The 110,583-nt window shown below is 52.7% G+C and overlaps 3 protein-coding genes and 1 long non-coding RNA gene across 9 annotated transcripts; 2 read left to right on the forward strand and 2 right to left on the reverse strand.

Moving 5' to 3' along the window:
* Positions 1 to 9,265: 9,265 nt before the first annotated feature.
* Positions 9,266 to 41,260, reverse strand: STRN4 (striatin 4). Its single transcript, XM_077318468.1, has 18 exons — positions 40,982 to 41,260; positions 30,604 to 30,707; positions 30,256 to 30,329; positions 28,287 to 28,365; positions 27,938 to 28,138; positions 26,739 to 26,895; positions 23,354 to 23,504; positions 22,346 to 22,459; positions 22,097 to 22,212; positions 21,665 to 21,840; positions 20,776 to 20,823; positions 19,469 to 19,590; positions 17,501 to 17,668; positions 15,716 to 15,856; positions 14,839 to 14,937; positions 13,702 to 13,788; positions 11,933 to 12,125; positions 9,266 to 11,838 (listed from the first exon to the last, which is right to left on the reverse strand). Exons 1-17 carry the CDS (start codon positions 41,258 to 41,260, stop codon positions 11,956 to 11,958), a joined length of 2,286 nt encoding a protein of 761 aa, XP_077174583.1. The 3' UTR covers positions 9,266 to 11,838; positions 11,933 to 11,955.
* A 119-nt stretch (positions 41,261 to 41,379) lies between these two features.
* FKRP (fukutin related protein) lies at positions 41,380 to 60,943 on the forward strand. Of its 6 annotated transcripts, XR_013227558.1 has the most exons (7): positions 41,380 to 41,519; positions 43,346 to 43,451; positions 47,517 to 47,576; positions 48,880 to 50,527; positions 53,162 to 53,242; positions 53,893 to 53,939; positions 59,053 to 60,943. XR_013227558.1 is itself a non-coding variant. In XM_077318470.1 (5 exons), the coding sequence occupies exon 4, from the start codon at positions 48,972 to 48,974 to the stop codon at positions 50,481 to 50,483; it is 1,512 nt and encodes a 503-aa protein (XP_077174585.1). In that variant the 5' UTR covers positions 41,380 to 41,519; positions 43,346 to 43,451; positions 47,517 to 47,576; positions 48,880 to 48,971; the 3' UTR covers positions 50,484 to 50,527; positions 52,033 to 53,858. The 6 variants fall into 6 exon arrangements, 4 of the variants coding, with proteins under 4 accessions (XP_077174585.1, XP_077174586.1, XP_077174588.1 ...); XR_013227557.1 differs by lacking the exon at positions 59,053 to 60,943 and having other exon boundaries at positions 48,880 to 53,242; positions 53,893 to 54,824; XM_077318470.1 differs by lacking the exons at positions 53,893 to 53,939; positions 59,053 to 60,943 and having other exon boundaries at positions 52,033 to 53,858.
* Positions 60,944 to 66,883: 5,940 nt separating this feature from the next.
* Positions 66,884 to 99,053, reverse strand: SLC1A5 (solute carrier family 1 member 5). The gene is made up of 8 exons (XM_077318469.1): positions 97,767 to 99,053; positions 81,608 to 81,650; positions 79,492 to 79,578; positions 76,558 to 76,724; positions 75,455 to 75,688; positions 75,150 to 75,344; positions 69,191 to 69,325; positions 66,884 to 67,729 (listed from the first exon to the last, which is right to left on the reverse strand). Exons 1-8 carry the CDS (start codon positions 98,270 to 98,272, stop codon positions 67,492 to 67,494), a joined length of 1,605 nt encoding a protein of 534 aa, XP_077174584.1. The 5' UTR covers positions 98,273 to 99,053; the 3' UTR covers positions 66,884 to 67,491.
* Positions 99,054 to 99,144: 91 nt separating this feature from the next.
* On the forward strand, positions 99,145 to 109,032 carry LOC143828205 (uncharacterized). Its single transcript, XR_013227559.1, has 3 exons — positions 99,145 to 99,465; positions 100,107 to 100,371; positions 108,665 to 109,032. It is a non-coding gene; the product is annotated as an uncharacterized LOC143828205 (long non-coding RNA).
* The last annotated feature ends 1,551 nt before the right edge of the window (positions 109,033 to 110,583 follow it).

Consider the following 110,583-nt stretch of genomic DNA (forward strand, 5'->3'; position numbering starts at 1 on the left):
CTTGCCATCTCCTGGCGATCCAGCGCAGGCCAGCTGCCTTTTCCTCCCGAGGGCCATTTCGGGAGATCTCCCGCCCTGGGGACTGGCAACCCCCAGTGCCATCCGGGCAAGAGCTGCCTCCGGCCAGGGCTTCGGCGTCGCCGATGGCGAGGGTCCTTCCCAGGGAGGCATCCTGCAAAGGTGCAGGGCCAGGCAGCCTGTTCGGGACTCTCTCGGGCGCCCACCCGCAGCTCCTGCCTGCAGGGGCTCATGGTCAAGTGAACTTTTTCTCCCTTTCCCAAAATACCACTGAAGCAGACGGGCTGTAGATTCAGGACCAACTAAAGGACACACAGAGGGGATTAAGGTATGGAATTTGCTGCCAGAAGAAAAGGGGAAGAGATGCATTAATGGAAGACAAGTATCAGTGGCTGCTAGCCAGAGAGACTGAGGGGAAGCTTCACATTCAGAGCTACAAAGCCTCCGAATCCCAACATGAGAGAAAGACCTCAGCCTCCACGCTGGCCCTCCAGAGGAACTGGCTGACCCCTGGGTGAGACGAGAGGCTGGACCGGATGGGCCCTCCCTGGCCTGACCCAGCAGGGCTCCCCTGATGTCCTTAGGAAGGCCTCGGCCTCCCTGCCCTGTGGCTGGCCCTCCAGAGGAACTGGCTGGCCCCTGGGTGAGACGGGAGGCTGGACCAGATGGGCCCTCCCTGGTCTGACCCAGCAGGGCTCCCCTGATGTCCTTAGGAAGGCCTCGGCCTCCCTGCCCTGTGGCTGGCCCTGCAGAGGAACTGGCTGGCCCCTGGGTGGGACGGGAGGCTGGACCGGATGGGCCCTCCCTGGTCTGACCCAGCAGGGCTCCCCTGATGTCCTTAGGAAGGCCTCGGCCTCCCTGCCCTGTGGCTGGCCCTGCAGAGGAACTGGCTGGCCCCTGGGTGGGACGGGAGGCTGGACCGGATGGGCCCTCCCTGGTCTGACCCAGCAGGGCTCCCCTGATGTCCTTAGGAAGGCCTCGGCCTCCCTGCCCTGTGGCTGGCCCTGCAGAGGAACTGGCTGGCCCCTGAGTGAGACTGGAGGCTGGACTGGATGGGCACTCCCTGGTCTGACCCAGCAGGGCTCCCCTGAGGTCCTTAGGAAGGCCTTGGCCTCCCTGCCCTGTGGCTGGCCCTCCAGAGGAACTGGCTAGCCTCTGGGTGAGACGGGAGGCTGGACTGGATGGGCACTCCCTGGTCTGACCCAGCAGGGCTCCCCTGAGGTCCTTAGGAAGGCCTTGGCCTCCCTGCCCTGTGGCTGGCCCTCCAGAGGAACTGGCTAGCCTCTGGGTGAGACAGGAGGCTGGACTGGATGGGCCCTCCCTGGTCTGACCCAGCAGGGCTCCCCTGATGTCCTTAGGAAGGCCTCGGCCTCCCTGTCCTGTGGCTGGCCCTGCAGAGGAACTGGCTGGCCCCTGGGTGAGACGGTAAGCTGGACTGGATGGGCCCTCCCTGGTCTGACCCAGCAGGGCTCTCTGATGCAGAGGAACTTAAATTGGGGACAGGGGAGAGAAGTAGTTATTCAGGCCCTGTAGGAAGCATAGTACACCTTCACCCCTTATTTCCAGTAAGGTGTAGCAGGTAAAGGTATCAGGCTAGGATCTGGGAACCACCAGGTTCCAATACTGGCTCAGTGGCAGATGCTTGTGGGGTGACCTTGGGCCAGTCACCTGTTCTCAGCCTAACACCCCTCACAGGTCATTGTGAATGTAAAAGGGAAGAAAGCGGAAGGATGCAAGCTAGTTTGGATCCCCTCATGGGTGGGAGCAGGATAGAAGAGGAGGAGGAAGAGTTGGTTCTTAGATGCCGCTTTTCTCTACCCAAGGTGAAGGAGGTGGGGACCCTAGGGGGAAGTGACCATGTCCTCATAGAATTCCTTTTGAGATGGGGAGCCAAGGAAGCTTGTAGCCAGACGCGGATTTTCGTAGGGCAAACTTCAATAAACTCAGAGACATGATGAGTGTCATACCATGGACGAGAATGCTGGAAGGGAAGGGAGCATGTGAAGGGTGGGCGCTACTCAAACAAGAGCTATTGCATGCTCAATCAATGACTATCTCAGAAAGACGAAAACACTGCAGGAGCTCTAAGAAGCCTATTTGGATGAACAGAGAACTTCAAGAGGAACTAAGAAAGAAAAGGAAAATGTTCAGGAAATGGAGGGAAGGACAGAGCTCTACTGGATTGGGGATACGCTTCTAGGTAACAATGTGTGTGAACGAGACCTTGGGGTACTTGTGGATTGTAAACTGAACATGAGCAGGCAGCGTGATGCAGCGGTAAAAAAGGGAAATGCCATTTTGTGCTGTATCAACAGGGGCATCACATCAAAATCACAAGATGTCATAGTCCCATTGTATACAGCACTGGTCCCCAACCTTTCTGAGGCTGGGGACCGGCAGGGTAGCGGGCCGTGCCCGCGCGAATGCATCATGCGCGGCCGGAATCACGCATGTGCGGCAATTTCTCACATGCATGCATGCGCAAAAGTGCCGCACATGAGTGATTTCGGCCGCGCATGCGGGATGCGCGGGCACGGCCCTGATTTCCTCTCCCCGCCCTTCCACAGTAAGAAGCTTCCTGGGCCGCAAGCTTGCGGCCTGGGAAGTTTTTTACTGCGGGGGGGCGGGGAGAGGGAGCCGCGGCCCGCAGGTTGGGGACCACTGGTATACGGCACTGGTCAGACCACACCTGGAGTACTGTGTGCACTTCTGGAGGCCTCACTTCAAGAAGGACGTAGATAAAATTGAAAGGGTACAGAGGAGAGCGACGAAGATGATCTGGGGCCAAGGGACCAAGCCCTATGAAGATAGGTTGAGGGACTTGGGAATGTTCAGCCTGGAGAAAAGGAGGTTGAGAGGGGACATGATAGCCCTCTTTAAGTATTTGAAAGGTTGTCACTTGGAGGAGGGCAGGATGCTGTTTCTGTTGGCTGCAGAGGAAAGACGCAGTAATGGATTTAAACTACAATGATATAAGTTAGATATCAGGAAAAAAATTTCACAGAGTAGTTCAGCAGTGGAATAAGCTGCCTAAGGAGGTGGTGAGCTCCCCCTCACTGGCAGTCTTCAAGCAAAGGTTGGATACACACTTTTCTTGGCTGCTTTAGGATGCTTTGGGCTGATCCTGCGTTGAACAGGGGGTTGGACTAGATGGCCTGTACGGCCCCTTCCCACTCTATGATTCTATGATTCTGTGATTCAAAGCAGCTTAGTCGCCTTCCTTTTCCTCTCCCCACAACAGAGAGGGGGGAGAAGAGCAAAAAGAAGCAAGAAGAAGAGAGCAAGAAAAAGAAGAGTTGGTTCTTATATGCCGCTTTTCCCTACCCGAAGGAGGCTCAAAGCGGCTTACAGTCGCCTTCCCATTCCCCTCCCCACAACAGATACCCTGTTGGGTGGGTGAGGCTGAGACAGCGCTGATATCACTGCCCGGTCAGAACAATTTTATCAGTGCCGTGGGGAGCCCAAGGTCACCCAGCTGGTTGCATGTGGGGGAGGAGCGGGGAATCAAACCCAGGCTTGTCAGATTAGAAGTCCGCGCTCCTAACCACACCACCAAACTGAAGGAGTCTCAAAGCGTCTTACATTCGCCTTCCCTTTCCTCACAACAACCACCCTGAGGAGCTCTCAGGGAACGGACTGGCCCAAGGTCACCTGGCTGGCTGAATGTGGAGAAGAAGGAAGTTGAACTCAGCTCTCCAGATTAACGGCGCTGCTCTGACCATGCTGGCTTTTCAATATAGTGAATGTATTTCCACAGGTTGGGGTTGAGAAAATTGTGCTCAGTTGTGCTCAAAGATAGGATAACCTTTAGTTCTTGAAGACAGCTTTGAGTGGCCAACCATGCTGGGCTGGAGCAACAGAAGAAAGACAGAGTCTGGTGACACCTCTGAGACCAACAAAGCTTAGTTCTGCATATGATCTTGAAGAAGCAGAGGGAAACTTCTGCCCGGAATTAAACTTTGCTGGCCTTAAAGGTGCCACTGGACTCAGGCTTTGACCTTCAACTTGCGATTCAGTGTTTCAGGACTGATGCTGCGCAGACATTCAGGCGCTTTGTAGGTGGTTCTCAGATGAAGGCTGGGTACTTGTTGAGGCTTAGATCTTTTGTGAAGGAATTTCAAAGGGAGATTAGTGTGACATATGAATCGCGACCAATAATGACGCTCAAATCTATGCCTCTCCCTGGACTTAATCTAGACCTAGGTTTCTTGTCTCCTGACCAATGTCAGTATCTCTTTATAATACTGCTGGACTCTTCTTCTTTTCTACGTGCCAGGGAAAGTCCGCATTAAGCCATATTCTGGGCACAACGGGAGACCTGGTGGGGCACCAGCTCACTATAGTATCGTATGGCATGTGCAGTGTAACCAGAAGATTGAGGAGCATCAGGCAGCCAAGCAAGGGCCATTCATAGGCAATTTGCCACTGCATCATGACCCCTGGTGTTCTTCAGAGGAACTCCTACCCACATTCAACCAGTGCTGAAGCAGCTGCATTGCCCATCTACAGTCTGGGCCTGACCTACCTGAAGGACTGTCTCCACTATGCCCCACGCAGGGCCTTACATTCTGCAGGTAGGAAGATGCTGGGGGTTCCTGGCCCACAGGAGGTTCAGTCCTCCATCTCTAGCACTTTTTGGTCCTGGCCCCCACAAGAGCTGAGGGCTCTGCCACAGTTACGCAGGGCCTGCAAGATCGCTCTACCAGGAGGCTTTGACCAAGGTTGGAGATCCTGCCCCCTCCCCCCCCATGGCTGGAGCCATGCATTTTTACACCATAATTTTACCAACAGCAATCCAGAGGCTGTGTGTTGCCGGGACTTCAGGGAAGGTGGGAGCTTGGGGAAGGTTTTAAACATTATTGTTACTGTGGGGTTTCAATATGTAACCTGCTGTGAGCCAGCGAGCTAAGAGCGACAGGAAACCAGTCCATAAATTAATGTAGGAATCCTGAGAGGACTCCCATCCAAACACTAGCCCTGCTTACCATCTAAGGCAGGGGTAGTCAAACTGCGGCCCTCCAGATGTCCATGGACTACAATTCCCAGGAGCCCCCTGCCAGCGAATGCTGCAGTTTGACTACCCGATCTAAGATATGACATGACCAGGGGGCTGCCTATTTGCTCACTTCAGGGCTACTTTTAAGCCCAAGTTTCCTCCAGCTTTCCTGCAGACTCACATTTCTGTCCCCTGGGTGGTTTAAACTAGCGATCCCCAACCTGTGGGCTACGGACCACATGTGGTCTGTCGACTAATTGTAGGTGGGCCGCAAAGGACGCCTTCTCCCCCCCCCTGGCCCTTTACTTCATCCCCCCCGGCCCTTTACAACACACTTCGGGTGTCATTGTCTCCCATCACTCCCAGATGGGACTATCTCGTTGCAGAGAAACAAGCTCAGGGTTCCCATTGATTTGTCATTGTCATGAGTTAAAATTTCCACGAAAATAAAAGGTTCCTTATGTTCATTGTTGTGGCGTGTCTGTCTCTTATTTTGAAGGGATGTTTAAACATTACCATAGCGATCAGAGAGCGTTAGGGCAGTGGTTGAGAGTAGAGGAGTTAACTACCCCCCCCCCCACCGGGCCTCAGTAAAAGGCGTTGAGTGGTCCCCAGTGATGAAAAGGTTGGGGACTACTAGTTTAAACTAACCTGCTTTCCCCAGAATGTTTATTTGTATTTTGATTTGGATGCCACCCCAATCCAGCCTACTCAGAGTGGCTGACAGCAATACAATTAAAAGCCTGTACAAATTTAACATTTTAAAGAAAAAGAGTTGGTTCTTAGATGCCGCTTTTCTCTACCTGGAGGAGGCTCAAAGTCGCTTCCAATTGTCTTCCCTTCCTCTCCCCACAACAGACACCCTGTGGGGTGGGTGAGGCTGAGAGAGGCCTGATATTCCTGCTCAGTCAGAACAGCCTGATCAGTGCCGTGGTGAGCCCAAGGTCACCCAGCTGGCTGCATGTGGGGGAGTGCAGAATCAAACCTGGCTTGCCAGATTAGAAGTCTGCACTCCTAACCACTACACCAAACTGGCTTAGATGGTATGGTGGGCCCTGGCCTCAACCCAGCGCTGCATGGAAGAGTGCCATCCTACACACATGCACACCCTGGACCATGGGAAGCTCCCTGAGCGCTCACCCCAGCGCCAGCCTCTCGTTCCACCCGCCTGGGGCCGGGGATTGCCAGCCACGTGGAACCAGCTGCACAGAGAGCTCCTCGGGGGACATATTTGGCGAGGCCTTCTCTAAGGTATGCACGTCCCACACTGCATCAGGCCTTATCAGTTAAAACCAGCACCTTAAACCAGATCTGGAACTGATCAGCCACCTGTGCAGCCACTGGAGAACCAATTGGATCCAGCTTTTACATTCCTTAGCAAAGACAGCAGAAGGATCCGAGGACTGGAAAGGAGGCCAGAGACTCCCTCCACTAGCACAGCCGTTGAAATCTTCACCCCATCCGGTTTGGGAGGATCAGAACGCCAGCTGGCAGGCGCTGAAACAGCCTCTGGATTTCCAACCCCCAACCCCCGAATAAATAATTTTAGAATTCCAGACTCATTTCTAATGCTGTGAGCCCCATCTGAAAGGGGGATACGATCATCATGTCAAATAAATCAGGGGTAGTCAACCTGTGGTCCTCCAGATGTTCATGGACTACAATTCACATGAGCCCCTGCCAGCAAACCCTGACAGGGGCACATGGGAATTGTAGTCCATGAACATCTGGAGGACCACAGGTTGACTACCCCTGGAATAAATCAATGTTGTGAAAAAACCAAGGGCAGAGGTCGTTCTGAAACAGACAAAATTAATGTGGGGGGGAGAGAAATATTACAGGGAAAGAAAGTTCTTTATATCCCACTTTTCACTACCTGAAGGAGTCTCCAAGCAGCTTAACAATTGCCTTCCCTTCCTCCCCCCATAACAGGCACCCTGTGAGGTAGGTGGGGCTGAGAGAGCTCTGAGAGAACTGGCACTGGCCCAAGGGGGTTCAAGCTCTCTTGAAGCAACAGGCAAACCCTATGCCCTTTGACCCTTTGGGTCAAAACGGCCTGCTTGGAACAGAGGGGCTAACTAACCTGAGAACAGGAAAGGGGCCCCAAGGCTTTTGGTTTTCCCCACTGGGAGGAGGGTCACCTCCAGCTCCCTTTGCTCCCCCCAAGAACATGCGCAAAGGTGCCAGGTACTGAACTAGACTGCTAACAGAGCAAGGTGTAGATCAGGGATAGTCAAAACTGCGGCCCTCCAGATGTCCATGGACTACAATTCCCAGGAGCCCCTGCCAGCATTCTGGCAGGGGCTCCTGGGAATTGTAGTCCATGGACATCTGGAGGGCCGCAGTTTGACTACCCCTGGTGTAGATTGTCCATTCAGACTGGCAGCTGCACTCTGTCAGAGGCCTTCTCCAGCACCTGGGTCCTTTTCAACCACAGAGGCTGGGGATTGAACCTGGGACCTTCTGCAGGCTGAGCAGGCTCTGCCCACCAAGCCCATAAAGTGGGCTTGAAGGTGTCCACGGCTGAAATCACACCCCCGGGGCCATCAAGGTCAATACGGCCTGCCCAGTCAGAGCACAGCCCTCCAGGTTCTCAAGAGGAGGTCCTCCACATGGGCAGCTACCCTGGTTCCTTTTAGCAGAGATGCCTCCAGGGTCTGACCTGCAAGCCCTCCCCCCTGAGCCGCAGCCCCCTCCGAGTGACACCTGCAGGAACCTGTGCATGAGAATGAGGATGAGCAGAAACTCCAAAGGAGCACATAGCGGCTTTTAAAGGATGCATCTTTGAGTCAATGGCCAGATGAAATGGGCCGAGCCAGGAGAAGGAAGACAGGCAAGTTCTTGCACCCAGAACAGGCCTTAGCTGGGCCAGGCGCACCCTTCCTGTGTGCCAGCTCAGAGCCGACAGTGCCCTTAGCCGAGCCTCAGCACACCAAAGGACAGACGAGCCTGGGCTATGCTCTGCCCCGGGTCGCTTGTTCTTGCAACGGATGAGAAAATGAATGGGCTCTCCCTTAGAGATCAGAAACTTAAAACCAAGGGGCTGAACTCTGTTTTCCATGGGAAGACTGAAATATCCTAGGCTCAAATAGCAACATGATGCAAAGTTCACCCCTGCTTGTGCAGGCTGCCCAAAACCATACCGTGGCATCAGGGAGCTCATGGTGGAGGCAAAACTTCCATGTTGGAGAAGCCAGCCCTTCTCCGTGGGCTTCAGTGGCCAAGAGTTGCCCTTGAACCCTAGAGAGGCGGGCTGCGCTGTGTGACCTTACAGCCGGGCTCTGGGAGTCAATCTGAGGCCTGCATCCTCCGCCTCACGTGGAGCCTGGCCTGAAAGCCCTCCTGTTTCTCCAGCACAAGAACAGCCTTGTTCAAGGCCCGCTCTGCAGGGTGTGTGAGCGACTGTGTGTGTTCAACCCTGGCAGCATTTCCACCCCTCCAAACGGAGGATTTTACTCATGGGTGGGGTGGCTTTTGGAAGAAAGAAAGGCAAGCCACGAACAGCCAGGAGGGAAGTGGAAGCAGAAAGCAGCGCCACGGATCTGTGCAAAAATGGATGCTCATGAGTGGCCACAAAGAGAAGCCAAGCGCCCTGTTGCTGCTCAACCCAAAGGTACAAATTCAGCTGGTTTGGCCTCTCTTGCACCCACCTGCAGACAGCTGTGCCCATCTTTTAAAAAAGCAAGGATGGATGGCAGAAAAATCACACCCAGACCAAGCACAACTAGCCCCCTCACCCTCACCCTCACCCTCCCCACAAGTTAAGGCTTTCTGGGCAGGTGACCTACAACCCCTATCTGCCAAACTGATATGTCAACGTCGTCCTTAATGGTAGTGCGGAAACACCATTAGAAATCAAGGAGGCTACATTCCCTGCTGTTAAAACCAAGAAACTGGCCACCCAACCTGATGCCCCAAACACATGGTTTTTACCACTGACCCTGTCGTTTTCTCTGCCAACTTGGGGCAAGGAGTTCCAAAGACCACCTTGCCAGGGGGTTGGGCGGTTCGGTGCCAGGGTTGGGCGGTTCGGTGGCTGCCAAGGTTGGGCGGTTCGGTGGCCGAAGCAGCCGTTCCAGCCTGAAGCAGCCAGCAGTGCTGGCTGCTTCAGGCTGGAACGGCTGCTTCGGCCACCGAACCGCCCAACCCTACTAACTGCTACCACCCCCTAAGAAGGCCACCCCTACCAGAGAACCACTTTCGGCCTCCCTTGTTCCGATCCAGGACAATTCGACAGTGCCGAAGCCCGACTCTTACTCCAAAGGGTTTTCTTTTAATTATTATTATGAGACAGTTCCCCCCCCATGCCCCCTTCAACATACAATTCAGTCTTGTGATTAAACAGGACAAAAAAAAAGAAAGAAAAAGAGAAAGGTGTGAAGAAAAGGAAGGAAGCTCAAATAATAATAATAAATATACAATAAAAAGCGGACTGGCTTTTCGTTGGGGGGGGGGTTGTTGCTTCTTTCTTTTAAAGGCAAAAAATGTTCTTCAGTCGGGATAAATACAGCACACAGATACGGAAGGGGAACACCGAGAAGAAGGGGGGGCATTGAGGGGTTAGGCTGAAGTTTTAAGCTTAGTGGTTGGCGGGGTTGGAGCCGTGAGATTCGGGAGGGCCAGAAAGAGGGAGGGGGAAGGAGAGAGAAGCCAAGAGAATACTAACCCCAGGCCACTCCCAAGATCCCAAAAGAGAAGAAATTAGAGGGGGACGGGGATTTCTCTCTCTCTCTCTCTCTCTCCCCCCCCCTGCCTCGCCCCCACCCCCAGCTTTAGCTCTGCTCAGCCCTATTTTAAAGAGGAGGGAAAGAAATCATGGCTCTTGGGAACTATCACACAGTGATAACGTGATTGGGAGTACTTCAGTAAAAGCCCTTTGGGTGTCGCAAAGGGGGGGGGGTTGTTTTGCAAATCCGATTTCACCTACTATACAAAATGTACAAAAAAAGAGGGGGGGGAATAAAAGAGAGGGAACGAAGGTGCAGCCGAGGGAGGCCAGGGCCAAACTTTTTATCAACGGGACCCCACCTGCTGCCTTCTCTGCACGCTGTCTTGCCTTGATTTGTCATGCACTGCTCTGCTTCTTTTGGGGGGGGCACACCAGGGGGCTTCCCCCCACAAACATGCAACCTGGGCCTGGTCCACTCCTCTTCCAGGTTCCGCGGGGATGGCCTCCAAGAGTCCCCTCAGCCACCAGGGCAGGGGCCGGAGACGTGCTGCTTGGAGCAGGGAAATCCCCAAGAAGGCTCTCGGGGCACTGCCTGCCCCCCCCCCCCCCACTCCGGTGGACAGGCAGAAGGCTGAAGGAGGGCAGGGCTCTGCTTTGCTGCTGAGTGGGAGGAAAAGGAGGGGGGCTCTGAGCTTCGATCTGCACCCTAAGAGGGCATGCCCATCAAACCCACGCACGTGCGCTCCACTTCCCTGTCCAGTGAGCATTTCTTTTTACAGCTGCCAGGCGCACCCCAGGCAGGAGGAAGAATTCAAGGCTGCAGCTGTTCAGGGATGAGGGGGGGAGGGAGGGGGGGAGATTTATTGCTGAGACAGGGAAACCCAGAAGGAGGCCAAGAGCCAGAAGGGGCTTGGGGGAATCAATGGCTTGAGGGGGGAGGAAGCCGGCCACTCCCCCACCCCGATTTCCCTAACTGTGTCAAGCGGCAGATCTGCCTTTCTGGAGAAAAGCCCTTGGAAGGAGGAGGGAACTCGTGCTGTTGTTCCCCCCACCAGTAGAACCGCTCTGCCCCAGCAGAAGTGGGCCAAGACCATCTGTCTGCACGAACATGCACCCCCCACCCCCACCCCCAGGAAGCATTTCTGGCTCAAGACCCTGGGGCTTCCTGACCGCTTCCCTGCTCGCCTTCAGTGGCTGGCAGCAATGAGGAAGACTATGGGCTCAGACCTGCTGGGCAGCTGGCTGCTGGATCCCTGCTGCCTCCTGCCCCGCTTGCTTGCCCTTCTCTGCTTCTCCCCCTTCCCTTGGAGCTCCGGAGGAAGGAGTTGGGGGGGAGCTGTGGCACCTGGCAGAAGGTAGACGGGGGAGGGATTCTGACCCACTCCTCCCGTCTCTGTGAAGATCAGCTGGGGGAAGGAGTGGCAGAACAGGGAAGGGAAGGGAAGGGAGGGGGTATCCGCAGTATCACTGGACCCTCCACTATCCCTTGAAATCCAGGGCGGCTGCAGCTGGTTGGCACAGGAGAAGAGGGGAGGGCAGGTGGCTTAGCCTTTCCTCCCTCCCTCCCGCGGCTCAGGCGAGGGCATTTTGTCAGGAGACAGAGATCCAGACGGAAGCATGCGAAGAGCCATGCGCCAGCCAAGGTGCGCTTCTGCCCCAGAGCTGGACGTTGTTCTTTCTGCACCGGACTACGCAGCCCCCCCACCACCCCCACTTCCCAAACAGCTGAAATTGGGTTAGTTAAAAAATACAAAACAGTCAAAGGCCCAAGGGGCAGTAGAGGGGAGCCGTGAGAACCCCCAGCGTCTTTCCGGAGGCAGGACCCACGAGTGAGGGTGCGGGCGCTTCCCGAATACCCCAGGCCACGTTCCTCCCACCCGGATAGAGCAGTCCGGGAGGCTCCGTCCACTCCGGGAAATAAAGACCAGGCAACCTTGAAACGAGCGGAAAATATTTTCAGTGCTGGTTGAAAGGAAGGTCGAACCCAAGGTCAGAGAAGGGGGTGGCCTTCCGCCCCGCCCTAGCCGCCGCTGTCCAGCAGGGGTCAGGCCTGAGCTCAGATGGCAATGGAGCGAAGCGTCCAAGTCGGAGAAGGGAAGCATTAGCACCACTGGCTGGGCCAGAGCAAAAGAGAGGAGTCCTGGTGACGGCACACCTGGGGGGGGGGGGGAGAGAGAAAGAGAAGCCGTGAGGAGGGAGGTCCAGGGCTCCTCGGAAGCCACGCACCACCCGTGACGACCACTGCTCACCTGCCGGGCCCCCAGCCGCCTTTTCAGATGAAGACCTTGGCCAGGGCGTCGGCCCCAGCACTGGCGATCAGGGCCTTGCTGGGGTGGAAGGCCACATCATGGATGGCTTCCTCATGCTTCTTGCGGTGCGCCGTGATCTCCTGCATGCAGGTCTTGTTGTCCAGGTTCCAGAGCCGGAGGGAACAGTCATGGCCTGGGGAGGGAGGGAGGGAAGGGGGTAGTGAGGGGTGGGGGGCCCAGCACTCCCCCCCGACAGCTTGTCAGGGCAAATTTATTTAGTTTAGATTTTATACAGTTTTTCCTGCCCCCCCCCAAAGTACACAGCCTGCTAAGGGGCTCGGAGAGGAGTGTTCTTAGGGCCACTGGCAGTGAAGAGGCAGCGAGCAAAGAGCCACCAAGCTGCTTCCAACTTTTATGTTTTCGATTTCTGTACTGCCCCTCTTGGACTCCCTGCCTGGTTACGGTAAACAGCCATGTGTGTCAACAACAGCAATAAACTATATTAAAGAATTATATTTATACATTGTCAGTAATGCTAAAGCCATCTTCAAAAACATTAAAAGGTAAAGGTAAAGGTATCCCCTGTGCAAGCACCGAGTCATGTTGGGGTGACGCCCTCTAGCGTTTTCATGGCAGACTCAATACGGGGAGGTTTGCCAGTGCCTTCCCCAGTCATTAACAATAATTTAAGCAGCTGTCAGCAACCAGTAGTTGATACTGTAGTTAAAAAGATGGGAACTGCACCAGCACAGGGGAGGGGGGGTGAGGGGAGCCATGTTTAATTGTTGCAGATGACTTCCGACTATTCAGCTGGCCTCAACCATAAGCGTGGCGGAAGAGCTTCGCCTCGCAGACCTTAGCAAGTTCCGTCTGAGCCCTGATTTCACTGGGGAGCTCGTTCCAACAGGTGGGAACAGGGCCTCCGCTGATTAGTATTGCTGATTGGTATTGCTAAAATAAGAGCCTCTTGTGGCGCAGAGTGGTAAGGCAGCCGTCTGAAAGCTTTGCCCATGAGGCTGGGAGTTCAATCCCAGCAGCCGGCTCAAGGGTGACTCAGCCTTCCATCCTTCCGAGGTCGGTAAAATGAGGACCCAGCTTGCTTGCTGGGGGGTAAACGGTAATGACTGGGGAAGGCACTGGCAAACCACCCCGTATTGAGTCTGCCATGAAAACGCTGGAGGGCGTCACCCCAAGGGTCAGACATGACCTGGTGCTTGCACAGGGGATACCTTTACCTTTACCTTATTGCTAAAACAAAGTGCTCTCTGGGGAACGTATCCAGAGATACGTGTCCCTCAGATATGCTGGGCCCAAACAGCAACCCTATGAATTAATAATGTCCCCATGTCTGACGGCTGATAGCTATAGCCTTGCTCTGGCTTAGCAAACTGAGGGCTCGTTCGTTCGTTCACAACCCTTTGTTTAGATCTGGGTGGCTAAATCATGGCTTTCCAAATGTCCATGGAGTACAATTCCCATGAGCCCATGGAGAGCCACAGTATGGCCAACCCTAGTTTTCATCAAGATACATGGCTGTGTTTGTCAGCCCATGTCCAGAAGCACCTGAAAGACTAACCAAAATGAGCAAGAGATTTTGGGAGACCCTGGATACTGCCACAAATTCTGTTCCTTTTTTTAAGGTGCTCCTGGCCTCTGGGGCTTTTTCCTACCCCTTGATTTGCCTCATGACCCTACGGTTTTTGGGACCACGCAGTGCCACGAGGAGGCTGCAGAGGAATTCTGAGCACGAGAGAAAGGAAGGAACTTACTCCCTGACAAAAGGAAGACTCCGTTGGGATCCACAGCAAGACAGGTGACGGCATCCAGGTGAGCTACCATGGAGTGGACTACTTTCCCTGAACAAGGAGGAAGAGAGAATTTTAAACACGTATCTTCGCATCAGTCACATTGAGAGCCAGTGCGGGGCAGTTGAGACCCAGGTCTGAATACCCGCTCTGAAATATAAGTTCTCTGGGTGACCTTGGACTGGTTAAACCAGGGGTAGTCAAACTGCGGCCCTCCAGATGTCCATGGACTACAATTCCCAGGAGCCCCTGCCAGCGAACGCTGGGAATTGTAGTCCATGGACATCTGGAGGGCCGCCGTTTGACTACCCCTGGGCTAAACTCTCAGCCTCGCCTGCCTCAGGAGTGTTTGGGAGGATCAAATGGAGGAGAGGAGAATGTGGGAGGGTGCTTTAGGTCCCCGCGGGGGAGGCAGGCAGGGCACAAACTAACTAAATAGAGACAGACATTTCAACTCCCCCACAAGAGTCATTTGGGAAGCAGCCCATTTGGGGAGGGGCCCCACTGAAGAAGAAGAAGAAGAGTTGGTTCTTATATGCTGCTTTTTCCTACCCGAAGGAGGCTCAAAGCGGCTTCCAATTGCCTTCCCTTTCCTCTCCCCACAACAGACACCCTGTGAGGGAGGGGAGGCTGAGAGAGCCCTGAGATTACTGAAGAAGAAGAAGAGTTGGTTCTTAGATGCCGCTTTTCTCTACCCAAAGGAGGCTCAAAGCGGCTTACAGTCGCCTTCCCTTTCCTCTCCCCACAACAGACACCCTGTGTGGTGGGTGAGGCTGAGAGAGCCCTGATATCGCTGCCCGGTCAGAACAGTTTTATCAATGCCATGGTGAGCCCAAGGTCACCCAGCTGGTTGCATGTGGGGGAGCACAGAATCGAACCCGGCATGGCCGATTCGAAGTCCGCACTCCTAACCACTACACCAAACCACTACACCAAACTGCCATCGCCCAGAAGGACAGGGGGTGAACGTCACAAATAAGGCTACCCAGGGCAACTGTGGTGAGGGGTGGTCGTTCTGCTCCAGGGAATGAAGCCGAGGGGGAGCTGCTCCTCAGAGAGTGGGGACCGGGCCGCAGGGCTGCATCCCGGTCCTGGACTCACCTGTCCGATTGTCGAGGAAGCGGATGCCTCGGTCATCGTGGGCCGTAATGGTGACCGGCTGGGTTGGGTGGCTCACGACTTGGTTGATCTGACTGGCTCCTGTGGGCGGGGGAAGGAGAAGGAGAGGTGCTTGCTGGACTCTGCTCTGCCTTCCCATAAAAGGCACGGGGGACGCCAGGTGACTTCTCCCAGGGGAGCCGCACTGTAGCTTGCAAAAGTTCTTTGTGTGTGTGTGCGTGCGTGTGTGGGTGGGGGGGAGTTTCCAAATTCTCTTGAATCTCCCTCTTGCATTTCACTTCCTTCTTCCAACTACAGCCAACCTCCCGAGCCCAGCCCTGCCTCCAGGAACGCTTCCAGATTGACCTTTCCCCTTCCAGTTTTGCGTGAGGCCCTCCCACCAACGTGGCCCTGCCTTTTCCCAAGTTAGCATTAGAGTTGGGCACTTCGGCATCCAAAGAGGCCGGTCCAGGTCGAAGCAGCCAGCACCATGATGTGGGGGGGGAGGCGCCAGCGCTGTCAACAGCTGCTTAAAGTTATTATGTTTTGCTGTTGGAAATGTTATACGTTCATACAAGTTATTCCACTGTTAAAAACGTTATAAGTTCATAATCACGATGTTCACTGTATTGTACTATGAATCTCTATTGTAAACCGCCTTGAGCTGCAAGGGAGGGCAGTATATAAATGTAATAAAATAAATTAAATAAATGAAACTGAGTCTTCTCTCTGAATCCAGAATGACTCGCTGCAACGTTACCGGGGGGCTTCGTGGTCTCTCTTGCACCTGCTTTGAGGTCAGGAGAAGCGAGCCTAGCCCTGACTTCTCAGCTGCCCCCTCTTCCCTCTTGCATCCAGTTGCCCCCCAGGCCCGACTCACCACTGGCTGGCCGAGACTCCAAGGTCAGGACGGGGCAGGTGGCTTCCACGTCGTAGAGGACAGCATCGCCCGTCTGGAAGGCAGCCACGGCGTGCGCAGGGTCGGTGCTGGAGAACGTGACGGAGGTCGGGATCCCGTGCTCTGCGGGCGGAGACGACACAAACAAGCGTTTGGACCAGGGGTAGTCAAACTGCGGCCCTCCAGATGTCCATGGACTACAATTTCCATGAGCCCCTGCCAGCATTCGCTGGCAGGGGCTCATGGGAATTGTAGTCCATGGACATCTGGAGGGCCGCAGTTTGACTACCCATGGTTTGGACGCTGGCTCCACCTGCGGCCCGGCATCCAAACAGTGCTGCTCTTGCAAATCCCAGCTTTGCTGCGGAAGCTTGCTGGGTGACAGCATCTCAGTCTAGCCTGCCTCACAGGATTGTTGGGAGGATAAAAGAGAGGAGAGAACTCTACATCTAAGCTGCTTTGGGTCGTCGTCGTCCCCCCCACCAAGGATGCCCGATGTTGCCTCGTGTGCAGCACCGGGATTCCGTGGATTAATGCCTCTGCATGGGGAGATTCCCCACAGCTGCTCGGGCTAGTAGCTAGCCACAGACAGAGCTCTCCTTCCCATGAGCTTCTCTAATCCCCTTTTAAAGCTGACTACATCATGACACCCTCTGGCAGCAAACTCCACGTCTTAATCACTCTCTGTGTAAAGAAGCATTTCCTTTCCCCCTCCTGATCCTACTGCCCCGTTGGCTTCATTGGATGCCCTTCGCGTTCTAGTCTTTGGGGAAAGAAACGTTTCTCTTTCTCTACTCTCTCCACTACAGGCATCACTGTGTAAACTTTTATCATAAAGGTAAAGGTATCCCCTGTGCAAGCACCAGGTCCTGTCTGACCCTTGGGATGACGCCCTCCAGCGATTTTATGGCAGACTCAATACGGGGTGGTTTCCCAGTGCCTTCCCCAGTCATTACCGTTTACCCTCCAGCAAGCTGGGATTGAACTTCCAGCCTCAAGGGCAGAGCTTTCAGACAGCTGCCTTACCACTGTGCACCACAAGAGGCTCGGACTTTTATCATATCCCCGCTTTTCTCAGCTGACTAGCCCCAGACCCTTCGGCCTTCCTCCTAGGGAAGGGGCTCCAACCCCCTTGTCATCTGGGCTGCCCCCTTCTGTCCCTTGCACAGCTTTTCACCAAAATCCCTACACTGAACACCGGGTTTGGTTGCCTGCTCTGTGCCTTCTCAACACCGTTTGAGAAACCAGGCGTGGGGGGAGATTATTCTCCATGCATAGCTTTAGGGAGAAGTTAGGACCAGAAAAAACATGCATGACCTCTACTGTTCATACCAAGAATGACAGACAGATGATGCCTTTTGATAAATTAAAACCAGCCAAAGTATCACAGAACAGTAAGCAAGCTTGGGAGTAACACAGAATTCTTCATCAGGCTGAATGTCAAAGGGGGGGGGGTGGTCTGTTCTCTTGTACTGAATATTGACAAAGTGGGTCAGCAGCACAGCCCAGGGCAGGGTTATACCAGTCCAGGTTGATCTGCTTATAGGGGTTTTATTGGAATATGAGATTTTTTCATTATAAGCCACCACGTGTCTTTCGAGAGTGTCAGGATATAAGCCCAGAATTAATTAAATAATACCAGGAAGAACCCTGGGTGCAGAAGCCTGCTGGGCACAAAACCAGAGCCCCTGGGAGGACTGGGAAGGGCCCCCCCCCTCCAATTGACCCACCAGCCTGTTGACCAAATGCTTCTGCGGCGTAACTCACCACTCCCCGTGCTGTAGGTGCTGAGGCAGGAGGAGCTACTGGCCGGGTACCAGACCTTCACGGTGCCGTCTGCCGAGCAGGAAGCCAGGCAGTTCTTGGAGGGGCTGAACGCCAAGCCCCAGACAGCGTCTGTGTGGCCGTCCAGGACCTTGCTGAGCACGCTCGGATCTATGCCAGAAACAAACCCACACAGAATCAGCACCAGGGGCTTGTGGTGGTGTGAGTCGATACAGTGATCATGGGATCCGGCCAGTTCCCACACCAGGGTGGGATGCCAGGTTTCAGGTGGGAATACAACAAAAAAGAACTGGGGCACACATTATGGGGGAAATACCAGGAGAAAAGGGTGCTGCGTGGGACTCTGAACTACAGCAAGCAAGGCTTCCAAAAGGGCAAAATAGCTACTTATGAAGTATCAAGACAATCATAATAATCAAACAATATTGCAAATCTGTGTACAAAACAATACAACAAGTGTAATACAAAAAACAGTTCAGGCAACAGTTCATCAACTGGAGTCCAAGCGGGGAGTCCCCCGTTTCAGAGAGGGGCTTCTCCAAGGCACCCAACAGAAGTAAAGATATTATCAAGTTCCTCAAGGGAATAAACACCAACAAATTCCTTCCATCAATGGTGCTTTTTCAAGTTGCACAGGGCCCGCTCCATGACCAAGGAAAGAATAGAAATTACAACCCTATGTTGTAAGTGTTGCCGGAACTATCTTTTGTATTGTATTGTTGTACACAAATTTACAGTATTATTATTAGTGATGATGTGGACAGAAATAGGTACAGACGTAAAGTCTGCATGAGTCTGGGAAGGAGGGAACAAACAGCCCTGGAACTAGTAGGTGTTCCACATACCTGTGAGAGTCAGGCTGTCACAACTGTTTTATTTAGTAAATTTCTAGTCTGCCTTCCTCCTTGGACTCAAGGACACATGGTAGGACCCTTAAAGCCCTCCACAAAGGGTTCGTTTGATGACAGAGCACAGCCTGAGGGAGGGCCGGTGCTCTTAAAAGACCCAGCCTCCAAATAACAACAACCAAAGACTTGGTGGAAGAGCTTCACTTTACAAGACCTGAGGAACTTTGGTAGCTCCATCAGGGCCCTCAGCTCTCCCAGGAGCTCATTCCACCAGGTCGGGGCCGGGACTGAAAAGGCCAAGCATACCTCTCTGGTACGCGGATTAGTATCTGCGGAGCGAAGGGCCCTGCGGGGGGCATAAGTAGACAAGCGGTCCCTCAGTTAGGCAGGGCCCAAGCTGCGGAAGGCCTTAAAGGTCAGAACCAAAACCTTGAACTTGATTCAGGCCAAGACTGGTAACCATTGCAGCTGCCTCAGCACAGGCTGGATGTGGGACCTCGGTGATTCAGGCCAGCAGCCTACACCATGTACCTCTCTAGGCTTGATATGGACAGCCCAGGCAAGCCCAACACAGCCAGATCTCAGAAGCTGGTTAGTCCTCGGCTGAGAGTCCAGGGCTGTTTGGCAGAGGGAGGCAATGGCAAACCACCTCTGAGTAGCTCTGGCCTCCAGCTCCTCTGTCCCAGAGAGCCCACGCAAGCCCACTCCTGGCAGATTTCAGAAGCTAAGCAGGGCGACTATTTGGACGGAAGCTCTCTAAGGATCTGGCTGGTAGTTCCTCCGAGGAGCACTAGGGGGGGGTCCATGATGCAGAGGGAGGTAATGGCAATCCACCTCTGAACACCCCTTGGATCTCCTGCCTGCCCTCCACACCCTCTACAGCAGGGGTAGTCAAACTGCGGCCCTCCAGATGTCCATGGACTACAATTCCCATTCGCTGGCAGGGGCTCCTGGGAATTGTAGTCCATGGACAACTGGCGGGCCACAGTTTGACTACCCCTGCCCTACAGGTTGATGTTGGTCAGCTGTGACCAGACAGCCCTTCACCCCAGCTGGAAAGGTGAGTCAAAGTGCTTGTAGGACACCTGGCCACCTTGCCTACCATAACCATCGTAGGGGTCCATGCCCAGATCTGGGATCCTCCAGCAACGGATCCTGGCGTCCGATCCTCCGCTGTAGCAGTATTCACTGTTGCAGCCCATAGCAACGGAAAGCACCGGGCCCCTAATGAGGAACGAAAGAGAAGCCATGTTGGACCAGGCCCATGACCCCCCCCCGTCCAGCATTCTGTGTTTCACAGGCGGTCCCACCAGGAGGGCCAGAACTCCAGGAGCCCTCCCACTGTGGCCCCCTAAGCACCAAGAAGACAGAGCATCCCCGCCCCAGGCAGAATGACATAAGAGAAGCCATGTTGGATCAGGCCAATGGCCCACCCCGTCCGTCACACCATGGCCAAAACCCAGGGGCCAACAAGGGCATGAGGATTTATTTCTCCGCTCAACAGAGAGCCATCTTCCAGCTCCAGCTGCTGTTTGGAAGCCACGTCTCAGGGAAGCTCAGAACTCTTCAGAGGCGGATGAGAAGTTCCTTGACGGGGCTGGTAATGGCTGGCAAACCTGCCCCCCCAACCCCCCCCCCCAAGCAGAGGCAGGCCACACTCACAATGCAAGCCAACCTGTATGCCCCGCTGTCAACAGCACACTTCGGAATGTGACCCAGAATCTGCTGCAAATAGGCTGGGCTTCTCTTAGCAGAGAAGTCCTCCAGGAAAGGGCTCATTCGACGTATGAACTCGGGAGTGGGACACAACTGGAAGCCAATGGGGGTCACAGGCAAATGCGTTTCTAAAGGCGTCACAGCCCAGGGGACCCGTCTGCTACGCTCTTCTTGGTGGCTTAGCTGCAGGGGGTCCTTTGGGCACCTTTGGAATTCTGACAAAGGATGGGGGGGGGGCACAATCAGGAAAATGGCCAACCATAAAGTATCAGGGACTGAGGTTATGTACCAGCCGAAGAGTCTCTCTTCAACATTTCTGTCTACCAGGAGGCCTTTCAAATCTGCAAAGCCAATCTGAAGCTTTGCCAGGGGAAAGGCCTACCTGGCTCCACCAACTCTCTCAAAGAGCTTGGTGGGAGCCAGGAAAGGTGCTGATGGGCAAGAAGGTGCCCATCAGCACCATGTTGGGGACCCCCAGCTTAATGTTTGCCTCAAGGGCAGGGTAGTCAAACCGCAGCCCTCCAGATGTCCATGGACTACAATTCCCAGAAGCCCCTGCCAGCATTTGCTGGCAGGGGCTTCTGGGAATTGTAGTCCATGGACATCTGGAGGGCCGCGGTTTGACTACCCCTGCTCTAGGGCCACTGAGGAATCAAGGCCCTCTGCTCTCATCCCCCTGCCCTTCACACACACCTGTGTCCCCTGAATGCATAGACCGGTTCCACATCCAACGCTGCATTCCTGAAACAACAGAGAAGAAAAAGAGATAAGGAAAACCGAGATGAGCCACTGGAAGAAGGAAACTGTGCACCAGGACTTCCACTACACACCCACACATCTCCACACTCCCCTGGGGCTTCAGGAAGCCCACGACACAAAGCCGATAGCCCTCCCTAGCTGTAGCACTCCCTAACAGGACCGCCCTGGATCACATCCGTGGCTTGACTTCTCTTCCAAGGATTCCCCTAGAAGGCTAGAGCTAGCAGTCCTAGCTACATCTGGTGGCAGTGAATCCCACAACTCAAGTAGGAGTCAGGCACAAGCTAGCATGGCCGGGCCAGATCTCAGAAGCCAGACAGGGCGCGCCCCAGTTATTGCATTCGGATGGGAATCTGCCGATGAAACCCCGAGGATGGCTGGAACCGCTGCTTCGGCCGCCGAAGCACCAAACCCTACTCTAAATATCTCTTGCCTTGGAAATCCTACGTGTGCCTGGCAGCTGGGACATCCGAGGCCTTTACACAAACTCACAAACGTGAAGAGAGGCTCTGCCTTGAAGTCGCTGCCTCCTCGCTGTGTGCTGGCACTGTGTTCTGATGCCTACACAGGAGGCTCACCAGCTACCTTCCTCCATCCTGTGCACATGAGTCTCTCAGTGGGCATGCCACATCGGGACTTTCAGCATGCCAAGGCTCATGTTCCGCCGCCAGGCAGCCTTCCTCCTACCTCGGATGGGCAGACCACCCAGCTGAAAGGCCAACCAATTTGTCACCCTCCCCCCCCCCCCACAAACAAGAGTGGTTTCGGCCATTTTCAGGCTGGCTGACAGCCGCCTGTCGGGCCAGAGGGGCCCGATGCTCACTTTTTGGCGGCAACCGTCTTCTGGAGGTTCCACAGCTTCAGTGTGCCGTCCTCCGAGGCGGTGATGAGGGCGGACTCTGCGTGGTGGAACACCAGGGCCCGGATGCCGTCGTAGTGGCTCCTGAGGGTGAATTTGGGATTCCAGGTCTTTTTGAAGGAGTCTTTGCTGTCCGAGAGCTGGAGCAGGAGTGAAATTAGGATAAGGGAAAGGGATAAGAGGAAAGGGAAGGCAACTGTAAGCCGCTCCGAGCCTCCTTCGGGTAGAGAAAAGCAGCATCTAAGAACCAACTCTTCTTCTTCTTCTTCTAAGCCACCCAGGTTTGCCAGGTGAACCCTCTCCTCTGCCGGCCCCCCATTGCTCACAAGGTCTCCCCGCTGCCCCTGGACAAGCAGGTGGAAGGAAGCGACTGACCGTTGTCAGAAAGTGACTCACATCACAGCTTAACTCGTTGTCATTAGTGACGGTCAAGTCGGCGAGGTCACCCAAGCTGACCTCTCCTCCGCCAATGGTGTCCATGATGAAAACGTCCGAGGAGAAGCCCAGCGACCCTGCAGAAGGGAGGGGAAAGAGCTGTGTGGAAGGGCAGAGGCTGAAGGGTCTTGGTCTGCAGGGTGTCCCAGCAACAGACAGAACGCAGAAGGCAAAGGAGCATGAAGCAAAGAAGGTCCAGCAATCTCTCACCTTCATGAGCCCTGGGCTGGCTGGAGATGGCAGACGGCATGGACGGCTTTGGAGGGAGTCCATCGACATCTCTGAGATCAGCAAGCATCCCTTGCAGCTTCACCCGGCGGGTTTCTGCAGGGACGAGGCAACAGGTTTGGGGGAAGTCAGAACAAATCTTGCCAGGTACAAACTGGCAAAATGCCTCAGGGTCAAGAGGCAGAGCTCTAACATGCAGCTGAAGTTGCCGGCATCTGCATCCAATGAGACGGTGTGGTGGGCTAGCACCTGGGAGACCCCCAACTTCCAATCCCCACCAGTACCATGGAAGGTCACCGGCTGACCTTGGGCCAGGCTCATGGGATAGAGAACTCGTGGGCACTGTATGGAATTAAGGAGCAGCAGGCTTAGAACAGATCTAAGGAAGTCTTCCCCCATATATTAATGAACCTGTGGAACTCACTGCTGCAGGCAGCTACAAGCATAGACAAGCTTCAGGAGGGGACTGGAGAAATATATGGAGGCAGAGGTTCATCAGCGGCTCTTACCCACAAGCAGCAGATGGAACCCGCTGCCTGGGGCAGGGATGCTCTGCCTTCTTGGTGCTTGGGGGGCAAGAGTGGGAGGGCTCCCGGAGTCCTGGCCCTGCTGGTGGACCTCCTGATGGCCTCTGGGTTTTGGCCACTGTGGGATATAGTCTTGGACGGGATGGGGCACTGGCCTGATTCAACATGGCTTCTCTTCTTATGTTCCCCCATTCTAATCTACCTCACAGGGTTGTAGTGGAGAGGAAAGGAGAACGGTGTGAAGCCACACTGGGTCCCCAGTTGGGAGAAAGGAGGGGTACAAATTAATCTGGTGCAAGGAACCCTGGGAATTTACGTGTTTTGGCATTTCCCTCCACCCCACTCCTTCTCTGCCTCCTGGGACACGAACAAGAATTCTTGCACAGGGCAAGGGAAAACGTTTCTGAGAGGGGGGGGAGAGCCAAACGCCGGCCTCCCCCCACCCCCGATGCCCTCTCCTTACCGAGCTCTTTCCCATCCCCAGCATGCCGGGCATCCCCAGAGCCATCGCTGTTCTCCCCGGAGCCCAGGAAGTCAAACTCGCTCAGGGCGTCCTCCGAGTCCTCGTCGTCATCCTCGTCCTCCACTTCTGGCACGAGGGGCTTGCTGGTGAGCTAGAAGGAGGGAGGATAACAGAGCCCAGTCGGATGCCTGAAGGGCAGCCAGAAGGGGCCCACTGGCCCGGGAGGAAACAGGCGCTTGTGGCTTAGCAGGACAACTGATCTGCCAGGGGTGGGAGGCTGTGCATAACCCAGGGGTTCACAACACAACAGTGAAAGGAATGGAGTCGGGAGTAAGGTTGCGCACCGAAGCCCGAGGCGGCGCGTAGGAGGCCAGCACTGCAGTGAGGTCGCTGCCACCTCCTCTCCACGCAATGGCCACCTCGGTCTTTGGTGATCACCTAGGTGGCTGAACCTAGTCGGGAGTTCTAACCATCAGACCAACCCCACTGAACTCCCCCCTCTTGCTGGCATTCAGATTAGAAGCTACTGTCCCTACTGTTTGTCCCGGACTAATTAAGAGGTTGTGCCTCACACACACAAGCTAGGCCTTCTGCAGTTTTCAATTGACAGAGTTTTACAGGTTTAAAAAAGATAAAGTGTGCAAGCACCGAGTCATGTCTGACCCTTGGGGGGTGACGCCCTCTAGCGCTTTCATGGCAGACTCAATACGGGGTGGTTTGCCAGTGCCTTCCCCAGTCATTACCATTTACCCCCCAGCAAGCTGGGTACTCATTTTACCGACCTCGGAAGGATGAGCCGGCTGCTGGGATTGAACTCCCAGCCTCACGGGCAGAGCTTTCAGACTGCATTTCTGCTGCCTTACCCCTCTGCGCTACAAGAGGCTCATTTTACAGGTTTAGTTGTGCAATAGTCTGCTTCTGGTCTGAAGTCATTTTAAGGATATTTTAAGGCAGTTTTTAAACGGTCTGCTTTTGTAGCAATAATTTATGACAAATTCTAGGGCACAGTTTTTACTCATCTGAAACAAGACTCTAGAGGGGACATTAAAATTTCCAAAGTAAGACAGAAGTCTCGTATCTGTTATAGTGATGATGACCAAATGCAGATAAGCCTTAACAAATTAAAAGCTCTCTCACTTTAAAAGCCCTGGTTATTGGAGAAGCAAGCACACTTAAAGCTACTTGCATTAGGCCGTTAAAGGACTGTGCTTTAGACCAGGGGTAGTCAACCTGTGGTCCTCCAGATGTCCATGGACTACAATTCCAGCCCCCTGCTGGCAGGGGCTCATGGGAATTGTAGTCCATGGACATCTGGAGGACCACAGGTTGACTACCCCTGCTTTAGACTTCCTCCCCTTGGGTAACACTATGAGCTTGAACAAACACACAAAAACAGAAGGGAGAAAATGCCAACAGACTAGGTAACCAAATAAGTTGAAGGAAAAAAAAAACAATTTAAAGTTAACATTGTGAATTCCCAGAAAAGCTAGAACTATAATCCAAAAGCTTTAATCAAGTTAAAGGTATTAAAAACGGTAAGTCACAAAACAACCACCTTTGGTTACATAGATGTACCTTTCCCTAGGGATGGCCAACCTGTGGCTCTCCAGATGACCATGGACTACAATTCCCATGAGCCCCTGCCAGTGGTGGGCTGGCAAGGGTCTGCGTGAATTGTAGTGCATGGGCTACTGAAGAACCACAATTTGGTCACCCCTGAACTTTTCATAGAATCATCTAGACCAACCCGCTGCACAAGGTCACAACTACTCACAACTACCTGCCCACCCACTGTGACCCCAATTTCATGCCCAAGTGATCCCACACCCAAAATTCCAGAATCCAGCCTGGCCTGGAAGAAATTCACCTGCCATCCCACAGTGGCGATCAACAATTCCCTGGGTAGGGAAGGAAGGGCCCCAAGAGACAAACCCTGGCACATCCCTTCCTGCCCAGCCACTCACAACCTCCCTAAGTTCACAAAATCAGCATTTCTGTCAGATGACTCTACTTAAAAACTTCCAAAGAAGGAGAGCCCACCACCTCCCGAGGAAGCCTGTTCCACTGAGGAACCACTCTGTCAGGAACTTCTTCAGGATGTTTAGCCGAAAATTTGTTGGATTAATTTCAACACATTGGTTCTGGTCTGACCTTCTGGGGCAACAGAAAACAACTCTGCCCCATCTTCTGTATGAAAGCCCCTTGAGTATTTGAAGATGGTCATCATGTCACCTCTCAGCCCTCTCCTCTCCAGGCTAAACAGACCAAACTCCCTTAAGCTTTCCTCATAGGACTTGGGTCTCCAAACCCCTCACCATCTTTGTAGCCTCCTCTGGACATGCTCCATCTTCCCTTCAGTTGTAGTGCCCCAAACTGAACACAGTACTCCAAGTGAGGCTTAACCAGAACAGAGTAAAGCCATAACATCACCTTGCGTGATCTGGACACTATACTTTTTATACAAGGGGATGCCATACAGTTATACGCATCACTTAGTCCCCCCCAGTACCTTTACAAATTGCATAACACATAAACCAAACGTGTTTCAATCTTCCTCAGTGATTTAAATCTTTGCCAAACGCACCACAGGCTGAAGAAATGAGCAGTGACTCATGGAAGTGCCTCCCCTGCCACAAATTTTGTTAGTCTTTAAGGTGCTCCTGGACTCAGCTTTTTCCTACTACACCATATACTGCTTGTTAAACCTACAAGTGTAATCGAAGCAGCAGACATCCAAACACAGAAATTTTATGATGACCCCCTTTGTTATTAAACAGGACCATCAAAGGTAACTACCTGAATTGGATGCTATTAGGGGTCCAAACTTCTCCATAAGCCAGGTCAGGATCAAGCATTATCCAAGGGCCTCTTGTGTATGTTTTATTTATTAATTGGATTTATATCCCACCGCTCTCAGAGAACAGTTTGTGGCGGGTTACGAGAACAATGTATGCGTAGCCAGATTCTGTAGGATGCTTTGGGCTGATCCTGCATTGAGCAGGGGGTTGACTAGATGGCCTGTATGGCCCCTTCCAACTCTATGATTCTATGATTCAGGAAATCAAATCCGGATAGTTACTTTTGATTGTACATGACTAAAGATTGTTGTTTTGTTATGCAGAGCTAGGAACCTGAAGCCAGGGATGTACAAGCTGGACAATTAACCTAGGTTTGTGCTGGTCATGAGCCAACTCTGGTTTGCTGGTGATAGTAACTTAAGAATGATACTCCGGACCTACTGCTTTAAGCGCTAGATTGCAGATTCTTTCCAGGAAACTGAACTTCCTTTGATGGCCTGGATCTCATCTCTGGACTCTCTGGGTCATATAAAGCTCTCCCACCCTGAAACTCCCTGAAAGGGGGGGCATGGAAAGGAGGAGGGCACCTTGACTCTCTGCTTCTTGTGCTGCCGCTGCGTCTCGAGGGGCACGCTTTCCAAATCCTCCTCTTCGTCGCTGTCGTCTTCCTCGCAGCCATGCAGGAAGGGGATCTTCTCCATTACTGTATTGCCGAGCCGGTCTTTGGCCTCCTTCCCCGCATTCCTGGTGGAAGAGAATTAAGATCCGCTGACCTTCTGGAGCCCCACAGCAGGGCCCGAGGTGCTCTCATGAAGAAAGGGGGAAGGAGGAAGCACCCTCATGGTTAACAGACTGAGCAGAAATGACAGGACGCGCACTTAACCTACATGAGTTGAAAACAGATTACTCAATCAGCAGGAGGCAGGTCTGATCCAGCACGGTTACTCCTGTGCCTGGATATCCCCAACAAAGATGCCAGAGCTTTATGGAGCTGCCTTTGTCCACTGCCAACTCAGATGGGCAGACTTGCGTCAGAGACTGCCGACCTCAGGGTCCCAATAAGCGTGGGGTGGGCTGTTGGCTTCCTCTGCCTACCAGATTTTCATCTTGCCTCCCTTCTGCAGGTCAAGCAGATACTCATGCTCTACCACTGAGCCACGGCACCTCCGCAAAACACACACAGGAAACTGCCTTACACTGAACCAGACCCTTGGCCCTTCAAGGTCAGTATCACCTGCTCAGCCTGGCAGTGGCTCTCCAAGGTCTCAGGCAGAGAAAGGTCCTTCCCATCACCTACAACTATTTTTCACTGGAGACAATGGGGGCTGAACCTGGGATCTGTTGCATGCCAAGCATAGGCTCTACCACCGAGCCATGGCCCCTCCATGAAGCATCCAGCAAAAAACACCCAAAAAGCTTTCTCTCATCCTCCCTAGTATTGCTCATTCTACAGCAAACCAGAAACCACAGAGTTGCTAACATGAGACACGGCTTAAACACATGGTACGGCACGAAGAACGGCTACCAGCCATGATGTGCTTTGAATGTGGATGGGCCTTGCTCTCTCCCGCTGTGACACTCTGCCGAAAACACTGTGAATGCAGGCATGGGCAAGTAAAACCAAAACTTACTCAGTGCAAGGCATGCACCACCAATAAGGATGGCCTTGGGACCACCCCGCCCTTTTTTCCGGAGACAGGGCCAGGAAGCGTGAGAGCTCAGCCAACCAGAAGGAAGAGCTCCTTCCCTCTACACCAATAGCAAGAGGAAGCCCAACGCCACTCACCTTTTGATCTGCTCCTCAATCTGCTTGACAAGGAGGGACTCGCCCCCGTTAAGGCCAGCGGGGCCAGAGGCAGGGCCCGGCCCCAAGCTGCTGGGTTCGGCAGCACCGTTCAGCTCCATGGAGCAGCGGCCCAGCAGGGAGCGCACCCGCTTGGAGCGCATGTCCAGGATAGTGTCTGTGTAGCCCACTTCTTCCAGGTACCTGGGGAGACAAGACCCAGACTTCCAGTTTAACCCAAGGATCAGCAACTAGCAGGCTGGGGGACAAGCCCATCCCCGAGTGAAACAGCTCATTAGCTGTAGCCAGAACGCTCTCCCGTGTTGCTTGCCCACCGGGTCGCTGTACTCACTGGCGGAGGAGTTGGCGCCCCTCTTTCCACATGAACTGGTTGCTTTCCAAGGAAAGTGGCTCTGCTGGCCCGTTGGAGACTAGGGGCAAAAAGAAAGAAAGAACCTTGTCAAGGCCCTGTCAGTTGCGGAGGGAAGCTTGCGAGGGTTAGGCAGGCCCTCCGCTGTTCTGGGAAAAATGGAGAGCCTAAGCAGAGTTCCAGAAGGAGCTTCCAGGGGCTACTTAACCATCTTAGACCAGGGGTAGTCAACCTGTGGTCCTCCAGATGTCCATGGACTACAATTCCCATGAGCCCCTACCAGAGTTTGCTGCTTTGTCAGACAAAGCCCACTCCCTCCCCATTCACGGGAGAAGCCAGAGACTGAACTTGGGATCTTCTCTACACAAAGCAAAACCGGTGCTCTGACCTCAAACTCTGACCTCTTCCCCCTGTCTCGACCCAAAACATTCCCATCACTTCCTACCCTCCCCCCTCAGTGGATCACTGCTCTTCACTACCAAACAGAGGCCAATGCTCAGGCATGCAGCCCTGACATTGGAACATCCCTTGCAGCACAAAGCTACTAGCCATGGTGACCAAAAGAGAACTTCTATGCTCAAAGGCAGTCAAGCCTCTGAACCCCAGTGCCAGGAGGCAACATCACGGAAGGCCTTGGTCTCTGCCTCAGAGGAACTAGTTGGCTATTGTGAGAGACAGGAGGCTAGATTAGATGGACCTTCCCTAGTCTGACCCAGCAGGGCTCTACTGGTGTCCTTATGAAGGCCTCGGCCTCTCTGCCCTGTGGCTGGCCCTGCAGAGGAACTGGCTGGCCCCTGGGTGAGACGGGAGGCTGGACTGGATGGGCCTCCCTAGTCTGACCCAGCAGGGCTCTACTGGTGTCCTTATGAAGGCCTCGGCCTCTCTGCCCTGTGGCTGGCCCTGCAGAGGAACTGGCTGGCCCCTGGGTGAGACGGGAGGCTGGACTGGATGGGCCCTCCCTGGTCTGACCCAGCAGGGCTCCCCTGATGTCCTTAGGAAGGCCTCCCTGCCCTGTGGCTGGCCCTGCAGAGGAACTGGCTGGCCCCTGGGTGAGACGGGAGGCTGGACTGGATGGGCCTCCCTAGTCTGACCCAGCAGGGCTCCCCTGATGTCCTTATGAAGGCCTTAGCATCCCTGCCCTGTGGCTGGCCCTCCAGAGGAACTGGCTGGCCCCTGGGTGAGACGGGAGGCTGGACTGGATGGGCCCTCCCTGGTCTGACCCAGCAGGGCTCCCCTGATGTCCTTAGGAAGGCCTCGGTCTCTCTGCCCTGTGGCTGTCCCTCCAGAGGAACTGGCTGGCCCCTGGGTGAGATGGGAGGCTGGACTGGATGGGCCCTCCCTGGTCTGACCCAGCAGGGCTCCCCTGATGTCCTTAGGAAGGCCTCGGCCTCCCTGCCCTGTGGCTGGCCCTCCAGAGGAACTGGCTGGCCCCTGGGTGAGACGGGAGGCTGGACTGGATGGGCCCTCCCTGGTCTGACCCAGCAGGGCTCCCCTGATGTCCTTAGGAAGGCCTCGGCCTCTCTGCCCTGTGGCTGGCCCTGCAGAGGAACTGGCTGGCCCCTGGGTGAGACGGGAGGCTGGACTGGATGGGCCCTCCCTGGTCTGACCCAGCAGGGCTCCCCTGATGTCCTTAGGAAGGCCTCGGCCTCCCTGCCCTGTGGCTGGCCCTCCAGAGGAACTGGCTGGCCCCTGGGTGAGACGGGAGGCTGGACTGGATGGGCCCTCCCTGGTCTGACCCAGCAGGGCTCCCCTGATGTCCTTAGGAAGGCCTCGGCCTCTCTGCCCTGTGGCTGGACCTCCAAAGGAACCAGTCGGCCACTCTGTGAGACAAGAGGTTGGACTGGATGGGCCCTTCTTGGTCTGACCGAGTAGAGCTCTTGCATTCTAACTCATCATTTCCTTGGGGGGGGGGGGGGCTTTCCTGGGGGTTGCCATATCAAGAATCCAATACCTGGTTCCAAGACATCTGGCTTCTTCTCCCCTTGGTTCGGTTCGGTCCCAAATTTCAGCTTGTGGTACTTGGACCTGCAACGAGAAAACCTTTAACAAACGTTGCAGGAAACAAATGTGGAAGTCGACCATTTGGCATTTTTACAGGGTGGGGGAGGGGGACCTCCAGGGACACAACTGTGTTCAGATGGCCCTCAGGAAGAGAGGGCAGTAGAGAAGCACCGTTCTAATGATCCAGGGACAGGCACGAAGATCTCTAATCTCCATGGACTTTAGCTTCTGAAGATGTGGCCCAAGATGACCCCAAGAACCTGACACCCCATGCCCAGAAGTGGGGAACACGACTCACCTTTCCTGCTTCAACGCATATTCCAGCATCTTTATCCTCCGGACAAGATCTGTCTTGAGGTTCTCTTGGCCCTTCCTCTCCCCCTGGAGAAATGCCACCTGAGCCTGAAGGAGACAAGACCCAAAGGTTAGAGACACGGGGTTATGAGGATACGCATGTGCATGGCTCCCGGCCACATGGCAAGCCAGAATGTAGCAGAGACAAGAACCAGCCTTGGGGAGCCATGTCAAATCCTTTCAGTTACGTACCACAGAATGAGAAACTGGCACTCCCCTACCTGAGAGTGCCCACTCAAAGCTATGGCATCACCCACAGGACTCAGAGGGGAGCCATGTAGGGCTGAAGCAAGAGAACAATGTCTCGCCCCAGTGGCATCTGCAAGACTAGCAAAGTTTTATAAGCCTTTGTGTGCATGCATACTTCTTCAGGACTGTTGACCGTTGCAGAGCAAATGGAAGAAGAGCTGGCTCTTATATGCCTCGTTTCTCTACCCAAAGGAGCCTCAAAGCAGCTTACAATCCCCTTTCCTTTCCTCTCCCCACAACAGACACCCTGTGAGGTGGGTGAGGCTGAGAGAGCCCTGAGATTACTGAAGGAGGAGGAAGAGGAAGAGCTGGTTCTTATACGCTGCTTTTCTCTACCCGAAGGAGTCTTAAAGCGGCTTCTAATCACCTCCCCTTTCCTCTCCCCACGACCTCACCCCTGTGAGGTGGGTGAGGCTGAGAGAGCCCTGATATTCCTGCTTGGTCAGAGCAGTTTTCTCAGTGCTGTGGCGAGCCCAAGACCACCCAGCTGGCTGCATGTGGGGGAGCGCAGATTCAAACTCGGCTCGCCAGATGTGGGGGAGGAGCGGGGAATCAAACCTGGCTTGCCTTTCATAGCACGCCTACAAACAGGATTTCATCCTGCAAAAAGGTTCAAAAAATGGACAGCCATAGAGACATAGCAAGCATTGTGGAGGCAGGATATGAGTGAGAAAAACCCTTCATAAGATGGGTGGGGAGCAGTGTATCGATGGCAGCACTTAATTGTACGCAGTGATCCAAAACAAAAACATTGGGGAAGAAACAAGCAGGTGCTTGGTAGCCGCTTTCTTACTAAACCAGTTAAGCCTCCTCCATGCCATCACTGGAGTTCACTGAGCAGGTGAGCAGATGATCGAAAGGCCAGGATGCAGACACCAAGGTACCATTCTAAAGCACCAGAGCAGAAAATGTGTCTTAGCTGCATAAGCAGATCTGTTCTCTTCCTAAAGAGGAGAAAGTGGCATTACTGCCGGAGAGCCTGGCCCTAGGCAGAGGAGGAGAAGAAGAGTTGGTTCTTATATGCCACTTTTCTCTACCTAAAGGAGGCTCAAAGCGGCTTACGTTCGCCTTCCCTTTCCTCTCCCCACAACAGACACCCTGTGAGGGAGGGGAGGCTGAGAGACCCCTGAGATTACTGAAGAAGAAGAATTGGTTCTTTTATGCCACTTTTCTCTACCTGAAGGAGTCTCAGAGTGGCTTACAGTCGCCTTCCCTTTCCTCTCCCCACAACAGACACCCTGTGAGGGAGGTGAGGCTGAGAGAGCCCTGATATTCCTGCTCGGTCAGAGCAGTTTTCTCAGTGCTGTGATGAGCCCAAGGTCACCCAGCTGGCTCTGCATGGGGGGAGCGCAGATTCAAACCCGGCTCGCCAGATTAGAAGTCCACGCTCCCAACCACTACACCAAGTTGGCTTGCAAGAGCAGGGTGTTACACAGAAGCAATAGCTCAGGGGGAGAGCTTCTGCTTCATACACACAAGGTCCGGGATTGAATCCCGGTTAAATGGATGAGGCAGCAGGTCATGCAGAAGAGGCCCCAGAGAGCGGCTGCTAGTCCAAGTAGGGGAAACTGGCCTTGATGGACAAGGCCCTGATGCAGGAGAAGGGAGCTATGTGTGCGTGGGGCTGCTTGCTGCTCACCTCCAGGGATAGCTGGGCTCTAGAATCACTAATGCACAAGTCACACTGCAGGCAAGGCCGCTCCATACGGCCCAAGACAAGAGGCTTTACCAAAGCACTTCAGAAAACTATCAGATGGTACCCTAAGAATTGTGTGGAAGATCTTCCCTGGGGACTAGGACCAGTAACGCAGATGCAGAGATCCACAGAACATAAGCACAGCACTGCTGAATCAGGTCAGAGATCCATCTAGTCCAGCCTCCCATCTCACATGGGGCCAGGCACAGGTCAGAGAGGCCAAGGCCTTCCTGAGGACATCAGAGGTGCCCTGCTGGGTCAGATCAGGGAGGGCCCATCCAGTCCAGCCTCCCCTCTCACCCAGGGGCCAGCCAGTTCCCTGAAGGGCCAGCCACAGGGCAGGGAGGCCGAGGCCTTCCTAAGGACATCAGGGGAGCCCTGCTGGGTCAGAACAGGGAGGGCCCATCCAGTCCAGCCTCCCGTCTCACCCAGGGGCCAGCCAGTTCCTCTGCAGGGCCAGTCACAGGGCAGGGAGGCCGAGGCCTTCCTAAGGACATCAGGGGAGCCCTGCTGGGTCAGACCAGGGAGGGTCCATCCAGTCCAGCCTCCCGTCTCACCCAGGGGCCAGCCAGTTCCTCTGCAGGGCCAGCCACAGGGCAGGGAGGCCGAGGCCTTCCTAAGGACATTAGGGGAGCCCTGCTGGGTCAGACCAGAGAGGGCCCATCCAGTCCAGCCTCCCCTCTCACCCAGGGGCCAGCCAGTTCCTCTGCAGGGCCAGCCACAAGGTAGGGAGGCCAAGGCCTTCCTAAGGACATCAGGGGAGCCCTGCTGGGTCAGAACAGGGAGGGCCCATCCAGTCCAGCCTCCCGTCTCACCCAGGGGCCAGCCAGTTCCTCTGCAGGGCCAGTCACAGGGCAGGGAGGCCGAGGCCTTCCTAAGGACATCAGGGGAGCCCTGCTGGGTCAGACCAGGGAGGGTCCATCCAGTCCAGCCTCCCGTCTCACCCAGGGGCCAGCCAGTTCCTCTGCAGGGCCAGCCACAGGGCAGGGAAGCCGAGGCCTTCCTAAGGACATTAGGGGAGCCCTGCTGGGTCAGACCAGAGAGGGCCCATCCAGTCCAGCCTCCTGTCTCACACTAGCCACTCAGTTCCTCTGGAGGGCCAACTGCAAAGCACAGTGGATGAGGCCTTCTCCTGATGTTGCCTCCTGGCTTTGGGATTCAAAAGTTTAGTGCCTCTGGACATGGAGGTTCCCTTCAGTCAGCTTAGCTACTAGCCCCCTCCACGGCTCGGTCTAATCGCCTTTTAAAGCTGTCTATCTCTGTGGACACCTGTACATTCTTTGGCAACAAGTCCACATTTGAATAATGTGGCATGTAAAGAAATATTTATTTATTTATTTGATTTCTATGACCGTTATTCTCAGAAACCGGCTCACGGCGGTTCACAATGTTTCAATACAAATACAGTACATTAAAACCATTAAAATTCCCCATTAAAACCCCATAAACAATGATTCAGTCACAATGATAGTGATTAAGAAAAACTATTCCTATACAGGAACGCTGGATGAGCAGAAGGGAACGGATGGCTAATTGGGCATAGGATGGAACAATCTGGGGAATCAGGCCAGTCTAATACTGGCTAATACCCCCAGGGAGAGGGGCCCGATCTTAGCCCCCGGGCCACCACCCAACCTCAGACAAATGCCTGGCAGAAATCCCAAGGTAGAGAGCTCCGACAGGGCCCGCAGCTCTCCCGGGACCTCATTCCACCAGGTAGGGGCCAGGACTGAAAAGGCTCAGGCCCTTGTTGAGGCCAGGCGTTCTTCCCGGGGTCCTGGGATCATCAGCAGATTCTTACCCACAGAGCAAAGTGCCCTGCAGGGGGCATAAGGAGGCAGGCGTTCCCTCAAGTATGCAGGACCCAAGCAGCGTAGAGCCTTGAAGGTTAATATCAGAACCTTGAACCTAATCCGGAAACAAACTGGCAACCAGTGCAGCTGCTTCAGCAGAGGCAGAACATGGGACCTCCAAGATGATTTAGTGAGGACCCGTGCAGCTGCGTTCTATACCAGCTGTAACTTCCGGGTTAGGGACAAGGGTAGGCCCGTGTACAGCGAGTTACAGAAGTCTAACCTAGAAGTGACCGTTGCATGGATCACGGTGGCCAGGTGTTCTGGGGGCAGGTAGGGTGCTAGTAGCTGAGCTTGGCATAGATGGAGAAACACCATCCAGGCTACCTTGGTCTCCCTCCAGAATCTGTTCTCATCAGCCTCACTGGATGCCCCCAGATAGAAGTCTTTGGGGGAAAGGGATGCAAGCTCCCTTTGTAGACTTTCTCCGCCCCATGCATAATTTTATATATACACTATTCTCAAACATCCCCCTACCCTTAGTCCATGCCCAGAGACAAGCATCTTCTAGCTGCAGAATCCCCAGGGGTAGCCATGCCTGACCAGTCTCCTCCTCTGCCTGAAGCCCCCTCTTCCAATATCCTTCTTCTTATTCGGTGCCCTGTTCCCCCGCCCCCACTGATGTCTTCCCTAATCTCTATACCGACAAATGACAAAAATAGGCACATCTATTTTTTTTCCAGGGAACTGGAGGCAGTTTGAAAATGAGATTATTTAGAGAATTTTCCATGCCAAAGCTGCTTTTTGTCTTTGGCTGCTGCTTGCGGTGTGCTTCACACATCCCACTTTCTCCTTGGATAGGCAGGTTTTTGCATAGTTTCAGAAAACTGCTTGACTACGGACAAACGAAACATGGCCTAAAACATGGGGAGTTAAAAATAAGCCCGCTTCCTACTCCCTTCAAAGCGACTTCCGACTTTCAGCCTTCCTGACCTGGACACAGTTAGCAGGGCCATGGGTCAGAGTTAGCAGGGCCATTCCACTGGCAGGAATGATACGAAGCATTTATAGCAGGATAAAGGAATTCTTTACCATCTAAAGAAGTTGTCTGTATCAGGACCTGTGACCCAAACTCCCCAAGGAAACACAGGAGGGCAAACAGCCATATGGACTGATAGTAAAATCAAAGGTATACCACCTCTGTACATGGAAGTTCTAGTTTCAGCTAAGCATTGCTAGCAACCCAGATCTCTCTCCCCTCAGACTATGAAGCCATTTGCCTGTATCTGTCCGTGGCCATCAAGACATCCCATAGGCAAGTTTTCCCAACAGTTACCCCCTGCTTGGAAGTACAACAGCCATCGGTTCTACCGTGTGACCCCCTAAGTCAGAGGGAGAAGCTTCACTCCCTGCCCACCCTTCCACAGAGCTCTGGCTGCAGACGCAGGGCAGTTAAGACAGCCGAAAGTGGGTTGAGGGAGACCCTGTTCCCTGTGGCGTGTTTGCGCATCACTTCGGCCCTTCTGTTGCCCTGGTCAAGTGAGATTTCGAAACCACACAGGAACCAGCTGGCCAGAAGTGAAAGCGGGATAAACACACAAATGCCCCTCAGCAGAAATTCCTCTTTTCCCCCAGCTCTTGCAAGAGTCCATCGGTTCCCTACCTCTATTCTTCAGCTCTCATAATCTTTTTTGCCTAAACACTGAAACCCGTGACCCCCCCCGGCCACCTCCGTCCCCGGAGGGAAGAGTTGGTTCTCCAACACCTGACAGCTCCCCTCCATTTGCTACTGGACACGTGGTAGCGAAATCCAACCACTCACGCCCCTCCCCATCTCCACGGAAAGTGGAAATGCCATTTTCCTTCACACCAAATGCAGCCTATGGACTGCTAGAAATGGGGAGGGGGTGATGAAGGGTGCACATCTGTACATTCATATACCCCCCCCCCACAGGTCCCTGCTCAAGTGTGACAGTCACCCCTCCTAGCTTCCTCCCAGAGTAACCAATCTACCACCACCAACTGGAGATGCTAAAGAATACCCCTGTCTTTCCTAAAGACAGTGGTTCTCAACCTTCCTAATGCCGCAACCCTTTAATACACTTCCTCATGTTGTGGTGACCCCCAGCCATAAAATTAGGCAAGGGTTCTTTCACAGAAATTAAACTGAAACTGACCAATGGCGTGAAGATCTATTGTTCATGATTGTATATAAATTGTTTTTTTCCAGGTTTCCCAGTTCAGTTCTGCCTCTTGTCCCACCATGCTGATCTCGCTCTTTTCCGCTGCTCCAGACAGACAAATGCTTGATCTACCCCACAAGGCTGTTGTGTGGATTGTGTCCCCCCGGCCAAGCTGGTCACCCTGCCCTGTGAAAGGGTCGTTCAACCTCCAAAGAGGTCCCGAACCCCAGGTTGAGAACAAGAGATTTCAGGGCACCCCTTGAGGCATGGAGGCTTCAAACGTATGAAGTCCCCAACAGACTCCAGTGGGATGGAGGCATTTTATCCAGTCCCCCCTTCCCCATTTCACAGCTAAATATCTGGCAGATAGACAGAAGAAGAGTTGGTTCTTATATGCCACTTTTCTCTACCCGAAGGAGGCTCAAAGTGGCTTACAGTCGCCTTCCCTTTCCTCTCCCCACAACAGACACCCTGTGAGGGAGGGGAGGCTGAGAGAGCCCTGATATTCCTGCTCGGTCAGAGCAGTTTTCTCAGTCCTGTGGTGAGCCCAAGGTCACCCAGCTGGTTGCATGTGGTGGAGGAGCGGGCTTGTCAGATTAGAAGTCCACACTCCTAACCACTACACCAAGCTGGTTACTGACCTGAAGCAATTTAAACCTTTGATATTAGCTGGAAGCAAGTTTCCATTAACATCCCTAGAGCCAACTTGGGTAACCCCAGCTAGCTTGATCTCGTGAGACCTCAGAAGCTAAGAGGGGCCAGCCCCAGTCAGTATTTGGCTGGGAGACTACCCAGGAAGTTCAGGGCCGTGACATACAGGCAGGCAATGGCAAGCCACCTCTGAATATCTCTTGTTTCACAATCCCCCCGGGGATGTGGGCTCTGATTTGATGCTGGCTCAGGTGGCACTGGATGGCGCCATCACCAAAATTCAACATCAGCATCCCAAATGGCTTTGGATGAGGGGCATGTCTGCCCACCAACAAGACCCACTCTCTACGCATAAATACACCCTGCAGACAAATGTGCACATGTGCATGCTCAGAAAAGCAGCTGATCTCTAACCCCTGTTGGCTGGAGGTCAGGACGTTATCAATACTGTAAGATACTATAGATAACGTATTAACAGTGGTCCAGGAAGGGTGTCTTGTTATCTGGAGATACAGCCACCAGCTCTAAGCTAAGATATTGTGGTGAGTGACCACAACATCTCACTTGCATAGGGTTGTTCCTGTTGACCTGGGTAGAAGAGGGGTACGGCCTCAAGGGTAAATGGTAATAGAAATCTAAACAAACAAATAAATAAATAAATAGATAAATGATCTCCTTTGTTTAAGGTGGGAGGTCCATTAACTATGATGTATTTTACATACACCACCCCCTCCCCAAATGCTTGTCAAATCTAAGGATTATTGCAGTAAACAGACTTGGGGCAACATAAGGAGATCCCTGCTGGCATAGACCAGGGGTCCATTTAGTCCTGTATCCTGCCTCACACTGTGGACCACCAGTTCATCTGGACAGCCGACAATGGAGCAGAGAGTCCAAGGCTTCAGAACAGCCCTGCTGGGTCAGACCAATGGTCCATCTAGTCCAGCATCCTGCCTCACACAGTGGACAACCAGTTCACTGAAGGGTCAACAACAGGGCAGAGAGGTTGCCTTTTGGCATCGGGATTCAGAGGGTGACTACCTTGGAGAGTGGGACTCTCAAATCATGGGACTCCTGGGTCCTGGGAGGGAAGGAATGTTCTTCCTGCTGGCTGAGAGGAGCCCGCTACGGCTAAGACTGGGCCTATCCTGGGACATCTGGAGGGCAACAGAGCACAGCGCAAAGCTTCCACAGCTTTCAGAGCATGAGAGAGGGAGGGTTGATGCACCCATTTCCCCAGCACTCACAGGGAAGAGAGCCAATTCTGTCTCTTAGGAGACATATTCCGGGGCCTTCCCAGCCAGATGCTCCCTTTTGGGATAGGGTGAAGGAGAACACAGGAGTCATCCATCCCTCCACTTCATGCAATTCACAACACAGGACTCCAGCTGCACACTCTTCCAAACAAGAGCTATTCTCTGTGGCAGGTCTGACGCTTGGGAGGGGCCTATGCAGTGGCCGATGGAGGACACCGGGACGGCCTAACCTCTGTGGGGACTATGCTTTCGGGAAGACTTCTCAATAGCCAAATTAAAGGCTGGTTCTTTAAAGCAGCGGTCCGCAACCTTTTTGAGGTTGCGGCCCATTGCCAAGGGGTGGGGGGAGAGGGTGACCCAGGGCCCTATGCATGCGCGGCAGCCCCGCACAAACATGCATGCGCGGACCTGCCGGCCTTCCCTCTCCACCCCACCTCCCGCAGAAAGAAGCTTGCCAGGGCTGATATGCTTGCAGCCTGGTGAGCTTCTTGCTGTGGGGGGTGGGGTGGAAAGAGGGAGCCACAACGGGCTGTAAACTGGGGGTTGATGATCCCTGCTTTAAAGGACCACGGAGGAATGTGACTGCTTGGAATTGAAGAGACCTCTTATTCAACAGTTACACAACTCTCCGCTAGGACTCCTCAGAGAAAGGCAGGGCACAAAGATTTAAAACAAGCAAGCACTCCTCTCCAATTCTATGGAGCGACAGGGATCCTGCATACAGGACGAATGACTTCTGCCCTGCGTTTCTGGTTGCTTCTCTCACTCATTAAATGATTGCTGGGACTGAGCACTATCTAGAAGAAGAAGAATTAGAGTTGTTTTCTATACCCTGCTTTGCTCTACTCAAAGGAGTCTCAAAGAGGCTTACAAGTGCCTTCCCTTCCTCTCCCCACAGCAGACACCCTGTGAGGTAGGTTAGGCTGAGAGTGCTCAGAGAGAATTGTGACTGGCCCAAGGTCCCCCAGCAGGCTGCATATGGAAGAAGAATGGGGAACCAGGGTGTCCAAATAAGAGGCCACCATTCTTAACCACGACATGAAGCTGGCTCTCAAACATGACTTTTTTTCTAAACACTTTTAGTCTAACCTTCTTCCAAGGATAGGCTGGTCATCCTTCTTCATTTCTGCCTCAAAGCAGCTCCTCCCCCCAATAAGATGAAAGAACATGCCTGGGCCAAAAAGGTATGGTAACCTGGACAGGTATCACCTTGGGCCATCAGCCTTTCTTGGTGCCACCTACCTTATAAGGTCACTGTGAGGATAAAACAATAACACAGGACTAATATCTACACTGCCCGGAGCTCCTAGCAGCAGGGCATGTTTAAGAAAGACACAAAAAAACTCCTACCTAGAAACCCCAGCCCAAAGCAATGGTTGATTTAGCAGCAGTGGAGGAGACTGGGCAGAAATCCTTGCAATGAGAAAAGGGAGGGATTATGACAGTGTTCCCATTTTGGACTGTGAAACGGATATGAGAAAGATGACGGTTTATCCCTCCCCAAGAAGCCACCCTGCAGGATATCAGACTGAGACTAAACACATGGAATGTATATGGGAAAGACCATGGCTTACCTCTCCCTAGTCCCATGCTACAGAAAGTAAGGGTCAGGCTAAGCATCAGGCCCAGGTTCAGGTCTCCCCTATGCCGCCAAGCATGCCGGGTCATCTTGGGGATTCCCCTTCTCCCAGCCTGACCTACCTGAGAGGGCTGCTGTAAGGACAGAACAATAAGAGGAGAGAACCATCCTGCCTGAGCTCCTTGGAAGAATAATTCAGGTTTTTAAAAATACAGATTAAACAGCCAGGAATCACAGCACCTATGCCAATACACACATATTAGGAAGAAAAAGGAAACAGCCACACTGGGGGAACAGAAGAGGCCCACCTAGCCTGTGGGGGAGACAGGGTGGAAGTGCACCCCTCCCCACCCCCAAACATAGCAGCCTTCTTGCTCTGGCCTACCTTACAGGGTGGCTGGAAAGAGGAATAACTGACAATGCCCCGAGCCACAGCTAAGGTCACCAGTGGAGATTGGAGGAATTCCTGGAGATTTGGGGTTAGAGCCTTGAAAGAGCAGAGCTCAGGGGGGGAGCTCAGGGGGGGGCTTCAACAAAGTATAACATCACCACCCAGCCCCATCCTTTCCTTCCTTGGCCTGGAGGTCGACTAGGATTCCGGGAGATCTCCAGGCCCCCCCGGGAGGGCCCGCAAGCACAGTCATTTCATACTCCCCCCCCCAAACAAACGAGGCTGAGGAGTAAATGAGGGAGATGGGGAGAGGAACTGAGGGGAGAAATTGAGAGAGGGTCTCTCTTCCCCCCCCCAATAACTGAGGTGGCGAGTAAAGGACTAAAGGGGGCGCCCCCTCCAGAGAAGAGGGTGCTTGGGAGGGGGGGTCTCTCCTCCTCCCCCCAAAATGGCGACGGCAGGCCCAGCAGGGGGGGGAGGAGAGCGCCCGCCCCTCCCCCTCCCCCTCCCGCCCGGGGGGGCACCTGGAGCTCGGCCTTCTCCGCCTCCCAGCGGCTCTTCTCGGCCTCGAAGCGCGCCCACTCGTGCTGGATGAAGTGGAGGATGCCGGGCAGGCTGAGCTCCCCGCGGCCCGGGGGCGGCGGCGGCTGCTGCTGCTGGGGGGGCTGCTGCGGGGGCAGCGGCGGGGGCTGGGGCGGCTGCTCCCCCGGGGCCGAGGCCCGCTCCGCCTCCATGGCCGACCCGGACAGCAGCGGCGGCGGCGGCGGCGGGGGCTGCTGCGCCTGAGGCTGCGGCTGCCACATACTGAGCGAGCGAGCGAGCGAGCGGGCCCGCCGCGGTGGGGCAGGGGACGGACGGGCGGGCGGCCTGCCTGCCTGCCTGGCAGCCAGCGACGGCGGAGGGCGGCGAGGGACGGCGGGGGAACTTCCTGCCAAATAAAGAGCCGGCCCGGAAGTGCGGCCTACTCCGCCGCCTCCACCACTACGACGACGGCGGCGGCGGCGGCGGCGAACGCGGCCTAGCCGTGGAGGGGAGGAGGCGGGGTTGCCGTGGCGACGCGAGGTGAGGGCTCGGCCGCTCTGGACAGGCCCGCCGATTGGGCGGGAGGGAGGGAGGGAGGGAGGGGTTGCCGTGGCGACGGGGCGGCGCCGTTCCTCCCGCCCTCCCTTCCCTCCCTCTGGGGGTTCGTAGGCAGGGCCAGGGCGGTCTCCATGGTGACGGGGCCTAGCAAGGCATGGGGTGGCCCCCTTCAGCGAAACCCCCTCCCGCCTATCCTGGCTTCCCAAGGGTGGATCCCCTCCTAAAGAAGACCCCCTATGTTCCCCCCCCCTTTCCCAAACAGCATGGAGTGTTTTAGGGGGCTGAGGGAAGGAGCAGGTGTTGCCATAGCAACTAGCCTGCTCCTTGGACAGAAATTTATTTTTTTCCCCATAGGTGTTATTTTAGCCTTCCTGAGACTCATGGCGAAATGGGACTATTTGAATTCCTCTCAAGCTGCCTTATATCTTCCCCATCTAATATCCTCACGACAACCCTGTGAGGTAGGGGAGGCTGAGACGGACCAAGGTCACCCTTGCAAGCTTTAGAGCTGAGGGAAGAACTAAACCAGGGGTAGTCAAACTGCGGCCCTCCGGATGTCCATGGACTACAATTCCCATGAGCCCCTGCCAGCGAATGTTGGCAGGGGCTCATGGGAATTGTAGTCCCTGGGCATCTGGAGGGCCGCAATTTGACTACCCCTGCCTTAAACAGTACCACAGGACTTGCAGGACAGAACTGTTCTGCCAGATCTATGGTTGAAGCCCTAAAATAACATCGGGTACAGATACAGATTACCTTTAATGGCATAAAAAAACTCAAAGAAATAACATCAAAATCCACTGGCCCTATCAAAATCCTCCTAATTAAACTCCGTTGGTGAATTATAGTGTATGCCCCCCCCCCTCTCCCTTGAGAGGAAGACAGCTTCAGGCTGTCTTTCAGTTTTTAGAATTTTAAAACCTAGGTTAATTTAAATTTCTCTTTTTGACTTGACTCTACTGGTCAAGTTCCAGGAGGTAACACCGGTCTTCCTAACACTCTCCAGCCAATCCTCTGTTTTGAGCTGCCACTGACTGCCAGTAGTCCATTTCCAGATGTTTTCTTGCCTCATGGCAATGAGGACAGATGCAGGCAGTGGGCCCTGATCTTTTGAACCAGTGGTCCCTAGAAATCCAGGACAGGGTGATGGGCACAACCACAAAAATGTTTGTCACAGGAGGTGTAGCCAATGTCAGAAGGCCAAGGAGTGAGGTTATGTGTAACTCTTGACCAGGGGTAGTCAAACAGCAAGCAAATGCTGGCAGGGGCTCATGGGAATTGTAGTCCATGGACATCTGGAGGGCCGCAGTTTGACTAACCCTGCTCTTCAGCATTTCAGGCAGAAACTCTTCTTTAGGAGGATGGTTTCAAAAATGAACATGTATTGTAAACATCTATCTATTCTTGTATACACACAGCCTGTTGAGCTTGCTAAGAAACACTCATCTGGCAGAGCTCCAATGGCCAATCAGAAGCTCTGCTGGCACCACCTGGCCACACCCACATTCTAAAAAAAGCTTGGTGGGCACAAGGAAGGGGGCATTGGCATCCATGGGAGCCACGTTGGGGACCCTGGAATAGGTTCATGTTTGGCCATACTGATGGTGAAAAGCAGGGGTGGCCAAATGGTGGCTCTCCAGAGGTCCATGGACTACGATTCTCATGAGGCCCTGCCAGTACTGGCAGGGGCTCATGGGAATTGTAGTCCATGGGCCTCTGGAGAGCTACTGTTTGGCCATGTCTGCCCAAGAGAATCTTTTTGTGGTCGAACCAAAGAGTCAGGGCTGGTGTGTTTATTGTGTGTTCAGTTTGCTTTTCAGCTGGCTGAACACTGCCTTTGCTGACAACCACAGAGAATCTGGACCTGCCTCTTCACAACAGGTGTGGCTGTGAGCAAAACCGAAGGCCAGTGAGGTGAGTGGGCTGGAGTTAGTTCTGTTATTATTGGTGAGTTCCTTCTTTTTCCGTCCCTTCCCATCCCGAACTGGCAAGAACATCTGAAGAGACCAGCTGGAGCAGGCTGTTGGTACACGCAGCCCAGCATCCCGTCTCACACAGTTCCCAAACAGGGCACGAAGTCTGCGGTCCCCGAGGGCCCCTGATGCTGCCTCCTAACTCTGGGATTCAAAGGATTAGTGCCTCTGAGTGTGGAGGTTCCCCTCAGCCAACATGGCTAGTAGCTGCCGATGGAGATCCTCCATGTATCTACCTAATCCCATTTTAAAAGTCTCTATTCCTGCGGCCATCACTCCACCCTCTGGCAGCGAATTCCACACGTGAATCACTTTCTGTGTCAACTATAGCATTTCCTTTGGTCCATCCTGAACCTACTGCCCACCAGCTTCATTAGATGCCCTCAAGTTCTAGCATCTTGGGAGAGGGAGAAAAGTTATCCTTGTCAACTTACTCTACCCTGTGCATACTTTGATAACCCTCTCTTTTCTCAACTGACAATCCCCCCAGATTCTTCAGCCTTTCCTCCCAGGGAAGGTGCTTCAACCCCCTCATCGTTTTGGTTGCCCTCCTCTACACAGTGAGGACTGAACCTCTCAGATTCATGGGGATTGGAGAATTTCACAAATGGGAAGAGGCCTAAAGGGCATGCAGTCCAACCCACACAGACACTCACACCACACCCTGACAAATAACCATCCAGCTGCTTTTTCAACACCTCCACAAAGGGAGGACTCACAACATCCCTGCACAAATCGATTCCACCACTGAACTGCCCTTTTGGTCACTGCTTGCCCCTGGCACAAAAAGTCTTCCTTTGTCTTTGAGCTAAGCCTGGCTCAGCGGTAGTGCATCTGCCCGGTGTGTAGACAGTGCCAGGTTCAATCCCCAGCGTTTGCAATTGAAATCAGGTAGTCAGCGATGTGAAAGACTTCCACCACTTGGGGGCCTGCTGCCAGTTAATAGTATGTACCCTGGCTCAGTATAAAGCCACTTCATGAGACCTACCTGAGATCTTTGGACCTGGAATCCCACTTGGGAACTGGGGAGCTGCCTTCTAAGGTAACCCGTGCCTCACACAATCTTCATGGGCAGCCCCCTGCATAACATACAGTAGTAATCCAGTGTTATTTGTGCATTTTTAATTGCTTAAATTATTTGGTCTTTTTAGGTTCAGGACAAACAAAAGGAAATACAACCTTACAATAAGTCATTCAAATATAGAATTCACTGCCAGAAGATGGTCACAGGAATAAACAGCTTTAGATAGATTCATGGAGGAGAGGATCTGTCAGGGGCTACTAGCCATGAGATCTGAGGCTACTAGCCTCTCTGCCCTGTTATTGACTCTCCAGAGCAACTGGTTGGTATTTGGCCTCTGTGTGATACAGGATGCTAGGGCACATGGGCCCGCACTGGTCTGACCCAGCAGGGCTCTCCCAATGTCCTCATGAAGGCCTCAGCATCCCTGCCCTGTGGCTGGCCCTCCAGGGGAACTGGCTGGCCCCTGGATGAGACGGGAGGCTGGGCTGGATGGGCCCTCCCTGGTCTGACCCAGCAGGGCTCCCCTGATGTCCTTAGGAAGGCCTTGGCCTCCCTGCCCTGTGGCTGGCCCTCCAGAGGAACTGGCTGGCCCCCTGTCTTGGACAGGAGGCTGAAATAGATGGACCCTCAGTGGTCTGATCCAGCAGGGATCTTCTGGTGTTCATGTATACACCGCCTTGTGGACCCTGACTGGGTGGAAAGGTGGAGTGAAACATTTAAAATAAATATATAAATAATCCAGCTCAAATGTTATCAGGACATGGATGCAAAGATTACTCATGCCAGGCATACCCCAGGCAGCGAACTGTTACCACGTCCTATGCTAAGAGGAAATTTATTTCATTTATTCGATTGATTCCTCCCCCATCTTTCTCCCCCCCCCCGGGAATGCAGAGCAGTCGATGTTGTTCTCCTCTGCTCCATCTTACCCTCACAACAACCCTGCGAGGCAGGTTAAGCCAGAAGAGTGTGACTGGCCCCATGGCACCTAGTAAATTTCCAAGACACAGCTGCGGATTCGAACCCTGGTCTCCCAGATCCTAGTCCATCACTCTTAGCCACTACCCCCCAATGGCTTCCTTCTTGGTGAGTGGACAACTTCCTCTCACGACATTGACCTCCCCCCCATATATTACTGTTTTATGCTTGGGAACAAATGGTACGAATCTGCACATCTTGCAGAAAGCAGCACCAGAGCAGGCCCAGAACCCTTTTCACTGTGCCTGACTTCCTCAAGCATTCAGAGCAGGGTTGCCAGCCTCCAGGTGGGGCCTGGAGAGCTCCTGTATTTAAAACTGATCTTCAGCTTACAGAGATCAGCTCCCCCGGAGAACATGGCTGCTTTGGAAGATGGACTCTCTGGCCTTGCTCCCTGCTGAGCTCCCTCCCCAATCTCCACCCTCTCTAGGACCCAAAATCCCCAACTATTTTCCAACCTAGAGCTAGTTCAGAGTCAAGCCAGCATCTCCCTGCAGAGCCCCTCCTTCTGGGCTTGGCACAACCAAATGTTGGGAACTGGCTTTTACGGAGACAGAGAGATCCCTGTGAGAAGGGGGAAACAAAGGCAGCTGTGTCTTCTCCCCATGCAAGAGAGGATGCACAGTGGCGGGAAGCGGGGCAGCTGAGGATTGTTCCTTTTTTAAAAAACCGTGGCCTTGGTCCCCCTGGAGAAACTAAAAGCCAGATCCAAAGAAGGCGAAAGGACAGCAGCTCTCCCCTGCCAGTTTGCCACACTGCCTGGGAAGATGCCTGGTCGTTTAGAACAATTTTTTCAGAAACATGTTGAGGATTTGCCTTCGCTGGCTCTGCCCTTTCTCGGCCTGCCAGCTGCGGGTTGAAGCCCCGAGGCATTGTGGGCAGCAGGGAGGGGACGAAGCTGGCAGCTGGTTTCTCTCCTCGGCTCCCACCCTCCTCGGAGAGACACTCAAGAAACCGATAACCTGCTGTTGTGCTGTCCGCTCTCACTTGCATGGGAGGGGGGAAATCCCAGTCCAGGTTCTACATCGAGAAGGACAAACACTATGAACAAAAAGGTTCGTCTTCTTGAGGAAGGGCACTTCTCGCAGCTTTGACTTGGGGCAGGAATTCAGCTTCTCTGGAAGCTTTTGTTCAAGGTACCCACCACAGGTTCCTTTCCATAAGAGCCCTTCTCCCTGGGTTTAGATCAGTAACCCCCAACCTTCACAGGGCCTGCTAGGGCAGTGGTCCCCAACCTTTTTATCACCGGGGACTGGTCAACGTTTGACAATTTTACTGAGGCCTGGGGGCAGGGTAGTCTTTTGCTGAGGGATGTCGCCGCCGCCGGCTGAGCCCCTGCTCCATTTGCCTTCCCACCACCACCCCTGACTTCCTGCTGCCCACTGGGGGGCGCTGCCAGCAGCAGCTGCGCAGTGTCACACCAAGGGGGAACCCCAGCCATGGCGGCCACCGGAGAGCCCCAAAGGTGAGCCAGTGTGGCAGGGCAGCACCCGAGGCAGCAGCCGGGGAGGAGGACGAGGAGCCGCGGCCCGGTACTGACTGATCAACAGACCGGTACCGGTCCCCGGACTGGAGGTTGGGGACCACTGTGCTAGGGAACTGCAGTGACACGAGTCCTGAGATCAGTGAGTTCCCAGAGGAGGCTGCCTGCTGGGTCTCTGCATGATCCGTTGTGAGACCTTGCATTCTTCCACTCAGCCTCCATTTGGGTAGTTAACCGGATCACATGAGGTCGAATCAATGATGTCTCCTGATGCAGAGAAACAGTCACCCCCCTGACCAGTTGCTTTTGTTGAAATAATTTCAGACTTTGAGGGAGACTTAGCCATCGTGTCCCTCTCCAAACAATGCGGTCTCTTCCTCCCAATTAGAAGGCAAGTCAACTTAACAATGCAACATGACCAATAACTTTATAGATCACTTAGAGCCATTTTGTTACATGTTTTCATTTGCTTTTTCATTGCTTAATTGCTATTCAAAAACTATTTGTTATCTTTGTTGCAGATGCTAAAGACACCTAAATCGAACGCGTGATCGCTTGTTGAGGGTCTGTTGAGCCACAAGGTGAGTTTTTGATTGGGCACAATCTTTAAATAGGTTTATTCTACCTTAAATTCTTTTCCCTCTGTAATTTAAAATTTCTTTTTAGTACTAATAATGTCTAAATGACACCTGATTTTTATTTTTGTAGAAACTTCTCACCGTATTTGAGGGAGGGAGTATCTCTGAGGTTCTATTGAACAATAGCTGTCTTTGCTTTGACTCAATACATTTGTTTTACATATTTTGCATTTTGGTGGTTATTAATCTTATTATTATTAACAATATTGTGAATTGAAAAAGACCCATTTCGGGTCGAAATATCATGTATGTATATATATATTTTCTTACCTATCTACTTATATCTTGGCTTGGGGCAGTTCACAACTTAATAAATACATTAAAACAGGGGTAGTCAACCTGTGGTCCTCCAGATGCCCATGGACTACAATTCTGATTTACAGTGTCATGCCCAAGTGATCCCCACCACCACCAAAAGTCTCCAGAATTCAGCCTGGCCTGGAGGAAGTTCACCTACCATCCCACGGTGGCCATCGGCAATTCCCTGGGTATGCAAGGAAGGGCCCCAAGAGACAAACCCTGGCACATCCCCTCCTGCCCACCCACTCACAATCTGCCTAAGTCCATAAAATGTTCATTTCTGTCAGGTGACTATCTAGTCTCTGCTTAAAAACTCGCAAAGAAGGAGAACCCACCACCTCCCGAGGAAGCCTGTTCCACTGAGGAACCGCTCTGACTGTCAGGAACTACTTCTGGATGTTTTGCTGCCTTCTGTTTTGCTCCCTTCTAGTACTGCGATTTAGACCAAGGTTCCTCAATGTGGTGCTTTCCCATGCAGCCAGCTGGGTGACCTTGGGATAGTTACAGTTCTCTTAGAGCCATTTTAGCAGTATAGTTCCCTTGGAGCTCTCTCAGCCCCACCCACCTCACGGGATCTCTGATGTGGGGAAAGAAAGGTGTTTGCATGCAGCTTTGAGACTCCTTTGGGTGGTGAAAAGTGGTGGAGTATAAAAAATAACTCTTCTTCTTTGATGAATTGAATGGTACCATTCTTTTGTTATTTTACTTATTTCTTTTATACCGTGCCTTTCTTTCCAACAGGTAGTGAAAACCAGCAGGGTGTAAAAAGCTAGCTCTTCTTCTTGATCCAGGTCTTCTGCTCTGTGTGTGTGTGTGTGTGTGTGTATGTGTGCCCATGGGCTCAGAAAGGCGGGGGGACCTCTGGTTTAGATTATCCTTCGGGTATCTTGCAGCTCATAGCACCAGAGCCGTTTTCTGTTTCAATGCTTTCTTCGTGGCTTCCCAGGTGGTCTAAGCTTGGATGGATGAGGCCGGCCCCGCAGGAGCCCTCATGGTCCAGAGGCCAGCCCCCCATGACGCCCTCCTGGCCCTCGCATCATGCGCGTCACCTTCTGCCAGGCCGTGCTGGGAGTCGCCATTGCGTTTAACCTGCTGGTCCTCTACTACATCTCACGGCTGCAGCAGCATGTTCTCCACCGCCACCGAGACCACGCACAGCCCAACGCCCGCCAGCAGACCAACCCCCTGAGGCCTGGCATCACTGTCCTCATCAGAGAGTTCGAAGATTTTGAAAACTACGTCCCGGATGTGGCTCGCTCTTTCCTGAGGCAGGAACCGGAGCTGCCCGTCGTGGTGGCCGCGGACCGCCTGCCGTACCCACCCCTGGTCCTCCCCAACTCTCCCAACATCCAAGTGGTCTTGCTCAAGCCGTCCCCGGACCAGCCTGCCCACGTCTTCAGGCCCGAGGCCTACGTGAAGACGGAGCACATTGCCCTGGTGCCCGATGGGGTGAAGGCGGATTTGACATCCCAGCTGGAGCGGATGCTGGAAGAGTTCAAGGCCAGCCAGAACATGGCGGAAATGGTTGCGGCTCCCGTCCATTCCACGACCCCCCTCCGGTGCCTGAACCTCCGGGTCAGCCTTAAGGAATGGACGGCTGAGTACAGCGCGGCTCCCCCTTCTTCCAAGCTGTGCACGGCCTTGAAGGGAGAGGCCGTTCTCCTCTTCCGCACCAAGGACTTCTTCAGCCTCTCCGCCCCCCTGGCCAAGCCCTTGCTGACCTCCCTCTTCATCCAGACCACCCTGCGGGGTTGGGCAGTTCGCATCCTCGATGTCTCTTTCTCGGCGCTCCACCACCCTCTGCTCACCTCCTCACACAACCAGTGGAAGGCTGACAACCTCGCCCGGGCCAACCGCTTGCAGCTCTTCCGGGACTTCGGAATCAAGCGGGTCGTGCTGGAGGATGGGAAGGAACAGTGGTTTGGGTGTGGCAAGGAGACCCCCCGGTGCTTTGGAACGATCCACGATGACACCCCAGAATACCTCTACCAAAACCGCTGGACTCCACCCTGCTGTCTCAAGGCATTGAGGGAAACCGCCAAATACGTCATCAACATCTTGGAGACGTCCGGCGTCCGGTACTGGCTGGAAGGGGGAACGCTCCTTGGGGCAGCCCGTTATCACGACCTCATCCCGTGGGACTACGACGTCGATCTCGGCATCTACCTGGAGGACATCCCCAACTGCGAGCTGCTCCGGAGTGCTGAGTCGGGCTCCATCGTCGATGAGAAGGGCTTTGTCTGGGAGAAAGCCATCGAGGGGGACTTCTACCGGGTGCAGTACAGCGAACACAATCACTTGCACGTCGACCTCTGGCCCTTCTATCCCAAGAATGGCGTGATGACCAAGGACACCTGGATGGACCATCGGCAAGACATTGAGTTCCCGGAACACTTCCTCAAGCCCTTGGTCCCCATCCAGTTTGCCGGCTTCTTGGCTCTCGCACCCAACAATTACCGGGCCTTCCTGGAGCTGAAGTTTGGAGAAGGGGTGATTGAAAACCCAGAATATCCCAACCCAGCACTGAAGAGGATGGAGAAGGAGAACTGAACGAGCCCTTTTGGCAGTTCTGGGCCTTGTAGGGAGAGGGCCTTGTGAGTATCTCGCGGAGACTTTTCCCTTTTGTGTGTGGGTTACAGCTGTAATCTGGAAACATTCAAAGATCCCTGCCTCTGACATCCGTTGGCCATCCAGGTCAGGGCAAGAGACAAACAGAAGGGGTTGGCCCTTGCCTGCCTCTGCGTAGCAACCCTAGACTTGCTTGGTGAGCTCCAGCTACTAACCAGAGTCGACTCTGCTTAGCTTCTGAATGGGATGAGACAAAAAGGTGGTTGGCCCTTACCTCCATCCTGCTGGGGGGTCCTCTTTCAAGAAGATGCCTCGGGGGGGGGGCTGGAGAGTGACAGCTCTCCCTCTTCTCTGTTGCCACGGGTAAACCGCCTCTGTGTCCAGCAGACACATTTGGAAGGTTAAAATTTAGAGGAATTGCTGGGTTGTTGAAGGCTTTCACAGCCAGAGTCAACTAGCTATTGTGGGTATTCCAGGGTGGGAGGTCAATATGGTGTGGCAGTTTTAGTCCCTGGCATTTCACCACTAACTGTTCACATGCTCCACACTTTGGCATAGAGAGATCCCCATCTGGCTAATGAACTCCACCCAGACACAGGAAAAAACACTTCCTAATGAACTCCACCCTGACCCCAGAAACACATTTCCTAATGGATTTGCTAATGAATTCTACCAAAACACAGGAAAAGCACTTCCCCATGGACTTTCTAATGAACCCCACACCGATTCAAGTAGCACATTTACTAATGGACTTGCTAATGAACATCCAGACACAGGAAAAACACTTCCTGATTGACTTTCTAAGGCACTCCACCCAGGAACACATTTCCTAATGGACTTGCTAATGAATATCACCCAGACACAGGAAAAGCACTTCCTGGTTCCAGTCCATCCCCTGGAAGAATCTCAGATAAAAATATACAAAAAAGGATACACAGAATCAAGCAATAGAAAAAAGACACAATCTGTGTTCTGCTGACTGTACACAACAATATAATGGCAACTTGAAGAAAAGTTCTTCATACAGTTGTCAACTTAGATATTCTTTATTCCATTAGCTTCACTTGTAATATTCTTAACTTCAGTTCCAGTCCCCCGTTGTATATAGTGACAAGCATTTAGTTCAACTTGTTTTGATAATTCTTCAGACACTACAACAAACCATAAATGTGCTTAAAATACATGGAACGGCATGACTTACATATTTTTGTAGACGATAAAATGTAGAGCAGTGCCTTTATTTAAGGATATCAAGAGAGGGGAGTCTTAGGAATGTACTGTTGATAATTATTCCAGGGTATTGTAAGAATGTATTTCAAGCAGATTTATGGTTGGTTGTCTTGTCCGAAAGTGAGCCCCTGCCAGCGTTTGCTGGCAGGGGCTCCTGGGAATTGTAGTCCATGGACATCTGGAGGGCCGCAGTTTGACTACCCCTGGCCTATTGAAACAAGCTGAACTGAATAAAGAATATCTAAGCTGACAACAGTATGAAGGACTTTTCTACAAGATGCCTTTATATGGTTGCATACAGCCAGCAAGACACGGAATCCCAGATGAGACGTTCCACCCCACCCCAGCACGAAAAGGACACAGCAACTGTTCCCACACGGAGAGAGTCCCATCTTGCCACATCTTACCTCTGAAGATGCCAGCAAAACACTTAGGGACTAAAACCACCAGGCCACACTGGCCACGCAGCCTGGAAAACCCACATAACCCGGTTCCTCTGCTATTTCGTGCCCTGTGCTGGATGGCCCAGACTAGCTCAGAAGCTAAGCAGGGTTAGCTCTGCTCAGGATTTGGACGGGAGGCCAACCAAAGGAGCCCAGCGTTGCTCTGCAGAAGCAGGCAGTGGCAAACCGCCTCTGGTGGTGTCTGCCCTGACCAAGGTGGCTCAAGCTAGCCTGATCTTGTCACATCTAAACAAGGTTCAGCGGATGGCTATTTCGATGGGAGACCACCAAGGCTTGCTCTGCAGAGGCAGACAAGGGCCAATCACTACTCTTCATCCGATCTCTGAAGCTAAGCAAAACTCAGCATGGTTAGTCTTTGGAGGGGAGACCACCAAGGAAGTCCGGGGTCTCTCCGCAGAGGCTGGCAGTGCTCAACCCCCTCTGAACCCGTGTCGCCCTTAAAAGCCCACCAGGGGGCGCCATAGGTGAGCTGTGACTTGCCTGCACTTCCCACCACCGCTTTAGGATTGACTGTTCACGCCTGCCCTCCTCTCTGGAAAGGAGGGTTCCTCATCAGGAGGCTGAGCACAAGCGGGACGGTGGTTCTGCAGGAGGCAGTCAGCAGACAGGACAGGCCTGGCTTGGAGGCCGGCTCAAAGTGGGGGATGGTGCAGCTGGGGAGCTTGAGGGCTTAGCTCAGGAAGCAGGAAGGGGAAAGAATTCTCTTTTGAGGTGAGTGACAGACAACTCTGAGGGTGATCCTTTGCGGCAGGGCAGCTGGGGTCCTTTCCCATTCAGAGGCAGAATCCCAGAGTCAGGAAGCAACATTGAGGGAAAGCCTTGGCCAGTGTTCCCTTAGGTGGGCCGTCCAGAGGAACTGGCTGGCCCTTGTGTGAGACGGGAGGCTGGACTGGATGGGCCCTCCCTGGTCTGACCCAGCAGGGCTCTCCTGAAGTCCTTAACATACACTCTCCTTCTGACTGACAGGAAGCAAAGACTTGAGAGGCCCCATCCCTGGACAATTTCTCCCTCTCACGGAGCCCACTGACAGAAGGGCAGTGTTTGCAGGTGAGCAGGCATCATTTCAGGCTACATGAGACGCTCCCCACACGTAGAAAACTTGCACCTAAAGATTTGGGTCCCTCTCCACCCACTGCTCTACCGTCCTATGCACAAGGAGCTCCTTTCCCCACAAAGATCTGCATTCAAGAACGTGATGTGCATTTAGTGTGCATGGCCCACCTGGGTGAGGCAACCCACAACTGTCTTATTCTATTGCATGCTTCGATCAGCTCTTTGTAGGGTTGTGTGCGGCGGCCGTTCCAGGCCCATTTGGAGGCCGTTCCAGGCACAACCCGAGCTCTTTGCCTTTTGATGTGGGGAAAGGGGAAGAGCATTTCAGGTCCTTGCGCAGGAATCTTTGTTTCTTCACTTTGCCGCATAGTCACGGGGCTGTCACATGAGGACAACTGAATGGGAGGTCTTTATGAGCCTCCTCTCCCAAACAATTATGTTTTAAAACAATTAAAATAATAAAAGACAACCTATGGGCCACTAACATTTAACCTGGCAAGCTTTTAGGTTCCTTTTTTTCATATCTGACCCCAAGGGAAAAGAACAAATGTCAACAAATGTCACTGTAAAGTCAAAAGTAAAAAATTAACCTGATCGAATGTTAGAATTCTTTGTTTCCAAATGTCCGGTGTTTTCTTTGGCAGTGTTTGACGTGAAAACCAGAAGTGCACCGGCCTGTTCCCTGATTCTGGTGTGCACCACACCACTTCCTGAAATGCTAAGGGCTACCTTCACAATGGCTGGGAGGGGGAGAGGGGGTTGTCATATAGGCAGTCCCTGCCCCTCGGTGCCCTACGGCTAAAGGACAGCCTTTCCTGGGCCCCTGTGTGCCTTGACACTTTTAGGGCTACGGTGGGACCACACAGCACGTATCGCTAGATTCACACCCGGCACAGGGACACATTTCTTCAGGAAACAGCTTTTTCCTCTTTCCACTTTTCTACCAGATTGCAAGAAGTTCAGTACCCATCTCGCCGCAGTTCACCTCATCCCCCAATGTCTTTACAGCCGCTAATCACTGGATCCTTTCTGTGGTGTTATGTTCACAGGGTTACATCAACAGGGCACCTTTAAAGCAAAAGAGGAGCCTGGATGAGGCTCAGGTGTGTAGGTCTCTGCCCAGTTTCTCCTGGGTCACTTTGGGAACTGGCCTAGCAAATTCTGGGCCATACGGGCACCTTGAAAAACAGCTGGTTTTGCTAAACAGCAGAAGTGCTGGATTTTGTATCCCACTGTTTACTACCCAAAGGCGTCCCAAAGCAGCTTTCAATCCCCTACCCTTCCTCTTGGTGAGGCTGAGAGAGCTGAGACAAAACTGCTCTGAGGGAACTGGGACTAGCTCCAGGTCATCCAGCCGGCTGCGTGTGGAGGAGCGGGGAATCAAATCCGTTTCTCCAGATTAGAGTCGGCTGCTCTTTAACCACTCCCTTGCACTGTCTGTCGAAGCCCTCAGATAGAAGCGTCCTGGAACATTTTCTCACCCAGCTCTAGAAATGTTCCATCAGGAAAGCCCAATGTTGTTTTAACGATTTGTGTGAGCCGCTGGGTCACAAAAATAAAAAAATTTGGTCTGCTACACAGTTGAATCATTTCGAGGGTCCCCCAGGCGAGAAAGCCGAGGGCGGCATCTGCATGAGAACTGAACTGGATTCTGAACCAGGTGCGAGATCAGAGGTCGCCCATCAGAGAGCCCAACTGCAGGTGGTGAGTGGAGTTCCGTGTACTCCTCACTGCTGGCTCCAGAGGGGGCAACACCAAGAAGTCTATTTCCCAGCAACACGTTACGTTCGAGCTTGGCCAGAGAGAGGGGCACACTTGCCACCCTCTTATCTGACAGTGAGATCCAGGTCAGAACCCTGACCACCTTGCCTTCAGCTCAGACCCAAAGGACAGCACTTCTGCTGCAGTAGCTTCCTCCTCCTCCCTATGAGGTCGTGACCTCCCAAACATCCTACGGTGAAAAGCCTTGCTTGGGCCTTGCTGACTGAGGGCTGGGGTCCCTCCGTCTCCCGTTGGCCCTTTCTCTTTTCCCTTAGACTCTCCCTAGCATGAGTCTCTCTTCTAGTGGCTGAATTCCACCAATAGGTACATCCGGAGGTTACAAAGCTACCAGTTTATGACTTGACCAAGGAGAATATTTACGAGATTTCTTCAAGGTGAGAGGTTCCAGTGATTGATTTCTACAGGGGTGGGAGGAATCTGCAAGCTTTAGGATTCGTGTAAGCCAGCCTTTCTCAACTTCTTTACCCCTGAAACATTCTTCAGGTTCGAGGAACCCCAGAAGTGGCTGATCACGCAGAATACGGTTGGGAAGCAGAGGCGCTTCCCTTCCCGCCCCTCTCCAAAACCATCATTGGAGGGGGCAGGTCAGCATGACTATATATGGTCATGTCACCCGATAAATGTTTAGCAAATTTTAAAATATACATAAAAATTAATTAACTCCTACCCATTCTGGAAACCCTTCCAGGGCCGTCCAAAAACCTCCGGGTTTCACAAAATCCTGGCTGAAAACCCCTGAGGTCTTTCCTTCATTGGCTGAAATCCTTACGGACACTCCCAGGATCCAGGCAGTCTCTCCTCTCTGTTTTGACGCACGGATGACAATCTTCCCCGCGCTTTATCTGGGTTGTTTGACTTGCTATGGCTGATGCCAGAAGCACCCTACATCTCCTGGAATGATTTTTGAATTCTCTTCTGGTAGGACTTTATGTCTGCTTTGGAGTGAAATAATTTAGCCGGGAGTAACTCATCACTGCCCTGGAAGGATATGACTTTTGTTCTTTCCTCCTTCCTTTGATGGTTTGCGGACTGGCTTTGAACTGGCTGAGCCATTCAGGGTACTGTCGGCTTTCGAGTCTTCTGTGTAATGCCCTTACTCCTGGGGCTGCGTTTTCACAGCTGCTGCATTTTAAACAGCTATTCCCCCTTTTCCTTGCTTGTGACTTGTGCTGTCCATGAAATCTGCAGAGAACTCCTCCCACACCAGAGTTCAAATGAACTCATGAAATTCCGGCTCCCTGACCTTGGCCATGTCCTCCAATCCAAATTCCTTGGAGAAAGCAATTATGTCAGGACTAGCTTTAAAGCCCATTGTATGTTTAAGTACAACGGGCGCTAGCATCCCCGTTCCCCACCACCACCCAGCAGCCCTCCCAGCAGCCCTCCCCCCTCCCCAGGCCCACCGACCTCTCCCTGCCCCAGTGAGGGGCAGAATGGCACTAATTGCCCTCAGGGGGCATTGGAGGAGAACCACTATGTAGTTAGCATAGTTGAATTGGGAACTCCCTGGTATTTTCCAAGAACCTTTTCCTGCGTCCTGATTGGCTCAGCTGGCGACTTCCTGCTCCTTTGAGCACACATCCTGCTTGCCTTTCTCTTTATTTGATGTAGAGCCAGTTTGGTGTAGTGGTTTGGAGTGTGGACTTCTAATCTGGCATGCCGGGTTCGATTCTGTGCTCCCCCACATGCAACCAGCTGGGTGACCTTGGGCTCCCCACAGCACTGATAAAACTGTTCTGACCGAGGAGGAATATCAGGGCTTTCTCAGCCTCACCCACCCCACAGGATGTCTGTTGTGGGGAGAGGAATGGGAAGGCGACTGTAAGCCGCTCTGAGCCTCCTTCGGGTAGGGAAAAGCGGCATCTAAGAACCAACTCTTCTTCTTCTTCTTCTTTTGAACGTTAGGCAATTAGGACTGTCTCTTCTCTTACTCACAAAATTTGGTTCTCTTAGCAATAAAACTAGTTTCCTCCTTTGAGCATTTCACGCTGTGCCCCTTTGCCTATCTAAACCCTGCAGACAGATATTTCCTGCATTCTGCAGGGGGTTGGACTAATGACCCTGGAGGTCCCTTCCAACTCTGTGGTTCTGTATCTCTGCTGCAACCACCCGGACAAAAAGGGGTTGGGAGGCGCCTGGCCCTGCCTAGAGGGAAAGGCTCCTTCTCCCAGTGGCCGGTCTTCCCAGGGAGAGGTGCAGTGCAAATCCCCTTTCCTGTGTTGTGCCACACCCCTGGTTTGGCACAGAGGGAGAATGAAAGGAAGTTAAGGTCTCTCCTCCGAGGCAGAGCCCCCTGCCAGCGTTCGCTGGCAGGGGGCTCCTGGGAATTGTAGTCCATGGACATCTGGAGGGCTGCGGTTTGACTACCCCTGCCTTAGAGAGGTTCTAGGGAGCAGGAGAAGGCAGGACCAAACCTCTCTGTTCCTTGGGCATGGCCAGTTCAGAAACTCCTTGAAGCGGAAGAAGAGGAGGAGGAGGAAGAGGAGGAAAAAAGGGAGGAGGGCTGGGCTTTTGTACCCCCTCTTCATGGCCTGAAGGAGTCCCAGAGCGGCCTCCGATCGCCTTCCTTTCCCCACCACAGACACCCAGTGAGGGAGGTGGGGCTGAGAGAGCCCTGACAGGACTGGGACTGGCCCAGGGTCACCCAACTGGCTGCATGTGGAGGAGGAGTGGGGAATTGAACCTGGTTCTCCAGGGCCTAGTCTGCATCTCTTGATTTTCCCCGCTTTCGTTATTTTCTATCTCCGTTTGATTCGGGCCCGGATCTGCAACAAACGCTTTTCCCGAAACCAGTCAGCTTTGACTCACTTTCGTCATCCGCATCATTAAGTAAAAATAGGATTGCTGCCGTTTTGAATCTCAGTGAGGTGCCGCCGTGTTCGGCCTCGTGACCCTTTCTGGGACTTGAGATTGTGACCCATGTCAAGACCCACAAGGTGGAGCCCAAGATTAGGCAATGGACTGGCCTGCAGTGTCCTCTACTGCCCGCCAGAGGGCGCTTGGAGATGTCATGGTTAGGATCAGGGGTAGTCAAACTGCGGCCCTCCGGATGTCCGTGGACTACAATTCCCAGGAGCCCCTGCCAGCGAATGCTGGCAGGAGGCTCCTGGGAATTGTAGTCCACGGACATCTGGAGGGCCACAGTTTGACTACCCCTGGTTAGGATTGTCTAAAACAATGTTCTCTCTCTAAACAGAGCAATACAGAGTTTTCCCTTGCAAAATAATTTTTTTCCTTTAAAAAAAAAAAGCCCTGGTGTTTACAGGGCGCTATAAGGGGATCAAGAATGCTATGTGTTGAGTTGTCCTCAGGTGGCTCACTGCGGACGGTGCTCTGCCAGTAGTTCTGCATCAACTAGGGCAGGGGTAGTCAAACTGCGGCCCTCCAGATCAGTGGTCCGCAACCTTTTTCAGGCTGCAGACGGCCAGCGGCGGGGAAGGGCGATCGCCTGGCCGCGCATGCAGGGAGGCAGGGAGCCGCGGCCTGGTGCCAGGGCCTTCGCAGCCCGGTGGTTGGGGACCACCGCTCCAGATGACCATGGACTACAATTCCCTTGAGCCCCTGCCAGCAAACGCTCATGGGAATTGTAGTCCATGGACATCTGGAGGGCCACAGTTTGACTGGTTCGATTCCCCCCCCCCCCCCGTAATGTTTTCCCTCCTTTAAACTCTGTTGTTTATTACAGTCAGATTGGCCAGGCTTCCCCCCCCCCCCCGCCCCACACCACGTGATTCCTAGCACCAAACACTTTAAAATCAACAAGTGGAATCACATTTCTGCCCTGTCATGCTTTCGCGGAGAAAGATACAGCCTCTGGCGCCAGGTTTTTAATGCGTGCCCCCCCCCCTTCCAAGATTTACAATCTGTCCTGCTCAGGGCAGCTAAGAGCAGCGTCAGAAGCACAGAATGTTGTCCGCAGAGGGGGCTGCTGCGTTCCGGGAAACGGGGATGGAGAGACTGAAAAAAACAAAGAGCTTTCTGTGGAATTTGCCTCACCCGATCTTATCGACATTTCCGGACAGTGACTCTCCCAGGATGCGCTGGAGGGCTTTTCCTACCAAGGGGGCCACGACGTTTTCCACTGAAGCGGTCGAGGACTGAATTGGAACACACAGATGAAGCTGCCATCTACTGAATTGGACCCTCCAGTCGGATATCCTTAATCCCTGCTCAGGCTGGGGTCTCAGGTGGAGGTCTTTCCCATCCCCTCCTGCCTGGTCTTTAAGGGGAGATGCCGGGAATTGAACCTGGGACCTTATGCATGCCAAGCAGGGGTTCTGCCATTGAGCCACAGCCCCTCTCCAGGGTCTCACACAGACATCTTTCCCATCCTCTCCTGCCTGGTCCTTTATAACGGGAGATGCTGGGGATTGAACCAGGGACCTTCTGCCAATACCAATAACTTTATTACGGTGCTAGACCAGTAATAGGACCTTCTGTCTGCCAAGCAGAGGCTCTTCCACTGAGTGACGGCCTCTCCCTTCCAGATGTTCGTGGACTACAATTCCCATGAGCCAGCAAATGCTGGCAGGGGCTCATGGGAATTGTAGTCCATGAACATCTGGAGGACCACAGGTTGACTACCCCTGGGCTATAGCCTATTCCAACTCCCCCACCGGGCAGCGCAGTGGTCCTTTCCACTCAGCACAGGCTCTGGGCACGGTGCCTGCTCTCTGCCACTTCCGGCTGCCCCCGTCTTCCCAACCCTCCCCTCCCTCCATGCCAGCTGCTTCTGTTCTCCCAGGGCTCCCCGGGGCCAAACCGCAGAAGGAAGCAAGCAGGGACAAGATGCAGAGTACAGAAGACGCCGTTCCCCGAGGCCCTTCTTGTTCCTTGCCCTTTCTTTGTTCGCAGAACAGACTGGCGACCGTCCAGAGGGGCTCCACCCACACCACGGTTCGGCCAGGGCTTCCGTGAGCTGCAAACAGAGTCGGGACAGGCTGAGGAGTAGAGTAGGGTCGCCAGCCTCCAGGTGGGGCCTGAAGATCTACAGTGTGTCACGGGAGTGCAGAGCCAGCGTTGTGTCGTGGCGGCTTCTAATCTGGCAATCCAGGTTTGATTCCCCGCTCCCCCTCCACTAGCCGCCAGCTGGGTGACCTACAGTCCTGTCACAGCTGTTCTCACAAAAGGGGTTCTCTCAGAGCTCTTTCAGCCCCACCTCCCTCACAGGGTGTCTGTTGCAGGGAGAGGAAGGGACGGCGATTGGAAGCCACTTGGAGACTCCTTTGGGCAGCGAAAAGCAGGGAATAAAAATGAACTCTTCTTCTGTTATCTGGGAGTCCCCTCACTGTGGGAATTGTAGTCCATGGACATCTGGAGGGCCACAGGTTGACTATACATGCCCTGAATGGATGGTGGTCCAGGCCTTACTCGGTTGTTCAGAGCTTTCAAACTCTCCTCCCTATTCTTGGTTGACTTCATGAATCAGGCATCCATTTCGGCCTCCCCCAAGAGGATTGGGCTATCTGACTGGCAGAAGGACCGTGACGGGGACCTGCCTTGGCAGAAAGAGATGCACCCGGAGCCGCTGGGACTTGAGACTCCGTTCAGCCTTGGAAGCAGGCATGGCCCGGGGTGGGGATTCCGTCCTTCCCCGCCACTCCTGTCTGCACCGTGGGTTCATTCAGAGGTTGGAAGTGAGGCAAGGACACAGGATATGTCCCTCCCGATCCCTACAGCGCTCTCAAGGCGACTGTGTAGTTTTAGAAGAGCTGGGGGGGGGGTTACACCCCACTTTTCACTACTCAAAGGAGTCCCAAAGTGGCACGTAAACACATTTCCCCTTCCTGTCCCCTGGGTGGTAGAGTTCTAAGAGAACTGCTCTGCAATAACAGCTCTATCAGGACTGGGGGTAGTCCAAGGTCATGCAGCTGGTTTCATGCAGAGAAGTAGGGAATCAAACCCGGTTCTCTTTAACCACTAAGCTGCTCATTTTTAGCTGAAACAACCTTGCAGGGCTGGTGACAAGAGATGTGTGTGTGGGGGGGGGGGGGAAGAGAAGCTAGATCAATTGATTTATAATTACATTTTTAGACTGCCATTACCAGCCTGCGTAGAGCCTCTTGTGGCGCAGAGTGGTAAGGCAGCCGTCTGAAAGCTTTGCCCATGAGGCTGGGAGTTCGATCCCAGCAGCCGGCTCAAGGTTGACTCAGCCTTCCATCCTTCCGAGGTCGGTAAAATGAGTACCCAGCTTGCTGGGGGGGTAAACGGTCATGACTGGGGAAGGCACTGGCAAACCACCCCGTATTGAGCCTGCCATGAAATCGCTGGAGGGCGTCACCCCAAGGGTCAGACATGTCTCAGTGCTTGCACAGGGGATACCTTTACCTTTACCAGCCTGCGTACTCACGACAGCTAACATTTGGAACTCTGCAAAGGAAGGTTACAAAACCTGACGAAGGGAGATTTGATTCTCAAAAAAGTCACGCCTCCAAAATATTGTTAGTCACTAAGGTGTGGCTGGATTCGAATCTGGGTCTTGGGATCACTGTGGGGGATGGATGATCATAGAATCATAGAGTTGGGGGGGGTTCTCCAGGGTCATCTAGTCCAACCCCCTGCACAATGCAGGAACTCACAACTACCTGCCCACCCACAGTGACCCCAATTTCCTGCCCAAGTGATCCTGCTTCCAAAAAAAATCTCCAGAATCCAGCCTGGCCTGGAGGATGTTTACCTACCATCCCACAGTGGCAATCAGCAATTCCCTGGGTATGCAAGGAAGGGCCACAAGAGACAAACACTGGCACATCCCTTCCTGCCCACCCACTCCCCATCTGCCTAAGTTCACAGCATCAGCATTTCTGTCAGATAACTATCCAGCCCCTGCTTAAAAACTTCCAAAGAAGGAGAACCCACCACCTCCTGAGGAAGCCTGTTCCTCTGAGGAACTGCTCTGACTGTCAGGAACTTCTTCCAGATGTTTAGCCAAAAATTCTTTTGAATTAATTTCCACCCATTGGTTCTAGTCCAACCCTCCGGGGCAACAGAAAACAACTCTGCCCCCATCTTCATTATTCAAATGAGTAGATGTGTTGGCCTGAAGTAGCACAATAAAATCAGATTCCAGGAGCACCTTCAAGACCAACAAAGATTTATTCAAGGCGGGAGCTTTCGAGTGCAAGCACCCTTCGTCAAACTGTGATCTTCTTACATAGGGAATCGTGCAAGCAAAAATCAATCCTGTTACATCAGTAGACTGTGTGGCTGTATTGGGTTGTGACAGTCTACTGATGTAACAGGATTAACTTTTGCTTATATATTCCCACTGTCATGATGTCCTCCATGGACTACAATTCCCATGAGCCCCTGCCAGCAAACGCTGGCAGGGGCTCATGGGAATTGCAGTCCATGGACATCTGGAGGACCACAGGTTGACTATCCATGCCCTGAAAGGATGGTGGTCCAGGCCTTACTCGGTTGTTCGGAGCCTTCATAGTCTGAGTGCCTGCACTCCATCTTCTCTATGACAGCCCTTCAGGTATTGGGAGATGGTTATTGTTTCACCTCTTAGTCTCCTTCTCTCCAGGCTAAACAGACCAAGCTCCCCCAACCTTTCCTCATACGATTTGGTCTCCAAACCCCTCACCATCTTTGTTGCCCTCCTCTGGACACGCTCCAGTTTCTCTACATCTTGCTTCAGTTGTGGGAAGGGGTGGGGCCCCGGGTGGGTGTGTCCACAGCTGTGCTTCCCAACCCTATCCTGCCCCATCAGCCCACTACAACGATATAGGCTAGATATCAGGAAAAAGTTTTTCACAGTCAGAGTAGTTCAGCAGGGGAATAGGCTGCCTGAGGAGGTGGTGAGCTCCCCCTCACTGGAAGTCTTCAAGCAAAGGTTGGATGCACACTTTTCTTGGATGCTTTAGGATGCTCTGGGCTGATCCTGCGTTGAGCAGGGAGTTGGACTAGGTGGCCTGTGTGGCCCCTTCCAACTCTAGGATTCTATGATTCTAGTTCAGCAGTGGATTAGGCTGCCTAAGGAGGTGGTGAGCTCTCCCTCACTGGCAGTCTTCAAGCAAAGGTTGGATGCACACTTTTCTTGGATGCTTTAGGATGCTTAGGGCTAATCCTGCGTTGAGCAGGGGGTTGGACTAGATGGCCTCTATGGCCCCTTCCAACTCTATGATTCTATGTTTCTGCAGCTTCTCGAGGCTTGAGGTATGTTCCAGGGGTTTCTCAAAGGTGAGCATGTCGAGAAAGGCTGCCGAGGGGTTTCCGAGGCAAGAGAGGTTCATAGGTTTGCCTCTGCGTAACAACCTGGACTTCCTTGGGGGTCTCCCCTCCAAGCACCACTAGAGCCGACCCTGCTTAGCTTCTGAGATGTGGCACGACGGGGCTGGCCTGGGCCACCCAGGACAGGGCATTGCATCATCATTTCCTTGTCTCAAAGTGGGCCAGTAAGAAATAAACTTGGCTTTTTGAAATGTTATAAGCCTTTGCGATTGGGCATAAATTCCCCCGGGGTTTGTCATCCGCTGGGGAGGCAGACCCCACAGCCCTCCTCTCCAGCTTGTGGGATCGCGGCAGGAGTCCTCGACCCCTCCAAGTGCATTCGATCCCCCAAGAGAGCTCAATTTCTTCTGTGAAAGGATCTCGGGAAGTCTAGCTCCGCCTTTCCCGCAGAGTTCTGTACCGCGTGCACGACTCTGCTGACACCTGGCAGGTCCTTTAATTCCCCCCCCGGCTGCCCCCCCCCCCGGCTGCAAGGCCTGCTGCAGCCAAAATCCTGCCGCTTCCAAATATCGGTCACCGTCTCCAGCAGCGTCCGCCTCTCCGCCCGCACCTGAAGATCCGATCTGACAGACGTCATGGCACGGTTGCCTTGGTGATTGTTACCGGGGAACTTACGACCCAAACCCTTTCCCAGGGTGCTAAAATATATATTTACTCTCAGATCCTGTTTCATGCCAACAGCGCTGGCGCTCTGAGAGAACAGGTGAGCTGTTGTCAGGCAGAAGGGCGGGGTGCTCCGATTATCGGCACCCGGCAGGGAAACCTGATACGGATTCCTTTGTGTGCCCACGACTACCAAAGCACTACGTGTCCTGTGCTTCAAAGAGAGAGGCAACAAATCATGCCCCTTGCCGACGATGCCACGTTTAGGGAAGTACAGATTTCAATTTTTTAAGAAAACGAAGGCAAGCTTCTAGTCCTCATGGCACGGAACTAGCATTGTGCCCCTTCTCAGTCCTCCTTTGTAGTTTGTGAGGACGTCATTATTGCCCATTTGATTTCCAAAAGAGTAGAGAGCCCTCCCCTGCTGCCCTCGGGAGTATTTCTTAAAAGGCGAGCAGGGCCAGAGGAGGCTGTTGTCCAGCTGGACTTCCAAATGGCTGTGCGGATTTTTAAAAGTGGCTGCCAGAAGGGCACGTGTCCCTTCGCTGTGCAGCTGCAGCAGCCGTTCCGTGGCTGGGCCCACAATGCTCTGTCAGAACGCCAAAGGCACTCGCCAAGTGCTGGGGATCTTTGGCCTGCCTCCCATCTCAGATTCCGACATCGCCTGCGGGAGAAGCCCCGGGAAGCCCTTCCATGGAGAGAGAGGAGGAGCACAGATCCCTGAGCACTAGGGATGCTAGCCTCCAGGTGGGACCTGCGGACCCCCTGGAATTCCAGACCTCTGGAGAAATGGGAGGAGGATTCTGTGGCACTGCACCCCAGTGAGGCCCTTCCCAGGCTCCAGTTCACCAACCTAGATCTGGCAGCCCTCCCTGGAGAGTGCAGAGGGTCACTGCCTCCCACGACCATCACGGGCTCCAAGAATGAACACAGGGCCAAGGTGCAGAGGCCGGGAAGGGGGGCGAGAGCGGCTGGAGGTTAATCCATTGGCCAACAACTGGCTTTGCAGAAGGGCCCAGGGCCCCTTTTGGCAGTTTCCTGTCTAGAAAATTCCATCGGGGCAACACTTCAGAAACAAGAACGCCTTTTGGAGGGGTGCCAAACCCCATGGCCAAACCAGCTTCCCCGTTTGCCCAAATAACCTCCCCCCCCCAGTTATTTTATAACATCATACCTGGGATTGGATGAGTCCTATATTCAAGGCCAGACTTGCCACTGAAATCCAAACCAGGCTGAACAGGAGCCTGGAAATGTGCAGAAAAGACCCACTGAAATGATTGGGAGGTGGGGATGCTAAAGCAGCTGCCCCGTGAGGGAGAGTCAGGGGAAACACAGCAGAGGGCTATGGAATTGTGCCTGGTGCAGAAAGCAGACCAGGAATAACTCTTCCCCTTTAATCCTTGAACTCTGGGTCATCCACCAAAGCCGAAAGACGGCATATTCAGCAGCACAGAACCAAGGAAATACTTCTTCATGCCGCACGCTAACCTTGTAACTCACTGTGACAGGAGGTGGAGCTGGCCATCCATCTTAACCCAGGAACAGACAAGTTCACAAAGCCACAGAGATCTTTTCTTTTCCCTCCAGGCCTCTTTAAAATCAGTTGCTAGGGAGCACGAGCAAAAGAATGCTACTGCAGGCTTCCTAGAAGCAGCCGGTTGGCCAGGGTGTGAAGAGAGTGCTGGACTAGATAGGCCTTTGGTTGGACTCAGCATGGCTCTACTTACATGCTTATGAGACTGTATCCAACTGGGTAATACGAAGTAGCCTTGGGATGGGCAAGCCACAAGAGGCACCCGTGGCCAGTGGATGTTCTTTGTCTGGCCCCTCAAAGTGCTTACTAGTTCAGTTGGAGCATGACCCTATCAAGCTGCAGCTCCCCCCAAAATACTTGAACCACAGAACAGTATGGGAGCCAAAAGTGAGACCAAGGGCCTGCTTTGGAGGCTCCATAAGATGCCTGCTTTTCTGGTTACTGAAATTGAGACATGGCTCTTAGGCTGAACACATGAGCTAATTTCTTGTTGATTTTTTTTAGGGTATGGGTTTTGACTCTCGAAAGCTTTTACCTCCCAGAATCTTGGTCTCTGAGGGGTTACTGGACTCAAAGATTGCTCTTCTACCACATGCCAATATAGCTAATTTATAGTGAAATTTTTTCACCAACCACATTGTGCCACGTCCATTGGAAAATGAACTATTCCATGAATGATTCTGGATAGGTGTGGAAACATACAAAGGGCTCCATCTTCCAAGTGCCTCTAAAATTAACCAGGATGTGACAAACAGAAGTCAAGGGCTCGTGGGAAAGGGGGGAGAACGGGGCTCTTACCACCATCCCTGCAAACTGCCCGGTGTGATAACTGAAAGCAAGGAGAGGAGCACTAGAAGGGAAGTGATTGCTTGCTTTGAGCAGGCCACCCAGAGGGCAAAATTTGGCCCAGGGTTCTCCAGTGGCCACCACCTCCCTGCAAGTAGCCATAGGGCAGGGGTCTCCAACAAAGTGCCCACGGGCACCATGACAACAACTGTTTTTAGAAGTAAGTCAGCAACACGGCAATCCACTCAAAGCCCCCACGGCCCGAAGAATTTTAAAAATAAAAGCAAGCTTCGGACTTTTCCCAAGAGCAGCACTGAATGAACACCCCTCTCACGTGGTGTTATGGGACTCTGAAGCAACCAACCCTACTTGCGTGTCTGTGGCAGGGCAGCTAGATTTGAGTCCAGCAGCAGCTTAAAGGACACCAACAACATTCTCCAGGGGGGTTGGACTAGATGGCCCTGGGGGGTCCCCCTTCTGACTATGATTCTAAGATCTTTGGGGTAGAAGCTTTTGAGAGCCAAAGCTTCTTTCATCAGGAGCAAGTGGGGGGGAAAGTGGGGCTTTAAGATGTCCCCTGGAGGAAGTTTCTCCACCTCCCCCCCCCCATGTTAAATCGCAGACAGGAGCCAAAGGGGACCGAGAAACAAGGCACAGCGCAAATTACCCAACACAGGAAAGACTTGGAAGAACTCTTCTTTTGTTAGCTTGTTTGGTCCAAAAATATATTTAAAATAAAATTTTCAAAGTAGCTAGACAGCTGGAGGTCACCGAGAGGAGACAGGAGTGATTTGGGCGTGGGGCCCTCTCTGGACACAGCTGCCGGGTTTCATCTTGGGGGCTCACAAGTTAAATCGCGTATTGGGGGGGGGGGGCGGGGGAGACATGGAATCGGTCGGAAACGTGCAAAGCAGAGAGGCCTCTGAGGACATGCCGAGAGCGCTTCTCCTCTCACCCGTAAGCTGCTGCGGAAATCCCCACCGCCACCACCTCCAGCCTGGCCGCCTCCTTGGGGGGCCAGGTTCTTAAGACCCTTTTCCCCGGACAGGGACAGAACTCTAACACCCGTAAGCTTTCCGAGTCCCGCGCTGTGTGAAGCCTGAGCAGTCGAACGGAAGGAGGGAGTGGCACAAAGAGTATCCCCCTCGAGCCCGCCCCCCCCTCACCGGCCACGCCTCCTTGCGGGAAGTTCAAGTCTTAAAAGGATAGGGCAGATACGAATGCCGTCCTCGGCCTCTGAACCCTAAACGCTGCTGTTTTCTCTAAAATGTCTCCAGGTCATCCGGCCTTTGTCCCACTGGGGTTACATCACGGATTCCTTTTCGCAAGAGTTGATGCGCACCAAGCCGGGAGGCCTGCCCTTCTGGAGTAGAGGCGAGCCTTCCTCGGGGTGCGCCCCTCTGCCGCTGCCCGCCACGTCCGTCTTGACCTCCATCAGCTCTTCCGCCTCCACCCGGCCTGCCGTCCTGTCCGAATACGCCTGCAGGAGGCCGGCACCAAAGGCGTCCCCCTCCACATTCAGGACGGTGCAGGTACGATCCCTGGAAGTGAGAGAAAGGGGGCGTGAGAACCCGGAGGGGGATATGGGGGACAGGCCTGGCCAAGTCCCCCCACCCGGTTCAGAAGTGACGGATCTGCTGGGCACGACATGGGCCGGAGAAGCCGGAGTTTATCTGTCCTGTTTCTGAGTTCCCGCCAGCTGACTGGAAAACAGGATGCTGTGGCCTACCCAGCTTGAGTCCTCCTCCACCACAAGGCCCCAGTGTACATGGGAGCCTGGGCAGTTTTCTCTCACCACCCCTTGCCCTGGGGAGTCACGTTTACAGCCCGGCCAGTCCGGCTGCACTAGACCAGCCTGCTCAGAGAAGCCCTTTCTGTCACGTAGGCAAACGGCCTTCCAAATGTTCCCCGGCCTTCCTCAGGGCAGCGCAGAAAGCTGGGAAGAGAACATCCAAAGAGCCCTGCTGGGTCTGGCCAAAGGTCCGTCTAGCGGCCAAGCAGTCCTCCTGGATGTCCAGCAACAGGGCACGGAGGCCGAGGCCTTCCCCGGAGGTTGCCTCCTGACTCAGGGATTCAGAGGACCGGTGCGGCGGAAGATGGAGGTTCCCTCGGTCCCCGGGGCTGGGAGCCACAGGTGGACCTCTCCTCCGTGAATCTGCGTAATGCGCTTGGCCAAGCTCTCTCTGCCTGGGCCAGCATGACCTCCTCCGCAGCCGTCTCCAGACTTTTATCCCTCTTTGTGCAAAAGGGTCTTCCCTTCTTCCCTGTCCGTCATGAGCCCACTGCCCGTCAGCTTCACTGGAGGCTTTTGAGTTCTGGTCTTTTGGGGGAAGGAGAAAAACGCCTCTTGTCCAACTCTCTCCACCCCAGGCGTAATTTTATACGCCTCTATTACATCTTCCCACCCCACCCCCTGGTTGCTTCTTTTCTAAACGGAAAAGCTGTGTAATTTCCTACCTTGGGACTAGGGCAGGAAATGCCTACACATACGACACATACGACACATTCTATACCGCCCAGAGCCGCAAAGAAAAGGGCGGTATAGAAATCTAAACAAATAAATAAATACTTTGCCCGCTGACACAGCCAACTGGTGTAATTCGGCCGGGGCCAGAACTGCAGGGCTGACGCTCCGGACACCGACTGTGACTCAGGCTTCGCTTTCCTGGCTGGATTCTGAGGAGCTCCTGACTGACTGCTGCACTTGGGGGTCCGGACAAGAAAATGGGGAGACCCCTTTCCCATTTCAGCTTTCCAAAGCAGAGATCCTGACTTGGCTCACTTGCCCGAGTCATTCAAAGGCATACTTTCCTGACACTTTTGAGTTAAGAGAGGGAAAATCTTGAAGACAGGCAGCGGGAAAGCAAACATCTCTGCCTTTGGGGTATGGGCTAGCTTGGAGTGCCTCACCCCCCCCCCAAAAAAAAACTGGGGGAAAGGGAATGACCCATAGCTGAGGTCCAAAGCAGGCCCTTCCCTCCAGCATCCCCCCCCCCACTCACACAAGCCAGTCCACGGCCAGGATGAGGGAGATGTCCTTGGTGGGCAGCCCAATGGCCTCCAAGATGATGGCGAGGGTCAGGATACCGCCTGCGGGGATCCCGGCCGCCCCAACGCTGGACGCCGTCGCAGTGACCCTGCAGAGACAGAAACGGGTGGGTCAGGGAGATGGCTTCTGCTGGGGAGGGCGATACAACAGACCACATAAGCTGCACTGTGCAGATGAGTAGGACCTTACAAGGCTGGTGATTTGGGTGTCTGAAGGACAGCCCCCACCTTCCCGAGAACTAACATCATAGGGCAAGGCCCTCACAAACAGGGCTTTTTTGGTGGGGGGGGGCACGGCTATGGGACCACCTCCCCAGGGTGGTAAGCCTGGCCCCCTCGCTTCTCGGGGAAATGGCTGCAGGTGGATTGACTGAAGGCTGCGTTTGATTTCCCTCCAGGTAGGCCTTTGTTTCAAGGACCCAAAAAACAAGCCTACCGAGGCAGGAAACTCTTTCTGCTTCATGTGACATCAATGAGAAGGAAGAGAGATCCTCTCTCCCTGCTGCCCGGACAGACCTCCTGCTGCCTGACCTCTCCTCCCGCCCAGAAACCACACCCTGGGATGAAAACCAGGCATCACAGGATGGTCATGAGGCTGCCACCATCCCTGTCTCCCACCATAAAAGCTCAGTCAGCTCGTGGGACTGAGTCACGGAGTGATGATCACCCTGGACCCCTCTGCTGGAGACTTCGTCCCAGGCCAGTCGCTCTTCTGCAGGGTCCTGCTGGATCCGATCTCCACATTCAAAGGCATTAAACCTCTAAACCCCTCAGCGGAAGGCCTCAGCCTCTGAGTCCCAATGCTGGACCTCCAGGGGAACTGGCTGGCCCCTGGGTGAGACGGGAGGCTGGACTGGATGGGCCCTCCCTGGCCTGACCCAGCAGGGCTCTCCTGATGTCCTTAGGAAGGCCTCGGCCTCCCTGCCCTGTGGCTGGCCCTCCAGAGGAACTGGCTGGCCCCTGGGTGAGACGGGAGGCTGGACTGGATGGGCCCTCCCTGGCCTGACGCAGCAGGGCTCCCCTGATGTCCTTAGGAAGGCCTCGGCCTCCCTGCCCTGTTGCTGGCCCTCCAGAGGAACTGGCTGGCCCCTGGGTGAGACGGGAGGCTGGACTGGAGGGACCCTCCCTGGTCTGACCCAGCAGGGCTCTCCTGATTTTCTTAGAATGAAAGAAGGATTTCAGACCAAAGTCCCTGCTGTGAGCAGTCAGCTGGACTGGACCTTGGGGTAGGAAGAAGGGTAGGAGAAGAGGCTGCCCTTTAAGCCCAAGACGGATGAGCAAACACAGACCAGACAGACAGCTGGAGCATGTTTGGCCTTCAGCCCAGCAGAGGTCACTGGGAGCACCTTCTCTCCCCCCCCCTCCCCGCTGCCCTCTGGCCTTTGCTTCTGACTAGCCCTGCAGTTCTGGGGCTGCCTAGTCTTTCAGGGAAGGATCTCTCTCTTCCTGGCAGAGGACTCAGTCCTTGGGAGGCCAAGCAAAACAGCCTTCCTAGAACTCCGGAAGCCTGGAGCCCCCCCCAAACAGAACAAGATTCCTCCTCAGCCATTTACAGTCAGCATCTTTGGGGGCTTGTGACTGAGGGGAAGCCCCTCTGCTGGGCATTCAAAAGGTCCCAGGTTCAAGGCCTGGCAACTCCAGTCAGAAAGGACCGGGGCCATCCATCTTGATGGACCAGCAAGCTGATTCAGGATCAGCCAGTTCTACATGTAGGAAGCCCAACGGCAGGGAATTGTTTAAAAATTTGCATTGGCCTGCTGTTCAGCCTCACTGCTTGACGCTGCTTTATTCCAAACCAAATATTTTTGAGTTTTTGTAAGATTTTGCACTTTGACAGGGGAGGAAGGGAGGGAGCCAAGCAGAGGCGGGAGGAATGTGTAGGCGGGGACAGCCTGAGAATGGGCCACAGAACAGAGTCCACGAGGACACTCAGCCCTCAACCAGTTGGCCCATAAGACGTGTCCCAGTTGCACCCTTGAGAGCTAGAAGCACGCTCCAGCAATGGAGCTGGTTTCAGGCACTGCTGGGCTGCTCTTGGGCCCTGATCTGGAGGGGGAAAGGATCCATTGTTGGTGCTTTGAGTACGGCACAGAGGCCAAGAGCCAGCTTAGCATTGGGGTTCAAGAGTGGTGAACTCTAGTCTCGAGAACCAGATTCAATTCCCCACTCCTTCACACGCAGCCAGCTGGGTGAACTTGGGCCAGTCTCTGTTCTCTTAGAGCTGTTCTTTTAGAGCAGCTCTCTCAGCCCCAATTTCACAGGGTATGTTTTGTGGGGAGGAAGGGAAAGGTGTTTGTACGCCACTTTGGGACTCCTTCGAGTAGTGAAAAGGGGTGGGGGGAGGATAAAAACCCAGCTCTTCTTCTTACATTGGGCTGATGGATTCTCTGAAGAACTTCAGAGTTCTTCAGTTAGAAGTTGGATATTGCCGTATCCAACTTCCTGAATAAATCTCAGCTTTTTTCCCAAAGGAGAGACAGTTCCTAGCTCAGAAGACACTGCATGACACATGCTGACTTCTCACACTGTTTATGGCATGGCAACAGAGACAAGACATCTAGATCCCAAGGTGTCAGAGCCCCGCTGTATACCACATGGGTCAGCCCATGTCCGAAGTCCCCTGTGCAGGCCTGGAGGCCTCCCTTCAAAAAGGCTGTGGGCAAAATGGAGAGGGTGCAGAGGAGAGCGGACGAGGATGATCTGGGGCTGGGGACCAAGCATTAGGAGGAAAGGTTGAGGGACTTGGGAATGTTCAGCCTGGAAAAGAAGAGGTTGAGAGGGGACAGGATGGCTCTCTTGAAGTACCTGAAAGCCTTTCACTTATGAGACTTTTATTGTACCCTGCATTTTACTAGCCGAAGGACTCTCAAAGCAGTTTCCAATTGCCTTCCCTTCTTCTCCCCACCACAGACACCCAGTGAGGGGGGTGGGGTTGAGAGAGCTCTGAGGGAACCGGGACTGGCTCAAGGTCACCAGCTGGCCACATGTGGAGGCAGAGTGGGGAATCAAGCCCAGTTCTCCAGATCAGAGGCCAACACCTTCACCACGAGACCACACTGTCGCTTAGGAGGAGGGCAGGGAGCTGTTCCCGTTGGCAGCAAAGGTGGAAAGGCAGCGGCTGGATATAAGGAAAAAGCCTTTTACAGGAAGAGTAATTCAGACGGGAATTAACTGCCTTGGGAGGTGGGGAGCTCCCCGTCATTGGCAGTCTTCAAGCAGCGGCTGGACAAACACTTGTCAGGGACGTGCATTGATCAGGGGAGGACAAGGTGGCTTTGAGGCTCCAACTCTCCCTCTGGCTCAGCCAGGTCTTGGTTCCAGTCCAGCCTGGTGAATACAAGCTCCTTCCGCCCACAAGAATATCCCTTGTTAAGAGAACGTTTTCTGCCCCTGCCTGCCTGCCTGCTGCCCCGGGGGGGGGGGGGCATGAATCTTCCCCGTTCTCCTGCAGCCTTGAGATCCCACTTAATTCCTACCCAAATTACATTCTGCTCCAAGGTCACCCACACAGGTTGACGGGAGGCAAAGGAGGGGCGGAGAGAGAGAGCTGGGATGAAGGTGACAGGCTCCTCTACGGCAGCACCGCTGACCCCCGGCCAGGCCCCCATCCCTCTTGCCCACCAAGCTGACCCCAGTAGCTGCAGATCAAGCCCTGGTGGACTACCAGGCCGAGGGCCCTTTGGTCTCTCTGAAGCTGCCATTTGGTATGGGTCTCGTCTGTCCAGCCAGAAGGTGACTTCTGCTGAATCTGACCCATCAGTTCAGCAAGGTCAGCATTGCCTGCTCAGACTGGCAGCAGCTCTCCAGTGCCTCCGACTGAGAGAGGTCTTTCCCATCACCTTCCACCTGATCTTTTTAGCTGGAGATGCCGGGGATTGACCTGGGGACCTTGTGCATGCCCAACAGAGGCTCCACCACTGAGCCACAGGCCCTCTCTCAGGTGGCTCTCAGGTGGAGGTCTCTCACACCATCTCCTGCCTGGTCCTTTTAACTAGAGAGGCCACTGGGGATTGAACTGGAGACCTTCTGCATGCTAAGCAGAGGCTCTACCACTGAGCTATTCCCCCCCCCCCTTCATGGCTCACCAGGGTCTCAGGCAGAGGTCTTCCCCATCCCCTCCTGCCTGGTCCTTTTCCCTGGACATGCCGTGGATTGAACCGGGAACTTTGAGCCACAGCCCCTCCTCTGACTGGCAGCAGTCAAGCAATGGCAGTCTTCAAGCAAAGCTTGGATACACACTTTTCTTGGATGCTTTAGGATGGTTAGGGCTAATCCTGCGTTCAGCAGGGGGTTGGACTAGATGGCCTGTATGGCCCCTTCCAACTCTATGATTCTATGATTCAGATCGTCAAAGTCCTGGGCAAAGGCCCCCTCCCTGCTTCCTGATCTCCAATTTTATTTACCACAACATTGTGGGAAACACCATGGAAAATGACCAACACAATAAAGAAAAACCAAGTCCGAAAGAGGGCCGTTTGAGAGGGAAGAAACAAACTTTCTCGCTGTCTTTTTCTTCATATTTTTTTACCTGGTGGTGACGCACAAAACTATCATTTCTGCCAAACAGCAGCTTCTAATTTTGACTTGGGATGCAGGACACCCTTAAGTAGAGAGCCTGGGCATCTTTAAAAGTCCATTTCCTTACCACTAATGAAAACTGAAGGCACTCTTTGTTTAGTCACTATTAATTAATATGAATTGGAGTTATTATTATTATATTTATATTTATACCCCGCCTCCCCCTGAAGGCTCGAGGCAGCTGCTCCTGGGCCAGCCAGCTTATGGCGGCTGACAGCAAAATTTAAAACACAGACATTAAAATGACAGCATTTACAAACACAACAACCTTCCTAAAACATAAAAGCACCCCCACCCCAAGTCTAGTACTTATTAATTCTTGCTAAGTCTTCTTTCTTGTGACCACAACTGATGGAAGCAGCTTGGCAGAAACAATTGTTTTATGTGTCACCAGAAGAAAAATAAAACGAAGAGAAAGACAGCAAGGGAGTTTGTTTACTGCATCTCAAATTGTCCTGTTTCACACAGTTTTTTTTCTCTGTTGCAGCCTCTCCCAACATTTTTACCATTGAGAACCCCCTACAACAGGGGCAGTCAACCTGTGGTCCTCCAGATGTCCATGGACTACAATTCCCATGAGCCCCTGCCAGCAAACGCTGGCAGGGGCTCATGGGAATTGTAGTCCATGGACATCTGGAGGACCACAGGTTGACTGCCCCTGCCCTAAACATTCTTCAGGCTTTGAGAAACCCAAGTCACGTGATCATGCAGAATAGGGTCAGGAACCAGAGCTGTAGACACGCCCACCTAGGCCCTGCCCCTTCCCACCCCGTCCAGGCCCATCATTGGCCATTTGGGGAAGGAGGATGGGTCAGCATGACCATATATGGTTATATCACCTGATAAATGTTTTAATGAATTTAAAAAAATATATTAAAAATTAATGAATGGGTATTCAAGGAAACCGTTCCCGGGCCGTGAAGAATCCCCTTGGCTTCACAAAACCCTGGCTGAGATCTGGGTTTTTTAGCCAGAGACTGAACCCGTGTGCAGAATACACAATACAGCCACAATGAAAGGCGGCAGGCGGAGAGAGAGAGACACTTCATTGTGACATTCACATATTTTCTTCATTTGTACCCCCCTGCAGCAGCTCACAACGTCTCTGTGTCGCCCTCACAACCAGGCTGAAAGCGCATGGCTGGTTCACAGTTATCCCTCGCCTCATGCAGCCCTTCAGGATCTCTAGGGCTTCCCCACCCTCATGTGGGCTACAAGGAAACTTTTAGCAGGAAATGCTGCTGCCGGGAGAGGCCTTGTGCATTCCGGAGCCCTTTGTCCCAGGGGCCCTTTGTCCCCCCCCCCCCTCCCAGGGCCCTTCCAGCAAAGACTCACAGAATGGTGATGACTTGGATGAAGTTGAGGGGGAAGTTGTTGAGTTGGGCGATGAAGACGGCAGCCACGCACTGGAAGAGGGCTGCCCCGTCCATGTTGACCGTGGCCCCGATGGGCAGGATGAAGCGGCTAATGTGCTTGTCGACGCCGTTGTTCTCCTCGACGCACTTGATCATCAGGGGCAGGGTGGCAGAGCTGCCGGGCAGAAGGGAGCGAGGTCACAGCGGCCGGGCGGAGCACCCCGGGAACAGCATGCAGCTCGACCCCCTGCCCTCTCCCCTCAGCCGCCGCTTGTCTTTCGTTACCTGGAGGAAGTGCCGAAGGCCGTGGCGAGGGCCGTGAAGATGCCCCAGAGGAAACGGTAGGGGTTCTTGCGGGTGAAGACGAAGTAGATGGCCGGCAGGACGATGAGGCCGTGGATGGCGTGGCCCACGAAGCAGCAGATGATGTACTTCCCCAGGCTGGTGAAGAGGGCCACCACGTCCTCCATTTCCACGATCTTGCCGGCCACCAAGAACATGATACCCAGGGGGGCATACCTAGAAGGGAAGAAGCGGACAGGTAGGACGCAGGCCCTGTGCGCCACTCTTGGGCGCCCACAATCCCCCAACAGCAGGAACCAGATGCAGATGCGGAGCTGCCCCTCCCCTCCGTGCCATGGTGCTGCCCGCCTCAGGCTTTGGTGAGCACCGAGGTGGCCGAACCGCAGTGAAGCGCTCACCGCTAATAGGAACTGCTCCTGGTCTTTCTCCCACCCACCCACCTTGTCTTCCCAAGTCCCGCATGAGGCTTGATCCCCCAGCCACAGATGCTTTCCCCTGGCCCACTCTGCCCTGTCCTCCTCCTTGAAGTGAGGCCTGTGGGACTCTCGGTGCGGCCTGGCCAGTGTGATGTACAACGGGACTACGACATCTTGTGATCTGGGTGTGATGTCTCCATCAATAAACCCCGAGACAGCATTAGCCCCTGGGCCTCTGTGTCTCAAGCTCTCGCGGGCGCAAACACCTGGAGAGGATTTGTAAGAAGAAGAGCTGGAGGATTTGTGCCCCGCTTTTCTCTACCCGGAAGGAGTCTCAAAGCCTTTCCTCTCCTCACAACAGACACTGAGGCTGAGAAAGCTCTGGGAGGACTGCTCTGGGAGAACAGCTGTAACAGGACTGTGAATGGCCTAAAGTCACTCAGCTGGTTGCAGGTGGAGGAGGAGCAGAGAATCAAACCTGGCTCTCCAGATTACAGGCTGCCACACACACACAAACAATAAAATGTGCTTGAATTCGACACAGATCAAACAGAACGTTTTGCTGAACAGCACAAAGTTTCAAAATCTGAGTCCTCTCCCTCTCGAGCACTCCTGTCTGCCCTTTTGAGTGTCTGACGTGACCCTCCCCAGATGGCTGTGACCTCTTACCACATGATCCAGGAGACCAACACCATGGTGGCTTCGTTGAAGGAACTGAAGAACTTGACCAGAATATCCCCCTCGGCCCCGAGCTTCCGCAAGGCGATGCCGAAGCCAATGGCAAAGACCACCAGCCCCAAGATGTTCATCCCCTCAACCTCTCCGCCTCCAATGACCTGAGAAAGCAGGGAGGGAGAGGTCAGCACTGTGCAAGAACTGAAAGACTCAGCATGTGTCTGAAGAAGTGCACGCTTCTTTGGATACGCACTTAGGACAATGAAGCCCCAGGGCTTAACAGAGATATCGAGTTCTTATCACTCAGTTCTCACTTATACCCAGAGTTGAACTTTGTTGGTGTTAAAGGTGCTCCATTCCTCATCTGTCTCGGCTGCTCCCACCAACATAGTTATACTACCATTTCCTCAACAGCAGCCCCAAGCCAAAGACTAGCATCCCATAGCAACCCTAGCTTTTGTTCCCACTGTGACCCTCTCTTCTTTGCTGTTCCCAAGAAGGAGAGAAATTGCAAAGTGCTCCAAGTAGCTGCAAGAGCTCACTAAAGTTCAAAAGAAATTCCATCTAAACCTCCGGAAGAAGATCCTGACAGTTAGAGCGGTTTCTCAGTGGAACAGGCTTCCTCGGGAGGTGGTGGGTTCTCTTTGGAGATTTTTAAACAGAGGCTGGATAGCCATCTGACGGAGAGGCTGATTCTGTGAAGGCTCAAGGGGGTGGCAGGTTGCAGTGGATGAGCAAGAGGGTTGTGAGTGTCCTGCATAGTGCAGGGGGTTGGACTAGATGACCCAGGAGGTCCCTTCTAATTCTATGATTCTAATTCCTTCCTGCACTGGAACAACTGGGATGGATCTGATAGCCAAGGTGTCTGCCATTTTACAGGGCACCTCAAACAAAACAAAAAGAACTCCAAGTTCACTAACAGCTCACTAAAGTTCACTAAAATCCAAATTCCCTAATACATGTGACTTGCAAGTAGGTGGAAGGGAAAAAGAGTTAGAGTAATATGGTTTTACTTTGTTTATACCCTGGTGGGGACCCAAAGTGGCTCACATCTTTCTCTGCTTTTCTATCATATGTGTGAGGCGAGTTAGGTTGAAAGTGTGTGACTAGCCCAAGGCCATCCAACAAAGGCAATGCGGGTATTCAAAGACAGGTCTCACAGATACTAGTCTGAGACTTTTAACCAGTACAGTGTGCTGCCTCTCATTAATCTGCCATGGTGTTGCACTTTCTGCCACTGTTAATACGTACAGTAAACCAAAGCAGGAAGTATGCCTATACTCTTTTCAGCATTTCCTCATGGATGCAAAGTTCTTCAGATACACTGAAAGCGAGTGCTGAATTGCAAGTTATTACAACTCTGAAGACTATAAAACCCCCAGGGCTTAACAAAGATATCAGGTTCTTGTCTCATCACGCATGTCAAGTTCACAGCCAGACTGTCTAACCTCATACTGCTTCTTAGCTCATTTGTTCTAAGTGGATTACTAAAACAGAGAAAAGGCTAGACCTCATTTGATCAGCTGTGAAAATCAAGTAGCCAAATGGAAGGAGCACTTTCAAAATAATTCCCCAGCTGGATTTATTTAGCCGACTTAATCTTTCTCCCTGATGGAAACCCAGAACACCCAATTGACCATCATCCTCTTCTCCTCTGTTTTATCCTCCCAACAACCCTGTGGAATCCATTAGGGTGGTATTGTGTGAATGGCTCCAGGTCCCCCAGAGAGTAGGGAATTCAAACAGGGTCTCCCAAATCTGAGCTTGATTTTCTTAACCATTACATCACACCAGCTCTCTAAACCAGGGGTAGTCAAACTGTGGCCCTCCAGATGTCCATGGACTACAATTCCCAGAAGCCCCTGCCAGCATTCGCTGGCAGGGGCTCCTGGGAATTGTAGTCCATGGACATCTGGAGGGCCACAGTTTGACTACCCCTGCTCTAAACCATAAGAGAGTTCTTAGAAGCCAGGCAAAAAGGGTCCTGAAAAGTTTCACTTTCGCAACATCTCAAAATCTCTCCTGGGTCCATCCAGTATCTAATATTCAGCCCATGTCTCCTCCCCCAACACCAGGCTGGCTGTTGGGGGAGGAAGAATGGGAAAAGCCCATTCTTAGCCCCATGGCACCTTTAAGACCAAGGAAGTTTTATTCTCAAGTTGTTTATTCATGGCCATGGACCAACAGAATACAACATATAAAAGTAACAGATAAAACAAAATGCAACCCAGTTCTTCCTAACCGTAACCCAGTTTTTCCTAATTCTAGCTACTTTATTTGTTAAGTCATTGTTAAAACCTCATCGCAGGTGTTGGTTTCTCAGGCCACGAGCGCACTCTACAAGCACTCATGCTACGTATGCGATTATATAATTGGCACTCAAATAAGACATGCTCAGTGGTCTCAATTTGGCCCTCTTTGCAGATGTTCCGTGACTGGGAGTCACGAAACAGGAATCATCAGAGTGCAGATATAAAGGCAGAGTACAATAATTAATTATATTTATACACCGCCCTCCCCTGTAGCTCAGGGAGGTTTACGTGGAACAACAAGGATCAATACAGTATCCTATCAGTAGAAACAGGGATAACAGAGAGAGAACAGAGTTGAACAATATCAGCATTTTAACAGCCCCTGGTTGGTCGATTCCGGTGTTTGCTTCATGGGGAGGGGTTCAGGGGCCCCCGCAGATGGTGTTAGCAGGAAATTAATGACTCTGTCCTATCTGCACTCTGACGATTCCTATTTCGTTGTCTGAGGAAGTGTGCATGCACACAAAAGCTCACACCTAGAATAAAACGTTGTGGGTTTTAAAAGTGCCATCGGACTCAAATTTTGTTCTGAAAAACCAGTATTCTTCACTCTGTAACTAAGGGACACCCCAAAATTCCTATTCTTTGTGGAACCACGTCTCGTTTTCAGCCTCACCTTGATCACTGTGACGTTTTCTGCGATGACACTCTGATCATCTGTGACGTTCCTTTTAATTGGCACCATCTCATAAGAAGTCGCGTACTGGGGAGGAAGAAACAAGGAGGTGAGCGCTGGGTGTCGGCTCTGTCCCAAACTTCCTGGACTTGTATCTTCCCTGCCTATCCAAGCTGGACACACCCGGAGACCCAAATCGCCCTGGTTAGTTGTTTAGCCTTCTTACTGCTTCTTACTGCTTCTTACTGCTTACTGCCAGCAGCTTCCAGCTCAAAGGAGAAGGACAGGTCAGGAAAATGTCATGCTTCTAGCAGCAATTCAGCTAGGCCAGTGGTTTCCAACCATCCTAATGCCGTGACCCTTTAATACAGTTCCTCAGGGGACAGAAAGGCATATTGCATGCTGGCCAGAGGAGGAAAATCTTTACACCTGCTGACTATCTTCTCTTGGGAGAAGAGGCAAGCAGCCAGACCCGTGGCTGCAGGTGGCCTGATAATGCAATGAGAGCCTCTTAAGCAAAGGTATTAACATCAGAGAGGGCCTGTTTTCAGCAGGGGGGCAGGAGGATTGCGGTCCATCCCTTCTTGTGTCTCTTTTGCTTCACTCTGTGCTGTGCTAAAGATCTGCTTTTTAGACCTTGTCAGGGGAGGGAGCTTGGCCAGCAGCTTCTCCTGTAGAGGGGCAGTAACTTATTCCCACGTGCTTGCTTGTTGGGGGCCCGGGAGGCCACAGAGGCAAGGCCTCAGGAGACGAAGGGGCGGCTGGGAGTCCTGCTTCTCTCAGCTCACGACTCTATACTTTAACCAGGTGGCAACAGTGGTCTTACCCAGAGCAAGTCCCTTTTGCCAGCCTCCTGGAGTTGGCAACCCAGTCAGAAAAGGGGGTGCGCAAGGTGGAACTGGGCCAGCAAAGCAGCTATAAGAATGGTCTCCTCCAAAGAGAGACCACCAAAGGAAGTCCAGGATTGCTACATGGAGGCAGGCAATGGCAAACCAGAAGAAGAGTTACTTTTGCATCCCGCTTTTCTCTACCCAAAGGAGTCTCAAAGCAGATTTGATTAACTGATAGATTAGATTTATATAGCGCCCTCCCCTTTCGGCTTAGGGCTTAACGTCCTCTCCCCACAGGCACCCTGTGAGATAGGGGGGGCTGAGAGAACTGCTCTCCAAGAACAGCTTTAACAGGACTGTGACTAGCCCAAGATCACCCAGCTGGCTGCATGTGGAGCAGCACGGAATTAATCCTGGCTTTCTGATTAGGCCCCTCTTTGCCCTGAGACCTCATCAAGGGTAGGGATGAACTGGCCGCAACTGGACAGCAGTTAATTATTATGTCCTGACTGAGATGGCTCAGCTATGCTGATCTGGAAAAGATGCAGGGTCAGCCTCGGATGGGAGAACCACCTCTGAACCTCTCTTGGAACCAACCGTATGGAACCACCTCTGAACCAAGAAACCACCTCTGAACCTCTCTTGGCCCCAACCGTATGGGTTGGCCAAATTGTGGCTCTCGAGATGTCCATGGACTACTATTCCCATGAGCCCCTGCCAGCAGCAGGGGCTCATGGGAATTGTAGTCCATGGACATCTCGAGAGCCACACTTTGGCTGCCCCTGCAGGGTAGCTATAATTTGGCTGAGCCTTGACAGCAGTTTCCAGTTTCTACAATTGTGGCTGGTCTATCCTTTGGGGCTAGTTAGGATCGGGTAATTTTCTCTAACAAAGACAGGAAACAGGACCTGGAGTAGTCTGATCGTAGCATGCCTGGGAGGTATGCACTAAACGGAGGGGAAATCTGCTGCCTCAAATCCAGAGCCAGCAGCCCCGTCCCTTGAAATCCTCCCGGCTTCTTCCCTGTCTGCCATCGATCACCCCTTTTGACAGGATTGGCCTCTGTTTAAATTTTAAAAGGATTTTAAAAATTAAGCCAAACTAGTTCTTCGCCTGAGGACAAACAGCAGTTAATAAGCAGCTAGGAGGGAAAGATTAATTTGACATGGATGCGGAAGGTCGAGGGTGTGGACCGGCACACGTCAGGATCTGACGGAAGAAAACTCAGCGCTGGGGGCCATTCCGTCCCCAAAGGGGGGGGGGGGAAGGGAAATGAAGCTACTCACCGACCGGAATGCAGCAGACACCAGGTTGGAGGGAAAGATGTTCCTGTGGGAAGAAGGAGAAACCGAATCAGAAGGGATATCGAGGAAACAGAGGAAGAACCCTGCTGGGTCAGACCAGGGAGGGCCCATCCAGTCCAGCCTCCCGTCTCACCCAGGGGCCAGCCAGTTCCTCTGCAGGGCCAGCCACAGGGCAGGGAGGCCGAGGCCTTCCTAAGGACATCAGGGGAGCCCTGCTGGGTCAGACCAGGGAGGGCCCATCCAATCCAGCCTCCCGTCTCACCCAGGGGCCAGCCAGTTCCCCTGGAGGGCCAGCCACAGGGCAGGGAGGCCGAGGCCTTCCTAAGGACATCAGGGGAGCCCTGCTGGGTCAGACCAGGGAGGGCCCATCCAGTCCAGCCTCCCGTCTCACCCAGGGGCCAGCCAGTTCCTCTGCAGGGCCAGCCACAGGGCAGGGAGGCCGAGGCCTTCCTAAGGACATCAGGGGAGCCCTGCTGGGTCAGACCAGGGAGGGTCCATCCGGTCCAGCCTCCCGTCTCACCCAGGGGCCAGCCAGTTCCTCTGGACGACCAGCCACAGGGCAGGGAGGCCAAGGGCCTTCCTAAGGACATCAGGGGAGCCCTGCTGGGTCAGACCAGGGAGGGTCCATCCAGCCCAGCCTCCCGTCTCACCCAGGGGCCAGCCAGTTCCTCTGCAGGGCCAGCCACAGGGCAGGGAGGCCGAGGCCTTCCTAAAGACATCAGGAGAGCCCTGCTGGGTCAGACCAGGGAGGGCCCATCCAGTCCAGTCTCACACAGGGGCTAGCCAGTCAACCACACCCACACACGCACGCACACATGCACACACACACAGGGGAAGCCCAAGCACCCGAGACAAGAGGGCTGATTTTTAAAAATACACTGGGAAAAGTGCGAGAGAAATGAAACCGACGTGGTGGTAATCTTAATCCGCACACCCAATCTACAGCCAGCTGTGCATTTCTAAAAACATCTGGCCAATGCCAGGAAAGGTGTTGGTGGCGCTGCAGCACCCTCAGGCACCACGCTGGGAAAGCGTCACGTGGCATCAGCAGGAATGCCAGGCAAGGCTGGCCGGGTCAGTGGCTCCCATTCCTTGCTGACCACGGCCACGCTCTCAGGATTCTTCCACAACAGCCCTCGAACGAGGAAGGATTCCCTCCTGCTTGTTGCTTCCGATTATCCAAGTCAGGGGTGGCCAAACGCTGGCTCTCCAGGCGTCCATGGACTACAATTCCCATGAGTCCAATGCTGGCAAGGGCTCATGGGAATTGTAGTCCATGGACACCTGGAGAGCCACCGTTTGGCTACCCGTGGTCAACAGTAACCCCCTGTGTGGTCCTGGCTCCTGGATGGATCAGATGTCATGGCCTTAGCCCTCGCCCACGTTCTCTCTCTGGCCTAATGCCCTTCGGTCGTGCCATGGACTCACCCGCCCGCTTCCACCCAGTTCAAACCAGGCTACCTGCTCATCTCCGAATTATCCCATTTGAAGGAGGGATTTGCCCCCTTCCTGCACGCTGCCAGACTGGTTTGTGGTTGGCATTGAAGACACTTCCTTTAGCTACGCCAGCTGCCTGTCAGCCAAACTTCTTGGGGAAGAGGGCACGGAGAAGGCACCCGGTTGGCACCAGGCAGCATTCAATTTAAACACTGTTCCCCTGAAGAAGTTGGCGGGGCTTGCCTCTTCAAGGCGCAGTCCTGCACCAGAAATCAACAAGGCACCCAAACTGTTCTTCCTGCACGGACATGCTAAAAAATAAAAGGGTATGCCAAAGGAGAAGTGAAGAAAACTTGTCTGCTTTCAAACAGGTATTGTTTCCCCCATTCCTCAAGTTCCTACTCTTTCTCTGGGCTTCTCAGAGACAATTTGCTCTGTCAACAAGCCCAGGCTAAGTTGTCCTTACAGAGCAAAAGCACACAGCAGAATTACTGCAAGTGGCACCCATACTGGAGGGGCAAGAAGGATCTGGAAGCACTTAGCACCCACCCACCCCCCACCGCCGATCTCAGTCTCTTCAGCCTCCCTGGAAAAACAGAAGAGTTAATTAGCGGCATGAGGCAGGATGGTCAGAAGCCCCCATGGCCACCCATGAAAAGCCATCACATAAAAGCCAAACCCTGACTTGACAAATGGCATCTGGACAGCCAGACAGAATACATTTGGCACCAGCAGGAGCACGGCCCAGGGAGAAGACATTTGCAGGCTGGACGGGTGGCAGAGAAATGGGTGTTATACCGAGGACAGGTCTATCAGTGGCTACTAGCTTTGGTGAGCAAAAGGAACCTCCATGTTCAGAGGCAGTCCACCTCTGAATCCCAGTGCCAGGAGGCAACATCAGGGGAAGGGCTCCCCTGATGCCTTTAGGAAGGCCTCGGCCTCCCTGCCCTGTGGCTGGCCCTGCAGTGGAACGGGAAGCTGGACTGGACGGGCCCTCCCTAGTTTGGTCCAGCAGGTCTTACCGGGTGTTCTTACGTTATGCTCTTTTCTGGGTCAAAAGCCCCCAAATATTCCCCATCTTGCGCCATATCTGCAGCTCACTCATCATCGCGGGGAAATCCCACTGCTCCATATCTGTTGCTCGAGGACAAACCAAGCAGCTGACAGGGAGAGGTCAAGCAGGCAACTATGCTTCAAATTGCAGGTTACTTCTTTAAAAATTGCTGTCCTGCGTTGAACAGGAACAAGCTGCTTCCATGTTGGAATAGAACTAGTCTGTCAGGGATGTAGGAGGGGGGTCTTCCTCCTTGCTGTGCCCATTCCTCCATGCAGTAGTCCAGGAACAGAACCCGGCCTTTCCCTGGCAGCCCCACCCCCCCAATCATTGCAGAAGCTCTGGGTATCTATTCTCAAAGCACACACTCAAAAAGAAAGGCATGATGGGGACCGGTGCCCAAGCGACCAACAGCAAGGCCCTGTCCTGAAACAGGTTCCAGCACTGGGCATTCCTCAGGAAGAAGCTCGGTTCAAGAGGCAGGAAACGTCCGCAGGTGATCCCACAGCTGTGGTGAGATTCGAACCCAAGGCTGGAGGAATTGCAAGAGCCAAGTTATCTCAGGATGCTGGCATTTCCCCTAGCCTTGCTCAGTTCTAAGAAAGGAATGACAATTTTCCCGGCCCGTAGAAACAGCTGAGCTTACACGGAGGGTTGCCAGCCTCCAGAGGGGACCCAGGGATGTCCCGGTTTGACAGCTCATCTCCACGGGACAGAGGTCAGATCCCCTGGAGAAAATGGCTGCTTTGGGGGGGGGGGACTCCATAGTGTTAGACTCTACTGAGGTCCCTCCCTGCCCCAAATCTCACCCACCCCCGGCCCTACCTCCAAAGTCTCCAGGTGTATCCCAACTTTGATCAGAGGTGCTTCCCTGGGACACAGAGTGCCCTGCGGTGGCAGAGAGGGCGGGAACGCTAAAGTAGGATGCAATGGTGTGTTCTCTCCCTCTTTCATGGTGTACTTTCACGGTTTATCTAATTTATATTTATTGTCTTTTAACCTACCCTTCCCTGGAGGCTCAGGGCAGGTTACTGCCAATAAAAGCATCCGAACTTATTTTTATAAAATTCAAACATACAATTCTAATTGTTTACATAAATATCCCTTTTCCTAAAATGTACAGCGAGGACAACAATCTGGCACAAAACTGCTCACACTTATCACTCAGGTTGCCAACTCTGGGTTGGGAAATACCTGGAAAATTTGGGGGTGGACCCAGGAGTAGACGGGATTAGGGGCAAAGAGGCTCCTCAGAGGAGTCATTTTTTCCAGGGGAAGTGATCTCTGTTGCCAGGAGATGAGCTGTAAAACTGGAGGATCCCCAGACCTCGCCTGGAGGTTGGCATCCCTATCTATCACAGAAACACAGCGCTGGAAGGGACCCAAAAGGTCCTCTAGTCCACCCCCAGCCCAATGCAAGGCATTCACGGTTCCTTCTTACCCCCTCATTCCCCCAGTGACCTCTGGAATCCATGCCCAGGGGAAGGCAAGAAGCCCTGGGTCAGTCTGACCTGGCACAAAACAAGGGGCACCGAGACCCCTTCTCACCCCCTCCTCTCGCAACCGGCCAAAATTCGCCCTGCTCTGAATACTGGGAACCAACACATGACGGACACGGGGGGGAGGGAAAGGCCAAAGAGCCAAAGGCTGAGGGGAAAGGGAGCATGGAAAGATGCACCCCGCCCCACTGCAACCTATAAACAAGACTTCAGCCAAGCCAGCTGTTTGGTACGGAGCCAAGCAAGGAGCAGCCAGCAAAACCTCCGGCTCTATGTTGACGCAGGCAGCCTCAGTCCCTCCTGCCACGTTGGTTCTGCAGTTAAGCCTCTTTGGCCTTGAAACCTTCCGTTTCTTTATCTCTGACTTGCCTGGGGGGGGGGGGGGGTTGCTTGAACAAAAGCCTTCACCGCCTCCTGTTTGGGCCACAGGCCGACCTTTGAACGAAAACGTCCCCACTGCCCAACCACGCTGGCCTCCCTCTTGGCGTTTATGCCCCCTTGCTAAAGCCCAGGCCAAGGGTAGTCAAACTGCGGCCCTCCAGATGTCCATGGACTACAATTCCCAGGAGCCCCCTGCCAGCAAACGCAGGGGCTCACTTTTGGACAGCATTCGCTGGCAGGGGCTCCTGGGAATTGTAGTCCATGGACATCTGGAGGGCCGCAGTTTGACTACCCCTGGCCTACGTTATATCAAGAAGAGGTGATTTTAAAATATAATGTTTTTAAAAACCCACTATCTTCCTGAAGGGGTTTGACCTTCTGAACTTTTCACTTCAGCTCCAGCTTAACAAGTTTTCCCATTTTTTACCCCCCCCCTCTCCATTCTGTGGACATTTTTACGCACATCCCCCCCCCCCCCGGGTTTCACAATAATGCTGTTCACAGACCATTTAAGCTAGGGGTTCCTAACATGGGGCTTCTGGTCGTCGTGCTCCTGTGGGCACTTTTACTGGCGCCCCTCAAGTGTTTTCAGAAAGATTGGACATTTGTCCCGCAGGCTTCTGGCTGGCCAGGCAGATTTTTAAGAGAGTTCCTTGGCAGCTGCTTACAGCACAAGGATTTCCGCTGCGTGCCTGAAGATAGGTTTTGTGCATTGAAAGGGAAAAAAAAACAAACGGCATCCTGTTACACAGATCTACCTGAAAGGTTGAAGGGTTACTATCAGTTCGGGACATTCTATGGTTGGCTCCACCCCCCATTCTGCAGTTGTTCCCACGGGTGTCAGAATTCCAAAGGAGCCCACAGGCTCCTAAAGGTTTGGGACCCCTGGTCTATACAGACTGCCTACAGTAAGACTTAATTCAGCAATACAAACCATGGTTTGATGGTGCACAGGATCTTCACAAGGATTAAAGCAAGAAACCTCCCTGGCACCACCTGTGCACAAGCAGAGCCCTGCTGGGTCAGAACAGGGAGGGCCCATCCAGTCCAGCCTCCCGTCTCACCCAGGGGCCAGCCAGTTCCTCTGCAGGGACAGCCACAGGGCAGGGAGGCCGAGGCCTTCCTAAGGACATCAGGGGAGCCCTGCTGGGTCAGACCAGGGAGGGCCCATCCAGTCCAGCCTCCCGTCTCACCCAGGGGCCAGCCAGTTCCTCTGCAGGGCCAGCCACAGGGCAGGGAGGCCGAGGCCTTCCTAAGGACATCAGCGGAGCCCTGCTGGGTCAGACCAGGGAGGGCCCATCCAGTCCAGCCTCCCGTCTCACCCAGGGGCCAGCCAGTTCCCCTGGAGGGCCAGCCACAGGGCAGGGAGGCCGAGGCCTTCCCAAGGACATCAGGGGAGCCCTGCTGGGTCAGACCAGGGAGGGCCCATCCAGTCCAGCCTCCTGTCTCACCCAGGGGCCAGCCAGTTCCTCTGCAGGGCCAGCCACAGGGCAGGGAGGCCGAGGCCTTCCTAGGGACATCAGGGGAGCCCTGCTTGGTCCGACCAGGGAGGGCTCATCCAGTCCAGCCTCCTGTCTCACCCAGGGGCCAGCCAGTTCCTCTGCAGGGCCAGCCACTGGGCAGGGAGGCCGAGGCCTTCCTAAGGACATCAGCGGAGCCCTGCTGGGTCAGACCAGGGAGGGCCCATCCAGTCCAGCCTCCCGTCTCACCCAGGGGCCAGCCAGTTCCCCTGGAGGGCCAGCCACAGGGCAGGGAGGCCGAGGCCTTCCCAAGGACATCAGGGGAGCCCTGCTGGGTCAGACCAGGGAGGGCCCATCCAGTCCAGCCTCCCATCTCACCCAGGGGCCAGCCAGTTCCTCTGCAGGGCCTGCCACAGGGCAGGGAGGCCGAGGCCTTCCTAAGGACATCAGGGGAGCCCTGCTGGGTCAGGCCAGGGAGGGTCCATCCAGTCCAGCCTCCCGTCTCACACAGGGGCCCAACAGTTCCTCTGGAGGGCCAGCCACAGGGCAGAGAGGCCCGGCCCAGCCCTGCTCTCCGTGCCATGGTGCTGGCCTCCCTCGCGTCACCTTGAGCTTCGGTGATCACCGAGGCGGCCGCATATCACCAAAGCACACATCCCTACTGTTTTGACCCTAGAATGCGATGATCTAGGCCTCCCCATTTTCCTGCTCGTGGCTTTCAAGGCTCACTTGCCAGAAAGTTCCCTGCAATTTCTAGATGTGTAGAAGAAGGGGCTTTGCCCACCTGAGGGGGCTTTGGCCTGCCTTTGTGACAACCACATAGATCTAATTCTACCAAGACTAGGCACTGCCCAAGTCAGGACTTGGGGAAGGAACTCTACAGATCACACGGCAAACATGATAGATTAATTGACTTTATCTGTGTTGGATTCTTTTTTTCCGCCGTTTTAGCCAGGCAGCATTGGAGATGTTAAAAAATCTTTGGTCCAAAGTCTGTGGTCCAGATTGCCTGGCCCCAGCCTCCGGTGGTGTGATTGTCCGGGGGGGCACCCCACTTTGGAGCAGCTAGCGCAAGAACCGGGCTTTGGACTAGGACTCTGCACATGGCCTCTCAAAGGGAGAAATCCCCTGAATGTGGGGGTGTATGACATGTGGTGGGGTCCAAACTCTATTTTGGGGTTCAGGGAGCTCTTCTTAATATTGTCGGTTGAATTCACAAACAAGAAGGAAGACGGAATAAGTAACCCATTCCAGCCTCCTCCAAACGAATGCAGTGGGCCGGAATATCAGCCCCGAAAAAAAACATGATCCAGAACCAGTGACCCAACCGCTTCACCCACTGCCTTCGGACCTCCCCCCACACCCACACAATAAGCTCTTCAGCTCAGGCAAGGAATTAAATCATCGATTGCTGAGGTCCAGGCAGCCAAATTATTATTTTTTGCTTCTTTGCCCCACAAATAAGCCACAATGAAATCACCCCACAGACTCCAGATGGCCAATTTCATTCTAAAAACACCTTCCCAGGAGAGAGGGGGCTGTGCCACCCCAGCGAAGGAAACGCAATACTTGGAGGGTGTTGCATCAGACTCCGAGAACGCCACCAGCTCCACCCCGCCCCTCGCAGGAGAGCGAGACGGAAAGAGCCAGACGGTCTAGAAATAGCTGGGCCAGTTCGCCTTTCGACCGCAGCCTGGGAGCTCCCCTGACGGCAAGAGAAACGGCGGGTGCCCCCCACCCAAGCCTGGCTCTTGGCCAATCTGCAAACAGTTTCATAAGCCAGGCATGTTTTCACGGAACATTTACATGACAGTTTTTACAATATTTGTCTTGTGAGTCACAGAAGAGGAAAACGTGACTCTGTGGGTGTTGAGGAAAGAAGGACATCGACAGCCATGAGCTGACTGACCTGGAGAGAGAGAATTCACTCCAAAGAGCCACTCAGCCCCTTTGGACAGGGACTCATGAGCTCATCCAGATGTCAAGGTCCCGCTGTACACTGCACGGGTCACACTGCATCTGGAGTAAAGTCCTGCATTTAGGCAGGAAAAGGCATATGCATCACTATAGGATGGGTGAGGCTTGTCTTGGGAGTAGTACGCGTGGAAAGGATCTGGGGGTCTTAGTAGACCAGACACGGAACGTGAGTCAGCAGTGTGACTCGGTGGCTAAAAAGGCAAATGGGATTTTTGGGCTGTATCAAACGGAGGATGATGTTACAGGAAGTGATGTTACCACTTTGCTCTGGCTAGACCTCACTTGGAGTCCTGTGTTCAGTTTTGGGGACCGAAACTGAAGAAATAAAGAAACCGGAGCATGTCCAGAGGCGGGCTATGAAGATGGGGAGGGGTTTGCAGACCAAGTCGTATGAGGAAAGGTTGAGGGAGCTTGACCCATTTAGCCTGAAGAGAAGGCGACTGACAGGTGATATGATAACCATCTTCAAATACTTGAAGGGCTCTCATAAAGAAGATGGGGGAGAGTTGTTTTCTCCTGCCCCAGAGGGTCGAATCAGAACCAATGGGTTGAAATTAATCCTACAAATTTTTGGCTAAACACCCAGAAGTCTTGCTCCTCCTCTTAAAGCTTACAAGAAGCTGCCTTATACTGAATCCGATCCATCAGTTCCTTAATGCCAGGACTATCCATTCAGATTGGCTGTGGTTCTCTAGGGCAGGGGTAGTCAACCTGTGGTCCTCCAGGTGTTCATGGACTACAATTCCCATGAGTCCCTGCCAGCATTTGTAGTCCATTAACATCTGGAGGACCACAGGTTGACTACTCCTGCTCTAGGGCCTCAACTGAAGGTCTCCTGCATCCTCCCTTGAACTTGGACCTCCTGCATGCCAAGCAGAGGCTCTGCTATTGAGCCAGGTTCCCCTCACCTCTTTTAGCTTGGGAAGAACCAGGGAAAGAGTCAGTCAGCAGACTTACAGGTGGGTTCAGGGGTTCAGAAGCCACCTTCACGAGTGCTGTAATCACGGTATTCAATATATCTGAATTTCCTCGGGTTGCAGACGGGGATTCTACTCCAGAAGACACATCCACCTACGTCCTGAGCTAACTGTTGCAATTATTATTAAACACATTTTTAAAAAATTCCACTGTTTGGGGATCTGTTTCCAACTAGGGAAATGCTAACGTACGCCAGTCACCAGATTGCTGGGGCTTCAGACCTCTGGCAAAGCAGGAGTTCGGGTGATTCAAGTGGTGTGGAATTACCATTTCCATGTTCTAATGCAGGGGTAGTCAAACTGCGGCCCTCCAGATGTCCATGGACTACAGTTCCCAGGAGCCCCCTGCCAGCGTTCGCTGTCATGGTTAAGAGCGGCAGCTTCCAATCTGGCAAGATGGGTTTAATTCCCCATTCTTCTATATTCAGCCAGCTGGGTGAGCTCGGGCTCATCACAGTCCTGATAGTACTGTTCTCTCAGAGCTCTCTCAGACCCACCTACCTCACAGGGTGTCTGTTGTGGGAAGAGGAAGGAAAGGAGATTGGAAGCCGCTTGCAGACTCCTTCTGGTAGAGAAAAGCAAGGTATAAAGCCCAACCCCTTCTTCTGTAACTACATTATTTTTTTTAACTTTATGGTGCATCCTGATTAGGCCTACAGGAATTTCCCTTTTTGTTTTTTTGTTCATATGTGACTGGACCAGGGAATTTCTTTATGCAAAGCAGATTCAGGTGGGTAGCCAGGCTGGTCTGAAGCAACAGAATGAGCCCAGCGCCTTCTCCATGGCTCTCCGGGGTCTTTCCCCTCATCTGCTACCTGATCTTTTATTGGGAGAGGCGGGGATTGAGTCTGGGACCAGGGGTAGTCAACCTGTGGTCCTCCAGATGTCCATGGACTACAATTCCCACGAGCCCCTGCCAGCATTCGCTGGCAGGGGCTCATGGGAATTGTAGTCCATGGACATCTGGAGGACCACAGGTTGACTACCCCTGCTGGGGACCTCCTGCATGCCAAGCAGAGGCTCTGCCACCAAACCATGGGCCCTCCCCAGCTCCAAGCTAGAAGTGACTCCCCGTGCAGAAGTTCTGCAAACCCCAGAAAACATCCGTTCTCATTACTGGAAGGGCGACTGCGGCAAAGACGAGGGAGGCAGCAGCCTTATTTGCCTGGCAAGTAAACAATTGGAATCACGGTCATCTTTGTGACGATCCACCCTCCCTACCTGAAGGGGATTTGCATCCATAGCATCCTCCGTCGTCCCTTCCCTCCCCCCTGGAAAAACTGGAGACAAGCCAAGAAAGATGCTGATTGCCTCTGACTCAGCACAGGGAGGGGAAGCAGAGAGAGAGAGAGAGACAGAGAGATTTCCCCTGATGCTGCCTCCTGGCTCTGGGATTCAGAGGCTTTGTGCCACTGGATGTGGAGGTTCCCCTCAGTCACCAGGGCCGGTGGCCACTGACTCTCTTCCCCGAATCTCTCTTAATCCCCTGTTCAATTTGTACAAAGTTGGAGTCCAGTGGCTCCTTTAAGGCCACAAAGCTTTTGTGTGCCTTCAGACTGTATCGGAACATTATGGCCTGAATAAAGCTGTGTTGGTCTCGAAGGTGCCACTGGGCTCACACGTTGTACTGCTGCCTCAGACCAACCCAGCGATGCACCCGAATCTGTTCTGCATCCATCACAACGCCCTCTGGCAGCAAACTCCATCCTCCGGCAGCAACATCTTAATTCCTCCGTGTAAAATTTAATTTCCTGTTGTCCGTCCTGAACCTACTGTCCATCGGATTCACTGGATGCCCTCGAGTTCTAATCCTTCCGGGGAGGGAGAAAGAGGTCTCTCCACGCCCTGCATCATTTTAGAAACCCCAGTCACAAGGGTAAGAGCCTCTTGTGGCACAGGGTAGTAAGGCAGCCAACGTGCTGTGCTGTCTGAAGCTCTGCCCATGAGGCTGGGAGTTCGATCCCAGCAGCCGGCTCAAGGTCGACTCAGCCTTCCATCCTTCCGAGGTCGATAAAATGAGGACCCAGTTTGCTTGCTGGGGGGTAAACGGTCATGACTGGGGAAGGCACTGGCAAACCACCCCGTATTGAGTCTGCCATGAAAACGCTGGAGGGCGTCACCCCAAGGGTCAGACATGACTCGGTGCTTACACAGGGGATACCTTTACCTTTATCACAAGGGTGGCCAAACTGTGGCTCTCCAGATGTCTATGGACTATAATCCCCATAGTGCTGGCAGGGGCTCATGGGAGTGGAGGGGAAAGTTTGTACAAAGCCGGGGATGAAGGAGAGGAAAGACGTCTGAGGCAGTGGTCCGCAACCTTTATTAGGCTGCAGACCGGTGGAGGGGGGAAAGCGATGCGCAAATGCGCATGTGCGGCACTTTTGCATATGCACATTTGCGGCCGCGCATGGCGCAAACACAGACCTACTGCGCATGCGCGTTTGCACTGTTGGCCGCGCTTCCCTCCCCCCCCCCACAAAAAGAAGCTTGCCGGGCCACAAGCTAATCGGCGGGGGGGGCGGTGAGAGGGAGCCGCGGCCCAGTGGTTGGGGACCACCGGTCTGGTTGGGGACCACCAGAAGGTGAGCCAGCTAGTGAAGCCAGCCTTGCTGATAAAGGCCAGCCCCCTTCCTACACAGAAATGGAGAGTCACGCTTTTTACCGAGTCATGCCTAATCAGAAATCTGGCCGGAACCGAGGCAGCTGATCCCAATAGAGACAATTTAAAGCATCCGTCAATGTGGGGGAACCTCAGAATTTGAAAAGCACGTGGCTCATGGAAACGGCTACGCATATTTGAGGGGGAAGGAGAATGTCGGTCACGGAAAGAGCACCCAGGCGTCAGAGCCCTTCTGCTGCTAAAAAAGGGCATTTTCCAACGGGTTTGGAATTTATGGAGACAGACTCAGCTACCGTTAGAGAAATCTCTCCAAAAAGTTATAGCAAGCGACACCCTGCAGTAATCCTGCCCCGTAAATATTGTTGCAGGTTTTTTGCAAAGTGTCTCCTGGAAACTAAATGTTAAGATCGAGGTTTTGAAGCTGAACTCTGAAACTCCGTTTATGGGGCAGTATTTCTACTTCTGCTATGAAATACTGAGATAAGGGCAAATAACGGTATTTCGGTGTGCTAGCACTTGAAACTTCAGGTTAGGATCTGAGAGCACACGTGTAACGCATGTAAATAAAATGACAGCTGCAGCAAGGGTAAAGCAGAGGGTAAAGCCTTGCCTCCCTCTGCAGAGTCTTCCTAGGGGGGTCTTCCTTCCAAGTCTCCATCCGTTTTGTGCATGCCCGTGTAAAGTACCATCAAGTCACTGCCAATTTATGGGAAAGACACAGGTTCAAATCCCGACACTACCACGGACGCCAGCTGAGTAACTGCTAGCAGTTCACACGCCCTCAGCCTCTCTTCCTTGCAGGGTTGTTGTGAGGACAAAAAGGAGCAAGAAATGTCTCGACTCAGGAGAAAGGCTGGACTCGAAGTAAATCAATACATCCAAAGAGAAGTATCCAAACCTGACCAAAAAGTACAACCAGCTCAAACTGTCATGCAGGATGATGTCTCACCTCTCTGGTCACAATGTGCATATCAACAAAACTGCGTACAAATTAGTTCCTAACCTTTGAATAGGAAGATGCGAAAACACAGTCCTTAATCCTGGCTTGGAACATTATCAAAAAGCAGCCAGCTACTAATTAAAGATCTCCAGGTAGGGTGGGGAGATTACTCCCAAACTGGCACCAAAACAACCCACACCTACAGCACCACGCGGGCATCTGATGCCAACTGCACCCACAGCTCCAAGCTATGGAAAGAAGATCTCGCCACAGATCCATGATTGGGAGGGGCCGCCCAGGAAGGAAGCAGGAAAATACTCCGGATGCCTCTTCCTTTTCCCCTCCTCTGCTTGCAATCCTGTGGTCTAGGCCACCACCTGAGTACTTTGTGCCAAAACAAACACCTAAGAAGAAAACAGCCAACCAGGATTCATGGGGCCTAGATCAGAGAAGATTGGTGCCTTCATTAACATTATTAGGAGTTCCCATTTAGTGGCCAGTGACTCTCTATGTTTACCTATTCAGGCGTGGGTCTGAAGCAGAAGGACAAAGTTTGAGACCAGGGCACCTCTAAGTCCCAGAAAGTTTTATTCAAGGTAGAAGCTTTCATGCGCATTACACACCTCATCAGATATCTGACAAAGTGTGCTTGCACACAAACCCTTATGCCTTGAATAAAACTCTATTGGTCTCTAAGGTGCCCCTGGACTCGAATTTTGTTCTCTGTGCATAAAGCAGCTAGGCGATTATAAATTATAAGAAATAATTCTGATTTTATCAGGGTGTTCAAGATTCTAGGGGATCAAATTGTTTTTTCTAATTTTCTCGCCAGAATAATAACCAAGACACAAATAAGAGTCTCAGGTTCTTCTTGTGATGCACAAACCTACGGAACAGGCAGATTATATTGCTGCTTTATTTTGCTCACATCCACCACTGCCATAGAAAAATCCCTCTGATGTGACAACCAGAAAGCTCAAGCGGCCTTCAAATATTAATCTTCTGGGGAGGTCAGGAGAGCTCTCGTTCTCCTGACTTTCTGCCAACTGCACAAAACTGAATTATTCAAGAGGGGCAGGCAGCAGGATTGCACTGTACAAAATAGTTCACAAAATTACTTCAGTAAACCATTAGAGATTCTGGTCCACAGCACTGTGTTCAGCTTGCTAGGAGGGTCCTGCTATGTAATTTGGCATCAGCAGGGGTGGCCAAACTGTGGCTCCCCAGATGTCCCTGGACTACAATTCCCATGAGCCCCTGCCAGCAGTCCATGGACATCTGGAGAGCCACAGTTCAGCCATCCTGATTGAATGTGTCACGTTCACCTTTATGGTTTGCATCGGATCGGCTTGGTTCTACGGCCCCACCCCAACTGCCCCATCTATCGAATACCCCCATCCTGTCAGCTGTATTGACTGCCTCGAGCCCAAGCAAGAAAGGCGTTCTACACCTAAGGTCAACACGATCTTACCCATGATCCCTTGAAATGAAACCTCCTGCGAACGGAGACTGTAGCATTTCAGAGCTTCGGTTGGCCATCTCCCAGCCAAAGGATCAAGAATTTGCTTTGTCAAATAGGGGCCAAAGTGGCTCTCCAGATGTTCATGGACTACAATTACCATGAGCCCCTGGCAGGGGCTCATGGTAATTGTAGTCCATGGACATCTGGAGAGCCACTCGGGCCACCCTTTGCTCAGGATTTTCAAGGCACGAGATGCTGAGGTGCTTTTGTTATTGCCTCCTCTGCCTCACATCCCTGGACTTCGTCAAAGGTCTCCCATCCAAATGCTAAGCGGGGTTGACGCTGCTTAGCCCTGGCTAGGTCAGGCCTTCTCCAGAACTGCGCAGGACTCTTTTTGTTTAGCCACAACTTAAATGGAAACCGCTCTAGAATTCGTCATTGCAAGAGGAAGAGTGTCTCTGAACGCTGGTAGGTAGCTAGCAGGACTGGATGGCTAGAGCGCCTTTCGCACACTTGTCCAGGCTGTCTAGCGGGCAGACCGATGCTCAGCTACAGAGCTGCTTTGGACCGACTCACCCCACGTGTAAACCTTCCCTGATCCTCTAGAAGCAAAAACGGATGTATGGCTTTTCTGCATAGCCTTCCCTCTCATTGGTGCAGTCTAATGACAAGTTTGGATCTTCCAGGGGGCTCACTTCTGAAGTAGCTTTTTCTTCTCCTCCACACTCCACTTTATGTCATTTTGGGAAAAGATGGTTCTGTGCCTACCCCTTATTGGGACAGCATGTCCTGCCAGAAAGAAAATTAACTGACTAATCAAAGGCTTTTCCAGGGAGGGTGTGTTTGACATAGATGCGGGGAGGGGCATACAAATGTTTACTTCTCCAGGAAGGAGCAAGGAACGGCTCCAAATCGATTCCACAGTTTAGCGCATTCCTCTTGCGTGGGATTATATTCTCTCCAGAATGCTTGTGCAAAGGGGAAAACAAGGCAGATGAGAATAAACAGATCTAAGAAAAACTTCTGGGCGGGAGGGAAGAGGCAGAGCGTGTCCTCAAATGCCATCCCATTCCAGCGGTTCACAGGCTTTTGCAGCCTGAATTTCCTAAAAGGGAGATCAGAAACAGATTCATCCCAATTTTGGGACTGAATAGTACTGCTTTGTGTGTGTGCGGTTTTTTAAATTAAGAGCAAGGCACAGAGTGGGTGCCTTTCAATACAACTTGCATATGGTTTAATGACTCATAGGCTGGAGAGTTCATACAATCATAGAGTCTAACTCCCTGCAGAATGCAGGAAATTCACAACTACCTGTCCACCCAAAGTGACCCCAATTCCATGGATTATCCCCCCCCCCAAAAAAAAACGGAGGACGCCTGTTCCCCTGAGAAACCACTGTCAGGAACTGTCTGGATATTTAGCCAAAAATTATTTTAATTTCACCACACTGGGTTGAAGCAACCAAACCGATTTCCTTCCCCATATTTTTGCAAAATAGGAGTCCCGCTACTGACCTGACACAATTTGTGTGTCATTCTCTGGTAGCCCAGTTTCCTACCAGGGCTTGAGTAGCTCCAAGACACTGTCCCCAGTAGGCCAAGCTCAGGGACCCGTGTGAACAGTCCCTACTGAGAAAGATACACCAGCAGGTAGGACATCTACCTGCAAAGGTTCATTCACACACATGCACAAATCATGACTTGAGAAGACGATGGGCAGTAGATTCAGGGCAGACCAAATGAAATACTTCTGAACACAGAGTGGAATTCGCAGCCTGACAATAGAGATCACTACAGGCATAGAGAGCGTTAAAATGGGATTAGAAGCCTCTGAATTCCAGAGCCAGGCCTCGGCCTCTGTGCCTTGTGGTGGGTGGCCCAGAGGAACTGACTGGCATGAGGCAGGGTGTTGGACTAGATCCGGGGTAGTCAAACTGCGGCCCTCCAGATGTCCATGGACTACAATTTCCATGAGCCCCTGCCAGCATTCGCTGGCAGGGGCTCATGGGAATTGTAGTCCATGGACATCTGGAGGGCCGCAGTTTGACTACCCCGGATCTAGTTGGACTCTCACTAGATAGATGCAGCAGAGCTCCTGTGAGGCCCTTAGCGTTGTTGTTGGCCCTCCAGAGGAACTGAGACAGGATGCTGGACCAGATAAAGCAGAGCTCTTATGATGTCCTTACAAGAGCTAGTGATGCACACACACGCACACACACACATGTGGGCATGGGCAAAGCAGGAGGTCTCCCACACGTGCACCTTCAGAGAGGTTGACAAGCATGCCTCTTAGCGTGCGCAAGCATTGGACAATCCAGCTACGGCCTCTCACCTGATCAAATCCAGGAAGGAATCTGCCACATCCTTGGATTGGGGCATGCCGCTGTCTGCACCCAGATCCGTGGGGGGCGAGGCACCCACCCCGGGCTTGACTATGAAGGCCAAGGTGACGCCGATGGAGGAGGCGAGGAGGGTGGTCAACAGGAAGAAGAGCAGGGCCCAGCCCCCCAGGCGCCCCAGGGCTGACGGGTCCAGGCTGGCCGCCCCAGCCACCAGGCTGCACACCACCAGGGGCAGGATAATCATCTTCAGCAGGCGCAAAAGGAGCTCTCCGGGGAAGGAGAAGTAGAGGATCTCGCTGGGGGTCAGCGCATCGGGGAGCTGCCGGACGCCCAGGCCCACCGCCACGCCGGCAATCACCCCCGCCACGGTCAGCAGCACCAGCAGGTTGGCCCGCAGGCAGCTGCGCAACCGGGAGGCGCCCAGGGTGGGCTCTTCCTCTCCGGAGTCATGAGCCGGCCCAATGTCCCCGTTGGAGGCACCTTTCTCCGCAGCCATGGTCGGTTCTTTAACGGGGCGTCGAGGGGGGAGCCGGACAGGTGGCAGCTCTTTGGTCTGGAGCAGAGAGGAGCCGCCCAAGCCCTTTTCTAGCCCGCAGGACCCAAGTGGTGATTCTTTGGTCTGGAGTAGAGGAGATGTGCGAGTGGCGATCCCTTAATCTGGAGTCAAAAGAGAGGCCCAAGTGGCGATTCTTTAATCTGGAGTAGAGAGACGCGCGCAGACGCCGGCAGGGAAGCCCACCTTAACCGGCTTTTAAGATCTTGCGGATCTTATAATTTGTTTAAAAGGAGGCGACCGGACAGCAGCAAAATGATTGCGAAGAGAACTAAGTTTTTTTAACTTGAGGTCCCCCCAAAACGCGCCAGGTGCCTGGATTTCTTTCCAGCAGCAACAGCCGCCGCCGCCAACGCCACGTGGTCAGCAAATAGTAAAAAAGGCGATAAAGTGATCGCGCGGTCCCGCCAAAGGGGATCCGATGGGTTCTGCAGGACCAGCCGCTTGGGTGATCCAGAGGCCGACGGAGCGGCTTCCTCCCCCTCTCGCCAGCCGCGCTGGGAAGCCCGCCAGGTCCACGTGGCCGCCGCTGCCGCCGGTGCTCCCGCCGCGCCCCACGCCTCGCCACGCGGACTCTGCCGGCCGCCTGCGTCGGAACTCCTCTTTTGTGCACAAAAGGACTGGGGGCGGCGCGCCCACGGGTGTGGGCCGGCCTAGAAGCCTCTTCTCGGGCGCGGATTGGCTGAGGGTTAAGGGCGGGAGAAGGAGGAGGGAGGGCTGGGCCCCGGATTGGCTGGAGCCGAGGCAACCGAGAACAGAGGAAACTTTTGAAGCCTCGGGGGAGGAGGAGGGATTTTTTTGTTCTGTGACGTCACGGAAGTGGGACGGGAGCCCGTCAGACGGCTGGATGCCAATGAGGCGCGAGGCGGGGCGGGGCGAGAGAGCCTGGCGGGGTTTCCCGCCCAAAGGGGCGTGTCTCTCTCTGCCCCGCCCTTTTACCTCAGGGGAGGCGGAGGGATTTTACCTCAGTCTATGGCCGCGCCCTTCCCCTCTGGCTTCGTGAAGCCGCTTTAAGTTTTCCATCAAAAGCCACGGAAGGGGGGCGAGCGCCTTCCGTCAGTGGGCCTTCCACAATCGCCTTTCGCCTTCCCCACAGCCACTTGGCTTAACCCCTCCCCTCACAACAACCTTGCGAGGTGGGTCGATCTCACGAGCCCAAGCTGAAAGGACAACGCTCCGCCCCCTGGAGAAAATGGCTGCTTTGGGGGGTGGGCTGCAGGGCCTTTCCTCCCCTCCCCAAATCTCCCCCTCACAGGTGCCACACCCACATCTCCAGGTATTCCCCAGCCCTGGGTTGGCAACCCTGATTATTGAGCTCACAGGACCCTGCCTGACTTCTGGAAGAACACCCCAGGGAAGGTGTGAGTGGGCACCGACGCCCCTGCCTTTAGCCCTCATGACCCACCAGTTCCCCCGCAATTTCCTCTTCTCCCTCCCCTGCAGTCTGTCAAAATGGAGACTAAGCCTCAGAGGAGGCAGAAAATCAGATCCTTTGTTGAGTGATGTACATAACCAATGCTCAAGGCAAGAGAAACAGTTGGGTTACTTGAAGTTCATGTAAGAGGCGCCGGATCTGACCTCTGGGAAGCTCTCTTGCACGCGCCTCCGTGGAATCCAGGAATTGCATAAGTGGCCTGTGGAGATAATTATCATGCGTGGAACAGGATGATACCAGTTAGATTCTGTCCCCTTCGGGCACCAAATGCTCCTCTTTGAAATGCTGTCCTATGGCATGAATTCCTTGTTTACTTACCATCTTTTCTTTTTTCCTGCACAGGTTTATACAGCCTGCTATTGAATGTACAAGCCTGTCTACTACTAGGAACATCTCCGTCTCTGGGCTATATAGTTACCTCCTTTATATAGCAGTAATTCAAGACCTTGACCTCTCACTTGTCCTCACCCTTAAGAGCAAGGAGAGGTTTTGTGAACTCAGCATGAGGCGCTGTAAAATACTCCATAGGCTCGAGGCCCGCCTCATTTGACCTTGGCTCGAAATCCACCCCATCCCCCAGTTCAGGAAGGATCTGAAAGATACACAGGTATGACTTTTACAGGGAGCAATTTAGGGTGTCAAGAGAAAGTGGTGAGCTAAGAACAAGAAACTGCTTTTAGGCTTAAATTTTGTTTCAGCACTGTTTTCAGATTTATGCAATTCAAACCAAGTAGCTTTCTTTATTGGATGTCCTATCCTATTTGATTGAGTTTGAGTTACACAGTGTAATCGGCCTACACTCCGCCACTTCCAACTGGCTGGTGAACCCTGGCCCCAACGAAGCATGTCTGAACTCAACCAGGGCCAGAGCTTTCTGTGTCCTGGCCCCCCACCTGGTGGAATAAGCCCTCTGAAAAGATCCCTTAAGAGTCCCTGAGCTTTCACAGTTCTGCAGGTTCTGCAAAATGGAGTTATTCTGCTAGGCATTTGGTTGAGGTAAACCGAACCAACAGCACCTCCTGAGCCCCTATGAATTGAATCCTGAACCAAGGATGGGATCACAGCAGATTAACGTTGTCTCTATTAGTATTGGGCTATTATATGGCATTGTTACAGGAACTGTTATCACCAGTTGAAACCATTGTTACTATCTGTTATCACCAGTTATTGAAATCACTGTTACTATTGTGTTTGATACTGTAAACTGCCCTGAGCCACAAGAGAGGGCAGTCTATAAATATATAAGAAATAAAATAAAATAAGGAACTTAAGTGACATACTGTATTTGCTGACGTATAAGACTACTTTTTTCCTTTGAAAATCATGCCTCCAAGTGGGGGGGGGGTCGTCCTATACGCCAGGTGCACTTCAGTTGGGATAGACAGAGCTGCCCATAATGGCCTCCTGATGCCCACCCTGTGCCCATAGTGGCCTCCTGATTCCCACCCGGTGCCCATAGTGGCCTCCTGATGCCTGCCCGGTGCCCACCGTGGCCCCCCGATGCCCGCCCACCTCATTCTACATACCATCCTGTATCGGGTGGTATCCAGCGTGGCTGCGGCGAGTCATCAGCGTGGCTGTGGCGAGCATCAGCAGCGAGACAGGGAGCCAGCCTTTTTGGTGTGACCGGCCCGTTCTGCTCGACGAGAAGCAGTGGCTCTCCGGCCCGCCCCTTGTCTACGCAGAGCTCGCACATGTGCTCTTGTGCACTAGTGCCGGTCACAGCCTTTTTGGTGTGACCGGCCCGTTCTGCTCGACGAGAAGCAGTGGCTCTCCGGCCCGCCCCTTGTCTACGCAGAGCTCGCACATGTGCTCTTGTGCACTAGTGCCGGTCACAGGGAGATGCAGGGACGGGCTGGAGGCACTGTGGTCACGCTGCGGCCGTACAATGGTGACCAACTATATTTTGAGTGGAAATGTTGGGTTGTCTTATACGCCGGCAAATACAGTAAATAAAATACAGATGCTTGATGTAGGTAAGATCTGGAGATTTGAAACTACTACTGAGCTCCAGAAAAGAGATCAGTGGAGAAAATGGCAGCTTTGAAAGGTATAAAGGTAAAGGTATCTCCTGTGCAAGCACCGAGTCATGTCTGACCCTTGGGGTGACGCCCTCCAGCGTTTTCGTGGCAGACTCAATACGGGGTGGTTTGCCTGTGCCTTCCCCAGTCATGACCGTTTGCCGACCTCGGAAGGATGGAAAGCTGAGTCAACCTTGAGCCGGCTGCTGGGATCGAACTCCCAGCCTCATGGGCAGAGCTTTCAGGCTGCATGTCTGCTGCCTTACCACTCTGCACCACAAGAAGCTCTTGAAAGATATATGCTTTTTTATACCCCAACCTCCTCCGGTTCTACCTGCAAGTCTCCAGGACTTTCCCAATTCCAAGTTGGTAGCCCTGTGTTTGAGAATTCACACTGATTTTGACGTTTTACAGAGCAAAAAGATAGGTTTCTGCCTTGGGGACTTGCAGTATCTTTTTGACAGAAGGGTGAGGCAGGGTGACAAGAAGAATATGCACTTGTTCAGTGACTCATACTTAGGCTAAGTTTTTCAACTGCAAAGGGATGAATCACCCTAGCACAACTGAGCCCCAAACAGTACAGGGATTTGTCCATATGCAAAACTTTTGTCTCAGAGCAGCACAAGCAGACCCCCCATGTCATGGGTCCCCAGCCTTTTTGAGAGCTGTGGGCAGCTTTGGGAGTCTGACATAGTGTATGGGCACAGCCACAAAATGGCTGCTGAGATCCATGTGCTATACTGGTGATGGCTGCCAAAAGAATTTTTTTTTCAAATCTCCAAAAGTCAAATGGAAGCCTTGCTGGACAATAGCTTCCCCTGACCCTGCCCCACCTCTAAGAGCAGTTGGCAAGCACCAGAAAGGTGTTGGCAGATGCCATGGTGCCCACAGGTGCCACACCCCATGCCGCATTCTCCTGATGCTGATGAGTACAGCTGTTCTGTTGACTTGTCAGCTTGGAATAACTGAAGATGAGCAAGCCTGAACTTTGTTTTGTTAAACTCGCTTAGCATAGTTTTGTTAGCACAATACACACAAGTGGTTCATTTATCTGCCTTGAGTGTCAAGATTATTTTTTTCAGATTGGTGCACCAAACTGAGCTCTTCCAGGAGTGTCTATAATGGGGGTGGGAAACTGAGATGTTTGTGCCACACATTTAAAGAGAAAAGAGAAAAGGTAAATTTGCACGAGGGGTTTAAAGAAAGTAAGAGGTGGTGTAAGGAGGCTGTTCTAGGATTGCCAGCTCTGAGTTGGGAAACTCCTGGAGATTTGGAAGGTGGGGCCTTGTGAAGGTGCTGTTTGGGGAAGTGAGGCGTTAGAGGAGATTTGAGGGACCTCACTGAGGTGTAATAGGGTATTTGAGGGACCTCATTGAGGTGTAATAGGAGATTTGAGAGTAGAGGCTGAGGACAGGAAGGGTTTGAGAAGCAGAGGGACTGTGATTGGGGTAGAGTCCATCTTCCAAAGCAGCCATTTGCTTTAGGTGAACGGATCTGTTTTTGCCTGGAGATCAGTTGTAATAGCAGGATACCTCCAGCTGCCATCTGAGGGCTGGCAACCCTAGGGTTTAATGCCAGAGACATTATAACTGGTGGCACTCAGAACTGGGCAAAAGAAAAACCACAAAGACCTTGTTTTCAATCCAATTGTGTTGAGACAAAGAAATGGTGTGTCTATTCCAAAAAAAAACACACCAAAATTATTTGTCTTAGATGTGCTAAGCAGTTTTACGTGCTTCTCCGCAGTGAGAAGAAACACCAAGTAGAGAAACAGAAGCAGAAAAGTTCAGGGCATGTTGCCATGGAGACCCCCATTTCCACCAGGAGTGGAAGCAAGGGGAGACGATCCAGCAGCTGCAGATCAGCTAGAATCATGAATAATAGAGTTGGAAGGGACCTCATGCACCCCTGCAAAACCCCCTGCAATGTGCAGGACACTCACATCCCTATCGCTCATCTACTATAACCTAACTTTCTTCTCTGCCATCTGATGCAAGCCAGCAGCAGACAGGATGGAGGGTGGTGGGGATTAGACCGGGGTGATCTGTTTCTGAGGTCCCAGCATTAGCTATAGGGTGTGAACATTTTCACAGAATGTCAGGGGTTACACCAGACTCAAAAGTAACCAGAACTGGACCATGCAAACTGGCGGATGTGAATCACTGTTCATTCTTCACGCAATGCGTGATTCATTTGTGGAATTAATTGCCATGAGATAGGATTACAGCTGCTGCCTCAAATGGCTCTTTAAAAACAATGCGGCGTGAATGGTCAGTAGGCCTGACTGTCATTTACTATGAGCTGTGATTGCTAAGTGGAACTCTTGAGGTAGTGCGCCTGACTTCCAGGACCTGAAAATAAACAAATCTTCATTACACTGTGTAAAGAATCATATGAATTAGCACCGAAAGAGACAACATTCAGAACTATGTAGTCCTTTGATGAGATCCAGCAAGGCAATAATTTTTTCCTCCTGTTAACCCTAGCCACTTAAATCGGCCAGTGGCAAAGAGAGGGGAGGCAGGAGTAGCACAGCAATCAGATAGCTATTCCACATGCTGTTTAAAGTCACAGGCAGGAGTTAAACTTATTCCTGAGCTGACCTTCAGACATGAGCACAAATGTAATCACAGAAACACAGAAGGGTTCCTTGAAATTAAAGACAATGGCAAGGAACTCCAGCTTAAGTCAGTTCAGTAAAAGGACGGCAGTCACATGCTTGTACATTACCAGAATTTCCATTTTAGCACTATGTTCAAACATTGATGGTGTAATTTTATCTGTTTATCAGAAATTTCTGGTCCAAGGACTGTAAACTGATTGATTGATTGATTGATTGATTGATTGATTGATTGATTGGTATTCCCATTGTTGGTTTGTTCATCACTTGGGGATAGGGTCAAGACCTCTCCTGCCTTACCACTTTCCACCCCCTTCATCAGACAGTGGCTTCAGTGGGAAGGAGCAGAATTCAGATCTTACAAAAGAAGATTTTGGGGGCTCCCTGCTGGTTTTCTCCTTTTTCTGCATTTGCAGGATGCTATATATTCTTGATAGAGCCTCTTGTGGCGCAGAGTGGTAAGGCAGCCGTCTGAAAGCTTTGCCCATAAGGCTGGGAGTTCAATCCCAGCAGCCGGCTCAAGGTTGACTCAGCCTTCCATCCTTCCGAGGTCGGTAAAATGAGTACCCAGCTTGCTTGCTGGGGGGTAAACGGTAATGACTGGGGAAGGCACTGGCAAACCACCCCGTATTGAGTCTGCCATGAAAACGCTAGAGGGCATCACCCCAAGGGTCAGACATGACTCGGTGCTTGCACAGGGGATACCTTTACCTTTTACCTTTTATATATTCTTGAATGAAGAAGATGCCATTGGTTTGTAGTCCACAGTTTAGACACTCTTGCTCTAAATCCAAAGGTATCTAAGAATGGTGTCTGTGAACGTTGTCGTGTCCACTGACACCTTTCCTGGTGGGCCGCCTCTTTTGGCAGCCATTTTGTGGCCATACTCATATTGTGTCAGAATACCAAAGGCGCCAGCAGGTTCAGAAACACTGGGGTCTACCCCTCTGAAACTGGTGGATTCCTTTGTATGATATTCCTTCTGGTGATTCTCACATTTTTTGTTGGAGGGGAAGAGGACTGACAGGACAGTGTTCTTATTTGGCATTAACATGAAATGTTAATTGCTCCCTAATTAATACTTGCAGTCCCTGCCAGGCAAGCACATTGTGTGTGCGTCGCTTTGGCCCCTTCTGCTCTCCAGAATTGTCCGACCCCAGCATCCTGCCTTTGAAGTTCCCTTGTTGTGTTGACAGTAAGCCTGGAATGGAGAGTTTAAGATCTTCCAACAGTTGTGTTCTCTAGCTAGGGTTACCAACCTCAAGGTGGGGGTTGGAGTTTTCACAGGACCACAACCAATCTCCAAGCTATAGGAAATGGCTTTTAGTCATGGGGACTAATGGGAATCTGCTCCATCAGAGACAGTCACCTGCTGAATCTCAGCACTGGGAGGCAATATCTGGGGAAGGCCTCAACCTCTACGCCTTGTTGGTGGCCCTCCAGAGGAACTGGGGGTATGATAAGGGACCAAAATGGTAGGGACCTCACAGAAGCAGAAGAGATTAAACAAAGGTGGCAAGATTATACAGAACAACTATACAAGAGCGAGCTTAACATCCCTGATGACCACAGTGGGGTAGTTACTGACCTGGAGCCAGACATCCTGGAATGTGAAGTCAAATGGGCCTTAGGAAGTCTGAGCAACAATAAAGCTAGTGGTGGTGACAGCATTCCAGTTGAACTATTCAAAATCTTAAAGGACGATGCAGTAAAAGTGCTACACTCAATATGCCAGCAAATTTGGAAAACTCAACAATGGCCACAGGATTGGAAAAAGTCAGTTTACATTCCAATCCCAAAGAAGGGCAATGCCAAAGAATGTTCAAACTACCGCACCATTGCACTAATTTCTCATGCTAGCAAAGTTATGCTCAAAATCCTACAAGCTAGGCTCCAGCAATATGTGGACCGAGAACTTCCAGAAGTTCAGGCAGGATTTCGAAGAGGCAGAGGAACTAGAGATCAAATTGCCAACATACGCTGGATCATGGAGAAAGCTAGGGAGTACCAGAAGAACGTCTACTTCTGCTTCATTGACTATGCTAAAGCCTTTGATTGTGTGGAGCACAACAAATTGTGGCAAGTTCTTAAAGAGATGGGAATACCAGAGCATCTTATTTGTCTCTTGAGAAATTTATATGCAGGTCAAGAAGCAACAGTGAGAACTGAACATGGAATCACTGACTGGTTCAAAATTGAGAAAGGAGTTCGGCAAGGCTGTATACTGTCACCTTGCCTATTTAACTTGTATGCAGAGCACATCATGAGAAATGCGGGATTAGAGGAGTCACAAATTGGGATCAAGATTGCAGGGAGAAATATCAACAACCTCAGATATGCAGATGATACCACTCTAATGGCAGAAAGTGAAGAGGAACTAAAGAGCCTGTTGATGCGGGTGAAGGAGGAGAGTGCAAAAGTTGGCTTAAAACTCAACATCAAGAAAACAAAGATCATGGCATCCGGCCCTCTCAATTCCTGGCAAATAGATGGGGAAGAAATGGAGGTAGTGACAGATTTTATTTTCCTGGGCTCTAAGATCACTGCAGATGGGGACTGCAGCAAAGAAATTAAAAGACGCTTGCTCCTGGGGAGGAAAGCTATGGCAAATCTAGACAGCATCCTAAAAAGCAGAGACATCACTCTGCCAACAAAAGTGCGTTTAGTCAAGGCTATGGTCTTCCCAGTTGCAATGTATGGCTGTGAAAGTTGGACCATAAGGAAGGCCGAGCGTCAAAGAATTGAGGCTTTTGAACTCTGGTGCTGGAGAAGACTCTTGCGAGTCCCTTGGACTGCAAGGCGAACAAACCGGTCAGTCCTAGAGGAGATCAACCCTGACTGCTCTTTAGAAGGCCAGATCCTGAAGATGAAACTCAAATACTTTGGCCACCTCATGAGAAGGAAGGACTCCCTGGAGAAGAGCCTAATGCTGGGAGCGATCGAGGGCAAAAGAAGAAGGGGACGACAGAAAATGAGGTGGCTGGATGGAGTCACTGAAGCAGTCAGTGCAAACTTAAATGGACTCCGGGGAATGGTAGAGGACAGGAAGGCCTGGAGGATCATTGTCCATGGGGTCGCGATGGGTCGGACACGACTTCGCACATAACAACAACAAGAGGAACTGGTCAGCCACTGTGTGAGACAGGATGCTGGACTAGATGGACCACAGGTCTGATTCAGCAGAGCTCTGCTGACGTATGAAGAATTTGGCCTCTATGCCACACTGTTGCACCTCCAGAGGAACTGGTTGACTGCTGGGTGGGATGCCAGAGTAGATGGACTGCTAGTCTGATCCAAGAGGGCTTTTCTGATGTTCTTACGACAGGCAGAAGTAAAATAACTAGTTGACCTTTCATAATTCTGCTTTTGCCATGTGACTCTTCCAGTTGAATTGGCTACAACTTGAAACCTTTCTACCTGAGGTCCTCTACTGTGTCCCAGAAAACCTTCAGAATCTGAAGAATCTGAATTCTCAGCAAAGAGAGGGGAAATAGACTAATGGGTTTCTCTGAGACATCACCCTCTTAGTCCACAGCGAGCCTCGCCAGGCCCAGTTGCCAAGAACTCCAAAACGGCCTGCACTTGCCTAATTGCCCACATTCTCACCACAATTACACACCCCCTGCATAATTACCAGCTTTGCCCTAGCTCTAGGGACAAGGAAATTTTCTCCACAAGACAGAGCAAGAAGTATTTTTTGCACTAATTGTTCCTAATTCAATAAAGAAAAATGCACACCCACTACACAATAGCAGCAACAACATTCCCTTCTTGTTAGGACACAGCTCTTCTTTGCCGCAACCCATGCACACTTCTGTACACCCATCCCTGGCCTGGCTCTTTCTGAATGCTTTGGCACCAATGGGATGCAAAGCAAATTAAATCCCAACCATACCCTTTAATCAAAAGTTATATTCATAATAAGAAGTTGTTAGAGCTGAGTACAGGGCAGATGCTTGGGTCTTGCAAGCTGCTTCCTGAAAAAACGAGGGGGAGGAGGATTATCACTTGAGAACCTTGGTCCCACATTGCAACGTTGTTAAGCTGTGACTTGCCCCACTTCCGAGGGGCTGGGCGGGTGTCATCGTCCTCAGATGTGTATTAATGTCCAGAGGGCTGTGGATGGAATATCTCTATAACAAACAACATCAAAGTCTTCCTCGGGAATTAATTTGAGCGAGATTGCATCTTTGAACATGTAAAAGGGAAAAGTCAGAAAGCGTTTTTTGAGCATGCATACCTGTCTTTCCCCATCACAGCACATCTGTAGCCTGCACGTTCCCTACCTGAAGACCGAGGAGAAGATATTGCAAACAGCTGCAGGGACCAGTTCCATTAAATCAGACTTTCTCAACTTTTTTACCACTGAGAACCCCTTGAAACATCCCCCAGGCTTCAAGAAACCCCAGAAATAGCACGATGGTGCAGAATACAGTTGCACCAGGGCCCCTCCCTTTCCCACAGCCCTCCAGGCCCATCATTGGCCATTTTGGGAGGGAGGGGGACAGAGGTTGACAAATTGAATAAATGTTTGACAAAATTAAAAAAATATATATGAAAAATTAACTCCCAACCATTGTCATTCCCCCTGTTGCACCTCTGGCTGAGCCATCAGCGGTTTCAGCTGATCCTGATCTACTGCCTGGGCCCAGCACTCTCCAGGCACCACTGAAGACCAGCCCGATGCCCCAGAGGATGAGCAACCTGGTCCCAGCCAGACCGATACCCAGCCTGATGTACCCGCATCACTTTCAGGGTAGATGGAGCTCAGCTGTACCTCCTCCTGATGAGGACTAGGACCAGCTGCAAACCCTCTAGCTGGGGCTGCCCCACCCGGCTTGGCTGTATTTCAGAAGGTCTTTGAAGCAAGGTCACTCATGGGCACAATGCGTACATTCCCTGCCTGTCTTCCTTGTTCTGGAAGCTCTGCCTGACTGACTCCTGGTTCTTGGCTTCGAGCTGACTCTTGACCAGGGCCTTGGCTTTCAGTTCCTGACTACGCTCCCAGCACCAGACCTATGGCTTGGCTCCTGACTATGTCCCCAGCTTCTGACCAGTTTGGCTTTGACTGTTTCTCTGGCTCCAGACCCTGGCTCAGCTTGACCTTGCGCCCCGCCTGCTGTGTGAACTGTCTCTCTGGCTCCTGACCCACTGGACTGGACTCTGGTTTCCGCCTTGCACACCCCTGCTTCGGCCGAGTAGGTGCAGCCCAGTGCAGCAGCACACCCATTTGGCTGTCAAGAAACCTTGAGAAAGCCTGCATTAAATCCTTGGCTTTGGCCAAAGTCATATGTGCAATTTTTAAGCCTTTGAGATAACCTCTCCTGCTGTTGGTGCATGCATGTTGAAAAGGGCTATACCATATTTCTGAACTAATCCCTGGCAGGGCATGGAGAGGCCCATTTCAGTCTTCTGGATTTGCAATGCAGGTGTGATGTCATCGCCCCTCCCCCCTCCACAACTTAATCGGATTCTTAGTATTCTGCATTTCCTCATATCCCTCCCTGCTTTTGCTGTTTCGTTACCCTCTTCCTCCTCTTCTGTTCCAGTCAAAATATGGGATGTTTCTCTTTGGCTGGAAACAAAGTTTGAGTCCAGTGGCAGCCTTAGGACCAACCAAGTTTTATGCAATGTATAAACCTTCAGGGGCATGCTACTCTGAAGAAATGTGCATGCACACAAAAGCTTATACCTTGAATAATTTATTCGAGGTTATTTCTAGGTTAAAATGTTGCATCAACAAAAAAGAACCAATCATTCAGTATATCTCGGTTGATAACCTTGAGCCATGTTAAAACAGAACCCAACGTTTTTTGACTTCCAATACCTTCCTCGGTGGTCAAATTTTGATACATACATACAGTACAGACTATAACATATAGACGTGTGTTAGAGCCAAGGCCTGCACATAAAAACAAAATATAATTATTCAATAAATTATATATGAAAAACTAAACAATTTAACTACAAAATGTGCTTGGTTTTTTAAAACTTGGAATTAGCTACATTCCAGTTATCCTGTGTGCAGAAGAATTGGGTTGTATAGGGGCCATCTTAAACTTTTATGCATAAACATCCAAAGATTGCAGGTTTAATAGTTCTTTCTGTAAAAAAAATGTGTAGAACATAACTACACAAATAGAAAATTAAGTTCAATTAATGAAGGACTAAACTGCAA

This window comes from Paroedura picta, unplaced genomic scaffold, assembly GCF_049243985.1.
Source record: "Paroedura picta isolate Pp20150507F unplaced genomic scaffold, Ppicta_v3.0 Ppicta_v3_sca21, whole genome shotgun sequence".
Classification (NCBI taxonomy): Eukaryota; Metazoa; Chordata; class Lepidosauria; order Squamata; family Gekkonidae; genus Paroedura; species Paroedura picta.

Bases quoted from the DNA above. Each gene is read 5' to 3' on its own strand.
- STRN4 (XM_077318468.1), bottom strand. From the start codon at position 41,260: ATGTGGCAGCCGCAGCCTCAGGCGCAGCAGCCCCCGCCGCCGCCGCCG. The intron at 26,896-27,937 runs GTGAGTGGCGTT...CTCTTCCACCAG, and splicing joins ATTGAGGAGCAGATCAAAAG to GAATGCGGGGAAGGAGGCCA. The intron at 21,841-22,096 runs GTGAGTCACTTT...CTCCTGCTCCAG, and splicing joins ACAACGAGTTAAGCTGTGAT to CTCTCGGACAGCAAAGACTC.
- FKRP (XM_077318470.1), top strand. From the start codon at position 48,972: ATGCGCGTCACCTTCTGCCAGGCCGTGCTGGGAGTCGCCATTGCGTTT.
- SLC1A5 (XM_077318469.1), bottom strand. From the start codon at position 98,272: ATGGCTGCGGAGAAAGGTGCCTCCAACGGGGACATTGGGCCGGCTCAT. The intron at 79,579-81,607 runs GTGAGTAGCTTC...CTTCCTCCCCAG, and splicing joins TGTCTGCTGCATTCCGGTCG to TACGCGACTTCTTATGAGAT. The intron at 75,345-75,454 runs GTAACGAAAGAC...TCTGCCCGGCAG, and splicing joins GCCTTCGGCACTTCCTCCAG to CTCTGCCACCCTGCCCCTGA.